The sequence below is a fragment of the Aulonocara stuartgranti genome, assembly GCF_965226115.1.
Source record: "Aulonocara stuartgranti genome assembly, chromosome: 14".
Classification (NCBI taxonomy): Eukaryota; Metazoa; Chordata; class Actinopteri; order Cichliformes; family Cichlidae; genus Aulonocara; species Aulonocara stuartgranti.
Window position 1 is genome coordinate 12,688,932 of NC_138950.1, and position 143,261 is coordinate 12,832,192.

Sequence of the window (143,261 nt, forward strand, 5' to 3'; positions counted from 1 at the left end):
CACCAACTGTGAAGCATGGTTGTGGTAGCATTATGCTTCAGAGCTGGTTGGAATAAAGAAGAGGTAAGAAAACATTTATGGTCCTGCGCTTGTAACCCAGCATCTTCAGTTATGGACTTTCTGGTTTTGTATTCTTTCATGTTTTTGGTGATTTTGACATGTTGCCTGGGTCTAGAGTAATTTGAGTTTTAAATCCTCTCAGTATTTTTTGATGGGCTTTCATTGTATTCTGGGTTTTGGTTCTTGTCTATTCAGGCCCTGGTATTCATTTATCCTTCAATCAGTCCCCTTCAATTCTGGACTCCCTTTGTTCCCATAGCTGTCTTGTCGTCTGGTCTGCGTGTTTTTTTACCTTTCTATCTCCATGTCAAATCCATGTTTCTGTGTCCATGTCTAGTTCATGTATGCTAGCCTGTCACCTGTTCTGTTACTTCCTGTCCTATTTTGGCGGCCCCTTGTCTCTGTGCATCGTCTGTGGAAGTTTGTCTTGTCTCCGTGTCTATTTATCTCTGGTCCCTGTGTCAAGTTCATTTGTCTTAGTCTCGGTCTCAGTCTGTGTTTGTCCTGTCAGTCGTGTGTCTTGTGTGCTTGGGTTCAGTTCTACTTCCCCTGTTTCATTATTCTGCGCTTGGTGTTAGCTGTGCTCCCACCTTTTTCCTCTTCCCTCATTACTTGGAGTGTGTATATATTGTCTGGGTCTCTCCATTCTTGGTTGTGATCTACCTCTAGCTGTGTGTGCCCCCGTTCTGTCTTTTTGCCACTAGTTCTTTTGCAGTTCTCACTCAGCCCTTCTTTTTTATTTGGTTTTCCTGAGGCATTCCAGCCATAACGTTGCCTTTAAGTTGAGCTCTGTTTCCAAGTCCTGCATTTAGGTCCCCACTCTGCCTACCACATAGCAATAGATAACGAATAGTGCCAAATTATTAAAGATGTATGCTGTACAATCATTCCACCATGCAATGTCTCTGGTGTGTCTGTCCACCTTTACTGTTTGACTGTTTTTGCTAACATTTGAAATAAGTGCTCATAAGTGAAAATAAGTGAAAGTCATGACAACAGAAAGATCCTTTGCAGTCTTACATACATTGTTTTCCAAAACCTCTGTTTTCCCTGTTCAAAGATGAAAAGCCACTGAATACACATATGTCTATTTACTTTCTTTCCTCACTTATCCCAACTCATCCCCCCTTTTCCCCAGGCCTAAGCCATAGAAGTAGTTTGGAGCGGTTAGGCAAAAGCAGGTCGAAGTTCTTCCTGTACAGCCAATGGACAGAAGGAACCACTGCTGGCCCTCGGCCTTCAGGGGTGGAAAATATGTCGTAGGCTGTGCTCCCACCTCCACCTCCCTGCCTGGGAACGGAAGCTGGGAGCCACCAGGGAAAACAAGCAGACAATCAGGTAGGGCCCGATCTGGGAGAGAGAAAGAGAGAATAGAAGAGGAGGCGGACCTGCTGGATACGTCAGGTCGTGAAAGCCTCAACTGAAGCTCTAGGAAAAGCACACAAATGTAATGGGGTTTGGGATGGAGGTTTTGTATATTTGTTTGTGTGAGCATTTCCTCATCTATCAAAGAAAGTGAAAGGATGTATGTGTTTTCAGAAGAACCAGCACGCGGGGCGTGTGCGTGTGTTTGTATGTCACACACATGTGCATCATTTAATCCGATATTAAACTTCAGAGAGTGTTTGTGTAGTGTGTGTGTGTGTGTGTGAGTGAATGAGTGCATCCTTGTGTGCATGTTTGTGTTGTGTGTTTGGTTAAGGACAGTGGCCAGCAGGGGACAGGGTGGGTTCAGAGCAGGAGAGAGGAAGATTATGGTGTTCAGTTTCTACTGGGGGGGTCTTGTTGGCCTGCACGTAACACATTGTGTGTGCATACGTGTGTGTGTGTGTGTGTGTTAGTGGGTGGGGGTCATGGACTATCTCTGACTCTCATAGGCACACACACAGAGTCATGTTTTGCTTCCATCACTTCGGAGGACATTGCATTGACTTGCATTCATTTCCTGGACGCTTGCCTTCTAATAATTTCCCTGCTCCAGACCCAGACCAAGACTTCATGCTAAAATTTATTGAGTGATTGAGAAAATTTTTTGTTCCCAAAACACAAATGGGTCCCCATAACGTGACTGTTTAGAAAGATTTATGTCCTTGCAGTGTTTACTCTTATACCGTAGAAGTACACACCCACATAAACAACAGCTAATTGAAGCAGAGTTCTGCGTTTCACAAAAAATGAGCAGAATGAAAATGTCCCTCTAATGGTACTTTGAATGCCTTTGGAAGTGGCAGTAAAGGACAAGACTGTCATTGTCATTTTAGTGTTATTGTGACAGAATGGTTTAAAATTGACCTTGTATTGAACTTGAATTTGACCTTGTAATTATTCGTCATAGTGAGGTGTTGCATCAGTTCCCAGCACAAATTTTAATCACGATGTTAAATAGCTATGCAAATGTTGTCATTCACATACTTGACTTCCACTCATCGATCTTTAACATTATTGCAGACCTTTCCTTTTTAGCGAGTGTGACAGAAAAAGTAAACATCTCCAGGTCAAACACCAACCCTGAGGAAGAAGTGTCAGCCGCTCACCACCACACCTCACTAATGAGTTTAAAAAGCTTGTCAGTTTTAATAACTCTCCACTCTGAGTCAAATGTATTACAGGAATGACACATGATATCCAAGTTAGGTTACAAAAAACATGACAGTTTTATATGTTGAAAAAAGAAAGAAACTGATGCTCGCCTCTCTGTTCCTCTGTATCAGCAATTCACAGCAATTTTATTAGTTTGAGGTGGCCCAAAGAGGTTGAACGTGTTCGAGACCTCTTTATGGTCACACTGGGCCGTAAATCTGTCATTTACTTCCTCCCAGTAGTCACACTGTTTTTAAGACTGTATTGAATACTGTTAATAGACTAACTCTTGACCAGAAATCTGGCTATTTTTTCCTAAAAAGGCTTATAAATGAGTAGCTTATGATCCAAATGGAGTTGTAAGCAGTGATGACTGATATAAGCAAGCACAGGTTAACTCTCTTAGGTTTTCAGTTACTCCACTCTTGTTATTGTGAGAGCGTATTATTATCAGATCAGCAGTTGTGGATGGTTAGGATATTCTGTGCAGTGAGGTACAGAGTTTTAAGAAGTGGTGAGGTCACTGGATCCAAGAAGAGTTTTCTTCTTGTGCTCCTTATAAACACCCCCCCCCCCCCCCCCTTTTTTTTTCCCTTTAATGTAAAGTGTGTGGAGAAAAAATGAATTACATAAAACAATAAACAGTTTATACAGTGCTATGGGTTTTATTAAGAATACGTATGAGTATGTGGTGTGTCCGCATAGTTGCCTTTTTGTCTGTGTTTGGTACGTGCTCCATTGACTGTCCTGGGTCACAGTGGGACACCAGTGATTGAAGCCGCATTGAGAAAGGGGAGAGAGGGGACAGACAGAGGGGAGCTGGGGGTGTGGACGTGACATCTCCAGCTGGCCTGTGACATCACTCCAGCACGGACAGGAAGTAGGGGAATTGGGAGGGTATGGTACAGTAGGTGACATCAGGGCTCTGTCTTGGATCTTTTGGTCTTCCAGCTGAGTAAATTTGACAGAGAGAGACCCCCTCCCACAAGTTCCACCCACTCATCCCCCAGCTTCATCTCTCTTGTCTTCAGCCAGCCACCTTTTCAAATCCTCTTGTGTCTGTGATTACGTTTGTGTTCACATTATTTTCCTTTCTGACCTACACCTGTCTATAATGCCATGTGTTTCCTCATGCTGTCTCGCCTTTATCTCACTCTCTCTTTTAAGTTTGTGTCTGTATTTATGTTTACGTGTGTGTCTGCTCTGCATCCGCTCACTCTGACCTTGCATCCCCATTGAATGTCTTCAAACAGCACTAACTCCCTGCTGACATTCATGTAGGCACACATGAAACCATTGCCCTTTTCTTTAATGACAGTGTAAAAAATAAAAATATAGTTTAAGTAGTTAATGATTTTTGCACAGCCAATATTTTCAAGTCTAGATAGCCAGTCTCTAGCCATTAAACAAGTATACAACTTCATGTGTAAATTAATTCACTTCAGTAACTTTGCAGTCACCTTTTTAAAAAAGGCAACACAATTCGTGAACTAATTTACAGACACAAATATTTTAAGATAACATAAAACATTAGCTAGTTTACTAAAGTGAGTAAACTGTATAACCAGCAAGTGTGACTAGTTTTAGATATTTCACTTAGAATGACTGTGCATATGTTGAAACCCAGAAGAGGGGAAAAGCCAACGTAAGACCCCTACAGATCTGACACTGATTAAATCAGACAGAGCATAAAAAGGAGGAACTACAGTCGAGCTGGGCTGCAAAGCAGCTTGCAGAGGCAGAGCAATTGACTAAAGCAGCTCAAATGCCACAGCCTGTCTGGACTAATGCTTAATATTGTTTTGTTGTAACAGAGTGATGACGTGCATTATATTTTCTACAGGTTACAAGGTACATGGCAACAATAACCAAAAAGAACATGATGTTTGCCGAACTGAATGTTCTGAATTAAACAAAGCAATTGAAATCAGCCACAGACACAATTTAAGACTACACTCAAGAAAGTGGTTATGTCACAGTGTTACTGTCAGGTCCATAAGCATTTGGACAACAACACTGTTTTCGTAAATTTTGCCTATTTTAAATAGGCGATTTAAGTGTAAACGTTCAACTAAAATTCTAATTCAACTATTTAGGAATTACACCCATTTTTATGCATAACGACCTGTTTTCAGAGACTTAGAGCTTATTGCAAAATTTACTCACAAGTAGTTTCATATCCTGGTGAGGTCTGTTCCCTCATTATTCCATGAAACGTAAAGCAGACAGAAAATCTGGAGTCAATTCCAAGTGTTCGACGTGTTTTATAGTCTTTCACCGCAATTCTCAATGTGAGGTCTAAAGAGATATCAGTACAAGTGTAGGAGGAAGTGTCATTAGGCTGAAACCCCAAAATAAAGCTATCAAAAAGATAACAAAAGCAAAAACTTTAGGAGTGGCCAAAACAACAATCTGGTACATTCTTACACATAAGGAATGCACCTGTCAGCTCAAGAAGACCAAAAAGCCTGAAAGACTGGAGAAGACAACTACATAGAATGATCACAAATTATTTCATTGGTTAAGAAACACTTTTTCACATCTAGCCAAGACGAGAACACTCTCAAGGAGGTAGACGTTTCATTGTCAAAGTCTGCACACAACTGGTCACACTGGAGAACAAGAAAACCTGATTAGACTTTGGCAGATATAAAAGAAAAACATTCTTTGGACAGATACAATCAACATCAACTTGAACCCAAACGATGTGAAGAGAAAAGTATGAAGAAGAAGGAACACCTCATGATCTAAAATGTACCACATCATCTGTCAAACGTGCTGGAAGCATTGCTATGGCATTGCCTCCACCATGTTTGGTCGCCAGCAGAACTGTGTCGCTAAAGTTTATTGATGATGTGACTGCTGACAGAAGTAGCAGGATGAATTCTGAAGTATACGAAGCGATACTTTCTGCTCAGATTCAGCCAAATGCTCCAAAACTGATCGGACAGGACTTCATTGTACAAATGGATAATGACCAGAGCATACTGCAAAAACAACCCAAGAGTTTCTCAAGGCAAAGAAATTGAATGTTCTTCAATGGCCAACACAGTCACCTGATCTCAGCCCAACACAGTGTGCTTTTCAGTTACTGAAGACAGAACTAAATGCAGAAAGAACCACAAACAAGTAGCAACTGAAGGTGAACTGAATTAAGCGGTAAGGAGAGTATCTCAAGGAAACTTCAGTTCAGACAGTTACTGACTGCAAAGAAATTTCATCCAAGTATTTAAAGCAAAACTGCCATTTAAAATTTGTGTTAGTTTTTCCGATTACTTGTAAACTTCTGAAGATTGGAGGTTTGTATTTAAAAGGACTGAATAATTTACCAACAGGATTTTTTTTTTTTTTTTTTTTAATGTCTGGACATTCACGATATTCATCAGTTGAGACTGGTCCACTCTTTTTGTTACAGAAGTGTGCCGGTTGGTCTCTTTTCTTGTAATACAAAATGCAAACACAAAGGCATGATCCTGTTTTGTGGGTTCATTTCTATGACTACACAGAGAGAGAGAGCGAGTGAGAGAGTGGGCTGCCAGTCACACAGAGTGGTTGGCCGTTGGTTTGCACATCTCCGCATTGAATGTGAAACACATGTTAATGTGTGGGTGGGAGTCAAGAGAATAGAGGAGAGGGTATCCATGTCTCAATATGAAAACACCCTGTCTGTCCATCTGCAGGAACATTTAATAAGACTTGCACACCAGCAGACCTTTTTTCCACCCTCCTTCTCTCTCTCTCCCTCTCTTCCTTAATCTCTCCAGTCTCAAACTCTCGTTATCTTTGATCTCCAACCTCAAATTCTTTTCTATGCAAACTAATTTTTCTGGAAACTGAAAGAAAGTGTGTTTTGGTAAAGTTGTGAATGTTTGCACCTGTATAATGTTTCACTTTTCACTGTGCTTTCTGTGTTTGTTTAGGTGTATAAATGTTTGTGATATGAACTCTGTCATATGGTAGAAGATTTCCTGTGTGTGTGTATGTGTGTGTGTGTGTGTGTGTGTGTGCGTGCGTGCGTGCGTGCGTGCGTGCGTGCGTGCGTGCGTGCACTATCTACAGCATGTTTCACCATATGTGTTTGCTTGAAGAATGTGATATTGTGAGGCTGAATGTACAAGAGGGACCTGAGTGCATGGCAGCCCCCTGCCTGCCCCCCTCAGTGGTCTGGTGTGTCTCAGTGCTCTGCCGTGGGTTTATGATGTCTGGCAGAGAATGTAGAGAGTGCAGATGGCAAGAGTGAGAGAGAAAAGGAGGAGGGAGGGAGGGAGAGGTGTGTGGCTGCATTAATATGGTCTGCAATTCTCATTAGTGCTAATCAGGGGCTTCCTGTACCGAGAGTAGCATAAGTTCACCTTCCCCAGTACCCTAGCACCACACACTTATATACAAACAGAGACACATGCAGGCACACCTTCAGAAAATCTGATATACACCAACGCACAAAGGCAAGTACATGCACCCACACCTGCAAACTCTCTGTCAATCCTAATGGCTCAGTCACATCGTACTCCCTCTTGTTGAATGCGGTATAGAAGGCCCATCTCTGTCTTTGTGTTTCAGATCCCTCTCCCTGACCATTTATTCCTCTCTGTTTGTTTGGCTCCTCACGCTCTGAAACTGGCCATAAAATGAGTTGGAAAGAAGTCCAAGCAAAAGTGGAGTTTTTCCACTCTCGGGGTGACTTACCATATGCTAGAGTCACGTGAGACCGCAGCGAAGAGTTCATTCTCCCTGAGTAAGGGCCTGTCCCAACATGAACTATGAGGGGTCATGAACTTCAGCTGGAGTGCAGGGGGAACTGGCACTGAGGGCGGAGATCCACAAAGAGAGGCTAGTTGGCATAAAGGTAGCACAGTCGACATCCTGGAATGTGGCAACACAATGACACACTCATAAGCGGTAAATCACATGCTGACATTGGCATTTTACAGAAAAAAAGCATCTAAGCCTGACAGAAATCAAGTCATCTGCATGCGCACAAAGTGTGTAATACCATCTGTGACCGTTTAGCAGCTTGGAGCTTGTGTGGCCATGATGGCATGTGGAATCTTTGGGCAATATGTTGACCATAGAAACAATAGAAACAAGATTCCACAATGAAAATGTCATAAGTACCCTCGCTCCTTTTCCTCTCCCTCCTCCCATCCCTTCCCTTCCTTTCTCTTGACTTTAAAAGAGCCTCAGGGTAAGATAAATTAATGTATTTAAGATGTGGAAATCAGATATTGAAATCTTTGCCCTCACCATCCTCCCCCTTCTTCCCCTGCTTCTCCCCAAACCCCCAGCCTCCCGTACCCCTTCTCTCTGCACTGCTGCTCTCTTTAATAGAGTTTAATAGTGCACAGGGAGACAGTGTGATAGATAGACTGAGAGAAACAGAAGAAATTCAGTTCAAACTAAATTCTTTTTTTTCACAGTGCACTTTTTGTGTCAAATCTTTTTTTTTCTTTTACTGTGCCCTGGGCTTTGCAATTGATAGCCTCCTTGAAACCACCTCCCCTTCCCCTTCTCCTACTCCTCTTCTTCCCTCCACACCTTCCCTTCCCAGCCCCACTGAAACCTGGCCAGCCACAGCTGCCTGACCAGATGTGAAAGAGAAAGAAAGAGAGCAGAAGAAGAGATGGAGGACAGGGAGAGGCCATCTCCTGCGGGGAATGAGGATTGAAAAAGAGAGTGGAGAAGAAAGAGATGAAGAAAAGAAGAGAAAAATAGTATATATATATATATGTGTGTGTGTGTGTGTATGCGTATAAAAGTTGCAGTACCGTAGCTGGGAATCTAATGTGAGAGAGCAAGCATAAATTCTCTCTCTTCAGACAGTGACTGGCCTTGTCATTAGAGACCACCTACCCAGACTACACCATGGTCATCAAATAATGGCAAATTCATTATTTCTGCTGCTTCACACCTCTTTTCACAGCTTTAATCACCACGAGGACTGAAACATGATTGAAACCCCCTCAAAAAGTCACCAGAAAGGAATAACACTTTGCAGCTCCATCACTGAGTTAGTGGAGTCCGCATGTATCAAGGTCTCTCTATGGGTAGAGCTGATTTATGAAGCAGCTCAGCACTCTAAGCCCCGAGTCCGCTCTCACACCGTACTCCTGGGGACTGCCTGATTAGAGATGGGGGAGAGAAACCATGCACTCGCACACCCCACCATTTGGTTCTTATTACACACATGTACATGTACACCCAGGACACACACACACACACACACATTCATACATGCACACATAAGCACACTCGCAGCTATGCAGATGCAGACTTGTGCAATTTCTCACAGTGCCATTTCTAATTTACCTGTGTATTGTGAAATTGGACATTGGCAGCTGTAGTGCTGGATACATGGTGCAACAATAAAATCTAGAAGTGGAACGGCAAAAAGAAAATAGCATCCCATTAAGAAAGAATGCAGCAAACTTTCCACACAATATTTATGATGCACATTTGAACCAATTCATGATCTAAAAGCATAAACAGTGTTCTCCTCCACTAAAGTCTGGATTTCATTGGTTCTACATCTCCACTTTGAAAATGTCCTACTTCTCCATTTTCTCAGTTTTCATTTCTCTTTAAAACACTGCTTCATCTGTTTAAAGCAATAAATAAATATAGGCTGAGGTAGTTTATTTAGACATGCTCGTCCTGCCTCACATAAGCAGATACGTGATTTTGGCAGGTACCATCAAGCTGATGGTGTCAACTCTAAGCCCAATTCTGTGCATCTGAAAAAAGCTAGTCCAGGATGGTACCCCATGCTGTTTAACACAAGTGTTAATATGGGAGGATTGTAAACACTTGGCTGTAATCACAGACCACAGCATGAGGTGGCTTTGAGTGCAATACGATGAGGAGATGCATGTAATAGAGGTAGAAATGAGAGAGACTGGGTGGTGCAGAACTAATCTACAGCATGAAATGCTGATTTTAACAGCTGACCAGTGTATGAAAACCCAGACGGGGTCTCTGAGATCCAGTGTAGTCTGTTCTGTTCTGGATCACGGGCCATTTGTAGCATATCATTAAAACCTTGTTAAAACTGTGTTCCCCAAGCACCCCTACCTCTTAAACATACACTGTCTCCTAACTCAACATGAGATATGTCCCTCTCCATGCTCTCCCCATCTTTGTTATGACAGACAGTGCCCACTAGTTTCCACTTCGACTGAATCCCCTTACGGGGTGATATCAGAGCTCAGCAATGGAAGGAAGCACATTAAACACGTAGCTTCACCGGCCTCGATGTGCCCCTCACCAGGTCAAGGATATGACAATGGAGCTGAGATTGGTAAACCAGATGCACACAAAGACAAACACACGCATGCATAGCAGAGACACACACAAAAACATAATAGATCACCATTTCAGAGAAAAGAGGAAGAAGATGGAAGGACAGAATCTGTTGTAAATAATTAACCCTTCTCTCCTCGTCTCTCATCTAACTATTTATTCCAAAGTTTGAACTATAAATCTATTTAAAAGCTACACAGAGGCTGTCTCATATCAGTAAATGCATGATTAGTGCTTAATTAATATTTCAGATAGCCACGACAGTGTATTTTTTTAGGTTTTATAGCACTTATTTATGGAGAAAAACATCTACTTTCACACAGTATCCTAGACATCAAAACATAACAGCCACAGTGACTAAATTAAATGCATTTCTACTCTCTTGGATTACTCAAAGTGCTCTATACAACATGCCACATTCACCCAATCACACACTTTCTCTGGACTGAGTACTTCGTAACTACATTCATTCATCAGTAGGTGACCTGCTCTACCGCCTGAGCTACAAGCACCCAGTGGCAAAGATGAGTAAATTGCCTATAGGTTTTGGATAAAGTGTACACTCACAAACCTGTCAAATATGCATTTGGAACTTTGGCTACGTTGGCAGTATAGTATTGCAACATGGCATTTGGGTCTTTTAACTAAAATAGGAAAATAGGAACATAAACAGTGGCATCATTGCCAGACCTGGCCCACATCTGGTTGACATACACCCTGCCATGACACCAGTCACTCAGAAGTGACAGCTTGATGCCAGATCCGGGCCAGACCTGTTTTCTATGAGCCTGGGCCACATAACCCAAACCACAATCGGGCCAGATGTGGCATGCCATCCCATAGACAGTGCCATCTATGCCAGGTCTGGCCCACATCTGGATGCCATACATCTTATCATGCCAGAAGTCAACTAGCAGTGCCAGCTTGATACCAGATCCGGCCCAGACCTGCTTGCTATGTGGGGTGTCAAGCCACCCTTTTACATTGGTTCCTTATGATCACTCCTATTTTGCTTTATTATTTCAGATTCCCCCATAATTTCTGAAAGACCATAAGGTACCTCTTTCTACAGGAACATGGATAAATATGTTGGAAACAGACAGTTCATGTAACACTGTCAACCCCCCCTTGAACTTTGCCCCAATAAGACAAACACTCAGACATGGGATGTTCAGGTTCACAGTTTCAAAAGTCCATAAAACCACCATTTTGCTTGAATATTTTTGTAAGAAAGGAGACATTACATTTTATTTGGAATTTGCTGTATGAGCAAATAGGGTACATTTCAATATATCTTTGGTTGCGTTTTGTTTATTTTCATGTTTAAAATCATTTATTAACTTACTTATTGCTATTAGTTTTAGTTATTTATATGATTATCCATCAGAGTTATTTTTTTACACTGAAAAGGTTATTCTCACAGGAACTTAATGAGATGACATATATTATTTTTAAACTTTCTGACACTTGTGTTATAGCTAACACCTGTAGACGGCTGCCATCTTTTCAGCCATGGTCCCTTGTGACCATATTCAAGTGTGAAAAGAACAATGAGGTGGACAAAACTGCATAAGAGGATTCTGCGGGGGATGTAGTGGAGACATATCACGCTCTCTCTCAAAAGGGGTGTCCCTGCCTGACAGGAAGTGTATAGGTCAGTCCTAGACATGGATGTGTGTGTGCTTGTCTGGGTCTGTGTGTGTGTGGCCCAGTCCACACCAGGAGGTCAAGGCTTTACAGCTAGCCAGGAAATGACTGAAAACATGCACATTAAGACTTAACCCTGTATGTACTGTAATGTCTTCTTAACCTGAGGTTCTTATCCAAACAATAATTATTACCAGAGATTTCAGTTTTTGAGTAAACGTCTCTTTTTGTATCTAAAAACTGATAAGTACTGTGTAAAGTGGGGTAAAGTCTGAATAAATCGAGCAGAAGTTTTAAAATCACTAATCCTGGTCTGGCATAATGATGTAATTCTTGGAAACAGATGAAGTAACAACCTGTATACGTGAGCAACCAAATATACGTAAGAATATTTGGAATACTTGAGCGGAGGTGCTCTAAATTTAGCCTCTCCTTGACTTTCCCTCTCCCCTCCCAACACTTCTGCCTTCCAGTTTGAAACAATGGACCCCCTAATGTCCCTCCTCCATCCTCCCCCTCACCAAACACACACACACACACACACACACATGCACACACACACAAACACTGCGTGCCATTATTGGACATGCTGCCTCTCCCTACTTAGGTGTGTGTCCACTTGGAGTCCATCTGGCCTCTGGAGTCCCATAAGGAAGAGTACACTGTTTAGCAACTCCTGTAGTCACTTTGCAGTGTTGTTTCCGTGGCGATAGGGACACTATGCCTTGGCGGACAGGAAGTGACTCTAAGGGGCGAAGAAATTCTCAGACAGTAAGCTCTAACGGAAGCACAAAATATGTCACTGGAACCAAGAGTATGAAATTTTTGGACTGGATTTCTCTGCCTGTCAGCAGACACGTTTACATAAGTCCCGTCCAACTCTGATTGACCTATTAACTCATCAGGTTATGTAAGCACCGCTCTGAAAATGAAAAAGGTATTGAGTTTCAGCTTGGAGTGCCTATCTGTGTCTTATCCTGCTGCCACTCTGTAAGGGCATAGTCTACAGCAGCCTACAAACAGGAGTTGGTGGCGTGATCTAAGGTTCATCCTGTTTTGGAGAATGAGTGCAACCTTGAGAGGTTTTTTTTCTGGAGTATCTTGGTAAAAAAAAAGACATTTGTTATCATCCACTATTTGTAAGGAAGCCTTGCTGGCAGCTCATTAGTTTATCCTCCCTCTTGGTCCTTTCTCTTTCCCTCTCTTCTCCGCTCTCCTCCTCCAGTTTTTCTATTCTTACTGACCACTCAAAGCACTTTAGACTACAAGCCACATTTGCCCATGCATTATATATATTATGTACTTTATCCATATCCAATCCAATACCAAACCTAGCGTGCACGTCCATAGACTGCTGAACCCCAATTTCACCAGAGGAAATCCACATAATAAAAAAATGGACAAAATATAAACTCCAGAGAGAAAAATGACCTGTCTAAATAATCAAATCTTCCTAACATTTCCTTAAACATTGTTTATTAATTAATTTATAGATATTGTTTGCTTAATTTTAAAAAAAATAAAGTGAAAAGACACAGTTTGGTGTTTTTGGGTTAGCCGTCTTTCCAGAAATTTCCCTGAATGCCTAAAAGTCTGTTTCGAGCTAAGAAATATTGGAATGACCACACAAGATGACATTTTCAGAGTTTAGTATGAATAAGAAACCTTTTTTCTGTTTTCGTAAATGGAGCATGTTACCATTGTTGTTGAACTGTCTTGGACAGAGCCAGGCCAGCTGTTTCCCTGGACAGACTGAGACTTACAAGCAGCCCCGGAGTTTGACCCAGGGCACATGAAGACAATGCAGTCCCTGGCAGGATTGTCTTATTTCAGTAAAGATAACATTACTTAATTAATATCTCATTGTAATGTTTATCATATCAGGGGCTAGCTACTGTTACTAAACATAGCTAAAGGACTTCCTTTGAACTTTTTCCCTGCTACTTCATCAGCTATCTATGTGGAGCATGGAAACCTACACCTCGTATCTCTTGTCTGACATGAATGTGACCAAGTTAGGCAAAAAACTTGTTGCAGAGAGAAAAAAGGAAAGCTCAAATTTAAAAGCAGTGTTTTTCCTTACCATTGTATGGCTGTGCAAATGTTATCTTAGATCTCTGTCCTTGTCCTGTAGCCATGCTCACCTTGTCCTTGATTTTCACTATCCATCCATCCATCCATTCGCTTCCGCTTATCCTTTTCAGGGTCACGGGGGGCGCTGGAGCCTATCCCAGCTGTCATAGGGCGAGAGGCAGGGTACACCCTGGACAGGTCGCCAGTCTGTTGCAGGGCATTTTCACTACTGTACAAAATTATCTCAGTATGCAATTCAAGTTATAATACTGAAAAATAGTAATGAGCAGTAATGATAGTAGCAATAATTATAATTTTGTTTCGAATAATGTCTAAAAACAAGTTCAAAATGTTAAGAAAATCTAGGAATATGCAGGAATTTGCAATGACAGAATGTCTTAAAAGGCAAGCAGTCATCTACATCATTTTAGCTCTGTACATCACTACAGTGGATTTCAAGTCAAACAGTCAAGATGAGAAACAAGAAATGCTGACATTCAGCTTCAATTCAAAGAGGTTAACAAAAGTACTGCATTAACTGCTCAGTAACATGACAAGTACTGGGGTCATGGTCAACTGGTCCTCAGTAGTTCAGAATATTAATAGGATAACTTCCAAGCCAACCATACGCCAACTCCCACTGACATTTCTGCTATGAATGCTTCTATTATTATTTGTACCAGCTTTGTGTATTTCTACTGCATCAGATCTAATTTAATTAAAGGCAAAATGTGCACAATGCAACATGAACTATGTTGCATTACAGACATCATTTTACATTGCTCTTCTCAAATTCTGAAATAGTTGATATCTATGGAAAGTATATCTCCCAGTATAAAGCTAATAAAATAAACTTTTGTAAGCTTTTACTGCATAAGTTTCCTAATGACTGTGCCCACGGAAACCAGCTGCTTGGGTTTTTTAAGAAAGATGCTCCTCAGAACTCTTTGGCCTTGCTTTCCCTCATCCCATACTCTCCAGTAACTCCAGTATCCTTGTTCTGCTCTCACTGTACAAATGTGTGCGCACGTGGTTGTGTGTGTGTGTGTGTGTGTGTGTGTGTGTGTGTGTTTGCGTCTAAAGCATGTGAGTCAGTGTCCATCTCTCCATGGCAGCATTCCAGTAAAACTGAGCCAGTGAGGGGTCTCTGTCTCACATCCCTCTTCAATCAAACACAAACACACACGTCCGGCCAGCCTGGCCCACGCTATCTTCCCCTGCCTCCCTGTGCCAGATGCACACACCCTGTGCTCTCCCTCCTCTTTCTCCTCTGCTTGCTTTTCCTCCTTCTCCTCCCCTCCAGTTCAGCACCCCTGTGCATCACATTGTCTCCCGACTCTTCATCTTTCCCCACTTCCTGTGTCCTGCTCCTTGTGCCCCTTACACCCCCTCCTCCTTCCTACCCCGCTTCTCTCTCTCTCCTCGCGACGTGACTTTTTGCACAGACAGTGGGGCCGCTGCCAGTAAACTAGGGCAGAACTGGCTGAAGATGTGCACTCACTTGGTGTGGTGTCCATGAGCACTGAGACATAGTGAATACATCCAGACACCTCAACACAGACATAGATATGTGGTTAGCACCAAATTATATTTGGCACCTTCACTTCTGCCTTTTCAAGGACAGATGGATGATGCAAAGGTAAACATTTCTTGAAGAGACTTTGCACTCATTTACTTGTATGCAATTACTTTTTCATTACTTTAGATTAGCCATGGTTACTTTAGCAGATTTGCAAAGATAAGACAAAAAAAACTAGCAGCTCCTCAAAGCTGGCAGCTGGTTTGCTGACCTTAGAATAAGACTAGAATGTGAAAGTTTACAACTGACCATGTTTTGTTTTGCGTGCAAAGCTGAAATATAAAAATTGAATCATCAGGTCAAGAAGTGGCTCACACTTGATCCAGCTTGAAACCGCAACCTGTAGTTTGTAAAATGTTGTTTTCAGTATGGATTAAGCCAACAAAACATATCCTGTTAATCATTGAGGGCACAGGTTTTTTTTAAAACCTTTAAATGTGTTGAGGTGGGTGTTTCCCCCAGTTTCCAGTCTCTTTATTCTAAGCTCAGCAAACCAGCTGCCAGCTGTACAGCCTCAGATACTGCACAGACCCACAAATGACTTCCTCATCTAACTGTCGGCAAGAGCGCAAATATGCATTTTTCTCAAAAAAAAAGAAAGAAAGAAAAAGAGTGAAAAAAAGTTTTTTAAAAATGTAGATGATTTAACAGATGGAACAAGACCTCCCTCAGTAATTTGATAAGAATGAAAACTTTGTGAATTGCAATGACCAGAACTCAGACCAGCTAAAATCCTATGGGAGCTCAACAACACACCAAATTAAGCAATATTGTTTAGAAGAAATGTGTTTATTCCCATCTGTAGAGCTCCAGAGGCTTGTAGAGTCTGTAAATATTCTTTTGGCTCACGGGCCAACCTTGCTTTATCACTTTATGTTTGTTTTTTTTAATGCATGACTAATTTAAATCAATAGAGCCTCACTGGACAACAACAACATGTTTTGAGTATTTACTATAACTCCTATATTTAGGTGTCTTACAAGAAATGCAGTTGTTTTTAATTCTATTCGGTGACTTTTTTTTTTCCACTTTAAACCACCAACAACTGATAGGAGCATTGTGCTCATGACTCAGCTGACAAACACTTTTTTATGTGATCATGGGAATGAAAGAAAATTCAGATTGCCCTGAAGAGAGCAACAGGGAGAACGAGGCGGGGAGACGAGCTGCAGCTGGTACAGGAAGTGAGGAGGATGATGCCAGTGGAGGGCATGAGAGCAGTCCACAGAGCAGTCTCACTGGAGACCTCTTAGTCCACACACACTCACTATGTGAATAAAGAAAGTCTGGTTGCCCAGACATGTTGTTGTGTGTTTGCAAGTGTTATCGGGAGATTGAGGATGGAGAAACAAGACGTCGAGCCATCCCTCCCTCTGTGTTTATACTCAGTCTAAACAGCAGACCAGCCACTGAGGCTAATGGGGTTCTAATCTACAGCTGGATGACACACACATGTCATCCTCTGCATTTCTCAGACAGACGAGTAACCCCTCCGTGCCACATGTGCATTTACACATACTCTCACTCTTACCTTAATGTACTTTTTATACATTTTACTGGATGCAATGACCCCAGCGTGGAGAAGTGATATGTTTTTCTGGTCTGCTTTTTTTAAATAAGTTATTTACATTCCATTCATTTGGCAGATGCTTTTTCCAGAGTAACTTACATTTTTCACCCACACAGAAAACAATTTGGGGTTTGTGTCTTCCTTGAGGCTATTACCAACATATGGGCAGGAAGAGCAAAAGATTAAACCAGCAAAGTTGCAATTAATAGCAAGCCCAACTGAGCTCCTTCGAGAGCTGCAGTATTCCCCTTAGACCTTTTTGTTAACTGGAAATCAGTGTGACACTTGGAGATAAGATGTTCACACATAAATGAGCAGATACACACAGAGCCAAACTGAAATAACACTTCTGCTATCTTCTCACCTTTCTGCCATCTACGCCCATTTACTCAAGCGCGCGCACACACACACCGCACACACACATACACAAAGTGAAAGTGATGAGGCACTTGATAATTTATTACCCTTGTCAAACTGAATGGAATAGTAATGGACTGCTTTTAAGTGTGTAACTCCATGCTGAGAAGGTAATGGACACTCTGTTCTTAACAGGTCAGTGAATTTCTCTGTTCTGTGACACAAGGAAATACTCACACACACAAACACACACTCACACACACAAACACACACATGCTGGGCCCCAGAGCATGTCACCATACACAATAGCGTCATAGTTCCAGCAACAGATCCGGTATTCTCACCTTCACACTTTGTGTGATACACAGAGCACATCTTACTGCCAACGCTTTCACATGAAGTAATTCTCAATAAATCAAAGGTCAAAGCCTGTACAGGCAAACACGTAGAACCTATATGTGCCTCTTACAGCAACACTCACGCTTTCTAGTTCACCTTGAACTGCAGTTGTTTGCATGCCAGCTCATTAGTTTGTTAAATTTGTTTCCCTTCAGGCCTACATTATAAAGGCTCTTTCTGCCTTTTCCTTAATAGATAAGGATCTCATTATTGCCTTCAGTGTTTGGGTTGCCTTTATTTATATGCATGTATATGTGTATCACCCAGCCAGGCTGGCCGTCAGCCTCTCTCCCCCAAGGCCAGACAACTTTGTCCTGGCTTGTCTACCCGATGGACCGCTCAGTGCTAGATGTACAAAATTTATGATGTAAAGTTCCTGTTTAGTTTAATGTGTGTGCTTCTCGCTGTAGCTTCCAGCATCTGTGAATGACTAATGCATGAGCCTCTTGTACCAGTTTATATTTTCAGTGGGCTGGTATGAAACACAAAGTTTCAGAAACACTGATCTCATTCTCAAGATCCGCTAATAGATGATATGAGGTCCAGATGCACAAATTTTATGTATGGTTTAAACATCTTTTTGTGTGTGTGTGTGTGTGTGTGTGTGTGTGTGTGTGTGTGTGTGTGTGTGTGTAGTTTGTGCTCGCTGCATGTATGTACAGCAGCAAAGAGCAATGCATTGTGAGCTGAAAGAAACAGGATGGGTGGATTTGTCAAGGCAGGTGCCCACATGTTAGTCAATCTGCAGGCAGGAAATTGCACTGGCATAGACACACAAATACACACGTTGCCCACAATATACACCCAATTTGTCACCCAGGCCTCCACGGCAGCTGAAGCAATACTTCCTTCTTGTACTTCTCTTGACCTTGCACTGCTTCGAACACTGTCTTCAGTTCTCTAGAAAATTGATTTCATCTTGTGATGTAAACACCTTAGAGAGAGCCCAAGTTTTTAACTACTGCCACCGTAGAAGTGACAGTAGGGACAGAGTGACGACACTTCAAATTTCCCTTTATTTCCTAAGATTATGATTATTATCATGATTCAACTTTAAAAATCTGGCCTTTTAAACACAGCAAATATTTATTTACTTTTAATAAAGAAAGTTTAAAAGCATTCTCTTTGCTGTCACAGCACAGCAATAAAGATCAAAAGGATAGTAACTGACTAGCTGGTCAGCTTAATGGAGCATTTAGCAACTGAAGAGCCAGATATTTCTATCAGGGCTAAAAAGGCAATAGGAACTATAGTAGTCATTTTTTATTCTTTGGCTTAGAATGAGTTCTTTTATTTGTGTTGTTTTACTCAGCTTTCCTCATTTTGTTGTTTTCTGCTATGTTTTTATCTTTTGTGATTATTTTAGACATACGTCACTTTGGTCAAGAGCTGTTGTTTCTAAATGTGCTACATAAATAAATTGGACTCAACTAAATGTGCAAGCAGATAACACCAAGTTGTGTGACAAATTTTTAAAAGAAAATGGACATCAAGTGTCTCACTAAGGCATCAGGTCACATCCTGTCACCAGAACACCTTCAGTGCACTTTAGCGTTTTGCAGGAACAAACGTTGTTCTTCCAAAACACATTGCCTCATTTGGTGTTTTGATGACGGTGGTGGAGATTGCTGTAACACAATGGTTCACATGTTGAAAGATTTCAGGATTTCATCATAGGATGAAGAGGTTAACTAGAACAATTTTGCACTTTGACACTTCTCTCTCAGCTGGGTTCAAAATGCCCTCCGCAGTTAAACAAATCCCTCAGATGACCAACACAGTCAAGAGTTGTCCTTGGCACTGTTTTTCTTGTCACAACAGTAGTGGTCAAAGTTTTTCCTTTAATTTGTCACCCATCCATACTATCATAACAAGCTCACATTAACAACTTCCTATGTACTTTTTGTGTTACCCTGTCCTGAGACTGAATTGCCATCCTGAATTATGTTTTGTCGACAGCAGACAGACACAGTTATCAGCTGGCTATCATTAACAATATGTCCCTGAGGTTTATTGGTTATAGTGTGAGTACTGGAAGTATTACTAGTAACACCGATAGCATCAGAGATGCTAAATTGGTTTTTAGGGATGGTGGTTCAAAAGACCAATGGCCACAGTTAAATTTTTTCAAAGCAAACTTTGATACTTTGAAACAACACGCGCTAACATGCATTTCATCCGAGCATCCCACTAGTCTACAGTGCGGTTTGGTGTAACCTAAAACATATTATTGTTCTTGGGAAATCATAGCAGAGTTTTATGAGTGTTTGTCTTCACACGATTCATCGTCTACCACAGCAGGTGAACTATGGGTATCGGGGCAAACTAATAATTCTGACACATTACTCTGTATTCATACTTGGCCATTCAGCTCAGCTGCATTATATCTTGGTGCTTTTCAGCTTGTCAAAAGCAGAACCAGCCATAACAGCAGAGTATCACCAGGGAGTAGGGTTGGGAAACAAATTCACAGAAAGGAGGAGAGGGAGAAGGTGTACCATATGTGGGTGAGAAACATGTTCTCATGCAGGCTGTTTTTCTTTTGTTTCAGCTGCACAGCCCCACCTTAAATGAGGACAGGGAGCAGGGGAGCGCACTGGACAGAGAGGGAGCGGGGAGAGGTAGATGGGAATTCATTGAAGAATTGGGCATAATGTGCTCTGGGCAGTCCCCGACCCAGCTGTTTTCCATTCAGTGGGAGTCTTAAGCGGTGAAATGTAGCAAGGGTGGGATAGACGGACAAAGAAAGAAGTGAAAAAGAGGATGAGGAGGAGAGAGACAATAAAATATGACGTGAGACACTTCATATCAAGGTCATGATGGGGGCTATTTAAGTGATCTGTTTGTCTCCTTTTTTTCCTTTTTCCCGATGTTGTCGTATTTTTCTCACAAACCTAATTGGAGCATATTTCAGAGTTCGGATCTTGAGTTTGAAATTCCTAGCCCTTGAACGAACGGTTTTCTTTTTTATGTAATATGGGAAAACAATGTACTGCCTTACAATTCCTTCATCCACTTCATGTAATAATGAGAAAGGCAGCAGCGCAAAAAGAGACCGGGGGAGCATTTGTTTTAGTTATTACAGCAGACTAAAGCTTCCTAAGTCAGACGTGTATATATGGTGATAATAAATGCCACTTCAGCAGTGGTTTAAAAGTTATAAGCTACTGCAAAAGTACAATTACCAACACAAACACAGCATTCCCAGTGATAAACTAAAAGCATCAACTAACCACAATAAAATTATAAAATGCGAAGCAGTTAAATAGCCTTTTTAACCTGAGAGTGAATTCAAAAACTGTGGACACATTTCTGAGGTCAAGTAAGAGTCAGACATAACTATTGTGCAAACTTTAGTAACTAAACATGTAAAGAACATACTAAACAAAAGCTTAAGCTCCGCTCCTGATAAACATTAAGCACTGTTTTCATACCATCCTACTCAAGCACATAAATGTCTCACTTGTTTTCTCTGCCATTCATATTTGAAGCCCTCTGCATATAGATGTCACGGGGAGTTACTGGCAGGACTTTCATAATCAGTATCTGGCCATCCTGTTCTGAGTAAAACAAATATCATAGGTCTTTAAAAAAATTCTGTGCTACACTTATAGAAAGGGCATAGTATATACACGATAAATAAATATTTAAACCCATTTGCTAGTTCTCTGGTTTGTTTCAAGTTTGCCAGAATCACTTTACAGCTAATAGGTACTTTATATTGCTGGTACATTCTTTATTTGAACACACACAAAAGAAAATCAGAGAAAGATGTCAATCTTAAACTCATTACTTATTATATGGACAACAACCAACTGAACTATCTTGCTTTGGTTTGATTGCTGGCTCCACTGAGGTGTGACTGACAAAAGAGAATGCCTGTCTGATTGTGGGCTCAAAGGACAGGAGCTATTGAATGAAAATTTAATTTGAAAGAGGAAAAAAGCAGATGTCAGTGAAGCAAGAAATAATCCTATCTCATTTCAGTTTTTTGGTTTCTGAGTGATTGCATATTGCTATAAAAGCGGGACTGAAACTTATGTTGACCCTTTGACAGCTCCAGAGCAAACTTTAGATGCAAAAATGTGTCATAATGTTGGAAACCGTATTAGGAGTCCCCAAGCAAATTCCTGGAATTTAAGAGAAGCTGCAGAAGTGTATGCACCTAATTTAAACATAAGTCATTTCTCTGTAATGGTATAGATACTTACTCTCTGGAGCACAACTACAGTTATGATTAAGTCCCTTAATGTGCCCACAGCAGACAGTCCCTGACTGTTTAAATGACTCAGCAGTCAATACCTTTGCCCTTCTCATGTCTCACCTACTGAAGAATGTTTGTGAGAAGGTTACGCAAACTTCCACTGGAAACCTACTGATCATCCACCTTATCTATTTATGTTTTTCCACAATTATCCCAGATCAGGGTGAAAAAGGTCTAGCACTTCTTCCAGTGTACATTTCCCCCCCAAGGAGGGCAAACATCCGTAACATTTCCATCACTTAGATGACACAGAAGGACTGACAATCTCTCACATTTTTTATTAACGTCTGCGAAAATTTCATTGACTATGTTTTGTGGGAGTAAACCAAAGCAAACTTAAGGAGAAGGTGTAAACTCTACACAGACTAGCGTAGAGTTTACAGCCCCTGAGCTTCTGGTAGTTTCTCTGACAGAGGGCACTGAAAGCTCAAAGGGATGGTGGAGTTTCCAGAGCCTGGCACCCAGTTTCTGTCACCCACTGAGGGAAACCAAACACCACAGACCTTTGCCATTTAATATGCAGTGTCTCTGAATGGAAGAGTGGCAAGAGACCAGAGTGGCTGTAGGCCACCTGCCATGAATATCCTGGTTTCTCAGAGTGAGCAGTGGGTACCAACTGCCCTTCAACTTTAGACCTAGTGCACCTATCTTCTTTCTCATGGACACATATAGCTTTCTGACTATGTGTGTCCACACAGAGGAATTTTTGCCAACATAACTATGTTTCAATTTTAGGCTGAAAGCACAAACTCTATCATTGCTTTGAATGAGGCTATCACACTTATTTATCAAGCACGCTAGCACAGGGCCAGACTGAACCAAGCTCAAATTCTGCCGTTCCTCATTATCACAGCTGCTTCATTAGCCAACGTGCATGCAAACACTGCTAAATATATACTATTCATTAAAATAAGTTATAGAATTATTCTGCATAAAGGTATAACCTGCTATGCATACATTTTTGGCCACAGATAGGTTTTTGAAAAGTCCTAATTTATCACACAGGTTGAACTTCCTGGAAAATATTTCCTGTCTTACTAGTATCTAAGGCAACAAGCCATCACACCGTGTAGTTTTTTGTTTTGTTTTTTTGTATGCAGGGTTGTTCTATTTACACAATTACACTCGAATAAAGCGGTTTAGATAATCTGGTTAAACTGCCGGCAGTCTTTATGACCTGTCTTCTGTTCTGAAAGTTTGTGCCTCATACGACCTACATGTAACAGGGCCATTTGATGACACATCTAAATAATTCACTGAGGAGTTTCAATGCATATTAACAGCTAATAATTGGGAAATGTCTGGGGAGGGGGAAGCTGTTAAGTTAAGACATTCTGTTAATATTTTTGCTAAACATGCATACAATGACCGTAACTGATTAAACAGTACGTGGATTGTAATGTGAGGGGATTACCATGAGAGAAAAATGTTCCTGTTCCACGTTTGTGTAGCAGAATTGTGCGAGACTTGTGATAAATGTCATGCTGTTCCTTTTGTTTTCACCCACTGTTCAAGCAGCATAGAGCGGATGATGTCTGTCATTACACCTGGTGAATATGATCTCTCAGGAAGCACCTCCAGCTCATGAATGTTGATTTAATGCACCTGAGAGAAGAAATGCTAATTTGTTTAATGTCAAGAAGTAATTTGTGGCAAGTTGCTTGAATTATATAAAACATCTGGAAGGCACTATGATTTCTTATGTGCTGGTGATAATAAGGTGATTTTCACACAGTGGAAAAGGATGTGTGTGTGTGTGTGTGTGTGTGTGTGTGTGTGTGTGTGTGTGTGTGTGTGTGTGTGTGTGTGTGTGTGTGTGTGTCTGCCTGGCTGGCTTTGCTCCTGCTGACAGAGTAATGGATCTGTTCATTGTTGCATGTGGACTGTGTGTGATGTATGAGATTCATTTGAAATTCTCTGTCTTAAATGAGGCACTCACATGTCTCCATGTGGGAGAATACAGACCTGAAGGCCAGCGTGTTGTAGGAAAATGAACAGAAGTCGTTCGTTTTTGCGGTCATCATTGCTGTGAAATGGTCTCCGCTGTGGTCTTATGTCCCATTCTTTCTTTTAATGTAAAACTCATTTCATGCAAAATAAATTTTCCAAAAACACAAATCATTGCAGTGGTCTACAACAAGTTTTGTTATGAGAGATTTTGCACTGCAGTAATCAAGGGTAATTAAATTAATAAAAATATAAATGTGATCATTTACTGGACTATTTGATTTGGATGTGCAAATTAATTAAATAACTTGACAAACGTCCGTGTAAATCCGTTATGCAATTCATTTTATTGCCAAGTTGATTTCGAGTATAGTAACAAACAAACAAGAAAAGACATTTTTCACATTGGCTTTTAAAAAAAATAAAAGCCTTATCAACATTTTATCGAGACACCATAATCAAATAAAATGATAAAAACCCACAATAAGAATTTACACAAAAGAAATTACCTATAAAACTTTTGACATGCAATAAATACATTCATTTCACTAAAGCAAAGTAAGATCAATATAGACACTGAAATACGCAGAATGCACAAAGAGAAAATACTGTTTTGGTTTAAGTGTATTGCTTTTACTTGTCATTTTGGTATAAAAGGTAAAACCATGTAACAAAAACACCGGACGCTGCTGATGCTTCTGGCACGCCTGGTTCATGCTGCTGAAATATGATCCTGTCGTCTACTAAAAAAAAAAAAAAAAAAAAAAAAAAAATCTAATTTCCATTGTAAATTTGTGATGCATGTATTCTGCCATGCATTTTTCCATTTATTCACAGCTACAATTGTCTACGTGGCAGCCTGTGTTCCTGCATAACATATTTGTCCCTGAACCACAGTCGGGCACAACCACCTCAAAATGTCAAAGTGGTCTTCATTAGATCATAATCCATCATTTCTACACTTCTCCTTACCGATTTTCCAAAACCAAAATAGATGCTTGTGCCTTTGTGTACGTAAGTGTGTGTGAGGACCCTGAGGCTCTGTAACATTTTGGCACAGGTTTCAGCGTGTGACGGGTGAAAGCCGTCAGTGGAATCGCCTTTCTTTAAAAATGGGTTTTTCTACAAGAAGCGACACTCCAAACGGAGCAGAGCAAGCTAATTAAATCTGACCTAATCTGGAGCAGCAGTCTGCCATCCAGCTGTGTGTTTATGTGTGCGTGAGCAGGAGTGTGTTAGAGAGATATACAATCGAATATTCTCCCCCGGCTGACTTTCACTGCACCAAATTCCTGCTTGTTTTGTCCTAGCTCTCTGTTTGTCTTCAGATTTAAACTTCTGGAGCAGAAGTTGTGCACTGTAAACTAAGCAATTAAAGCCAAGGTCCACTCAGTGGACTTTGTATGTGTTCAAGGTAGAGAGAGAAAAAGAGATCCAAACAAAACAGATGCAGGAGGATATGGACAGACAGAAGCCCCTTCACTATTTCGCTACAAAGAGCCTACTGTAGGTCATGTGCTGATTTGGTGATAATTGCTAGGCCTGGAAAGAGGGTGTCATTTCCAATGTCACACTGACATGAACGTTAAAATTAAAAACCTGAAATTGACCTGCAGTGATAAAAAAAAAAAAAAAGAAAAATAAACATGTCCTCATAAGATTAAATTGGAAGCGGGTGGAAAAAGAGTGGTGAGCAGACACACACAACGCTGCCAGCTTTCCTTTGTTATTTACTGAAGGTTAAGACTATCAAGCACAAGCTATTTTTCTCTCTGTTTCTGCTTCTTTTCCTCTCAACCCTCTCTCTGTTTGTTCTCTCCATCTCAGCGCATGACTTGGCTGGTGCAGCTGAGGCCCGACTCAATTGTGCAATTTCATACATGTTTACTTTACTGGCATCTTTCTGAGCATATTTTCCCTGAACATTTCCTCTCACATTATTCTGCATTTCCTCTACAACAATAAGATGTCTTTAATCTCTCCTTTGTAAGCCATTCCTTGGCTTGAAGATCACAATACAATAATGTTGTCAAATACAGGGTTTTTTTGGGTCCGTCATTTGTTGTATTTTAACACATGCCACAAAGTTCATTTTGGAAATTGATCAGGGCTTAAAGAAAAAGAAAGTAGCTCTTCACATAAACATTTAGACAACTGTCTTCTTCAGCATGAAAAACAGCTGGAAGTAAGTGGATCATGGGAGAGGAGGGGAGGCAGCGGGTGCTGTGGGTCAGCGGTTTGTGTTAAGTGTAAGAAGAGAGAAGGCACAGAGAGAGGTGAAGAGGGAAGCTGTGCTTTGAGGGTACGAGGGCGGTGAACGAGTGTGGCCGAGCTCTGCACTGGAGGGAGGAAGAAAAGGAAGCAAAGTGCCAGAGGAAAGGCAATTGTGGGACTTCTAGGGGATCATAAGAGCAATAAAAAATCACAATACAATGATTTTTCCAGAAAAGTGCAGTTCAGAGAAATAAATCAAAAGCAGCTGCTTGTAATAAAGAGCCTCGAAAGTGTCAGGTATCTCCCTTGTACTTCACCCTGCTACACTGTGGGAAAGGCATTCAGACATGTAGATGGGCAGGTGCATTAAGTAGCCACATCAGAAACCTCCCCATGCTACAGTCGTACAATTTATTGCAGGATAACTTCATACTTTTTATACCGAAGGCACGTTTGAACTGACTGACTTCAGAGTCAGTTTTCCCATTTAAAGGACAAGCTTAGGCTTGAATATCAATATCTGACTCTAGCTTATATTTAAACATAAGTGCTCATAAATAGAAAAATATGTACTGTACACAGGACAATAGTAACTTGTGCTCACGTTCTCACGATTACCCACACTGATAATGACTTTCCTAACAAGGTAAAGATGGTTACAAGCTAAGCTCACCGATGCAAACCTCAACGTTTGTTGCTGAGTTTAGTTTTGTGCATCTGCGATGTCTATCGAAAGCTTCAGTCTTTTGTGGCACACCTTGCAAAATATAATAAATGTCAAACAGTGGTATGATTTCAGACTGTGATGCCGACAGGCGGCACAGAGGTGACCTTGGCCTCCTGCGACTGGAAGAAAGCTTAAAGGCATGCTTTGCATTTTTTAACGTTAAAGCCAAATCCTTTTTTGGTCCACGAGATGCTACTGCAGATCATCCAGAACCCTTTTAACTTCTATAATGTTAGTGTTACAAAAAGTTACAGGACTGGGATGGTTGCCATAAAAAAAGAAAGAAATTAAAAAAGGGGAAATGACATGACAAGTAAAGTACAAAAACAACCCACACCTAATTTTTTGTGGCTTTTGTTAGTGCATTCATTTATATTTGCATTCACTCATTTGATTCTAAAAATTCATTTAACTAATAAACTCTTTAGATGCCTAATTATGTTACGCTCCAAACATCTTCATCAAAACCACTGTGGTGGCAATAAGAGTTTTGCTGGGCTTACTTGTCATATAAATAACATTAACAAAGGGAAAGGGCATAAAACCCATGGGGTGGGTGGCTACATCAGTAAATTGAAACAAGGCTCTTCTAATTAGACTAAGTGAAACAACCACAGAGCAAAGGAAACACTGCCAAGTTTTTCAATTAGGCTCTACAATACACTCACTGGGGTCTTCCTATTATTTAGTCTTGCCTCAAATTTAAATAAAATGTTCAAAATATGGATATATAGCAAATAGAGGGGAAATTTATTTTAAAAAACCACGAGGATGCCAAAAGTATTGAGTCTACAATATCCTCAAATTCTAACAAAGCATCTAAATGTCTCACCATGCAGCCCTTGAAAGCCTTCAATGCAACATCACTGTGATACTGAGCAGAGATTTATTCCCAAAAAGCAACAAGGGGAAGGAAAAGAGAAGATACAGACTACTTGTTTTCTGAATGGAGAGTTTCAGAAGTGTGGACAGGCTTTCATATTAGGACAATGGCTCGCATCCACCCTGCTGTGCTCTCCCTGCTCCTCTCCCTCCCCGTTCTCCGTCTTTCTATCTGCTTCTGAGTAGAAACACACGGCACATCCTGCTCAGCACAACACACCAGCCAAAAGTTCACTTCCTGCTCCTCAGCTCTTCTCCTTCACACCAACCCTATTCCCAGGACATGCATTACCAGGCCTTCATGCGCTTAAATAGCACAGGGACACACAAACAGACAAGCAACTGCTTCCCCTTTCTAAAGACGTGAAACGCTCCCCTCCAGTAACATTCGCACATAAATGAAATTAAGCAGATTTCAAACAGTGCGCTTCCTACAGAAATGCTCGGGCATTATCTTGGTCTTCCCTCTTATACAGATTTGGTGTGACAGTGGAAGCGGTATGTTATTTTAACTAGTGAAGGGGAGTGTGGAAATTCTCACGACTGCCTCTGCCTGTTTTTTAGGTTTTGAACACATACACACACGTTTGTAGATGAAGCCTCTACTGGTTTTATTTTTATTTTTTCTGCTATGTTCTTTTCCTTTTTTTCTTTTTTTGCAGAGCACCAAACAAAACAAGCTGGCTTCCTGTGTGCTTGTGTGCATGAGCGACCTCCGTCTGACTCTTGTCAAACGTTCACTAACCTCTGAGGAAAAGGGGGCCAAACAATACGAGGCTAGCTTTCATAGTCAACCAGCAAAGCCACTGCGTGTCTGTTTAAGGAAGTACAGATGATGCATCATGTCTTTCACAGAGAGAGCAAGAGAGGGAGAGAGACACAGAGAGAGAGGGAGATATTTCACAACACAAAGCTTGTCAGCTCAACTTTACTGTAATATATTGATCTCGCTGCCTTCATACTTACTAAACTGTGGTTCAGATATCGACAAGCACTTAAGGTACAAGCATAAATGGCTTTGCCTTATGTTACAACAATGGAACTGGTCAGACATAAATGTCATTGAAGAAGACAAAATAGAAAAAATGTATACCACGTACTATAACAAAAATGTTAATACCACCTTATCTCTCCACAACAAAACTGTAACAACAAATGGATAAACAAAGAATTAACCACAGGTTTAACACAGGACAACGATCCTGTTAATAAAAAAAAAAATACTAAGGTGAGTGTGGGTGAGTGTGTGCATGTATGTGTGTTGATACTGTTGATCTATAGTTTACAAAAGATTAGCATCTCCACGCTGGGTTCAGTCCTGAGGTAAGCACCAATTTCACGTGCGCTGCTTTCAGTTCAAATTAAAATGAAGAAAAGTGACAAGAAACAACATGTTTGATATGATCATATGCTACAGAAAATAAGCCCTTAAATTATCGTTACATTTAAAAAGAAAAAGGAAAAGTAAGTAAGGCACACTGTATGATTTTTTTTTTTTTAGCCTTTATGATTCACTACGTCTATCACAGTGTATTTATGGCTTTAATCTTCACATTCACCCTCTGAGGTTGGCATCGGCACTATAGTGGTCAAACATTTCTAATCTGAATTGAGGACTAGTAAAAGTGGACAAAGACCCAAAAAAAGAAGAAAAAAAATGCAACTTCTTTTTTTTTTGGAATAAAGATTTACAAACAAAAATGTGCCTTCAACCCACAATCTTTAAGTGCTCTTTTGTTTTCAGGCTGCTCAGCCAACACACAAATCAGTCATTCATTGTTTCCGCATTTAATACCAGCAGGGCCGAGAGGCAAGGCCAGGACACATTTGCTAGGCTGGGATCTAATGTTAATAAGTGGATCAGAGGGGTACAATGGCAGGCATGAAATGGGACATCACGCCAGCGAGCAGTGTGAATTGTCCAGGAGAAAGTGAGATTTCACAGGGATTACTGAAGCACAGCAGCTGGGAGTGCTACTCACCCGCTGGCTTCCAAGGAAGACCCACAAACCCCTTCTTATGTTCATATCACTGACAGATTAGCAGCTTGCTGTGTGTGAAGGGGGAGCGTATATGCATCCGGTGTTTGGAGTGCTTCTAAGGCAAAGGGCTGAGTAGAGCACTCACTTTGGCCTGTCAACAGTAGCGGGGCTCCCAGACAACAGACTACAGGGAAGGGAGGTCAAATGAGAGGCCGGACGGTGGAACAGAGAAGCATCCAACAAAGCCTCTGACTACTGCTGCTTCACGATTAATCATCAATGAATGGTTTAACTGCTGATGACAGTAAATGACAGATTTCTGTGTCATTAAGCCCATCCTTACCCCTGCCTCTATGCTCAACTGTATCCATAATTGTAATAATTGCACAATGTCAGCGGCAACACCCATGCTTCATGTACACCATAAGATGAAGCTCCACTGGCCGTGAACGGGGATTAGTGTGTCATCAGTTGGGTATGTGCAATCATGTCCCAGTTATGAGATCACAGGGCTGTGCTTGCTGCATCTCAATAACAACTGAGCGCAAAGGGGTGGTTGTCGAACTGCACAGGAAGTTTCGGCTCATAAGTGGTTGAAAGCTGGGCATAAGGTGGATTCAACTGCTGTCATATAGTACAAGCCCTTTATCCACACAAATATGCAGAGTGGTGAGTGGTGTTACTTTAAAATAAATGGTGATTGGGGAATATATTGCCCTGGTGACTATCAAAATGCTCTTATCATTCAGTCATTTCCCAAGATGGTGAGAAGCTGGAGAGCGAGATACATAAATTGTCCAGTACCCCAAAAACAGGAAATTAAAAAATGAAATAATAGAAAAAAACAGACGAAATGTACTCCCATTCCTTTAAAGTCCAGGTGAGTGGCCTTATTCATATTATAAAAGTTCTGGACAAACCCTGAAATTTGTCCTTATGTGCTTTTTCTTTCTTTCTTTTTTTTTTTTTTTTACAAAGTTGAATAGTACACAGGTTTAGGGTCAGGGATAGTTTTTGTTTTCTTTGGATTCCACCATAATAAAAAATAAATAAAACAATTTTCATTTTGGTTTTCAATTTTTCACTTTGGCTCAATGGCTGTAATCATAGGAAAAAAAGTTTCTTTGCATACACTGTACATAAATACTGTACTTTTTTTTAAAGTGAGTGTCCCTTGGTCACGTAATAGCACAAAGCTCCTTTATGAAGGAGGTCTTTAGGATACATTAGATGCATAGAAAGGCACTTACAGTCTACACATTTTGGTGTGCATTAGCAGACCAATTGTTTATGGCCTGAGTCTGAGGTGCAGAGATATTGAGTTGAGGTGAATGGAATAAGGATACTGCAAATTGTGTGTGCACACAGACTTATCGGTGATATCACATGTCTTAACTTGGTGAGTAGCGGTCGATGGTTCGGGCGTCAGAGAGGGCCTGTGGGGGCAGTGATTGGCCCAGGATGTCCATCTTGTCGTGGGTGAGGCCCAGGTGTTCAGAGGCCAGTTTGGAGAGTGGATACAGGCTCTCCATGACCTTTGCATCAGCCACCAGTTGCTGCTGCGCTTGGATGAGAAGCTCACTAGCCTTCTCTTGTTTGAGTCCAAGATGCTCTGCTGTGTATTTACTCAGAGGATAAATGCCCTCTGCAAAGTCCAGCTTCAGTTTCCCATCTGTGGTCAGGCTCCCTGCAGTCCCTCCACTGCTGTGCATCTTCATGTGGCTGATGAGATTGCGCTGCTGAGCGAACTTTCCCCCACACACCTGACATTCATAGGGCTTCTCACCAGAGTGAATGCGCATGTGCTCAGTGAGGCGGTACTGCCGGGTGAAGCGCATGCCACAGGAGTCACAGGCAAAAGGTTTGAGGCCCAGGTGGCTACGCATGTGGCGGGTCATGGTACCGCGCTGTGTAAATTTCTTGCCACAAATACTGCAGGGGTAAGGCCGTGTCAGCCAGTGGGTCTTCTCATGTTGGCGCAAAGTGGCTGGATCTTTGTAAGACTTGTCACAGGTGGAACAGCGGTAGGGTCGAATCATCTCCCCGATGCTCGCTGGATTCAGCTGGCTCGACTTGGTCTCCAGGTGTGACAAACTGTTCAGAGTGTTGCTGCTGTTGAGGCTTCCATAACCATTTGTGTTACTGCTCATGTTTTTGCTGCTGCTGTTATTGCCGTTTCCTATGTCCCCGCCTGAGTTGCCGTACAGCTCCTCTTCCGTGTGTGTCTCCACATGTGCATTGAGCTGCTCTGAGCTTGGGAAGCCTTTGTCACAGGGAATGCACACATACAGATTGTCCCCGAAGCTCTCCGGCTCATACGGCATGTGGAACCTCCCCATTGGTCCAGTCGGGGATGGGCGACCCTCACTGCTGCCTGTCTCTTCTGTGCCTGACCCGCTCTTGTCATCTGCTCCTTCACTCTCCTCCCCAGTCTTGTGATGGTTATGATGCTGATCTCCATTTTCACCCCCTTCCTCTTCATCTTCATCCTCATCTTCATCTTCAGCTGTGTATGACAGCGGTTCGTGTTTTACCCAGCGGTAGATGTTGCCCATTTCTCTGCCTGCCTCTCCGCCTTCCGTGGGGGTGTCCGGACTTGGGGGGCATGGGTAGCGGTCTGTCCCCTGGGAACCTGAGCGATGCAGGTGGGGAAGGTGCGGGGCTATCGGTTGGTTGAGAGGTGGAAAAGGTGGCGGAGTGAGGGAGCCTCCCTGGTCAGTTGATTCCATTTTTTCTGAGGGGAAAGCTCTGCCATTCATCCCATGGATAGGACTTGTGCGGTCACTCAGAGTCCCATCTCGCTCCTCGTCATTATGAGTGTTCCCCAGATGGGTCTGAGAAGGTGTGAGCTGAGACTGAGAGGTGGGGCTTTTCTTAGAGAGATCAAGGCCGAAGCTGGGTGAGCAGTTCCTGTCGGATAGGGCTGCACGCCCAAGCTGAGAAGGCAGAGGTGACTGCAGAGAGGGGAACACCTGAGAGCCCTGGGTGGAGGTGGGAGCATACAACTCTCCTGTATGAACAGCTAGTCGATGTGGAACAAGCTCCTCTGGTGGTAGTGCCCGGGGTCCGTGGCTGTTCAAAATTCCGCCTGGAGGACAGGATTGAATGACAGGAGTAGAAACCCTATACCTGCCACCACTCCCTAAACCCATGCTATTTGGCCCCATCTTTGAGTAGGGTAGAAATGCTGGACTTGGGCGGGGAGGGTACTTGCCATTTCTTCTTAGCTTCTTTTTGCACAAAGCCACTAAGTCAAGCAGTTGAAGGTAGCTGGCTGCTGCCAAGACAGCCCCTAGATTTGGTTCATTTGGAGAAGTGGGGTCTCCATCACTAAGGCGGCCTGTGTAGATGTAGTCCAGAATTACCCTGAAGACCCCTGGACTCACCATCTCGTGATCGAGGTTGATGAGATTGTCATGGACCACCAAAGACTTCAAGTAGAGGCTGCTGGCAGCCAGAATGTTCTTGTGAGCTCTGAAGAGGGCGTTCTGCACCACGATGATAACATCACACAGGAAGCCCTTGGTGCGTTGGCTGTTGAGTTGCAGGAGGAGATCCCTAGCATGACTTGGAACTTCCATGGCATCCAGCATTGTTTTCAGTCCACCACCTGCAACAACAGATATCTGTAAAACGTCATGCAGCAGTCATCATTTCAAGTCACAATAAGCCAATTAATGTGCAATTTTCTGCACCACTAAAAGTATTATTGATGCATCTCATAATCACAATCTATCAAAAGTTACAATAAACACATTACATTAAATCAGAGTATATTTTCAGAAGTTTGAGTGCCAAAAGCTTTAACAGCAAACGGGCTAGTAATGTAAACCATTAAAAAAAAGACCTCGCATATGGATGCACTTATTAAGATGAATTAACCGCTGTCAGATTTTCTTTTAAAACATAAACAATACTTAAATACGTCTTAATGGAAGCTCACAGTTACGCTTTTATGATTCGCTTATTATTTGCGTAACAGCTATTTAAGCAGATTGACCAGCTTTGACAGTAAAGTGCAAAACTTATGTGTGGAAAGTGCACGGAAAGGCCACTCGGTAGAAGTGAACTTTTGCAAAAGGTGAGCAGTTGCAGTGGTTTTCTCATTATAAGAAATTCAAGTCTTTGCATTCACTTCCTCTGCAGCAAGCAAAAAAAGAGAAAGAGCTCAAGAGAGAGAGCCACAAATATATATTTTGTAATTGCTGGCTTCCTGATAAAGTATTCCAGAAGTGCTGCACACAGTTTTAAACAAAGCTTAGGGACAAATGTTTTGCTAATATGACGAAGAGCAGGTATAAACCTGTGGGGGAAGGACACATCCAAAAAAAGATCGAGATTTCAGCTCCCCTTCTTGCCCAGTCATATAAGGAACACTGAGCGCACGGGATGTAAATCAACATTAGGTGTTTCAATACGCTACGTTGAGGTAGGTTTCAAAGATCCAGTGTGCGCCTACACACACGCGCACAAACATGCACATGTACACGCTCAAATCCCGACAGTAATTGTTCCACCAATCTTAAAACAAACTATATTGGCTGCACGAATGAAATCCCACGTATTGTTCAATCAGTGGCATCTGAGCCTAGTTTACTTACAAGATTAAACGTCTCAAACTGTCCCTAAAGGCTCAGTCTCACTGATGGGAAACAAGCAGCTAAATAAATATCGTGTCATCCATCTGATCGCTGTCTTCCTGACACCAGCTCATTCACTTCTTGTTTATTTCATTAAGTGTACACACTCAGCATAAGAAGGGAGAAGTATGAGTTTAAAAAAAAAAACCTGACAAATGAGTTACTGAGGAATTATGACAATTCCCGAGCAAAATGTGTCAATTTTTTCCTCCAAAAATCTTTTTGTTTGTTCAGCATTAGAGCTGCGAAATCAGACAGAAATGTCATCACTCACAAAATGGAAAATGACAAGTCACAGTCAAGTCCAGCAAGTGATCATCTGATAAGCATCATGCGATAAATATCAAAGGAAATTTCTGTTTTTAACAACAAATGCCATTTTAAAAAAATAATTCATTTTGAATTTTTTTAAAAGGTCATGTCGTCATTTCCACACGTACAGCTGAACTATTGTATGATCGGAAGTATATCTTTTAAAAAGACAGTTCTAGTAAGGGTAGTACGTGGGCTCACACTCCATCCTGTTTCCAGCTGACATGTGAAGTGCATCCACCGCCGGCTTCTCTTCTTTTCGGCTTTCAGCGGACATAATTTACTAGAAATTTTCATGACATCAAACGAGTTTAAGATCTAAGTAAATATGAAGAATTGACCGAGTAATTTCCATAACTTGCTGAGCTGTTGCAGTCTTCATCGCACTGAGCTGATTACTTGTTACTCTGAACCGTATGTTAACAGACTGTGTACATTCTCTCCTGTATGTGGTTTGTAGTGCACATTTAAGCATTAGAATTTCATCAGAAAGCCTGGCAGAAAACTAAGCCTTCTTTATATCCTGACTTCTGATTAAATACTTCTTCACAGTACATAAAAATCTTTTTCTTAATTGACATATTACAACATCTATGTGCACCTGCAATGTCCTGTGGATACAGCCTAACAATTTTTTTTAGTAATGTTTTGTGATAACAACAGGCACAGTGTTTGTGAGTTTACTATCAAGACAACAAAGACCTCTATGCTTTTGCTCTTTGAGTTGTTTGACAGGCTACAACTTGCCCTTTAAATAAACTCTCGACTTACTATAGCCCCTGACAAAAAGTGAAACATTACAGTAAAAGATGTAATACAAAACGCTTGATCTTGAGGCCATGTGTAAGCTGGCTGCATCCTGTTAGGAAGCTATCGATGATTGCAATATTTAGTCAGAGAACACATCTTAAAGAGAACCTGCTACATGCCGTGAACTTGAAAACACATTTTAAGCCTATAATAAGCCACAAAAACTGCTTGTTTTGTTATGTTAAACATGCGCTGTAATGTTATTCTTCAAGACTGCACATACAGTGCAGTTTCCTGAGGGAAGCTTACAGCTCCCTCGTAGATTGATAGCTTTCTTCTAAAAGACCCCTGAACAGGCTAGAAAATCTCTTATGATTGTTATGTAGTTTATGGCAATGACATTCACCTTTTTGCATTAGATTAATAGTCATTGTTTCTAAGTTTTGTCTGTTTTGTCACTTTTGTGGTTTGGGGTGAAGCAAGACTAAACTTCCTACCTCTGCATACAGCCTCAGTCATATAAACACGCCACACATCTGCTTAAAACGTTGTGCTGATGTTTTATTTTCTTTCTTTTCAATTTGGGACCCATATTCCTATAGCCTTGTTTATTTTAGAATAAATACAAAGTCAGTGTAAATTTTTCGCAAAGACTTTTACCGTACTTTTTTACAACTTCAGCCCACCTAATTTATTTTGTCATTTTTGTGACTCAATGGAGGCTAACTGTTTTAGAGTTTGAAGTTTGGAAAAAAAAATGAATAGACTGGGTGTTTGCAGTGATGATTAGTGATTATATTTGACAGTTTGGGTTTTTTTTCGTCACATCAGTAAACAGGATGGGCAGTTAATCATTTTCCTGTTTGATTTCTATATTTCTATAATCCTAAAAATCATCACAAATTTAGAAATAGACTACTGATAAAGACATGAGGGTGACATCTTCTTCATGTAGATTGTAACTGAGTTAACAATGAGATAACGAGATGGTCATATTAACCATGACATTATAATAATCCAAACTTCTATGCTAGTATTACGGAGGTAACCTGTTTACTTGTTTTTTAAATGATATACTAAAGTTTTCAAAGCAAGTCGTTCCTTTTTTTAATTTCCTTTTTTCCCCTAAGCAATTATCAAAGACAATATGTATGATAATAATTTCTGCAGCTTGCTTGGATGCAGTTATTATTATTGTTTTCCTGTGCGATTATTAAGGAGTAAATTCTTAACTTCGGTGTTGGCTTTGATTTCACTGTTAAAATATACATGTACATACACATCGGAATACTACATGTCGCAAAACAAAAAGTCGTGTCCCGCCTTCGTGAGTCGCCGAGAGGACCCGACCTCTCGGTTTCTAACGTTTTAATTTGCCCTTCACACACTGAGCAGTAAACCGAGTCACGAGTGAATGCATCTCCTCTGCGCTGCAGCGCCTCATCTACCCTCTGCTTCTCCTTATCTCCGCCAAAGAAGAAGAAGAAGAAAAAGAAATGAAATCATCTCCAGAAACAGGCCGATTTCACCTCATTGCGCTACGAGGTGTATCACACAGCTGTTTCTTATAGCAACTCTTTTTTCCCTTTTCAGACCTGTCAGCAGCATTGAGAGAGCATCTCTTTCCGGGCAGCTGTGTAAAGTCTCCACTTGTACAAAGGAAACCAGAAATTTATACACTGCAAATCACCCCCCACAAAAAAAAAAAAAATTCATATAACGCTCTCCTGCGCTTGTGTCCTCACCTAAGCTCCGCACTGCTGTTGTTACACATAAAGACAGATCCCCAGTGAGGACTTTGCTTAAGGATTTTGTTGCAGCATCCCTGACAAATTTATAAGACATTTATTTTACTAAATACAGCTTTTTAAAAATGTATTTATATTTTTAATTCTGAGTTTTTAACGTTTTTAAAGTTTTTTTCAAATACACTATCAGTCAATATAAAACACGTTAAAATCTCATTTTACAGAGGGATTTTTTTTCTTGTTTTGTACTCGAAGCGTGTCAGATTATTTTTATTTGAAAACCGCCGGTTACATCGGCGTGATCTTGAAGAAATATACAAATTACCAGCTTCCTCTTTACGTGACAATTTTTTATAACGTAAGGAACAAGGTATTAAACAATTCTATGTTTCAACCAATGCGAATTAAATGCGCTATAAAGAACATGTGCAATGTTCCGTGTCCGAATTAAAACAGGATTTAAAAAACAGAGAAAGACGCCATATGTTGTAAAACAAGTTCCACTAATATCTCATCGACTCCAGGAAGTTTCCTTCTGAAAGCACGCACAGAGTTCAGTCATTATTAATAGAAATGTCATCCTTCCCCTCTTCTTGCCTCTGTACATATCAGCTCTTACCTGCATGCCCGATGTCTTCTGCCATCCGATCTAAGTCTCCCTTAATGATCATCTCAGCAGTCTCTAGGAGTCATATCTGACGTTTCAGCTTTGAACTGCCAGCCTCCAAAAAACCATGCCAGTTTTCCGAGCTCGTCTGCCAGCTCTTTTTTTTATGATTATTAATTGATATGAATTTCTTTTCACTCCTTAGGTCCGTCCTCCCACCCACTTTCCTCCCTCTCCCTCTGTCTCTCTGTCTCTCTGTCCCTCCTCTCCCCTCTTTCTCGTCCCCTCCTATAAAAAAAAAATACGTGCTTAGTACAGCATCATTTTCCTCCCTTTTTTTCAAGTAATTTCCTTAGCTATTTTTGAGTTGGAGCAATAACGCGCACAGGGATGATAATGGACCCTCTATGCGCCCTAAGTGTTTTAGCGCCCCGTGTGATGTCAGTCTATAATAAAACTAAAAGGTAAAATCGAGGGCAGGAACTTCATGTGACCCCGACTTGAACTTCTCAACACATCGTCTTAAAGAGACAGGCAGCAATTGTATACATATGTGTGTGTTATACCTATGATCCTTAGGTAGCCCACCTTAATTTTAGACAGAAGCGTAATGACGGAAATAGCTTGGACAGCGAATCAATAACATGTCAGGAGCTTAAAGCAGTCAGACTTCTTCCATAACGACGCTGATTTTATTTTTATTTTTTTCTTCAAAACTCAGCTCAAAATTCAATCAAGTTCAATCACAAATCACTGAGGGAATAAATGTGTTGATATTGTATAATTGAAGCCGTTTCATTGAATAAATCAAAAAAACGGTTAAAATAAAAGTGTCCGTGTCCTTTTCTCCAGACTTCCCCTGACAAAAACCTGCCACAATACGAGCCTTAAAGAAAACAATTAGCCTCCGTTACAGGGAAAGTTAAAGCAGGTTAGATAAACTTTGGGCACCTTAAAATTCTCTCTCGCGCGCGCGTGCGCTCTCCCTCACCCGCTCAGGTAAAACACCTGTTGCGCAGTTAAAGCCCTCGATCATGACCCGGATTGGTGACTGAACCAAACACCAGTACGAGTTTGGGATACAAAGGGAAACTAGCAACTCGATGACACGAGGGCCTTTTCTTGGCTACTTAAAAATAATCAAGCTCTTCCTCTGATGTCATATTTTTAAGATAAGTAATGAAGTCAAAGTTGTGCGCCCTCGCAGGTAGTGCCATGATGACGGTTTTTAGATAAACAGAAATTGTATTTCCCTTTTCTGAAGAAGTCCTTTGCAGCTTCTCTATAAAGTATTTAAATTAATTACGTGAAACTTTATCTAATATCTATTACAGTTTCCTATTCTGTGCCAGCACAACGTTTTTTCACCCCGTTTCCAGTTTAGTTGAATAACTTGCATGTTGTTTGCCAAATATCAACAGAAAACCTAAGTCTGAAATATTGCATATCAAATGAGCGGTGGTGCTATAATCCAGATGTTACCGTCTCTGTCAGTACGGGTTACATCAATCTGCTCAAAAGGAAAAGACCTGGGGAAGCATACAGTAATTGGATCAACTCATCTCTGTAATTCAATAAAACTGCTCATTCTGACACGTCTGCCTGTGTGCCATCCCCGCCTTTCTACCCGTTTCTCAATCTTACCTCGGACTCATGTCTGGTGCTCTGGCCGTATGTCTTCTCCCCTTTTCGGCATTCCCTCAATAAGATCTCCGCAGTTCCCTCAGTGTCCAGCTTTCTCTCAAAAACTTCTCTTCCGCGTAAATTTGCAGCCCCCTCTCTCCCGGTCTCCCCCTCTTTCACCTTCTTCCACACACTGAATTTCTCACGTGTTAACAAGACTGTCTGACACTTCAGACTGTGTTGAGGTCCGTTCGGACCAAACCTGCCGGCTGAGACTTTACGCGCACAGCGACACCCAATGGCAGTGAGTCCCAAAGGCCTTATCGAGAGTGGGACGCGGGTTGCAGTGATGTTGGGGGGATGAAAAAGTCGGTAAGCGCTGGCCTCTAATTTGTGAACGCCATATGACAAGCGTACAGTAACTTATAAACCAGTTATATTGATAAGATAAGATCAGCCACGTCGTTCGCCAGAATGTCAACGAGAGACGGCTGCATATTAAGGGTAAGCACAGGGAGAGTGCCATAGTCATTGTTCATTTTCACGATAAAATGCGTTGTTATGTAAGAATCATTCAGAAGTACAAACACCCCCCAGCAGCTTCCAGTTAAAAATTACAACAAAAAGCTTTAGGTACTTTTACTTCTAACAACTATATTACATTGTATGATTATCTTGTTGAGTCATTAACACGTTAAAAGGTCTTTAATGATGTAATGACTCGCATTTGAGTCGATTTTAAGTGCTTTATATGCTGCATAACAGAGTATTTATATGTGTGGTGTACTAATGCTTAATTTAAGAAGCGACTGCAGTTGCCAAATGTAGCTGACTACAAGTACAGTATGTCTCTCAGGAGAAGCGTAAAGTAGCAGTAAACGTTTAAGTAAACGCTGTACCTTAGTATCTTTTCACGCAGAGTAGTTGAGCTGAGCATTAGTGAACATTAGCAGTAGACTAATAAAAAGCCTTAGACTCCCTTTGTATCAGTTGCACTCTGAGCTGTTATTACAAATCAAACAAAACATGTGCACAAAAATGCTGTGTTTTTATGGCTCCTAATTAGTTTCAGTACCTTTGAAAAAGTACATTTTGATTCTGCTTGCAAACTATAACAAGCAGGAATCATCACCTTTAACTGCATTTGGACGGATTATGTTATTCAGGCCTCAAGCCTTTCTATAACCATCCAAAAGCTTCTTGTTTTTTTAAGACCGCAGACTGAAATTGATGAAACAAATTATTTTGCCATCATATTGAGAGAGACAGCCGATGTGATTCGGTGAAACACTTACCAAACTGAGGCCGATTCATGTTTGTTTTGATCACAGCAGCAGCATCTGACAATGTCATAAAGCACACAGGGCCTCTTCCTCTTTAAATTATCCAACCTCAAGGTGCTGGTCTTTCACTGAAATGCTCTGCTTCAAAACTTAGTGCCTGGTGAAGTTGGGGAAGGTATTGTCTCTGACTTCCATGTTCCCTTGATGAACTGATGATAACCTCACAGACAGAGAGAGACAGAGTTTTCTGTAGGTGGAGATAAATATCTTCTATCAAGGATATGACAGTGTTTCAATTCATAGTCCAAAATAGTTTCCACCAAAGGAAACGTTGTTGTGACGTCATTTTGTCAGGTAGGCTATATGTAGATTTAAAAAGGAGTAAAGGGCTGGCAGCATTTTTACCCATTTAAATCCTAATAGTCTCAATATTTACACGATAACTGTCTCTGATTTTTATTAATTCCAATTATTTGTTGGCAGAAAGCATTTAAGATGACAGATTAGACATATGCAGGCTTTACATTTGCCTAGAAAATTTCAGTTGCTATATGATTTTTTTTTATTAAGGAGTTATGACACATCTGTAAAGAACAATGAATAAAGAACAACAATCTAATTGATGCCTTCAAATGTAAACTATTTTTTAAAATGCTCTAATCACAAGGCTAGAATAGGTAAAATCTAAGAGTGAATAACAGCCGTTTAACAATCAGCAAACTGTGATGCTGCCTGTTAAGGAAAAGTCTCCGGTTTTGCAAAATTGATATAAAAAGAGACACAACCTTTTAATCTTAGCAGTATTAAGCAGCCTATCATTCACTACGTGCAATACTCAAAACTAGTCTTTTAAGGACAGGGGAGGGTGGAGGGTGGGAAGAGTAACTATAAATATGCAGTAAATATGTAAATGTAGTAGTTTCATAACCAATAAATGATACAAGAACTTGAATAGTTCCAACAATATGCATTCAATCAACTTTTGACAGACTTTATTCAAGCCAAACTGGAAGTCTGTCTTCAAAGCCCAGGGTCTGACCAGTTTACGGATGCATCATAACCAATTAATATCATTTTTTTAATATCACATGTTTCTGAGAGCGCTATAACAACACTTAAGGAAGAGAGCATGATCTTGTTTGTTGCTTGCAAACATATTGATACGCTGTTTAATAGTGAGCACCCCAGAACAGCTTGGACAGATGAGATTAAAGGCAAATACAGTGGTTTTGATATGAACAACAGTGGCATGTGCTCAGTCTCTGAGGAAAGAGTCATCACATGACAGCGCGGTCACGATTTCATTTGTAGCTAGGGACTTGTGTTGCTTGTCATCCTCTGTCTTTCCCTCTATGTTTTATGCCTCTTTGTTGCTGACTGTCCAATAAAAGCAAATATGCCATAAATAAACCATTTTTCCCAAATATAAAACTACATAAAAGTTTCTTAATTTCAGTTGTTTTGTGTGTCTCTAGGTACAACTATTGTCTTCCCAGACAGGCGTTATCTCTTTAATCAATCAGCCTCCTGAGGCTTGTGCTGGACATTAAACTTCAGCCTGTCAAAACACAATTTAACATGCCGTAATCTGGAGCACAGCAAACCTGAATGGCTGAACTTTTAATGAACTGAAAAGGCCTCCAAATTGCTGGTTGTAAGCAATGATTCAATTAAAGTTGCAAGCGCAAAGGCCCAGACACAGCCCAGGGAGCACATCCCAAAGCCTGTGCCTGACTACTTTCCCAAAGACCAACACTTGGTCAGGAACCAGAGCTGGAGATAAGGCAGGCTGAACAGCTAAATCCCTTAACAGTTTGCTGTCACTCTCTAAATCACACACCTTTCCCACAGTTTCTCCAAGTGTGAGCATTGCAAGTTGTACATGTGACATATCTCACCGAAGATTGGTGGATATGGAAACACAGTGAGGCGTTGAATAGTCTGAATGACTGCAGCCAACTTCTTCAGACATCTTCGATCAGATATGTTGCAGGGTCATCGTGTCTCTAAGGCCCAGTCCACCTTGTTTCAATTAAGACTTTGAGTGACGAATATTGCAATTACCTTATTATTGCTCCATTTCTGTCTGCCAGCACAGACAAAGCAGGTCTGGACAATAGACAGGACAGTCTTAAAGTAATTTTAACACTTTGAAACAGACTATCTGAGTGTAATCTTCCACACTTTTCTCAACTACTAACATCAGGTCTTTTGCGCGCTCTCTTTTCTGTCTTTCATTCTCATCAATCATCTCTCCGTCCGTCCTTACTTTCTTTCCTTCCTTCCTTCCAGTGGACATGGCCACACATATCTCCAGATGCTGGCTGTGGCCGCCTCACCATACCAGACGCACACCCCTCCAGCTTCAGATTCCCTTCACCACCAAAAATTGAATGGTAGGCTCAACATTTACACACAGACCTCTCTTAATTCATTGTAATGAGCAGTTGCACGACAGCTTTAGTACATAGGCGTGCAAGGCATGTCATCTGAATAAGCAGAGTTGTTGTGTGCGTTTGGCCTCTATTCTGGGTTGCCCATCTGATGGTGATCCACAATTATCTTGCCATGATTAGTGCCAGATAAGAAATACTTGAAAGGCAAGAGTGGTGTGGGGGGATGAATAAATGCAAGATAGTTTCTGGGTTGAGAACACTCACACCATAGCATATTTTATTCTCTAAACATTTTCGACTATTTGACCTTCACAGTTTGTTAATGTATCCAGTCAATTAATATAAATTAAATTAAAATATACAAAAATATTGGAGCCACTTAAAATAATAATAATAATAATAAACAAAATTTATTTAGCATTTTAGGAAACTGGATTTTTCACCTATTCTTGCAATCATTGAGATAAGAGCATTAAATAAATAGTATTAATTCTGTATGGTAAACAGACTTCATTTAAACGTTAATAATGGAAGCAAGGCAGCTTACATGTTGAAATCTTTTTTGATTGTACATATTAGATATTGCAGTGAAATTGTGTTTTAAAGGTGCAAGGAGACATTCTTTGGGCTACCATAGAGGTAAAAGCACAATTTCAAAATGTTCATTTAAGGTCTACTTCTGAGCTTTAACCTGAGCTCTGTGACTCTCCCTCAGCTGAGGGAGTTTATCCTGTTGTTTCTGTAATTATAATTCAAATTTCCATTTTCTTACACTTGAAGAATCGAGAAAAATCATGTGAAACAAACATAATACTGACACTGATATGGCATCCATCCAGTGCTCACTCTCCGTTTAGCTGCGGTTGGGTTTCCACCGCCTCCTCAGAGATGCATATGTATCTAGCACTTTAGCAGTTAAATGCTCTATTATCACCAGATAGTTGCCAACTTTTTCTACAGTTTGAGGCTGAGCAGGCATGCAGTTGGTTTTTTTCTCTTTTTTTTTAATGAACATTTGCCTTCAGGACAGTAAAGTTGTGGCAAAAAAGAAAAATCCACATCATGAGCTGAAAGATGCTAAAATGCTCTTTAAAGCAGATTAACTGCTTTTAGGTTGTACTTTTCTGCCCGCGTATGACTGCCAGACAGTTATGTGATCTGGTGTTAAAGGGAGATTGAAATGGGAACATATTTTTTCGACTGATACTGAAACTGAGTAAGTAGTGCAACACATATCTGGCCTCCTCCTGAACTGCAGTGTGGGTATCAGTAACTATGTTAAAATCTGTGTATCTGTGTGTGCGCACATGTGTGTAGGCCAATCCAACGGGCGCCTGTGCAGCACATGGCTGTCCGATGCATGGTCTCTGCTCCCTGGTCTCTCCTCATTAGCCTCACACAATGCAAACATTCCCCTTCCCTCCCACTCCGCCACCCCTCCTCTCTCGCTTTCTCTCTCTACCTTCTACTCACAGTGCACACAGGGGGAAGAGCAAACCTTTTGTTTTCTGTGTCCAACCTGTGCACAGCTCCAGCCCTCCTCCTTTTTTCTCCTTCTCCCCTCCACTGACTAAATCTCTTTTCCGGCTTGATACTGCCGAAAACCATATGGTGTGTGACATCATCAGGGCAGGAAGCAGGGAGAAGGGAATGATAGAGCTGGGGAGAGATTGGCTTGCCAGGTCTCTGTGCAGTGATATCAGCAGAAAAGCACTCTTGGAGGCCCGTTGGGGGGTGAAAGCAGAGCAGGTTGGAATTTATTCTTTTCTTTTTTTAAAGATTTCACTCCCACCTGGATAATCAGAGGGTGAAGGAAGGCAAGTAGAGAGGCAGTGTGCACCTTAAAGGGAATATTGATGACATTTGTTAACATCCGAGGTCATGGATTGTTGGCCTTGTGAGCCTATTATAAATTGGTGTGCAGGTGTTGCTGCAGCGCTTTTGTTAAAAAATGCCCCAAACAATCTGGATCAGAGGGATTTCAGATTGTTGCAAACTAGGTTTGGACCATATTTAGATGCTTTGGACTCATCCTGTTATCCTTAAAACTTCTGCAGATCATCTGTCTACCTCTTCCTTTTCGTCGCTGGCAGTCCCAATCTGCTCACCAGGCTTTATGTCTGTCAACCCCCTTCCTCCTCCTTTTGTTCTCTGGGTGAACTCTCCGGCTTTGTTGTGAGATCCTGGTCTCCATACCATCACTCCGGACCCATCCAGCTCTCTATCAACACACACACATAGATACACATAAACACTCAGTTAGACACTCACACAGTCAGCATCTTTGTCTTTCACACACAAACACACATGCACTAAAATACCCTTTCCCTTCTGATTAATGGAAGAGCTGGGGAGTGTGCCAGGCGAGAGGGTGGGAAAGGAAAGGAACGGAACGGAACGGAAAGGAAAGGAAAGGAAAGGAAAGGAAAGGAGAGGAGAGGAGAGGAGAGGAGAGGAGAGGAGAGGAGAGGAGAGGAGAGGAGAGGAGAGGAGAGGAGAGGAGGGGCTGCTGCTGCAGCTGTGGTTTTGGAGTCAGTCTCAGCACCCCCTTGCTGCCCCCTCTCCATCTCCTCTCTGGCTCCTCCGAGGACACGAGCCTTGGCCAAGCCCCAGGAACCAGGGAGTCAGGACCAGGCTAAGAGGGAGAAAAAGGGGAACAACAGAGGGAAGGAAGGATAACACAAAAGAAAGAGAAAAACAGAGCTGACCTAATATGCAAGTATTGTCAGGCAGCACCTACAAAAACAGGGGAGCATGTGAGATGTTCATCAAACGTTTATGAAAATGTTACAAAAAGCATAATTTTTCCAAAACATTTGATAAAGTGTGTTTTTTAATTTAATACTGGTGCTGTCATTTGGTTTTACAATGCATCAAAAACATACTCAGCTCTGAGTTGGCACAATATTAATATTACTTAAAAGCCAGATAATCTTTTTTTGTTTTTTGAAAACATATTAACATTTTACTGGAATGTTTTTTTAATCGTTTTTAGGCATCTGCATTGTGTTTTTGATCAACAAAAGCATGCGTGAAAACTCATTTATATTTCATATGTACGGTAAGTGAGCTTCAATTTATTTATTTTTTGTGCTTAATACTTTATAAAAATTAGAACACCTGTGATATGCTTCAGCTTCTCTGCAAGCTGCATTTGGACAAGGGGTTAGGAAAATCGATGGATGGAAAATATTTAAGCAAAAATAAAATAATTAGTCAAATTTAAATATTCAGATGTGCGAGCAATAATACACATAATAACAATAACTTTATACTAAATCTCACTATTACTCAAGCAAATAAGCTCCATAGCACGTAGGCAGCATTGTTTCTAAAGAGTGCCTTAGAAATTTGTGCCAAAATAATTTTTGCCAATATCTACTTGATTACAGAACATTTTTCCCCTGTAAACACGCAAAGGCAGCTAATGACTGCCTCATATCCCACTTTTAAAATTTTGCTGTAAGTAAAGTTTAATTTGCAGTAAACCATATGTACTGTGTGCTGCTCAGAGTGTACATAGTGCCATATGTATACACAGGTCATCTAAAGATGCTTGCCAATTACTGTACACGTATGATAAACCTAAGGTTACTAATCAAATATATCTGTGCGCAGAGTGTGTCAGCAACACTCTCTGCTCCATTAAAACTTAAATAGGCCTACTTGAGGCAAATTATTGCAGTCATATTGTTCATTCTCAGAACTGTAACTCCAATGAGTTTGGCAAAGAAATAAAATAAAACAAGTACAGTTTCTCATTTTTTTAATAAGCATTTTTGCTTGGACCAGATCCAGTGAGGTTGGCCTGAGGATGGCATGAGAAATGGCAAACTTTACAGGATGAGCCTATGAGAAAAACCACGAGTTGAACACTTTTGGTCTACACTTGGCTAGCTTGCTGCTCCTTTGTACTGTATAAACTAAATTTAGCATTAAGTGCAGAAGTGGAAAGTTTTCTGTCAACAGAAGAGATGGTGTGACTTGTCATAGTTGATGGGTGGGGCAGATAGAGTTTATTTACAGAAAGCTCATCTTTTGTATCTGAGATAAGCTCATCAGCTCCGAGCTTTATTAACATATGACTTGACCCAAGCCTGACTCTTGCTTGGGTCTGCTTGTGTGTGATTGCACCCCAAATGTAATCTGCTCACCCACTCCGCAACGCAGTCCCGGCTTAGTGTGCGTTTGAGGCCTACCTTCTCTTTCTCTCGTTCCCCCCACTAGTCAGTGTTTTATGGGCTGTGTGCTGCGGTGCGGTGACCTCGCTCTCACCCCGGTGCCACCCAGCCGGTGCAGGATTCAGGCGCGCATGGCCCCTGCCAAAACCCCATAGCGCCACATCTGCAATCCATAAACGCCAGCCACTCTCGCTCTCCTTACTCCCTCGCCCACACCGCCTCAGACTCTCACACTCCTCCATTTCACTCTCTCTCTCACTGGCTCTCTCACCCACTAATGTTTTATTTTAATTTCCAAATTCTATGCATCCCCCCTTTTTTTTTTTAACATTCCTTTGACTGCTTCCTCCCACCACTTCTGGCTTTATTCAGGCAGAACATCAACTAGTTCTTCCCTTATCTCTCACTCCCTCGCTGCCCCTTTTCTCTCCTTCCGTTTCTTTATCCACATCCAACGGAAAAATCTCTCACCCATTATATCTTCTGTGAGAGCCAACTGAGTGTGGTGGCAGTGAACTGGGAACCACAAGACATTCCTGATCCAAACAGCACTAAGTCACCAGCATTCAAGTCTTCAGAGGGTGGCCTTTGCCAAACACACACTTCACTTATGGGCTGGATTCAGTCTTACCACGTCGCAGTTGGTCCCCAAACAGCTAAATGTTTATCTGTTTCAAATTGATAGTGTCAGGGAAAAATGTAGTGCACGCATCTAAATACAGTTCCATTTTTGTATGTGTTAGTGTAAGAGCGTTCTCCATCATCGGGGTATTGAAGTCCCCCTCCCCTTTAGCGGCAGAGCATACTCTCTGCCTCTCAGCCTGAACAAGATGTGTTCAACACATCACTGTTGCCGTGCCCCTGTAGGAATCCATAGTGAGGTACTAAATATATGAAGTGTTACCTCAAAACTGTCCAGTGCTCCCACCTTCCCTGGCTCCAAAAATAGTAGGGACATTTGTCTTTCTTGCATTGTCTTTTTCTCAATTTATGTAATTTTTTTTCCACTGTTCTCAAACAAAAATGCTCAGGGTGAACTTTTTTGCCTCCCTCCATCTTCTTTTCTTGGATCATGTTCTCCACTTCATCCAAAAGACTTCACCTTCAGGTTTCCCAGACACACTGGCATGCCTTTATGGTGCAATCCCAACAGAGTCCACGGATGAATCATGTTGCTCCAGGCATGCAGGGGCTCAGTTTTTACGATAAATATTGCAATTCATAAATCAGCGTTCTCCGAAGAAAGAAAGTACGGCGCAGGGGAGGACGCAAAAGTGTAGAGCATTTCAGCTTTAGTTTCAAATTAACAGGGGTTATGATCTGTGTGTATGTGTGTTGACTAGAACTGAAAAGAAGGCTACAGGTCAGGGCAAGACCACCATGAAGAGCCAAACTGCCAGAGTGTGTGTGTGTGTGTGGGGGGGGGGGGCTAAACATTGCTGGTAGGAGGCACAGTCTTATCAGTGCTTTTATTTTTGAGTGCTCATACAATGTCATGCACTCGATTCGTAAATTACATCAGGGAATTATCATGTACAGGAAAGTGTAGCAAGAGTGAATTTTGTGGAGATCAATCAACCTTTTGGCTTCTCACTCATGTAATGGTGGCAATTCGTCTTCTATTTTGCACCATTGTTGTTTCACTCTGTGCTAAAATTCAAGTCATTTATTAGTTCTTCAGCCTATATTTTTTAAGTAAACTATACTGAGGCATGTGTATGATAAAAGATAACATAAATAATGCTCAAAGCTGTGATTTTTCCAAATCTTAAACAGCATTTCATTAAGCGATTACAGAAAAGAACGTTTCCTTAAAAGTGCGACTTGGGAGTTCTCTTTCCATGATTAAAGTTCCTCACGTATCTCGGTCATTATCAATACATAATTTCGTCCTAGCTTTCTACATTTTAATGTGCGTAGGCATTAAGCCACACATGCATGACTTCAAAGAGTTGCCCATGTAATGAGCTCGATACATGCCTAATGTTAAATTACTGAACTCACCCAGTCGTCGTGGTACCAGCTCTCAGATTTGTTTAATCATAAAGCACTCAGTGCAACTCAACTATTTGTTTAGAGGCAGTGACTCAAATCTTTTTTACCCATTTAGGAAAAAAGAAAAAGTGAGATGCTCTACAAACACGTAGGAAGCTTTATTAATACTTATCCATTCCTGCCATCTAGTGGTCAAAACAAACTCTGCAGCATGTTTGAGGCTTGGATGCAAAATGGAACAAGAAAGCTTAACTTTGGATCAAAATAGATTTATTTAATACGCATTCCACTCTTTTAAAGTGTCCTGAAACCACTTGGATGTTTCTGTTATTACATGGCTTGTCATTCTGTCCCTCCACTATTCCATATCCAAGTCTTCCATTTCCACAGTGCCTTCTCTCTTCACCCAAGTTAAAGGCGCGGGCACATAGGGGTCATACGTCCACCGAGGATACACTCTCTTGTACAAATTCATCAGCACAGTGTCTTGAGAGCGTAGCTGATTGTCAAACACGCATTTCATGTGACCGTGTGTTCCTGAAAAATAAGAAATGGCAGTGAGAATCCACAGCAAATAAGGCACAGAGACACAGACACAGGGTTTTATTCTTAAATTTTCTCACCTAAGGCCTCCTTGATGTGACCTCTCCGACCCCATTTTGTTCGCAGCTCCACTGGCTTGAACCACATGATATCATCTGTAAAAGAAAGTCAAGAAAATTTTAATGAAAAAATTAGGAATTATGTCTGCAGTGACAGTAATAACAGTATGAGAACGTCCTCTCACCCCTGTTAAAGAACATGTAACGAACAACAGCAGAGCGCCTGTTAATTTTGAATGGGTGTCCACTCAGAACAATCCTCTTCAGCACAACACGCTGAGGGTCACAACTGAGCAGACTGCCTGTAGCCACAAGGTCCTGGATGCCTAGAAAGACACAGTAAGAAGAACACGTGCTCAAAGGCCAGTACAGAATTTGCTTAAGTGGATAATTAATCAAAACCACCAACAGGATGAATGGTCTAAAGTTTAACTTGAGGGCAGCCAGGCCACTAATTCAATTTACTCGTGTTGACGTAAACAGGACTTTCCATCTCACCATCATTCCTTTGCTTAAAAAGCAGGACTCCTGAAGGGGGGAAGGTGATGGGGGCATACAGTGACACTACAATGGGGGCATCTGGTCTGAGGAAGCGCTCCATCTTATGCTTGTCAGCTAGAAAAAAAGGTGGAGGGGGAAAAAAAAGATTTTATTATTAATAATAATAATAATAATAATAATAATAATAATAATAATAATAATAATATATCCAACAGATATCTTGTTTCCAGAAGTAGCTTTTAAGATCATTATACTAATAAAGTAAATTGATTAACAGTTCTTGTTTTGTAAAGAACCGAAAGTCGACCTTACATGGTGGAAAGACATTTTTCAGTTTCTGACTTTTTCAGCTTAAGATCGACACATCTTAATTAAAATGTCAATAATAATAATAATAATAATAATAATAATGATAATAATAATGAAAAGGTTATTTTAATAATAAAAAGGTTACGTTTATGTTTTTTACTGGATGATACCTTTTTATACATTTTTTTTCAAAAGAACACAGCATAGCATTATAACAACAAATATTACAGTAATAGCACTCCCGTAATGCAAATGCATAGAGGTGGTTCTGTTTAAGGACACCGTCTCAACATCATAAAAAATAAAAAAAAATCAAGTGGTACAATGAACCCACCGAGTTCCAGGTGACCCATCATAACTAAATTCGTGGAATAATAGATACTAGATTAGCACCAGGTGTGTTTCAATATTACAAGATTTACTTGTAATATGAACCAGATGTTAAAACACTGCATTTAGTCTGCATGTTGGCTGGTTATGATATCTGATTTTTTTTGTTGTTGTATTTTTTAACCGATTTTTGCCCTCAACTGCAGTAAGTTACAGGAACTTCTCTCAGTGAAACAAGTGAAAATAAAGTGCTCTGCTTTTGCAAAGAGGCAAAACGACCTGCTGTACATCCACCTTTATCTGACATATTTTACCTTGGCAAACAGAAGCAGGTACAACATATTTATATAACAAAGCAAATGTCAGGTTCTTGTATAATTTTCAAGTGTTTATAAACTCACCAGATAACAGGATATCCTTTTCTCTCATCTCCATAATTTTCGTCATAACTGGTTGGATCTTTTGCTCATACCGAGGCTGCTAGCTTGCGGCTAGCTCTAAACTCTGGATAGTTTTCGCTTTAACCACGTTACTTTGTTAGCTTATTTAAAATGCCCATGTTCAGCTCGGTGAGGGCGATTTAACTGTTTGATTTGGTTTGTTGTTACAAACATTATGGCGGTTTGTGACTTAGTTTGGCAAGCTTTATCTCTTCTTGATAGCTATAGCCAAACAATAAATGATATGTTAGTTAGACTGATCAGTCAGTTACCGGTCAGTCAAGAATGCAGGAAGTTGGACGTTACAAGCCCTTAGCCCTGAATTGATACATCTCTGGCAATGCGTTTGATTTAAGTTTGTTTATGTAGGATCACTACTGCCGTTTGTTCTGATGAATGTACTGGATGAATTCAGCAGGTTTTCTACCTGATGTGTGTTGAGAGAAGATGGGAGAGGCTCGGAATCTCCGAAATCCACAATGGAACACAAGCTCCTCTTTAGATTTGATCGGTTCTGTGTTACTGGGGTGTCTCTGCACCAAAACATGCATGACTGACATCTATGCACAGAAGAAAAAAACATGAGGTCAGCAAAAATTATTCTGTGTAGCTGGTGCAGCTTTTCTTACGAAAAGGAAACATTTTCAGATGTGAATACCTTCTGTTCATGGGGCAAGAGAGACACGAGAACCAGAGGTTTGCCTGACTGGACACTCTCCATCACAGAAAAAGGCACATCAATGATGTGCAGGGTCACATACCAGCCATCCTGAAGCGTGGAGGACAGCAGAGTGAGTGAAGCCAAAAATCATGGTTAAACATGAGAGCATTTACAGCTGAAGACAACTACTGTTGTCTACTTTACCATGGCTCCATCCTCCTCAGCTGCAGCCTCAGCCAATATGCGGCGGCGAGTGCGTTCAAAGCTCTGGAACTGGAATATACGCGAATAGTCGAGGGGCAAGTTTTCCATGGGGTCCCAAGGTGACGAGCGGAAACTTTTTAACCCCCTGTAACGCTGGAACCTGCGAGAACAGGACGGCAACCCAAACAAACAGGAAACAATAAATATTCCATCCCAAAAGGAAATGTAAAAGAAACAAAAAGCATAAAAGAAACGCTACTGACCTGATTCTAGCTGGAGTGTCGAGGGGCGTGTCCACCTCATCGGGGAACATTTCATTGGCTCGAGCGTCACGGTAGCGTTTTAGGCCTTCTTCTTCGGCAGCTTCATCCATATGTTCATCATAGCGCTGATCTGCACCCGCTCGCTCTGTGGAGCACACCTCTTCCTCCTCCTCCTCTTCTGAATCACAGCATGAACCTGGGTCCTGGGCAGAGAGGACACAGGACAAATTTAGTACAAGAGGTTTGAACAAAGAATGCAAGCTGCTCTCTGACCATAAACACAACAATCATTGTACTCATTTTTAGTGATCAGTGAAGAAGCTTTGATGCTTTGGCATTTACTAACAGCAAATGCAGTGACAGAGATAACACTATTGGTTAATTCAAGGAAGGAAGGAAGGTCATGGGCCACAAGGGGAATACGGCTAGCCTCACAGTAGTTTTAGTTTGGTTGGCCTTGACTTTAAGACATCTGTCTCTGACATTTTTGCCACCCAAACAAAATTTTATATGGAATTTTCTGTGCCAAGGCCAAATTTCAGCATTATATAGTAGATATAACTCAGATAACAAACAAACTATATTTTCAAATTACAAGACCACTGAAAATATGTTTAAATAACCTTTTACCAGCTGTGAGTCTGGCTCCCTCTTTTTAAAACCCTGAGCTTCTAATCCTAATATACTGAGTTAAACAAGTGTCCTGGGTAGGCATGGGCGATATATTGAATATACTTCATGTATCAAAAGTTTTTCCACGTACGATGGTTAAAATGGGTCTATCGGAACCATTGAGTATGAACTGCCCTGGCAATATTAAGCTTTTCAGAGGTTTTTTTGGAGCGACTGCATGACTAATCCTCCCTCCAAAGCAGAAGGTTTTCTGCACGGCACACTGCGCTGAGCATGCGCGTTTATATTCTACCTTATAAGAAAAAAATATGGTGACAGCCGGAGTTTCAGACGAGGAAATGAATGAGACTGTAACTGAAGACGAGTCGGACAAGCTAGTTCCAAAGAGAAACATTTACTGGCAGTGGTTTGGTTTTCAAAAGGAGCATGTCAAACAAAATGCCATAATTTGCAAAACATGGCATAAAACCATTGCCACAAAAGGTCGCAGCACCACAAATTTATTCCACCACCTGAGAAGTCATCCATTGCAAAATGAAGAATGTTTTAAAGTCCGCATGTCAACATCTCCCCACACACCACAGAAAACTCTAAATAAACCAGCCATGACGCAGATGACACTGGCGTCTTCGTTTGCCAAAGTGATCCCATACGACAAAAAAAAAGGTCTGTGTTGACCACAGACAGTGACTGTATGAATGATATATATGGTTGAATATAACATTTGTTTTTGGAGGCTAGTTAAACATATCGTGGTATATATCATATATCATGATATAGCCAAAAAACAAAATCGCCCAGCCTTACTCCTGGATAATGTTCTCTTGCTGTAATGTAATGTACAATATTGTTGTCCTACTGTTACCAAACACTTACTTTGTTAGTTGCTGCCAGTATTAACAATAACCAGACACAAATGGCAGGAAAACAAATGACATCAAAACGATCCTAATTATAGAAAATATTTATGTAACATAACCAACAACTCCGCCACAATAAACAAACAGCACTGAGGGGCCTTGTATGTGTGAATGGGATAAGCAATTGCCCGAATTCAAACTATGGGAATCCCTGCTTTGCATACATTTGAATTCAGTGTGTTACGTAAAGACACTCTCCAGTGCAAGACATCCACTCTTAAAACAATATCTAGAAATTGAGCATCCAAGGGCAACATATTTGGATAAGGAAATGAATCATCAAAGAAGACATGCTTTGCTGTGCTCCCTTGGCTGGCAAATTACAGGAGAAGCCAGACGCAAGAGCGGAAAGCTCTCAGCATGCGGCTGATACACAACCGTTCCAACATCCTTGCTGCAATAGTAATAATAATCATTATCATTTGAAGTACCCTTTCCACTATTGTTACCTTCGTCTAGATACGTATGCCTGTGCGCTAACCTTGACATCAAATGCATGCTAATAACAATCACAGATCGTAATGAACCTGTTGCATAAGGAAAGTTTCCCTGACTTCTTTTCAAGCGGAGTGGGAAATAAATAAATGGCCAACCCCTCCCTTCGTCCAGACAGGAAGTTCTGTTCACAAGACAGGAAGACAGGAGGCTTCTCTTGGGATTCCTGCTCCAAACACTATTGTTGTGGTGAGCAGCCTGGCACTACACGCCAGAGTCAGACACTGAGAAAATAAACAGTGCCTCTCAGCAGTGAGGTGCACTGCCTGTGGGTCACGTATGCACCGCTTCAGCCCCGGAACCGCCAACACTTTATTGCTTCTTCACAAATTACCATCCTCATCATCCTCCACAGGACTGCACCGCCTGACCTTAGCTACCGGTACACTGTTGCTATGACAACACGACCCCGCGCAACAAAATAACCATAAAAGGTATGTTCTGGCTGAACTTCTGGTCAAACTACTAAATGAGAAATGAAAGAAAAATTCCAAATATAACAACATTTGTACAATCACTGACACACAAACCCTCTACATCATCCATACTAGAATGAAAAACCTGTCGTAATCAAGTCATCTGAATCCTGTAGTGAGTCTCTGGTATTTTCCATGGAAAGCGTTGTTATCTAAGTAATTGGTAACTTACTGTACCTTGTTTTGCAGTAAAATGCTGTTAAACGTTTTATTAAATATGATACTACGGACTAAGGGCTTCTCTGAATTATTCAATTTTAGCATGTAAGCACGCTTTATTATTCTTACCACAGTGGTAAATTATCCAGCTTTAATTTTTGGTGGTGCGCCCACAGGTAGGCAGACTCGTGTGTTGTTTTTTTTTTAGTCTGAGCCTACTCAGGCCTCATGGCTTGAAACAGAGCACTTCTTCAATCATGGCGTGTCCACCCCAAGTTAGGAACCTGCCCCATTGAGAGCAAGTATCTTTAAATCTTGCTCACAAGTCAGGGAAGAATTGAGCAAGAGGTTGAAAGAGGATTAGTGCAGTATCTGCACTGAAACAGACTGCTGTTACGAAGAGAGCTAAGCAGGAAGGCAAAGCTGTAGTTACTGAAACAGTAAGAACAGGGATACAGGCACGGGAAATTAGTTTCCTCCAAAGGGGGTCTCAGCCTTAAAGGTAGGGTGAAAAGCAGAGTCACTCACAGTCGTGCTGCTTCTCCCCTCCATTGAAAAGAGCTAGCTGACATGGTGAGGGCATGAGCCTAGGATATCTCCTGCATGCTTCCTAGGTGAGTTGAATGTCCAACCCAGGAAGAGACCAAGGTAGACTGAGGACAAGCTGGACAGACATCTTGGCTGGCTTGGGAACGCCTCGTTAACAAACCAGTAGACCTCAAGACCTAGCTAGACAGACGAGCTGGCTAAACAAAGAGATGTCTGAGCATCTCTGCTTAGATTATATCCTGACCTGAGCTTTATTTAAAAAAAATATATATACTATTTATGTCCATTTCAATTAATGCCCACTTTTCAGTGTATCGCATTTTACAAGGCTAGGCTGTCATATCATTATAAACTTTATACCCGTCTTTTTTGTGAAAAGTTTTAAAAAAGGAAAATTTAAACTGATATTTGCATTTTATTTATCTTCTGCTTCACTGTGTCATTAAAGACTTATGTCAAAATTACTTTAAATGTGTACCTGAGAGTCAATCTCCCCATCCTCTTTATCCATGGCTTCATCCATCATGTCATCATCATCATCGTTGTCACTACTTTCTTCATCCATGTCGCCATTCTCCTCCTCACCTTCATCAACAATCCACGTGGCCTGATAGTCTGATGTTCCTTTAGGGACCTTCATTACACGTTTTTTCTTCCTGGCTTCTAAAGAGAGAAACATCAAAAAACAACTTTGAATCCTGTGTTTTCCTGGCACGATAAACTGTATACTCTTGCATCAAGAAAAGCACATTACTCATTTCTATTTACTAGAAATGACTGAATTGCTTCAGCTATGTGTAACCATCCAAATTTTTACTGTACATCAATAACATTACAGCAAAGTCTTTGTTTAACTGGTTTGTTGTGTCTATTAAAACTGTCAATTAAGTTACATATATTTACATCAGTCAGACAGTTTCCCACTACTTGAAAGTATAAAGTGATATAGTTGTAACTTCAAATCAAGTGTGACTGTTCTAACACAAGCTCTGTCATTTTGTATCTTAGTCATCATCATTTTCTGAGAGCATTATCGATAAATTCTGTTTCTTCACCTTCAGCTTCCAGCAGTTCTGATTCTGTTGGCCATGTCTGCTCTCCGTCCATGGGATCCACCTCAGCCTCTGCCTGCAGACTCTCCCTGTTGGATGGGTCCGCTTTCATGAGCACCCTCACAGGGGCCTCATTTTCCTGTGGGAAATGCAAATGAGCAGGTAAATGTGACCCATATCAACTAACACTCCAAAACAGTTAAAGGTGTTAAAGTTTCACTTCGCATTTAAACCAACTGACCACCATTCATTATATTCACTTTGAATTAGTTTTAATGGTTAAAAACAGCGTGGGGAAAATGCACAGAGTTTTAGCAGGGGTACATTCCAATTGTTATGCAACAGTAATATTACATTGATAAAAACAGATGCTGACAGTTGTAATGGATTACCTAACTTAAACAGGTTTCCATGCTTCAAGTTTGGAGCTATGCTTTGTATAGTGTGGAAAATGCATGCCTGAGTCCACAAGTGAGAAACAAATATCCATAATAAAATAAAATAAAATTTTAATTTTGGTGATGCAGTAGAGCAATAAATTATATAATTTATTGTTTAATAAAGTGTACGCTATCAGGTCTGCATGTACATTTGCAAAGTTAAAGTATTAAAAAAAAGCAGCAACAACTACCTGCATGTCAACATCTCCTCCTTTGCTCGGCTTCAGTGGTCTGGACACTGTTAAGTTCAGAGGAAGAGGGTCTACTGGGGCATCAATCTGGCTGAGCTGAAAATCACCATGACCACTGATGTGTACCAGTCTGTCAACCCGCAGAGGGCGGCCACGGACATACCCGGACACACAGAGTGTGCCCAGGCCAGTGGCTCCACTTGTACTATCAACAGGGTTGTTGGGTGTAAAAGTGACATGTTGAGCAATGAGATGTGACCGTTTGGAGCGGAAACCCAACTTTCTCTGTCTCTGAGTCCCCAGGTGTCTGAGAAGTAGTGTGGCATCTTGCTCGGAGTCCAGCGGGAAGAGACGAGCATCAGGAAAACGGGCCTCTGTGATCTTTGACAAAGCTCTTCTGGACTCAACCCTCTTCTTCACAGGGAGCTCAGACACACCCTGACACACCAGTGCTATGTAGGTTGAATATGGGAGAGAGACAAGGGCTTAGTAGAGGCACATCAGAAACGAAGTCAATTAAATTAAAAAAGAAAAAAGAAAGAAAGATTTATAATTACCATAGCTGGGGAGACCCTGAGCAAAGACGCAAGAGAGACAATAGTCTCCATAGGTGTCCCAGCCTTCAGTAGAATCCAACACAAATACAAGGCTATCTGCAATCTTTGTCACATCCAGTAGGGAGTGCATGTCAGCTATAAAAAGAGATTACAGAAGTGTTAAAGACACACACACACACAAAAAACAGAGTACATTTTTAAAATATTTGTTTTAGAATGTCATTTACTGAACACAACATCAATTTTACAACACAAAATATAAATAGATAAAAAAAAATCGTATCTAAAGTACAGTAACATATCTGACTTAACTTCTTATTCTTCTATGGTATTCTACAGTATGTCACAAGTGTGTCAGCATTACCAGGGATGTTTACTTATTCTATGAACAAAATTCTCAAATTGTAATGTCTTTTACATTTGATAAACTAAAATTACATCAATAGATATCACAGAAGCAACACTACTTGTGCTTCTGGCTCACTTTTTTTTCCCCAAAGGAAATCTCTTTTCTAATGCTTACCTGTACTCTGACTTAGAAAGGTGAACCTCTGTTTAAAACGAGGCAGAATCAGCCCAAAACTGTCACTGACACCACTGATGCACCGGTCGTGATGTACAATGCCCCCAGCGCCTTCTCCACGAAGCAGCTTAGTGATGGCTCCAGCATCGGCTTGAGCATGTAGGGACACCACAACAACCAAATGAGGAGGACCATCCCTGCTGCCAAGACGTCGCTTTTCTGTCAGGACCTGGGAAGAGAGAAAGAAACTCAAGCAACTCCAGATTCGTTACATTAAGAATTTAAGAACAGCGATCCATCATGTGATATTTTAAATTACCATGTCTTTCTTATTCTTGCGCAGCTGGTTGGCTTTGTGCCTTCTGTCCATCTTCTTTTGCTCCTTCCTCTGTTTTTTGGTAAGGACTGTCACCGACACTCTGCCTGTGAGACATTGCAACACAAGTTATTTATTAATTTATACAATGTGTATAGTATTCTTTTAATATAGGCCTTACTACAACCCACAACCTTGCTGCTTAGAAAGAACTTCTATTCTAACACACACATATGGATCATGCTCCACTCTGCTGCACAATGTTAAAGCAGCTGAAGTCTAAGATGTCAGTAAATCTCGGCAAATACAAAAACAGTGTGTGAACATCGGCCGTTTGATTTTTACAATATCTTTGCTGCTTTAAAACATATGCTGGCAAGACAACCAATCAAAAACACCTGCAGAATGAAGTTCAAGTCAACACAACAGCGCAGCTGTTGCAGCAGACAAAGCTTCCCCGCCCCCAGAGGGTCATGCTGATATAAATAAAGTAAGCAAAAGACCACACATTAGACAACTGGACTAAATTTTATATGCACAGTACTGATTTGTTTCATAGTCAATGAATTCAGTAGAAATGGCACTATACTTTGTTAGAATATTTTATTTTTTACAGCTATGTGTCAAACCTTATATAACAAGAGATAAAGCAGACTCTATAGACAAGAAACAGTCATTTTTCTTCCAAGAGTTTTCTGGTTTTCATTTGTATCCCACTTGTAGTTGAAACTGATATGCTGGTTTCACCAGGAGCCCCCAGAAAATTGCTGTTGTCCCCGCTGGCTAAAGTCTGCAGACAAGACTGTAGTGCTATACTCTGATAATCCAATAAAAAGATTACTTACATTAAACAGTCCACTTAAATTCTTGTTTAGCTTTTAAAGCCAATTGCCTACTGTCAATTATGCATTACTGCAGATGTAACTGATAAAACATATTACAATACAGACTGTACAATGACTGACATTTACCATTTAGTATTAGTACACATGTGCATCAGTGAATGAATAATAATGAATTTCATATTGAAGACAAATTATGAACAAATCCATACTCATAATTATCATAAATATCAATTAACTGAAATAATTTTTCATTATGTTGTTCTGTTTATGTTAAACTATTTTTACTAACCAACTTTGATACCACTGCAATACATACAAGCATCAATGAACAACAATGAGACGAACATTCCTTTGTTGTTTTTAACTACCACATTGCCTTATATGTGAATATATTTTTCCAGTTTGAGACTGGGGTTTATTTATACCTGATATATTGATGAATGACACATCACTGCTAAGGTCTGACAGCATATATGATGTTGAATAACAGCACAAGCCGGCTGGATGATTATCCATCAGCCATAATACATAATACATTTATTCTCACACATTAGTGGAGCGCCCTCTGTTGGAATCCAGTTTAACTGCAGTGCAGACACTTCAGTCATTTAAATCAACATTCCTGGCTTTTATTGAGCAGTGGGGGTTATTGTGTGTACTCTTTAGGGCACGATTGCGTCATCTGGCTGTATGTTAATCACGTGTGCTCAAATAATTTTTTATTAAAGTGTCCACGTTACTTTGTATCTCAGACATTCCAATAAATGTAAAATGCCGACAAATTCACTAATCCACAAAATTTAGGTTTGTTTACAGATATAAGACTTTTGCCTGAATATATTTGTTTAAGCTACAAGGTGTCCAAATGTGTTTGTGTACTGCTTTACGCTGAATGAAATGAAATGAACATTAAATTATAGCATAAACTATCATTGCTGTACTGCTTGACATGTAGTGTTACTATCTGACGATCATTCAAATCAGGTGTAAAACGTGTACAAGTCGGAATGTGAGCTTGAATTTAAATAGAACAAAAATGTTTTTAATGATAAACTTTCTCGGTGTAATACAGTGTTAAGTCCTCTGATTTTCCAGTAACTGGATATCTGGAAGACCCCCGGACCACGTTTAAATAGCTGAAGCTCATTGGCAATCTCCAGTTAAACACCAAACGAGGCTCGCAAGCGAATACAGACTTTCACTAAATACCTTTAAAAGAAAAGTGCTACGATATAAGATACTGTACTGAAAGGATTGAGCACTTAAAGCCCAACACGTGTACTTGCAGAAGCAACCGCTACATGCTAACAACACACATGTAAGCCCCAGGTTTAACGCTGTGCAGCTGGACGCGACTTGCCTTTGTTTTCCCTTTCAATTTCTCCTTTCGTCCGGTGCTTGCCATGTTTGTGTCCTTTATTTTTTTGTTTGTATATGCCGGGTCTGTGGCCCTGTTGTTTTTCCCCATCAGCAGCCATTTCCACCATGTGGGTATGTCAGCTAATTTACTTCCGCACTTGCAGCAACGTCACGATAGGGACGTGTCTTCCGGAAAGCTTTTCTTCAAAATAAAAGCTTGGATAAGCATTATTTGAACTTGCTTTGATAGTCTTGATGAAGAGGTGTAAATGAGGTCAAAAGGAGCTGCTCTGTGCCTCGGTGGAGGCACAGAGGCTCTGAGCACCTTCTTGTGTGCAGTGGTGATGGACAGGTTGATATATGAGGTCAGGCAGGAGTTTCTGTGGACTGCAGTGTTTACAGATGATGTTGTGATCTCTTGTGAGAGTAGTGAGGAAGAGAAAGAAAGCCTAAGAGGTGGAGGTATGCTCTGAAGTAGAGCTGGGCGATAGAACGATAACGATATGTATCGCGATATAACTTTTACTCAATAGAGAAATCAAGCTATCGCGATAGACCTCGCCGCTCTTGTCCCCTTAATATAAAAAAAAAAAAAAAAAAAAAAGGTCAGCCAATCCAAATCAAGTATCGTAGCGCAGAGCCGAACCAATCACAGCCGCAGCGTCACGTCGCGTTACTACAGCACAAGTACCAAGCCGCACGTGTGTTTGTTTGGGAAGCAGCCAGCGGGTAATGGAGGAAATGAGTGTGCCGACTAGAAAAATCAACCGAGCGTGACCGAAGAGAAAACAGATGATGGTTCCAATGCCGGAGAGATTGTCGAACGGAAGAGCCATAGAAGTTCCGTAGTGTGAAGGTATTTCGGCTATTTCAAGTCTGACAAAAAACAGAGTAGCGTGCCGAAAGCAAGTCTGGAAATACAATAAACTGGTGCATGCGTCACACTGTGCGCCACGTTATTGTTTCGGTGAAATGAATTTCTACAATACTGTTAATTGTATTCTCTGCAGTGTTTAAATGCTTACATATACACACAGTTACTGTCCCTCCACACATACGACTCGGTTCTGCTTCTATGCCCCAGCTTTGTTTACTTTTTCCCACCGAGGCTTCTAGACTTCTGATTGGCCAACATTTCTGCACGGTTAGGAATCTAGCGCCACCTGCTGCTTTGGCGTGTTCATAGCAGCGTTTTCCTTCATTTCTGCCTTTATGTGTGGACGGGATTATTTTTTAAAACGAAAACGGAAAATCTCCGTTTTCAAAAATACCCGTGTACGTGTGGACGTAGCCTCAGTCTCTGACTGGAAGCGCTAATGCGTCATTCGGCTTTTGTCAGACTAAAGTAACTGTTAAAACTGTTTGAAAAGCTAAGCTATACAACAAGGAGAGATTGAGAATTTCCTTTTAGTTCTCAGTTTATTTGATATTGACAAAAGTTAGTCAATTTTGTCTGTTCTTCTGTAAAACAAACTAAGATTTATTTTTAGAATTAATATTTTGTTTCTAAGTGGAATTGACAATTTAGTCTGTTTCGTTTGTTCTATTTTGAAACTTAAACGCTTTAGCGGCTGCCTTTTGTGTAGTTTGCAATATTTGCCTTTATTTATCTGAAAAAGTCTCATGTTCCTTAAGTACATCTACCCTGTTGAACTTATTATGGGAAATAAATATTTAAATAAAAACAAGCTGCTGATTATTTCACATTTTACTTGTGAGCAACGGCACATTTAAATCTTACAAATATAGTTATTTGGCTTATATCGTGATAGATATCGTTATCGCCTGAAATGAAAAAAACATATCGTGATATGAAAAAATCTCATATCGCCCAGCTCTACTCTGAAGAGAAGTGGAGTGAAAAGTAGAAGCAAGACAGAGTACATGTGGAATGAGGAATGAGGGGGAGACGGGTGTAACAGTGAAAGTGCAAGAAATAGATGTTATGAAGGTGGATAAATTTAATTATCTGGGATCAACCACCAAAAGCAACAGATGGTCCACAAAGAGTGGTGAAAAAGTGAGTGCAGGCAGTGTCAGGGGTGATTTGTGACAGAAGGATGGCAGCAAAAGAGGGAAAGTTTACAAGATGGTATTGAGATCTGCTATGATGTATGGTCTGGAGAGAGTGGGACTAACAAAAAGACAGGAGGCCAAGCTGGAAGTGGCAGAGCTGAAGATATTAAGATTTTTAACGAGAGTGAGCAGGATGGAGTGGCAAGGATTAGAAATGAGCATATGAATCTTTCCTTTTTAAGAAAGCTGGGCTGGATCATGTCCCTTAGCTATTGTGCTATAGCCTCAGGCTTGCAGGGGATTTCCTATGATACAATGAGCATTCCTTCTCTATTTCCTTCTTGTCACACCCAATACATTTACATGTCAAATGCATGTCATTAACTCCAGTTGTAGCATGTGGCTGCTCCTCCTTGAGCTTGGTTCTGCCAAATGTCTCTTCCTGTTAAAAGGGAGTTTTTCCTCCCCACTGTAGTCATGTGGCTGCTCATGGCCACAGTGTGATTATGTGATTGCTGTTAGATACATACCCTCTGTTGGATTGTACAATCTACCGAAATTACCTTGAGATCACTTGTTTTCTGTTAACTTGCGTTTGTGATAGATAAACTGCTACAACCTATCTTACATGTCTGTGTTAACATTCCCCCTGGGTGGCTTTGTGTATCCATTCATTTATTGTATTTTTCTGTTAGTTTTCATGTTCTTATTATTTAAGAAAACAAAACAAAAGCAACAAAAGGTGATGTGGAGCAATGAGTTGTTGCTTACAGACAGTTAACAATGGTGCCCCTATTAGGAAAGAAGTATTCCACTTCTGAATGGATGAACAAATAGATAAATTTAATATACAGTAAACTGCATACAATGCTTCCCTTACTCACAAGGGGTCGCCACAGCGGGTAGCTGCTTTGCATATTTGAGTTGCCGGAGTTTAACGCCGGATGCCCTTCCTGACGCAACTCCCAAGAGAGTTGTGTCTCCTCACGGAATCGAAACAGCGTTCCCTTGTTAGGCAAATGTGTAATAAGCCAAAGATGTTTTACTGCCTCATGAATATACAGTACTACTGTGAAATACAGCTACTATCCACCTTTGGGCTCTCTAACAGTCTGTCTCAGTTCTATAATGTTCTTGTATTTCCTCATCATCGATAACCAAGTCCTTTCATTTAAAATACATATTACATTTATAAAGTCCCCCCCCCCCCTACTCACATCTTATGCCAGAAATGTCAAAAGTGAAATTATTAAAAGTAACTTCGATAAAAATATGAACGTGATCGCAGGTCCAGTGTTCTTTAATGATGTTCCAGTGTCTCCGCCTCTGGATGTACATGGGTCAGGGAGAGTTTACAGCAAATTCAACAGGCAGGGCGGAACTGCTGTTTGCACTGAGGAGCACAGACAGCCTGGCACATACACACGTCTAAACGGCTGCGGTTAGTCTGCCAGTGTGAGAGGTTAAATCCCGAGGTTTTTTTCCCCCAACGATAAGGCGGACATTATCGCGGCTTGTTTAATGCGGTTCTGGAGGTGTTTGAACTTCCCTCACATTTCCCCCGACGCATTTCCACGAAGGGAGGCGGCAGCGGATCGCTCGGCAGCCATCTTTGGACCTGTCTGGGAGTGGGATCTCTGGCACCCCAGTTACTTGAAGGGTGGGGATTTTAACCTGTAACAATTCACAAATGTGCGCGTTATAATCGACTGACAGCGTGAAGAACCACAAGGATTTGGCGCACGAAGTTGCCTCACTGGCGATGAAACTGAGGGGATACTTTTCAAATCCCAAACTGTTTTGAATTAGCGACATTCTCCACAGCGCTGAAGCCTGGCCTGTCAAAAGAGGGTGAGTTTCAGCTAACTGGCTAAGCTAACTTAGCAAACATAACAAACGTTAGCCAGCTAATTTAGCTTTTTCTGATAAGCGAGTTCTTACAGGTCGCTTAATTCCACATTATCCATGTTTATGTTCAGCTGTTCACGTCGTAAACACGACGCCAATTATGCTTGGGCTGTTTCGCCATATGACACGTAACTTGGCTAACGTTAAGTTTGGTGTGTGTAGATGACATCACACTCCCAAGCTGCTGTCTTTTTATATTTCCGTCTTTTTGATGTGATTTTTTTTAACACGACGCTTAAAACCGCTGTGGGAAAGTGTTAACTTTTAATGAATCCCAACCAAATAATCTGTGAAATTCCGGTTGTTTTGAAACTCTAGGAGGAGACAGGTAAAAACGCAGCAGGTAATGCTGCGCTGCTGTTTGCCTCACCAATCTTAGTTTGGGAAAACGTTGGATATTTTAAAGGTTTTCAGATCTATCGCCCTCATTCCTCTTGGGTAACTGGTGCCTAGTTACCAACTAACTTAATATACTTGAAGGCATAAAGATACACTGGCTACAATGTTACAGTGCCGTTTCTGTTTGTTTTTGGGTGAAACAGACGTAAACCCTGTGCTATGTTGTGCCATAGATTGGCGTGCCAAACGGAGGTGTCTTAAATGACCTCCATTACGCTTACATTTGTTTAATGGATTCTTCAAAGTAATGAAAACTACCTGTATTTTTTTAAGTTACTTCTAGGACATGGAAAGAAAAAATGTTTTACTTTATTAAATTGCGGCGCACTTAAGAAGGCGTGCCATTGCTGCAATACCAAGATAGACAGATAATCACTAGTGAAAATGCTCAGCAAGGCCCATTCCTACCTCCCTATAGCTGCACGAACAGGAAATGCTGAGAAATGCAGCGCAGTGAGGGCATACATTGAGAATTCCAGCCCTCCAGTTCTGTTGTCCTGTCCTGCTGCATTCTTGTGCATGCATTTGTGCAAGTTGGAACACCAGGGTATTTATATTGTTGTTGATCTTGTTGTTTGTGTTTGTTGTTTTCTTCTTTTGTTTAATGAAAGTATCAGTTATCATCATTCTCTTTTGTGCTCACATGTTCACAAGTTGAAAATGCTATCATGAGATATGACAACAAAGCTCATTCATGAGAAACAATGTAGTGAAGAACAATGGCAATAAAGAGCCACAGTCCCACATGGTAATGGGGCTTTATTTCAGAGCTGTGGCTACAACTGTGTAGTATAGTGAGTTGTTCAGTGTTGTTGTGAGACAAAAGATGTCTGCTTGGAACTGGGGGCTGTTTCTCCCAGGCTGGGAAAGAAGTCTTGTGACTCTAGCGTCAGCCTTGCATCTGTTTGCAACTGATCATCTGAGCCGAATGGACTCAGTAAACTTTTCTCGGTGATCTTTTACAGTCTACATTAGTATTAGTGAAGCTGTTTCAAAGTAATAATGGAAATTAACGTATTGAGCGTGGTGTTGCGGGCTTAGTAATAATCTTTTATTAATTTCTGTATTTTTAAAAGGCAGAGACATCATGATAACCTGAAATTTAGTAGTTGATATCAATATCAGTAGAATTGCACGAGTCTCAATACCCAATTTGATGTACTTGGACATAAAATACCTTTAATCGCACAAAAGTCATTTTAAATCACTGTCATGGTGGTTTAAAACATTTAAAATGTTAACATTTTATTGATAGTTAGCCACTGCAAACATTTAGGTGCATGAGTGATTTCACAATGGCAGTGCCAGGTGTCTCCAAAAAGAAAAGGTTAGTGTATTTCAGGATAATAACACAAAGTAGTTCCACACGCTACTCATACTGCCTTTTATATCAATGAGTAGAGCCTGCGCTATAGTGGCCGCTATAGTCGTAGCCATCTTCCATGTGTAGTTTTTCCTGGGCTCATGGGCATCCTCCTCCTCCTCCTTCATCATGTAAAGATAGACTGGAACACTTGTAGGCGTTTTTGCCCCCATCACTTCCAGAAGAGTCAATACATACTCTGCCAGTGACTTTTGGCTGCTCCATTATTTCCTAAGGGTCGCCACAGCAGATGGATCGGTATGTTTGTTTTGGCACAGATTTTACACTACATTCCCTTCCTGACACAACCTCTCCATTTATCTTTGCTTGGCACTAGGCTTATACTAGCTTGTGACTCCTTAAACTAAGTTTAGTGTCTCCACTCAGTCTCAAACCGGGTATCTATTGCGTATAAGGTGAATGTGTTACTACACGATGGAGCAGTTATTGTGATGTACTGAAAAAAACGAACTAACAAAATGACTGTTGTTGGGGTTTTTTTTCATAATTTTGGTATTGGCTTTGCTGACAATGAAGAGCTAACCATGTTAACCCCCATAACCCCAGTGAAATTATATTGAGCTTTTGATATATTATGTTAATCCACACACGCTACTGTGATTATTTTTTGGTTATTTTGATCTATTTATTTGTTTGTTTGTTTAATTTGTTTACATTCACGAGAAGGCGGCACACTTGACTGCTTCCAGTAAGACACCACTTATGAAAAGGCACGCTGCTTTTCAGATGTCATTTTCCCACATGGTGTGAATCACAAACAAGTAATTTATTTTAATTCTAATGAGTGTTTCTGTTGTGGATATTCCAAAGTCAGGGCAAAGGAAAACTAAGCCGTTACTGTGGTATGACACCACTTTGAATAAGTGGTTTCAAACAATACTTTTAATAAACTAATAAATATAACCTTTGAATAAACTTTTTTTTTTTGCTGAACAAACCCTTTGATCACTTTTAGGAAGATGCATGTACGCTGTTTGCTGCGTTTGAGAATGTTTTCCATGTACCTGCAGGTTTAACCAGTCATCCCGTCACTGGAATACTGAGTTTTCCTTCAGTCATTAACACTGTGAAGGTGCTCAATTTCTCTTCCACGTTCAGGCTGGAGATGGGCAGCTCTCAGGCACGTCTTTGTATCCTCCTCACATCTTTTTGTGTACACACCAGTCACTGAAGGTGTGAGGCCAGTTTTGTTGGCCTGATTTCATTGCTGTGGTTACTATGGAAACAGGAGACTTATCTCTTGCTACCTCAGGATTTCTGACATCATGGTTAAGTTCATGCTTTGTTTAGCCTTCTCATGCCCACATTATTAGGCATGTCTGTTGCTCATCTGAACAACTAAGAGCTTTCTCACTTATATAGCCTTCTAATATGATATAATCAGTGTTAAGAAGTATTATTAGTAATTCAGCATTTAAGTGAATCTTACTTCATAACATCCAGCTTTCCTTTTCTTGTAGTGTGCTGTGCTTCACAGTCCATACAGTGTTGCTGTAGCTTTCTAATTTAGAATAGCAATGCATGTGTACATCTCTGCTAGTGTGTTTACTCTTGTTTTTTTTTCTTGTACTTTCAGTTCTGAACACATATGAAACCACTGTCCTGCAGATGAGTCATCAGTGGGGGCTTTCACGTCGCTGTCGCAGACCCAGATAGTTCCTGGCGGCAGCGGCATTGCCCCCAACCCCTAATTATGCCCAATAACAGTCGGGCGGGGAACCTCAAAGACCCCGAAATTGCTGAACTCTTCTTCAAGGAGGACCCAGAAAAGCTCTTTACGGATCTTCATGAAATTGGACATGGCAGCTTTGGTGCTGTATATTTTGTGAGTATTTAACAACACATGCATACAGACATACCCACAAATCAATTAGATGCGTGTAATGGATTTAGAAGGTTTTAATACAGATATTACGCCTAAACTTTGCTTATGTTAGTCAGCTTAGAGAGAACTGATTACCATAATGTTGTTCCCATGTTGCCCCAACATGTCTGCTTGTAGCTGTTGTGCATGTGACTTAATACCGATTAGCTCAGGTATCATGATATCACAATGGGGCTTTTTAATGTTGATTCAAAGCACATAGATATAATTTAATCTTTACAGTTTCATAATGCAAAGTTAATTAAGCTATATGGAAGTAGGACCTTTATTGCCTTATTTATCTCGCCGTAGCTTAAATCACAAAAATCTTGACAATCAGTTTTATGTAATGTGTTTTTTATTCAGGCACGGGACGTGCAGACAAATGATGTGGTGGCCATCAAGAAGATGTCATATAGTGGGAAGCAATCCAGTGAGGTATGATGACCTCAAATGTTCTATATTAGGTTAATAAACTGTTTATTCATGAATAAACTTGTTCTTGCTGTAACAGTCCTTTTGTTGTTTTACTGTTGTCCCAGAAATGGCAAGACATAATCAAAGAAGTGAAATTCCTGCAACGAATACAACACCCAAACACCATAGAGTACAAAGGATGCTACCTACGAGAGCACACTGCATGGGTGAGGTTCTACAACATTGTGTTAATGATGATGATCTTGATGTAAGACTAATATTTATTAATTATTTAAGGGCCAAATATAAATTCACACAAAGCACTTCTGATTTCCTTACAGCTGGTAATGGAGTATTGCCTTGGCTCTGCTTCCGATTTGTTAGAAGGTGAGTGGAAAACCTTGGAAGAAATTACATTCCTGTATTTGCCATTTTTATCCCCATCACCTTTTTTCTTGATTTACATCACTTATTATACATCTTCTTCAGTTCACAAGAAACCTCTGCAGGAAGTTGAAATAGCTGCAATTACACATGGTGCTCTTCAAGGTTTGGCTTATCTTCACTCCCAAACTATGATTCACCGGTGAGTGTTTCAAGTTTTTTTTAGGAGCATGCTGTGCACAGATTGCTTTAGCCCTCATGCACTGTGTCTTCTACGTCTTGCTATAACCATTTCCTCTCATGTGTTTGACAGAGATATCAAGGCAGGAAACATCTTGCTGACAGAGCCAGGGCAGGTAAAACTAGCAGATTTTGGCTCTGCTTCCATCGCCTGTCCTGCGAACTCCTTCGTTGGGACTCCATATTGGTAAAATTCAAAACCTCTTACTATAATAATTTATCTATATATGTCTGTATATACCCTGTCTCCTTCTTAACAGATGGGCAATCTGTTTACAAGAACATTGTCACATATTAAACATAATTAACATCTATATGTGAAAAAACCTTCTAAATCCCCATTCTTTTCACTAAATATGGAAAGAAATGCTGCCAGACTAATGTTATTGCTACTTTCACACTGCGAGCAGCCAAGTTACCAGTGACCAATCATGGCCAGCGACATTTTCACAGCGTCATGGATAAAGTGCATTGCCTGAACAGAGTTGAGGCCAACTAAATTTTTACTTGTTGAGATTCAGATCCGTCACGTAGCGACAGCTGTCAGGTGCCCATTTGCAGCTTCACATCCCTGCCTTCCACTGGAATATGAAGTTAGCATTGTGAATGTGATGCCTTCTTTGTTTTTTGTTATTTTTTTCAGGATGGCCCCAGAAGTAATTTTAGCCATGGATGAAGGTGAATATGATGGAAAGGTGGATATTTGGTCTATGGGTATAACCTGCATTGAATTAGGTATGTCCTAGCTCCTTTGCTGTTGCATTGTTAGAATTCACACATCTGCTTTTATACTTCAGTTAACTGCTCACAGTCAGCAGCAGTGTTTCTCACACCATTAGGTTCATTCAATTACTGATGTGGCTTTTTCTTCTTTCATCCTCACTTTCCTTGTATGCATTTCTTAATGTAACCTGTTTCTTGGTTCATAGCTGAGAGGAAGCCGCCACTCTTTAACATGAATGCAATGAGTGCCTTATACCATATAGCACAGAATGACAGCCCCACACTGCAGTCGAGTGAATGGTGAGTTTAGAATTGGATCCATATTTTGTTTTTCAAATTGAATAATGTCTATTTATTATTTATGTTGTTCTTCTACATTCTAAACTTTGTTCATATATGATCTCCCAACTGTAGGACGGATTATTTCCGAAACTTTGTAGATTCTTGCCTTCAGAAATTACCCCAGGATAGGCCAAACTCTGAGGAGCTTCTAAAGGTAATCAACCAAAAATGATTGTGACCGATTTGTTATTGTGATGAATCCTTATAGACAAATTCATGAATTTAACGCAAAATGGCTTTTCTGTTGCTCGTCCAGCATGCATTTGTCCAGCGTGAGCGACCTGAATCGGTTTTAATAGACTTGATAAGCCGGACAAAGGATGCAGTACGGGAGCTAGACAATCTGCAGTATCGCAAGATGAAGAAGATCTTGTTTCAGGAAGTCCACAATGGCCCAACAACACAAGATGAAGAGGAGGTCTGTTTGAAATTGTGTTAACCCCTCCTTGCTTGCCTCTCTGCCTTTCATAGTATTGTGTCCTCTGACACAAGATGTGTTGTAATCTTGTTACTTTCTACTTTCTTTTACTTTTAGGAGCCAGAACCAAGTGTGAGTAGGACCGGTACAGTGAACAGTGTAGGGAGCAACCAATCCATCCCCAGTATGTCAATCAGTGCCAGTTCGCAGAGCAGCTCTGTTAATAGTTTAACAGATGCAGGCGATGACAAAAGTGAGGCAGACATCGAAGGGGACCACACAGTAATGTCCAACAGCTCTGTCATACATGTCAAACAAGTAAGACATCTTTCTTTCACTTTTCATTGAGTAAAGTGTTATTAGTATTATTCTCACTGGAGTATTGTTTAGATTGGTTCTAAATAGCCTGCAATGTCTGTATTGTTGTGCACCTTTTAGGGAGAAGAGACGTGTAACCAAGATTTACAGACTCACAACCAGCCAACTGAGCAGCAGTCCCCTCCTCCACACACGCCACGGCCAAGAAGAAACCGTGAACACTTTGCCACAATACGCACAGCTTCAGTGGTAATGATGCTGTCATTTCATTTGTACATCATTGCTAACGAACTGTTTAATATCTCAGATAACCATGCATATACCTGCTGGGTGTTTCTGTGATTGTAAAAAGGCAAAAATATTTTCACCCAGTGTCCTCGTGATTATTAGAAGCGTTTACCTTAAGGCAAGCAATATATTTTTTCATGTAATCATCAGAAGTGTTTTGAACAAGCTTGCAATTAAATCTATTCACAATACTTGTGTGCCTTATAAACTTCATGTCTAAAGATAAGTATTTTGTCTTGTGTTTGCTAGCTCACTCGCCAGATTAAGGAGCATGAGCAAGATTCTGAGTTAAGAGAGCAGATATTAGGCTACAAGCGCATGAGGCGACAGCATCAAAAACAGCTGATGGCTCTGGAAAACAAGCTGAAGACTGAAATGGACGAGAACAGACTCCGTCTGGACAAGGAACTGGAGAATCAGAGGAATAGCTTCGCCCAAGAGATGGAGAAACTGATCAAGAAACACCAAGCGTCAATGGAGAAAGATGTATGCTTTCAGCTTCTAAGTGTTCATTAAGTGTGTTGTCAGTGTTATCATTCACTCACTGTTATTGTGCATAGAAAAAACTGATTATATTTGTTTCTTTATCAGGCAAAAACCTTTAGCAATGATGAAAAGAAGTTCCAGCAACACATCCAGAGTCAACAGAAAAAAGAGCTCAACAGCTTTCTTGAAAACCAGAAACGGGAATACAAACTTCGCAAGGAGCAACTTAAAGAGGCAGGCAGATTGGTGTTACAGACACAGAAATACATACAGATTTCTTTTTTCTTTTTAAACTAGCAGTTAGTAAACATTAATCAGTATAAATTAAGTGCTGGTAGTGACCTTCAGTCTGTTATTACTTTAGGAATTGAATGAAAACCAGTCAACTCCCAAGAAAGAAAAGCAGGAGTGGTTGTCCAAACAGAAGGAGAACTTCCAAAACTATCAAGCAGAAGAAGAGGCCAATTTACAGCGCAGACAGAGGCAGTATCTGGAGCTAGAGTGCCGCAGGTTCAAAAGGAGGATTTTGACTACTCGCCACAGAATCGAAAAGGATCTATTGCGAGAGGTCTGTACCTTTCTCTACCACTATACTGTTGAACAGTATGTTACAAATATTAAGTAATCCACAAACTAAAAATGGTCTGTTGTTCTGGAAGTAATCTTATCTTGTAAATGTTATTTATCTCCATTTGGACATCATTAGGAGCTAAGTAAGCGTCAAACCCAGAAGGACTTGGAACATGCTATGCTTCTCCGGCACCACGAGTCCATGCAAGAGTTGGAGTTCCGCCAGCTAAACAACATCCAAAAGACGAGGGCTGAGCTGACCCGACTACAGCACCAGACGGAGCTTACCAATCAGCAGGAGTACAACAAGCGAAGGGAGAGAGAACTTAGACGCAAACATGCTATGGAGGTTCGCCAGCAACCCAAAAGTCTCAAGGTCAGGAGAAGTTTCTGAACATGGGTGTATATTAAATATTCAGACGCTGATTTTAGTAAAAGTGCTTGTCTAGGCACTATTTGAATTATACTTCATCATGCTTGGGTCAGGACTAGCTGGAAAAAAAGATGCACAGATTTAGGAATAAAATGTCAGCCTCAGAATTAGGAGTGCCCAGCTTTATACCTCTTGATATTTTACTGTTTTAATGAAAAAAAACAGCAACAAACTGAATAGACCGTAACCCAGAATTACTTTAATGTAATGCTTTGTTTTCTGGTTGTACTTCCTCACTTCTAAGCATGCTAGCTATTATCTGTAGATAATAGTTGGGAAGTATAGTGCATATAGTATTTACTCCTTTCTCTACAATCTAGTCCAAAGAGCTACAGATCAAGAAGCAGTTCCAGGACACTTGCAAGATCCAAACTAGGCAGTATAAAGCACTGAGGAACCATCTGCTGGAGACGACACCAAAGTCGGAGCACAAAGCTGTCCTTAAACGGCTGAAGCAAGAGCAGCACCGCAAACTTGCCATTTTGGCCGAGCAGTATGACCACTCTATCAATGAAATGCTTTCTACTCAGGCGGTGAGTCTGGTAAAACTGTAAGACTGTTAGTCTCTTACCTGTAATGGATATGGCCACATCAGTAATAGTTGAGTATATGTTTTACTGCTTGGACCCTGAATGTGATCTTCTCGCTGGTCTTAGCTTCGTCTGGATGAGACTCAGGAGGCTCAGTACCAAGCCCTACGAATGCAGCTACAGCAAGAGCTGGAGCTTCTCAACGCCTACCAGAGCAAGATCAAGATGCAGACAGATGCCCAGCATGAGCGTGAAAAGAAAGATCTGGAGCAGAGGGTGTCACTCCGAAGGGCCCTGCTGGAAACAAAGGTTCTCCGCCATAAATTATGTTCATGTTAAGATTTACATTTATATTTTCTTAAGCTATTGAGTCTCAGAGTTTGGATGTAAAGGGGCAAAATGCTCCTACCTTCAGTTAATCCAGTTTGTTTTACATGCAATGTGGGTGAAGTGCTGATGGGATTTACATGAGGTCAGTGGCCTTCTCATCGTTATAATGATAAAGAGTTAATTCGTCCTGCCATACGAGCTGCAACATGATTAAAATGAGAGAAAGGGAAAGCAATAATGTCCACTGTGTACATGTTTACTATTTACCTTTAAGCAGGTTAAAAAAGGGGGGGAAACTATGGCATAGTAGAGAGCGTCCTGGGATTTTAAGAGTCCTGAACATTACTTTAGTTGCCATGTTTGTAAGCCATAACAATATTGCGAACAGTTTAATATGAATTTCATTTTTTTCCCTCCTTTTCTGCTATAGATTGAGGAAGAAATGCAGTCCTTGCAGAATGAATGCTCAGCGCGAATCCAGAGCGTGCTGGAACGCCAAGCCAGAGAAGTTGAGGCTTTTGACTCTGAGAGTATGCGCCTAGGCTTTAGCAACATGGTGCTATCAAACATCTCTCCAGAGGCCATGGGCAATAACTTTCCCGGGGCTCAAGTAAGTTGGTGTCAACATCAGCAGCAGCACCCATCTGGAAGCTCTCAAGGTGCACACTGGGGCAGCAGCAGCTCAGGTGCAGGGTTCAGTCACCAAGGCAGTTACCATCGATATCACTCCAGTCCAGGAGGGGCATCTATGCAACATGGCTGGGGACAGGGCATACAGGGAGGAGGGGATTCGACACCATGGGGCCACCCATCAGCTGGAGTTCTGGGCGCACGCACTAGTGGTATTCAGAACAGCCCCCAGGGGATGGGAAGGACACCCTCGGGAGGGCACAGTGAGCAGGGAATGAGCAGGAGCACCAGTGTGACCTCTCAAATATCTAACGGGTCCCACCTCTCCTACACATAGATCCCTCATCAGCCATGGAATCAAGAATCCAAGTGCGGGGAATCTAAAAACACATCAAGGCAGAGCTCTATTGCTCCGTCTTTCTCAGACACTACCCCACCATTTACCATTTCTCCCATGTACAGATGTGGATGTGTGATGAAATAAATGTTGCTCAGGTCAAAAGGGCTGGAAAAAGCACAGCCCGCCCTCACGGCAGTTTATCGGCACACATACAGATCCTTAAAATTTATGTTGCATAAGCAGTTTGAGTGTCAATATGTTACTTTCATTTGTGTTTAGTTACAGTTCTCTCCTAAGGAGGATTTAAAAGAATAAAATAAAGAAACAAAAAAAACACAAGTTTGTGCTACTCACAGCCATTGCTCTCATTTTGCACATGAAACACTGTTAAAAGCCTTTGACATGTGTTAATTTTGTCCTTTTTTTTTAAATGTATCAAACAATCACAGAACTGATTTTATTCAGGACCTCCCTTCTTCACTCTCCCCATTCGTATTCAGTAATACACTGGGCAATTGTTTGATGGTGGTTACGAACGCAGCAGAGTGAGTGAAGATGCTTGTGATGCCAGCCTGCTGTAATGGTCGTCATGATGACTTCGATTCCTCTTATCTTAGTTAGTTTTCTTTCCTCTACCAAAACGAAACATTACAGATTCAGAGCCAAATAATCTAGTCTTAACTGTTTCACACATGCTACAACTATCCTACAGTGCCTTTTTAACCTATGATAACTGAAATTAGTCTCAGATCTTTATAGTTTAAATTTCCTTCTTCCATTTCTTATCAGTGTTAGCTTCTTTTGTTTAGCCTATTTTAGCAGGTTTTCAGACATTTTCCTCAGATTCTCATATTCAGTACAGTTTAAGTCCTATGTATGTCGAGAAACAGAACATTGCTGGTGCATATCTGCAACCAGTTCTCATGCCTTCACATGGTACTTGAGGGGGAAACCCTTGCGTTACAGAGAATGTCACTGTACATGTTCTCAGAAGGAATTGTGACTTATTGGCCTTCATAAAGAATCCTAATAGACATCTGTTTATTTTTATTAGTGCCTTTTAAAACTGCTGCCTTGTTCAAAGCACTTTATACAACTAAATGTGTGTGAGATTTAATAGTTGACTTCTTTTCGCAAAACACCTGGTGAGTGATCATTGGTACGCATATTGTTAAGTTTAGGAGGCAGACTTAGATGTGCTGTGATCCATTTTCTTTTTTTCTTTAGAGCAATTTCCCAAGTACAGAGTACAACTACACCCAATACAATTGTAACTAAGGAGATTGCCAGTCAGTGAAGCTATGGCTGTTGTTGCTCTCAGTTGTGTTTATGTTAAATTCAGAGTGAAGAGAATATGTGAGGATGGTGCTTTTTTTTTGTGTGTGTGCGCGTATGTTTTGGCTAGAGTTTCTATGAACTGAAGCGAGTAAACTGGAGAGTTTATTATGGCAGGCAGGAAGTTAGAGTTAATTGTCATGACCATAACAGCAGGCTTGGCACAACTAAATATGAAAACACTGGGCCCAAGTAAGCAACACTAATAATTTAAAAGGTGCTAAGTTAATAATGTTACACCAAGTCATTGAACCCCAAAACTTGGGTGACTGAATTGAGCACATGCTTGCATTTTGACGTTGTAGCATGTAAAACTTAGTCAGTGCACAGTTTAAAAAAAAACAAAAAAAAAAAACACAAGCCAAGTGCGAAATACATGTGGCAAAAACACTTCCTTTCCTCCTCTGAATTATATTCATGTCTGCATTCTTTCTCTCTCTTCAGTTTGTAGTTAATGAACTATCGCTGGAGAAGTATGTTCCCATTTTACCTTTTAACAGCCTCTCCATTCAAGTGAGACTTGGCATTTTGACACTGAGAATATAAAACACTTTAAAGATAATTCTCTGGAGTTGGCAAAAGTGACTGCTCCTCCTCACAAAGCTGGAATTTATGTGTGTGTATGCGTGTGTATGGGTTTTTTTTTTTTTTTTTTTTTTTTTTTTTTAATTACAGGAATTTTAAATGTAAACCCACATTTTAAGAAAATGATTTCTAAAAACTGACAGACTACAGTGACATGTGTAAACCTTTCACGCTCAGAGTTTAGGTGTTAAGTTGTGTGGACATATCTCAATGTTACGCTTGGTTTGTGTACACTGACAAATTGCCTTTACTATCATCTTTAAATACCACTCGTTTAGTCACCATCTCTGAGTATTACCACTGCGGAGTTAGTTCTCTGTCGCTGCACACATTCGACCATTTGTCTCCATTCCACTCTGATTCAGAGCCGCCCTTTCTGGCTGGCTCTTTCTGAATGTTGTTTGTTGCTCTATTCCTATCATATTTGAGGACACACAAAAATGCTGGGATATTTTTCTTTCTAGGTGGGATTTTAACTTTCATTATGTATATATTCTGCCTAGAAAGTATGCATTGTATCAAGTTACATATGGTTTGAACCCGAAACTTTTTTTTTTCTGTTATGCCAACTGATTAGTTCCAGCTACTGTAACAAAACAGGTTGTAGTCATCATTTTTTTTCTTTTGAGTTATTCATGTTGTAAAGAAGATGAGAATGTATTTATCTTTATTGGATTGTTACTATATTCATAGGCCACGGCCAAGAGTTTGAATGTTAGGTCGATCAGACCTCACATAGATGCCAACTTTGTTTATGCGGACACATTTTGTTCACTTTTGTGTCATAGTTTTGTGTGAGGGAACCTGGATTTTGTTATCAGTCGAAAGACTTCTCCACCAGCCTGGATTAGATTTTGTTTTGTTTTATTTGTTTGACTTTAACTTTCAGATATTTCTCCTACTGACTGAAAGCATGTAGGATACTGAATGAGAATCAGCGACAGAAAATAGCGATCCTTTTTATGGTCCAACACTGTGCCATACCTTAGTTGCCAAGCCCAGATACCACTGCATTTGTTTCATCTCCATGGTTGTAACCTATCATTGGGCTGACCACATGTAATGTATGAAACAAAACAACAAGGTTCTGGTGTAGTGGCCAAAGTAAAAAGGCTTGAAAAGATGATGGGGTGACAGGCAAATTCTGAAAAAGATATTGCATTTCTTTGAAGATGTCAGTATTGTTTGCCACATTACCACTACAACTTATAACCTATAATAAAATGTATAGATGGTGGAACTTGTTATTGAATGTCAGAGAGATTATGAAGATACTACATAAGATATGGTAAAGTACAAAAAGTGGATTTAAATTGTGTACAAATATTGAGCAGAATTTAAAAAAATAGGATCAAATTTACTATATTGTTTGTATTGTATTTACTATTGTGTGGGCAGAGGGATATTGAACAGAAATCAGCTGTAATAAAGTAATTTTAGTATGGCTTACTTTGTGGTTGTGTATTTTTTTTTAATGTATTTTGCTTCAATGATCACATTAAACACATTTATTTAAAAAAAAAAAGGCATGATTAAGTGGAAATGAATAAGGCTGAGTCCATGAACAGAAACTGTTTAAAAGTACCCAGGTTGGAACCCTATTGACTGTCTTAATTGAACCAAAGATTCAACAAGGTGCTGGAAACATTCCTCAGAGATTTTGGTCTTGATAGCATCACAATGTTGCCTCTGATTTGTCGACTACACACATCCGTATTGCAAGTCTCCTGTTCCGTCACATTGCAAAGGTGCCCTGATCGTGTTTGGCTGGAGGTCATATGAGTACAGTAATCCCTTTGTCATGGTCATTGATCTAGATTTTTGATATGGAACATTATCTTGCTAGCAGAAGCTATTAGAAAATGGATTCACTTGCTATAAAGAGATGGACATGGTCACCAATAATACTCATTGTTCCAAAGTGTGACAAGAAAACGTTTCTGACATCATTACACAACCTGCACCAACATATGATACAAGGCAGGATGGATACACAATGTCATGTTGTTTGTACCAAATTTTGTCCCTCACTGAATATGAACTCTTTCCTAGACCGTTCTTTGTGAACCCTAGACATGGTTGTGTGGCAGGAGACCATCAATTTCTGAAACAGACCAGCCTGTCTGCCACCTCACAGTGTTCAAAATCACCTTCCTTTCTTGTTCTGATCCTCAGTTTGACCTTTAGGCAAGCTTGACCAAGTTAACACGTCTGAGTAGTTACTGTGTGATTGGTTGATTAGAAATTTACCTTGAGCAGTTGAACAGGTGTAACTAATAAAGTGGCTGGTCAGTTGTTGTTTTTGTTTTTATTTTTAATCTATTGTTAAATTAATTGGCAAAACCTTTAAATTTAATTAAAGTACATTTTAAATTGGTAGAAGAAAATAATTTCGGGAATATTTTATGATTCTGTTTTATGTATGAAAAATATAAACCGAAAATTACAGTACAGCAGAATATGTCGTTCCCCCCCCCCAATTAACAAAACATTGTTTCTACATATAGAAGCTACTGGTATTGATAATTTTATAATTGAATTACATTATCCAGAATAGAATATGTATTGTGAGAAAGATACGTAGTTTAATTTGGAGGCCTGACAGGACCTATCAGCGTCCGCGGACCACGGCTTAAATGAACCGATGTTGTAATTGGTTCTGAAAGCGGAACTGCGCTTGACGCGTAATGTGACGAGCATTGTAAACAAAACTATGGTAAATGTTTCCTTAGCCTAGAGAAGAAGGAATGCTGTCTCAGGAGTCTTTTCCTTGAGTAAGGTAAGAGGCCTAAAACACGAATTCCCCTATTTAGATACCGCTTTCTTGTTAACAGTATGGGTGTGTGCGGCAAATGAAACGTTAGCTAAAAGCCAGTGGCTCTAGTTTTTTCATCTCTTGTAGCTAACATAACTCGATTTCTGCACCGAAACTCGCGTAAACAGCTCATTACTCTAACGTTATCGTTAAGGTAAAAGTCAAATCCAATGGTTAGCTCAAGCACCCATGCACTCTCAATGCTCGAAAGTGTCTAGGTAGATGGCTAGCGGGACTGTTTATAGCTTGACATTAGATGCCACGCTAGCTAGCTACTCTCACTGTCTGTGTCACGCTGAACGATAATCGTGGACATTAAATAAAATATGACTCTGCACAGGTTTTGTGCGGTCAATGTCGATGAGTTTGGCAAAACTAGCTTTCATTTCATTGTTCATAATTAATGATTTTTTTTAAACGTATCTTTTCTAAAAGATGAAAGATTAGCGGCACCAGGTATTTAACATCAGTTAATGAGTTTCTGTTCTTGTTGTCAATGACTCTCAAACATTGACTCAAATCTTTTCCACAACCAATTAATTAAACGTGAAACATGCACGGAAATTAAATGTATAGGGCAAAACACACAGGCTATACAATATTAATGAACCTGAAGGTCAATATTATTATTATTTTCTGGACCCCCGTGGCCTCCCTCTTCCCCCTGGCAAGACTGTGCTGGTAATGAAATAAATAAAATAAAGGTGAGCACGAAGTAGGAAGACTCCTTAGAATGAGTTGAAAAAAATAAATTGTCCTTTATTCCTGCATATACATTTTTTACTTTTGTGTGTGTCATTTGTATTGTCTCACTTTGTATGTTCCTCAACTTTATCTGTTTTTGGTGTGCCACCCCAAATATTTTAGTGGCCCACATTTGGCCACCCTTATGAAAAAATTGTGGAGGTGCCCCTGCTTCAGTAATGTTGAGGCCTAAGCTCTGGAAAGGCCAATCATGACTCTGTGTTTTTGTTTTGTCCCCCCCCCCCCCCCCCCCCCCCCCCATGCATTCACAGAAACTGGTTGAAAAGCAACCAGTTTCCAGAGGAAAAAGTTGAAAGACCTTCAAATTGTATTGTTTAGCATTTTCCATAGAATCAACTACAGAAATGGAAGTAAATTGTGTATTTAGTTGCTACTAATAACAAAGTGCCTAAAGATACAGTTTAAAATCACTTCTTTGCCAAGGTGTCACTTGTGCGTCGATAAAACACTAATTAATCCTGTAACTTGGGTGCTTGAATTATTTCTTGGTCAGCCTTAAGTGGTTAACAGAGAAACATTCCTATGAAAATGGTCAGGTACAATGACCGAATTTAAAAACTCGTGAAAAAGCAGCCACTGTCCAAACGAAAACACGGAAAGACCTTCAGAAAGGCTGAGGAACTACTGCTCAAGACAACTTTAAAAAGTTACCAAAAAGCCTGAGTACAAAATCTAATACCTTGAGGAGAGGCTCAAGACTTTTGGACTGCATGTTGTATGTGCTACAGACATAATTTGATTGTTATTTGGCAACAACATGGTGCCCACTACCTTCATAAAACTGAAGACATCACTTATTTATGACGCATGTGTCGTCCTCACAGAGCTCCAGGATGTTGTGTGAAATCCTGCTCACATCGCTATGGCTCCTGTTTGTTATCTTCTGGCTGGAGTTGATAAGCCTGTGGTTGTTCCTGTCCATGTTCTTCCAAGACCGTGCATTTTACCACTGGGGGGATGGGTAAGAGATTGTTCTATGGTGTCTTTTTTTTTTTTTTTTTTTTTTTTAATATTTTTATTTCTTGAGTGATTAAGTTGTATCTACATATCTCACAATATCCGAATTAAATGTAGTCATTCTTCATCTAAGTACCTGATTTATTCTACTGCTTTTCCCATTGAATTGGTTTAAGGCTGCGCCATCCTCTTGTCGCCTTATTAGCTAGGATCCATAGACAACTTCTGCTATTAATTTATTTAAAAAGTTGTCTCTGACAATGAGAGCTTCGTGTCAAGAGCAACTAACCTATCAGGACTACGTTGAATGCATTGCTTTGGAACAAACACTTGTTCAGAAATTCCTCAGTTTTCTATGCAAATAAAATACAGTTTCTTCTGCTGCATATGTTTTGATTCAACACACACCAATAACAGACCAATCTGGGAACAGTTAGATGTGTGCAAGATGGCACAGTTGTGCTGAGCAAATTCAATGCTCTTTCAAATTTGAGTTTTTCAAGGGCAGTTAAGTATGTGTCAGTGTGTTGTTACTAAGTCAGATTGATTTGTACTGTCACCCATAATTATAAACAAGTTTGACTTCACATGACTCATGTTTTGCTCACTGAAATGTCTTTGAACTAACTTGGACAAAGTTTGTGGAAAAAAGAGAGACTGTAGACTCACAAGGATTGAAAGTAAAGATGTCACAATTTTAAACTATGGCTGTAATTTGATCTTAACCCTCAAGCCCTGTTTTGAACTCCTTACCTGTCTGAGCTCCTCTCTGCCTATGCTCCAGGAAAAACCACGAGGTCTAGCTCAAAACTAATGCTGTCCATCCCACGGACTAACCTCAAATCCCGTGGTGATAGACCCTTCTCTGTGGCAGGTCCCAGACTTTGGAATAGTCTCCCCTTAAATATTAGATCAGCACAAACACTTGAGCAATTTAAATCTTTACTAAAGACACATTTCTATGCCCTGGCTTTTAACACACTATGACCCAAGCATTTTGGTCTTATTTGAATTAGTTTAGCTATTGTTTTAATTCTTTTACTGTCCTATTATTGTTTTTTTTTTTTTTTTTTTATTGTTATTATTGTATTACATTGTTGCTTTTTAATACCATTTTTATATTGTTAAGCACTTTGTGCAGCATCGGCTGTTTGAAATTTGCTATATAAATAAATTTGACCTTGACCTTGAACTAGTAGATGGGGAAAAATATTTTAAAGCCATTCGCTTGTCATTGCAGGATGTTTGCAGATGATCCTGGACAGATGATCTACATGTTAAGCCGGTATGAATTATGTCTTGATTCAGTGTGTTGTGGGTTTTTGTTTGTTTGTGTGGTGTTTTTTAAAATATGAGCTGTTTGTTTATACCTGTATGCAAATCTGATCTCTTGTCCCTTTCCACAGCGCTGATGCCCAGACAGAGACGCAAACCTGAGATGGAGAAAAGAAAAGAAAACAAGAAGTCCACTAAAGACTCTGAATGGAGAGCTGTTGAAGTAATGTGACTGAAGAATATAAAAAAAGGCAGGAGCCTTTTTTTTTTTTTTTTTTTTTTTTTTTTTTTTGTCCTGCCTGGCGCACCCTTGTGCACAGTCCACTTTCAATAACAGATGGTAGAGAGGTACAGCATGAGTGAAGGGCCAAGCTGAGATGCAGAGGGGTGTGTGCAACATTTATGATTTTTACTCTCAAATTTTGGTGAAACAGAATGAATGTAAAGGAACTGTTGATTCAGAAGAGACTATGCTTTTTTTTTTTTTTTTTTTTTTTTTTTTTTTTTTGGGTCTACCATTTCATTTTAAACTTTTTTTTTTTTTCTTTTTAAATGTTGAGTGTTTTGATCATGTGATTCTATGCAACTACATTTGTTGCTTTTTACAGCTTATATTCATGGTTTCAGAAAGCTGATGACTGTAAATCTGTTACCAGATTATTATTATTCTTATTATTTTTTTTTTTTTTTTTATATTATCTTTTTTCTTTTTATTATTTGTTCCAGTCAATTATCAGGTGTTTGTATGTTTGATGCTACAGCTTTTAACAATGAGCTACTTTTGAATGTTGGATTTGATGGAACACATGTGATGTGTAGAATAGGTAATTAATAATTTGATCAAATATTTTTATACACTTAACACTAAGCGTTTCACCTACAGTACATAAAGCATTATTTGAGCTTGAAGGAGGTATCTAGTATTACAAATTTCAGCCTTTATCTGATTTTGATCAACTGTATTACCACTCTTATAAAATAAATCTTATACCAGGTCAGAAGATGGCAAGGGAAATGTATTCATTTGTAAAAGGGGATCAAGAAATGTATCGGGGGAATGGTAGCAAGTGTATAAAGCAACTTTTTTAAATATATAGATATATCCAGTACATAAAAGGAAAAGTCCACTTTTCAAACATATTAGTCTCAGCTAGCCTGTGAGATTATTTGTCTGCCAGCCATTTTTGTGTTATCTTTAGGTGTCTGTTGATTAAATGGTTTCCCCTGAAACAGCATATTTGGGTTTTCTTCGTTTCAATAAATTTTTCTCCCAGAGAGCCAAATGTTGTCACTTTTAAACTGGTCTTAAACAATAGTTCTACAAGCTTTCTGAAGAGCTTTTTTGAGGGTATTTCAATTTTATTGGAAAATGTATTTCTTTAGTCAAATATATGGAAAAAATGCCAAAGATAAGTTTGGAAGAAACTAGTGTTGGGTTTTTTGTTCTGTTTTTGCACCAACAAGTTGATTCCCAAAGATCTATTAAATGAAAGCTTGTATTGGGTCAAGGTGAGGACAAGAAGTAGGAGACCTACAGCAGATGAGCAGTGTGTGTGTGTGTGTGTGTGTGTGTGTGTGTGAAAGCCATGTGCTTAAGAAGTTGGAATCCAGCAAAGACCTGATACAGGAGCTGCAGTTGATCCATCTACCGTTGATGCTCACTTCAACCTCATCAGAAATGGTGTGATAGGAGGGATCTCTGTTACACCTGTTTGAATCTATTAAGCAAGGTAAACTGGGAGAAAAGGCTGAGGTATGCCAAATTCCAGGAGAACTGGATGAAACATCAGTGGCAACAAGTCTTCTATATTAATTTATCCAAATCATCACTGTATGTATGGAGGAAGTCAGAAAAGGCACAACAGTCAATGTCTACATCAGCTGTAAAACATGGAGTCTAAGTCAGTAGTGTGACTTACTGACATCATTACAGTATCAGATTTTGATCCACCATGCAATACCATCCAGCAGAGGCTTAATTTTTCATGTCAATGATCCCAAACACATTGCAGTAAAAGCATACATAGATTTAAAAAATAAATAAATATTAGTCATGGACTGGCTTCCCCAGAGCATACACCTTGATGCTATTCAAGCAGTGCTGGATCATTTCAACAAAGAACAGGAAAAAAAGCCAGTCAGTATTCAAAGAGCTTTGAATGTCCTTAGAAACCTGAAGCAGATTTCTGAAAACTACTTATAGGAAAGCTTGCCTAACAGAGTTTAGGTTGTGTTGAAGAATAAAGGTTGTCATACCAAATACTCTGTTTCAAAAATCGCCAATGTCCCCTTTTCCTGTGAAATAAAATTAAAAAAAAAAGGACAACGGGTTGTTCAAGTACTTCAAATTCCAGAACACTAGGAGGCGCTCACAATAAAGAAAGTCCACTTAAGAACTGGAGATGTGGATACACTACCGGGTCATCATCCCATCCTGCTAATAAAAGATGAAAACGCACTCAGGCCATGAACTCGATAGGAGTTAATGTTTTTTGTTGACTTCGGACGTATTTGTGCAAACAAACGGTTTTGTTTTTAATTTTAAGCGTTTTTTCATAAACATGGCTCCAACGATTCAGACACAATCTCAACGAGAAGACGGCCACAGGTACGTTCAACAGTGCCTTTACAAGTTCGCGTACCTGAGTGGTTTCTGCACGTTTTGTGTCAGTTTACGACACGGAATTAAGTGTAATGCAGAAACAAGTGGTCAGCGGGTCCCAGGGTGCTTTTGTGATGTGTGTAGCATTAGTCGAAAGTGTTAGCAAACAAACAATCAAGCTTAACGTTCGGCTAATTTACGAGAAGCTTACAGAAATCAGCGTAGGGATTTCCATAAGCTTAGTGTCAGTAGTTTGTGCCGGTCAACAATTTATTATTATTATTATTATTTTTAGCAGCACTAATGTAAAGTTCAGGCAAATCAAAAGCTGACTTTATGTTGGCTACAAGAATGCTAACAACAATGTGGCGGAAAAAAGGCGCCTGAAAGATTAGTTATTAAGTACTAAAAAATAGTGGTTTTAAGTTTGTCATATGTGTAGGGTAGCTTTTGTTCCTTTTAAACATGATAACGCACAAATACCCCTTCCAGTGTTGCCATTGCCAATATTTGTTTTGAATTTTTGGTCGTTCGTTTGTAATCTTGCAAAATACAATAAAACAAATAAAATGAGAGTTAGCTTGTAATTAGTTTAAGCTGTACATTTCAGACCACAGTGAAAAGTATGTATAGACAACATAAGGAATGCCCTATTTTTGCCCAAAAGGAGAGGTTCTCTGTTTTCCAAGTTGAAGACATTTGGATTCTTAATATAAAATTAAATTGTGTAGTAAAGGGATTGTGCACTCTTTACTACTAACCAATGGCTGTTTTGTTTTTTGTTTTTTTTTCTTCCAGCAGGCCATCCTCTCACAGAACCGTCCCAGAGAGGTCAGTAGATTAAAAACATATTTGTATGTACTTAGTTTCTGTCAGGTACAGGAACTGCTTCTGTATGTGAAGATTGCTGGCTTACCATTGGTGTATTCTTTACTTTGGTGCTCTTGACAGGTCTGGAGTTGTCTGCAGAGTGAAATACTGCAACACCTTGCCTGACATACCCTTTGATCCTAAATTCATCACTTATCCATTTGATCAGCACAGGTATTCATTTTTCACTCCACTGAATGGAGTGAATACAAGTATTCACTTCCCATCAAGTAAACATGTTTAAACACACACCCATATATAACCTGTGGTTTTCTTTATTGGCAGGTTTGTACAGTATAAAGCCACTTCTCTTGAGAAGCAGCACAAGCATGAACTCCTGACTGAACCAGACCTTGGGGTCACCATTGATCTTATCAACCCAGACACATACCGCATAGACCCCAACAGTAAGTCTCCATCAAGGTTGATCCTGTTCTTAATTTACATTGTGAATTATTTAAATGTCTGCACAGACTAAGTTAATCTTTCACATTTTCAGTTCTGTTGGATCCCGCTGATGAAAAACTGTTGGAGGAGGACATCCAGGCTCCATCCAGTTCAAAGAGGTATGACTACTAAATAGGCTGGTTTGTGTTATGCATTCAGCAATATTTTTTTATTTTGAGCAATTTTCCCCTTCCCTATAAGGTCGCAGCAGCATGCCAAAGTTGTCCCATGGATGAGGAAGACGGAATACATTTCCACAGAGTTTAACCGATACGGTGTTTCCAATGAGAAAGTGGAAGTCAAGTAAGTTGGATCAGTGAACTCCACCTTTACATTTCACACATCAGAATCAGAATACTTTATTGATCCCTGGGGGAAATTATTTTTTTTGTTACAGTGCTCCATTATAAACCAACATTAACAAGACCCACACATGTACAGATGCATGTTCTAGGTGTTCATGTAATCGAGACGTTTTTGTTTTTGCGTTTAGGATTGGAGTGTCTGTCAAACAGCAGTTTACAGAAGAAGAGATCTACAAGGACCGAGACAGTCAGATTTCTGCGATTGAGAAGACGTTTGAGGATGCACAGAAATCTGTGAGTGAGCATATTAATATGCTGCTTGATTATGGCTAAAATAATAATCACGATTATTTTTACTGAAATTGAGATCTCAATTATTTGACGATATTTATTTAACAATGTACTGAATATTGGCTTTAAAGATTGTCAAAAAATAATATAAAATAGTGTGCAAATACTGATAACAGTGCAAATTTTGCAATACAAAAAATAACTGAAAAGTGTTGATTATCACTGAGCAGTGGTCTTTGGCGAGGAAAAACATTACCACGTTTGTTATCTCCTTATATCTCTGGGAGCTGGTGGGATATTTAGTCGCGTTGTATAGGGTATTGTGAATGCAGGTCTGTGAGGATGAAGCAGGTGTTGTCGAGAGTTTTTCTCTGTGCTCCTTCATTGTTTGATCGTATGTCACTTTGTGAGCGGTCTTCAAATGATTGAATAAATTTGTAGTGTTGCTCTGTGGTGCAGCTACGACACCGTAGCAAAGCTGACACACTACGCGAACCCATAATGTTTCCACACCACTGAAGTCGTTTTACCTCTCTTTTCAACCAACGGCATTCTTTCTTCAGCAGCCATTATCCTCTCCTCTCCAAATAACTTCTGCTTACCTTTTCGAGCTTTCCGAGCGTCCCTCGGGTCCTCTTGTTGTGACGGGTGTTCGAAACCCAGAGAGGTGCGCTTGATTTGCCACACAGAGCAACGCGAGAGTAAAGCACGAGGGAGGTGCTAATAATCGGCTCAGTCATTTTTAATGATCATTGAAAGCCCAGATCGTAATTTAGATTAAAATTCGATTAATTGAGCAGCCCTAGCTCAAATCCTTCTCTCCTTACACCAACAAAATGATATAATATGTAAAAGAAATTAGTTCAATTTAAACCTTGTATTGGATGTGCGACTCTTGTTCCGGCAATTTAAAAATAAATAAATAAATAGTTCTGTTTGTCAACTGATTTCTTTTATTTTGATACGTGTTTGTGTTGGTAAGCTACAAACTAGCTAAAATGGAGTTGTTCTTGATCTCCAGATTACACAGCATTACAGCAAACCCAGAGTTACTCCTGTGGAGGTCCTACCTGTGTTCCCTGACTTTAAGGTGAGCTAAGTCCTTAACTGAATTTATTTGTATTAACCCATGGAACCTTAATGATTGAAACATGCATGCAACAACAACAAAAGAAATCCACTTTTGTTGCGCTGGTAGTTAAAAATAATAAATACATTTTCTCTTTGCCCCAGATGTGGATCAATCCATGTGCTCAAGTCATATTTGACTCCGATCCTGCACCTAAAGACATGTCTGGACCAGCAGCTGTGGAAATGATGTCTCAGGCCATGATCAGGTATGATCAGATGTGTTTTCTCTGTTCTCCTCTTCAACCGCTTTTATTTTTGTTTTTGTTGTTGTTTTGTTTTTTTTGTTTTTGTTAAATGTCACTTGTTGTTTGTGAAATATAGAGGTATGATGGATGAAGAAGGAAATCAGTTTGTGGCCTACTTCCTGCCCAATGAGGAAACGCTCCGAAAGCGCAAGAGAGACTTTGAAGAGGGGATTGATTACATGCCTGAGGATCTGTAAGTAAAATAATGCATCACAAACATGTATCTGTGGAATTTACTGCATTAAATAAACATTAATTGGGTGTTATTTATTTTACTTTATTTTATTTTTTTTGAGTGTGTTTGGTGAAAGTGTACTGTACACAAGTATAATGGAATTTTGTATGGTATGTTTCAGCTATGATTACAAGATAGCAAGGGAATACAACTGGAACGTTAAGAACAAAGCTAGCAAAGGCTATGAAGAGAACTACTTCTTTATCTTCAGAGATGGAGACGGTGTTTACTACAATGAGCTGGAGACAAGGTGACACCTTAGAAATGATTTGTATATGTTGACACTTGGATGGAAAATATTTTTAACTACTTCAACATTGTACATGTTGGTTTGTTGCACAAGTTTTGGTATTGGTGGTATTGATGTTGTTGCACAAACCGTCATGACAAATAACTGGCTGGCCAAGACCTTTTACAACTGTTATTCTGGCCTGTAGGGTGCGCTTGAGCAAGAGAAGAGCCAAGGCTGGAGCACAGTCTACAACAAACGCTGTGCTGGTGTGTAAGCACAGAGACATGAATGAGAAGGAGCTTGAAGCTCAGGTGAGTGCATTTCATTGTTTTTCAGAGCTTTCAATCAAGAGTTTAGCTTTCCATCCTATAGTTTGCTGATGAAGCTAGAAACGTATGTTGTTGTTACTGAAAAAAATTTTTTGTTTGTTTGTTTTGTTTTTCTTGGAAGAAGGTTGGGATTGATACAATGTCTTTAAAGACAAAGAAAACTATTTAGAAGTTTAGAACTGTATGATTGATCTAATAGAAGTAGTTCTGCTGCAACACATTTGATAAACAAAGTAGTTGCTATACAAAAGAAGTGCCGGTATGGGAGGTGTCTTTTATTGCTTTAAGCAAAAAAAACAAAAACTAACGGGGTCAATGATGGTTTGCATTATTATATATATTTAGCCCCCTGCTTCCAGCGTTTTCCACGTCACTCGACAGACTACACTAGATTACAAATTCTTTCTAGGAATGGCCGTATACTTTGATTTTTGTCATTCCTCTGTTACTGTGTATTTATAACTGACTGCCTTCACTGTGATTTTTCAGGAGGCACGTAAAGCTCAGTTGGAGAACCATGAGCCAGAAGATGAGGAAGAAGATATGGACAAAGAGACTCAAGATTCTGGTTAGTTGTTGACATATAATTTTTACTGACTTTTCTACCCTCTACCCAGAATTGTCTGGGGAAGGACTCTGATGATTTGATTTGATTTATTTTTGTCGAATTAAGCAACAAACTTTGTTTTAGAAATACGTGACAGTCTGGGCGGTGAGCTACCAGAGCATTTTCTGTAATTTTACACATTTATGATGTATGGAAACTGTCATGTGCTGTTGAAATTGCACGTCTTTAGCTTATATCTAGGTAACTGGAACGATTCTTATATAGTGCTTTTTTTTTTTTTTTTTTTTAAAACCTGAGCACTTATTGCACTTTATTATCTAAATCTAATTAATATTTTGGGGATTAAATCTGTAGTGAAATGTCTTTAAAGTGCAGTCTCATTTGTCCGTATGTGCCCTCAATGTAAAATGAGTTTGAGCGATTGTCAGTAACTATGCTAAATCAACGAACTGCTATTTTCTCCAGGTGATGAGAAGAAGGGCAGTGGCAGCGAGGCAGAAAACTCTGGCAGTGAATCTGAGAGAGACGATGAAGAACAGGAACAAAGGGGAGAAGATGAGGACGAGGATGAAGACAGAGGGAAGAGGAGGCGGAAGGCAAGCGGCAGTGGTAGCGAGAGCGGCGAGGAGAGGACCAGAGAAATGCGAGATGAGGAAGAGATCTTTGGCAGTGATGACGACAGCGACGACAATGAGCCAAAGAATTCAGCCAGGAGCAGCGGGGAGGAGGGCAGCGACAGTGAGGATGAAGGAGGGAACAGAAGAGGCAGCCGGAGTCGCAGCGCCTCTCCTGCAGGCAGCGACCGCAGCAGCGACCATTCAGAGACTCGGGCTCAGAGTGGGAGTGGAAGTGACAGAGGCTCAGATTCCAGTGACGCCAGCGACAGTGAATAAGACCAGTGAGCCGGTGACCTGTCTTATCTATATATTGAGCTCCAAACATTGGCGCTCTTACACTGTCATTGAGTATAATATTGGCCTGATGTGGGGCTGAAATTTCTTGCTGATTACAAATTGTTTATGAAATGCTGGTAACCTTTCACCTGGATACAACTCTGTTTAATCCAGTTTTTATTTGTAGATTTAACTCTAGTTGCTATTTGTACGCCATTCCTCTATGTTGTTTGCCAGATGGTCATTAAAGGATCATGTTTTAAAAAAAAAAGAAAAAAAGAAAAAATGAAAGAAGTTTTCCACTCTTGAAATGCCTTTGGAGTGGGAATAGTGTAAAGCATGTGGGCTCTCAAAGCAGGTAATAAATTGTAGACGACATTTTGTAAAACAAACCTCTGACCAGAGTTTGTTCTTTTTCTGCGTCTTTTTCTGATTTGGGAACCTCTTGAGTATTTTCATGAATTTAACCTGTGCTGTAATTAGTACAGCTGATCTTATAGTATTGTATTTGTTCATCTGAAAAAAAACAACAACCCTAAAATGACTGATTTAAATGCAGAACTGACAAAGCTGTTTGGGTTAAAATGTTTATTAACAATTCCATACACACCAGATGGACATTAAACTGACAGCCTCGTAAAGGAACCTTTGGAGATGCAGAAGATGTACATTCAGCGAAAAAATGACAGGTGGCTCTTCAGCCATTCTTCTGTCAAGTCATCGGGGTTTCTTGTTTCAAACACCTTAGAGAGTAAAGCAAAGAAATTATAAAATGAGCAATAGCTCATACACAGGAGAATTAACATGTAAGAAAAGGCATGTTTATAAGAAAACATTACATTAAAATATGAATAACCTGCTAAATAAATTGGCAGTAAACATAAAAGTATGTCTGTCAACTACATAACTAAAAACAACTGAGTAGATTTCAGAGAAAAGTAAATCTGAGACTTTCAATTAAAATCTACAAATTTACAGATTTTCAATTTCTCTGAATAAAAAGTAGAAATATTATACATTGTTACATTAAATACTAGTGTATTTACTCAACATACCACTGTATATTATAAACTCATAATTTTGTGATAATTACCTTTGTGAGCTCTGCAGTTTGGACCAGTCGATTCTTGCTTCCTGCATACATCATCTGCTGCTCTGGCTTGCACCCTATTAAAATGAAAGTGACATTTTTTGGGGGGTAATTTTAATACTCGCCCAAACATATCTTTAGAATTCTAATTCAACCTTCATCACCATAAAAACATTTAAAAGTGTATTTTAGATTAGTTTACTTTGCCATTGTTGCTACAATGCTTTAAGAATCTAGATTACTGTAACTGCTTACCCACAGGACTGGAGAATATGAAACACAGCGGGTAAGACACTCTGCCATCATCATGGACATATTTGTAGCTGTAGACAATGAATGTACGTTTCTGTCAAGGAACTTTTCTGTGTATATAACCATATCAGTAGAATCTGCACAGGAGCAAGCAGAAAGGAGTCTGAAGAGGTGTAGGTATGAATTGGAGAGAAGAGGAATGAAAGTCAGTAAAAGCAAGACAGAATACATATGTGTGAATAAGAAGGAGACATGTAAAGGTGATGCTGGAAAAGTAGTGGCAGCAAAGGTGGATGAGTTTAAATACCTGGGGTCAACCAATCCAGTGCACAAGAGAGGTGAAGAAGAGTGCAGCCAGGGTAGAGTGGGTGCGAAAAAAGTATCGGGGATGATTTATAAGGGTTTACAAGATGGCAATGAGACCTCTTATGATGTACGGTTTGGAGACCGTGACACTGGCAAAAAGACAGGTGGCAAAGCTGAATATGTTAATATTCTTTAATTTGATTGACAGGATTAGAGATGAAGACATCAGAGGGACAGCTCAGGTTGAGACAAAATTATAGCGGCAACCCTGAGACTGGACGTGTGCAGAAGGGATATGGAGCAATCAGGCAGGAGGAAAAGAGGACCGCAGAGGAGATTCATGGCTGTTGTGAAAAAGGACATGCAGAGGGTTGGTGTGACAGAAGAGGATAATAGGATAGAATGAGATGGAGGCAGATGATCAACTCCGGTGACCCAGAAGGGGAGCAGCCAACAGAAGATCACTTGATTTTGCAAAAAGACAATTTTTTTTTTTAATTAATAATTTTGCTTTTCATGATATGATGTAAGGATATCTGGGCTGCCGCTCTGGAAGTTCATTTCTTAAGTCATCCATTGAGATGTCCTAGAAGACAAGACAGAGTGCGAGAGACTTTTTAAATCAAAACAAACAGAGTAAATAAAGAGAGAAAGAAAAAATTGACTTACGTCATATTCCTCCTCAAGAATAACGAGCTGTTTCGCCATGTCTATTTTCACTAAGAAATTTCAAAGAGAAATCTTTTGTGCTTTGATTTTATTTTATATTAGTTGGTCTGCAGCTATTCATATGCGATGAAAATGTTTGATAATGGTTTTACAAATGTGAAGTACGTGTGTAAGGAACGGATAAACGTTACTTACTTAGTATGGCAGCATTGCTGGTCTCTTTTCGAAATCGAAACTTTTTCAGTTTATCTTTCAGACTTTCATCCACTTCACACACAACTAAAGAGCTTGACTGTAAAAACAGGCCATGAAAACATTAGTTAAATTGTGTCACTCTATTAAATGCTCAATATCTCCAGATAATACTGTGATAAATAGTTAAGTGGGCTGGTCTACAGACCAAAAATAGAAACAAAAAAACGGGGTGAAGGACATCTACTAGATCTGTAAAGGGCTCTATCCACCTTGCATGGGTATATTAAACATCCATGACACTCTTTGACATTTTGAGGGCAGGAAATGTGTTGCACCAATATGCAAGATTGTAGTTTCCTGTTTTATAGAGCAAGGGGGATGGTCGCAATGGTTAAGTAGAACAAATATCTTTATGCGCACAGACAAATACGTAGTATTACGGTTCATCGAATGCAGTGAACTTCAATTGAAAAGCTAAGTCTTTCAAGAAATTGCATCAGTTTCACCTACCATTCTCAAAGGATCCTTCTCTGCTTTTAAGTCCTGAGGGTAACACCGCCTTGCTTAAACTGTTTGCGATAGACTGACAGTTACTTTCAAACTGTTAAAGATGGCAGGGGAGGGCAGACACAATGCTAGATCGCCTCTCAGTCATGCTTCCTCCTTTCAGCAGGAAAACATGACAGCAGTGGTGAAGCGGAGCAACGTATCTCAGTCTTTTATTGCATAGGGGATAAATTATGGAAAACATTTACACACTAAACTCACACATTTTACCGTAGCAGAAGAAGCTGGAGTTGAAATTGAATAATTTTAGGCCATTTAAACCTGAAGATGATCAGGTTAATCATTTTGTGTTGTCTTTTACTGTCACTTAGTATCTGCGACTTTCACTTCCCTTTATAATGTGAACGTGAATATCAAAGTGAAACTTGCAGATGTAGAAGACGTCTTCATATCCTTAAACAATAGCAAAACAGAATGTTGTTTAGGAGTTGAAGTATTTTATTTATACAATTTAAGTCATAATAATAAAAAATAAGGAAGCTATTATGTTTAAGCAGCCAAAAGTGTGGGAAGAATAATTTATTTAAAAAAAATTCTTACTGTTTTACATTCCGGTTACATTATGGAAGGGCAACCTATAAATCACAAGTGACAGCACATTGTAATATTAGAGTTGATACTGGATTTTTTGGTCAATATTGGAATTTGTAAGGCACTGGTCACTTACACATGCTCTGTGTTGCCTTATAGGGCCTTTTCCCACCACGCCTGAAACTAAAAGGCTTAAGTCAGATCTCACACTCTGCACGACTGCCGTGCATTCAAGAATCTGCAGCCTGAAAGAAATCAGTTTCCTTTCTTTATGAATAAATTACATTACACTTACACAGCAACCTACCCCGGTGCCCAGGAATATTGTCAAATTAGAAGTGTAAATTAATTGTGTATCTGATAGGAAAGAAATTTATTGCCATGCTGCTCTCTACTGGTGGAAATTGTAGGTATGTTGCACCTCTGGCCAAACACACTTTGCTGTTTCCTAGACCATTTTGTTTTAAATAAAAATAATTAGGTGCAGTGACCCTTTTTATCTGTACTGATAAGTACCAATTGTGTTCTTCATGATTCAAAATTGGTATTAATAAAATAATGGAAAGGAAGTAATGAATAATAAATGCCAATGAAATTGTAACAGCAAAGGAACGTTAACAATAAGCAAGACAACTGATAGACAATACCCAGACAGTAAAAGCTACCATATGCAGTTTAATTTAGTAGATAAAATCTTTTAGTCTTGTGTTTTAAAAAGTGAATTTTTAAAAAGATGCTACAGAGTCTGCAAGTGGCAAAAGCCACCTTTAGATGTAGTCACTACTTTGAAAGGGCAGAAGGGTCACATCCTAGGATGTAAGTGTATGAACTGAGCAATATGGTCAACGTTTCCGCTATTTAACTAGGGCCAGCATTAATTTAACAGTGGTTAGTAACATTTGAAATCAATTCTAAAATATACAGGAAGCCCATGGAGAGATGCCATGATTATGGTGATGTGATAAAGTCTACTAAAACCATTGAAAAGGCTTTCTGCTATGTTCTAAACTAGCTGAAGGTGGAAGAGTGACTTTTCATTTATATCAAAGAGAATAAATTGCAGTATTAGGATGCACGTGTGGAGGACTTCTTTCACGTCTGAGTATGAGGATACTGGTTTTATTCTGGGGGTGCTTTTTTATTTCAAGGAAGAAAGACTGGAGAACTGAACAACCCAAACCTGAATAAACTGGAACTCCTGTATCTCTTTATATTTGTAAAAAAAAAAAAAAAGAGCCAAGAGAACTCTTATTGCTATTCATGCCGTTTGGGGGACTGAACAATAACAATTTTTATTCTGATCTATAAGGTGGAAGAAAATGCAGCGTCTTCTAATATTCAGCATCAATATCACAGCAATAGCTAGGTCTCTGGCCCACTGTGTCTATGGTGACCAACAAACTTCTTTCTAAAAGATAAGAATGCAACAATCAACTGCAGAATCCTTGATAAGACCCTTAGTTTTACTTTATACACCCTTTCCTTCCAAATGCAGTCCAAATTTATTCATAAAGCACATTTAAAAACAACAAAGTTGACAAACATGCTGTACATGAAACAAAGGGTTACACAAAAAAATAAGAGATACCATATGCACCATATACACGCACACACTGAAAGAATTGCCAAAAAAGAAAAGATCGCATACACTTTCATTAATATGAAGATGATAGGTCATTATATTTATTCATGTAGGCCGAAGACCCAATTAGTTAAACTACAGGCATGTCTTAAAAACATAAAGACCGGATGTCCCATAATCATCTTCTCCTAAATACCAACTATATTCTAACAGAGCAATTATAACAGAGCACTTCACCTTTTTCAGACTGTAGGCTTTCTTGTGGTTCCTAGGGTATTTAAAAATTAGAATGTGGCACAGAGCCTTTAGTTAGAAAGCCCCTCTATTGCAGGATCAGCTACCAACTTGGATTTAGGAGACATACACCCTCTCTAGTTTTAAGATTAAACTCAGAACTTTCCTTTGTGATAAAGCTCATAAATTAGTTGGGGCGGGTACAATTGAACTTGAACCATGCCGTTTACTGCTGCAGGACTTCCTGTGATACACTGTGGTGTGTTGAGCACTTCTTCTTCACCCACCACTTTTCCCTCATTACGTGTTTATATATTACTGCAGCATGTCATTCAAATGTTGTCTTCTCTCTACCTTAGTCTATGTTCTGTCCTATCTCCTTATGCTCTGGTTTGCTTTTCTCTTCTCTTTCTTCTTTTCTCTTTCCCCTCACCTCCCAACCACTTGTGGCAGATAGCTGTTCCTCCCTGAGCCTGATTCGGTTAGTTTCTACCAGTTAAAAGGGAGTGTTTCTTTCCCTCCCATGCAAAATGCTTGCTCATAGGGGTTTGTATGATTGTTGGGTTTTTCCCAGAATAGTGAAGGGGGTTTTCTACCTTGTAATATAAGGTGTTCTAAGGCCTATATTATTCTAATTTGGTACTATATAAATAAAGCTTAATTGAACTGAAAACATTTTTTAAGATGATCTAAAGGATCATCATCTAAAGATCTGTCGAACCTCGTGAAACTCTGACATGTCTTAAAGACCTCAAAGTCTTCTCTGTGGACTGCTAAAAAGATAGTCACTGGTTAAACTGAGGAGGAAAAATAAAAGCTAAAAGCTTGTGGAAAAAACTTTAAATAAAAAAAAACAACTTATAAATATGTAAGAACAGAAGGATGAAAGTTTGCTTTCTTTAAAAACGGTTCAATGACAGCACATAAAAAAATAGAATGGAAAATGATTCTGATAAAGAGATGAAAGAAAGTTTTACATTGTTGTGAGGCATCAGTGAAATGACACTGGACAGATGTGATAATGGAGTCTATATCTACTGTATTTTATATTCAGGTTAAGTTGCTGTTTCTTGTCTATTGCACATTTTTAACTGTATAGCACCTGCCATTTATATCTTACACAGTACTGTCCATACACTCAGGATGGTGGGTCAATTCAAGCATGATCATATGTTATCTTTGAATATTACATTTATAGTTTAGTTTAATTTTGCCAGAATATTGCCTACTTTTTGGCATTTTTGTATTTTGTATTTCGACTGTTCTCTATGTCGAAGCACAATGTGTGGTCTTTTTTGCACTATGTATATGTGCACACTGTGGAACCTGAGCTTCACAATTTTGTCTCTTTGCATACAGGTGATATAACAATAAAATTCACATTGGCTTCATCTGTATAAGTACAGTGAGAGAAGATGACAGAATAGCATACACTACTCAGCTACGACATTAGAAACAGTGGCAAGTGAAAGAATACCATTAGTCATTTTGTTAATAATGCAGTGTTCTGCTGGGAATCATTTGGTATTGACATTTATGTTGATGAGAAAACTGATTTCAGCAACCACACACATAAGTGCAATACAGGAGCTTAGAAAGGCTCATCGAACAAGCACGTTAGGTTAATTTAATGGTTCTTAAACTCTGGTGGTGGCCACACTGGTGGGACATAGAGCCACAGCAAGTGGGATTTGGACGACCAGAAGCTATATATAGAATAAAACTACGTTGAATTAATAAAAACACAAGTTTTTTCTTCTGTCTTTAATAACTGGTACAAATGTGGGGAGTGGGCTGTGTGGGCGAGTGTGGTGTGAGGTTGTCTGTCTCTGTGATCAACTAGAGACCTGTTCAGGACGCTATGGGATAAGCAACATTTCCCTCGCAGAGAAAACGTAAGAAAATGTATATATCTATCAGATATATCAGATAGATAATCCACCTCAGCCAGGGTCTTCTTCATATTTATAAGATTGTGGGCGGACATTAATATTGCGTGCGTCGTGTAGACGTATGACGTTGTGCCCACGTCTTACGTCAACTTAAAATCGAAGTAGATTTCTCCAGGCGTACACTCCTTATTTCTGTATTGTAACTAACATTTTTGTACATAAATTCTTTAACATAGTATGCTTAAAGCCACAGAGGCTCACCACTGTACAGGAACCTCCTTAAGGAGTACTACGCATGGGACCGAAAGCTACGCTTCTCAGCTAAGCTAACGTTGCTGCATCTTTTAGCAAAACTTGCTAGCTAAGAAGCTAACGCTACCGTCGAGCTAGCAATGCATTACTACTAGCCTAGCCCGCTAACCAGTGACAACTGACAAAGGTAAACAACAAATCTTTTGAGTCTCTTCAGTTTAAATCGTCACTTGAGTAACTTAATCTTGCTATCTGGCTAAAACCTCTGGCCGATCAGAATAGCGTTTTAACATTCTCGTTTTTACCGCTAAGACTAAAGTACGAGGCGGAGAAAAGGGGCAGCAACAGCGTCAACGAAAAACAATACAAATCTCGATCCCTCATCACAGACTAGGCCAACCGAGCTAACTCAGCTAACCGCTATTTAATGCTTAGCTGCCGGGTGTAATATTCGTCTGTTTTAGTCTAAGAAACCCTCGCAGCAAGGTGAGAACCGGAGCTTTCAGCCGAGCACCCAGCTTTGTTCATAAAATCAACATTATAGCTCATACTGTTACAGGTGATAGCGTTTGCAGTGCTGGGAGTTAGCAGTTTTGACATGTAACCGAAGTTACCCTTGCTCGTTAGTGATTACATGCCTGCGATTCATTTTCTCTGTAAGAGAAAGCAGTATTAGTTTCTGTTAAAAAGAGGTATTATTCACTTATGTTCTTTGAATAGCGGACTTTTTTTGCTCTACGTTTTACTGACCCAGTCTCTTATTGATAACTGTGTTGACACACCTTTTGTGAATGGCTCGCCTGTATAATGATGCTGTGACTTAAGAAGCATAGACCTGGGAGAGGTCTTTATAATGCCTATAATATAGCGGTAGTCTGTTTTATTTGCACTTTGTGCCATAATCTCTGATTAATGATCATGATATAAGATTAGACCCTCATTGTCAGTTATTTTTTCCTCTCCCTGAGGTTGATGATCCATTGGCATGATCTAATAGAGTCATTACTGTTACCTTGTTTGCAAGGTTGAGGCAATAGATTACTCAACTGCCTTATTTTAACATAAGCTACTTCTGGCTGCTCCCTTGCAGTGATGTTACATTTAAGAAGTTTTTCCTTGTATGCGATTTTAGAATTAATGTGACAGTTCACCGAATGTCTAGTTTAAGTATGCAATGTGGTTTGCTTTCTGTGTTTGTTTTGTAATAGGGTGCAGATGATCCAGAACACGCCGGAATGAAAAAAAATATTTTCCTGTTTGTGTGATTAGCCACTACAATTGACACTCACTTTCAGCCTAAAGACATCCTGTGAAAAATCCACGCCACATCCCTCGCTGAAGTTTCTCCTGCATCTGAACCATGTGAGGGTCCCTCGGTCCAGTCTGAGGGGAATCCCAAGACTGTTGAAAATACAACCCCGCTGTGCGGGGCTGGACTCAACCCATCTGTGTCTGAGCGAGCAGCCTTTCCTGTAGCCCGCTCCCTGTTGGCACATTCTTTTTCTCCTTACCAAGGAGACGCGCCATGATGTTCCGAGACCAGGTAGGTATCCTCACAGATTGGTTCAAAGGCTGGAATGAGTGTGAACAGACAGTGGCGCTGCTGTCCCTCCTGAAAAGGGCATCCCGCACCCAGGCTCGCTTTCTACACATCTGCCTTGAACACTGGCTGGCAGACTGCACTGACATCCACATCCTTGAAGCTGAGGCCAACAATGCAGGTAGCTGAGAGCTTAAGTGTTATTTATTATTAATTACTTTATCATTACAGCCATATTAATTGTTTTTCTAAAATGAAAGACAGCATATATTAAATAATAAAATGTTAATCACATGTAAAAATCTATTTGTCGTTAGCAATTGTCAGCCAATGGCACCAGGAACCAAAAGAGAAAGTGGTCTCCTTGCTGTTGTCCCATCTGCCTCTGCTGCAACCACGTAATAGTGAGGCCAAATGTGAGTACATGAAGCTGCTGCAGAAGGTTTTGAGTCACACTATTGAGAGTAGCCTGTTTGTGGAAGAAAGCAGGCAGCTGCTATCTTATGCCCTCATCCACCCTGCCACCACACTGGATGACCGCACATCTCTCGCCATGTGGCTGAACCACCTGGAGGAGCACCTTTCCAGTGGGTATACACCACGTGCTCCATCCAGCCCCTACCACCCACGCCAAGGCTCAGATGAGTGGCCCAGTTCTGCAGAGTCTCTGGACCCCGGCCTTGTTTGGCACGACAAGTCTCCTTCATCCAGCACACCTTCAGCAGGCCAGAACGGACACATGTCATTCCCAGGCGGGATGTCCTCACCTATTAACAGCAATAATACAGGTAATATTTGTCATTCAACTCTCATTTTTCATCTTTTGGGAAAACATAAGAAGTGGTTTAGTAAAAGCATGAGTTATCAGTCATAAGCATATCGACTGTTTTACAAACAGTTTTTTTTTTGTTGTTGCTCATATCTGAAATGTTTCCCTTTCCAGGCCTTTGTGGGCAGATGCAGCCCAGCCCTCAGAAGAAGTCCATGTCCATTATTTCTTCCAGTTCCCAGGCTTGTGGGTCTGAGTGGGTTAGCCAGGATGACGCAGTGGGCCGGCAGAACTTTATTCCGACAGATCACGCACCCCTTTCGCCCCAGAGCAGCGTAGCTTCTTCAGGCAGTGAGCAGACAGAAGAACAAGGCTCTGTTCGCAACACCTTCCAGGAGGATGGTAGTGGCATGAAAGGTCAGAGTTCTTTACCTAACCAGTCCAAGAGCACTCCAAGCTCTGGTAAAAGCCATGCACAGCCAACAGCTGGGGTGATTTTAAGCCAAAATATAATGTGACTTTTTTTGTAACTTTCCCCCCCCCTTTTTGTTCTAGATGTTCCTGCATGGTTGAAGAGTCTCCGCCTTCATAAATATGCATCACTTTTCTCCCAGATGACCTATGAGGAGATGATGATTCTCACAGAGCAGCACCTGGAGTCACAGGTTTTTAAGCCTCCTTTTTGCATACGCTGGCGCCAGGCTTTGATTATTCTACACTCCTTATCAATTGTGAACATTATTGTCCTCAAACCTGATGATACATCAGCTCTCAATGAGGCATGAAATTAAACAACGCACCCTACAGTTATATCGACCCAGTCGCACATACAAATGGTGCGATTTTGCCTCTGCCCCTTGGCTTTAATGAAACAGATGGTGATTAGGTCTGTTATTTAGTAACTGTATAAATTGCCCAGTGTTCCCTCAAGAAATGACTTTCCTGCTTCTTATGCCATCTTGCTATTTTCTCTTTCTCCTTTTTAGAACGTCACTAAAGGAGCACGACATAAGATTGCCTTGAGTATCCAAAAACTGCGAGAGAGGCAGAGTGTGCTCAAGTCTTTAGAAAAGGTAATTCAAATCGGATAATATTTTTCTCAAGCTAAAAAAAAAAATAGCAGTGGTGCTTTGTCTTGATGAATTTTCAATTGCACTGATCAAAATTGCACTTGAGTATGTACTTGGTGACAGTCATGTGATTTAGCTCCATTGGGAAATTCCCAGTCTGCTTGTTGGCATAGAAACATGGAGGAGGGCTGGTAGGAATTCAGTGTCTTCCTGTAAGACATTTCAGTGGAGCAAACGTTTGCTTGGCTACAGTCTCAATCTGGATTTCCAACTTGGAAATCAATCTTTCCGCTCACAACAGCACCCGTAAAACTTAAGCTATCATATGACAATGATGTCGTCATCTCTTGTCAGGATATTTTGGAAGGGGGAAACCTACGCAATGCCCTCCAGGAGCTGCAGCAGATCATCATCACACCTATTAAGGCCTACAGTCCACCCACTGCAGCACAGACTGCTTCAGACACCACCACCTCACCTTCAGATTCTACAAAAACAGGAACGGATAAAGAGCCGGCCCCAGAGGGCTTCCAATCCAACAATCCACCTCCCTGTGATGGAGATTCCTCAGGTGCACCCATCTCAGATGGTGACATTGCTGGACAGTTCACTCGTGTTATGGGTAAAGGTAAGAATACAGTAGAGGTTTTACGGAGTAGATGAAGGTTGCTAATTAGATTGGTGGCCAAGTCCTTATTGGAATCTCTCTTACAACTTTCTTATAAAAGCTATGAATTTAGATTTCATACCCAGGTCAGGATATTGTATAAAACAAAAATACTTAGAATAATCCATTTTCACCAACCCCCATTAACAGAGATCAGCAGGTATCACTCATACTGAAGGGTACTGTGGCTTTTTCCCCCCTCAGTTTGCACCCAGTTGCTGGTGTCAAGGCCAGATGAAGAAAATATCAGCTGTTACCTTCAGCTAATTGAGAAGTGTCTGATACATGAGGTAAGAAACTGAAGATGAAGCTTTTTCTCTGTTTGCTCATATGTGTGGATGCAGTTGTAAATGGAACTTGTGACAACCTTAAAACACAAATATAATGCCTTTAAAAAGATCTTTTTAAAAAAGCTTGCCTGTTTCTTTCTTGAACTGAAAAATAAATACAGATTCCAAATGCATTTCCAGAAATCCTGCTAATACTTTGTTCATTATTTCACTCCTTTTTGCTGTCTTGTTTTGACAGGCTTTCACAGAAACTCACAAGAAAAGGCTGGTCTCCTGGAAGCAGCAGGTCCTCAAACTGCTCCGCCTGTTCCCTCGGAAAGCTATGCTGGACATGCCTGGGTACCGTCAGAAAGGGTGAGAGTGCTGGCCTTCTTTTACCTTTGATCTTCCTCTTTAGCAGAAGAGCTGTCACATCAGTTTATTGTGATTCTGGATTCGTCTCTGTTATCTGTTAGCTTGATTTTCTTTCCCTTCTTTTTAGTTTCCTCTTTTCCTAATTGAAATTGCTGCTGTCATTTCTTAAGAAATGGCTGTAATAGTTCAACAATCCTTATAATTTCTAAGGCATGTTTCTCTGGTGTTTGTTTTGCTACTCCAGCTGGACCTATGGGTCCAACTCCCTCCCCACAGCAGGTTCTGTAAGTGGAGGTGTAGGGCGTCGCGGCCAAAGGCAGTTCCAGATGACCCCTCGTGGACTTCCAGCTGGACGCATGTGTCTCCCAGCTGGTATTGGGGGAGCTTCTCCACGGCACACTCTCACTAGTCCTGCGCTGACAGGACAGGGTAGACAAGTCAGTATTTTAAATGTTATAATTATATTATGACATCAAGTTGTAACATGCATTACTAATTTTAACTTCTATACAGATTAGATAGCCTACGAAAAAATCAAATATTAAAAGATTTAATGACTTAAAACCAGTTGTTCTCAAACTGTAAACCCCGCTGGTGACAAATGGTGAGCTAAGTGGTGTAGAAATGACCCAGAAAAAAATAGTGGAACAAAGTTCAATTAATATGAACTCTGTGTAGGGTAAATTTGAATAGTTTTGTGAGAAGGTATTGGTCAGTATGAAGCATGTTAAAACAGTCATAATACATCTTTGTTCTGAAAGCAAAAAAACTGCCCCCAAAAAGAGGTTTAATCAGTACAGATTTGACAGTAAAACTGGTTTCATAGTTTTATATAATTTGAGTGTTTTTATTTGAGAACCTAGCTGAAGGTTTAAGAAACTTTGCCAGTTTTCCTGGATAAGTGATGTTTGTGTAAGGAGAACTTGTGTTTTCCAATATATAGAGCCTGTGGTTTGCCAACCCTGGAGGCAGTAACAGCATGCCAAGTCAGAGTCGCAGCTCTGTACAGCGGACCCACTCGCTCCCTGTCCACACTTCCCCACAAACCATGCTCATGTTCCAGCAGCAAGGTATATATATATATATATATGCACTAACCCACAAACTGTCATAGTGCTTGTTTAATGTACCACATTCTGTGCCAACATGTAAACACAACCTTCTTGACATCTTGGGATTCCTGTTTACACTTTATAACACCTAGTTTTACCTACATGTTCTGAAAGTATTTTTTTTTAATGCCTAACTGGAAATGGCTATTGGAATATTTGAAAGCTCTGGATCTCAGTCTGAGTTTTGCAAGTAGAACAAGCTACACAACCTCTGTGAAAGAAAAAAAAAAGCAAAAAAAAAAAAAAGCTATGAATTGGTCAGATGCCAGAATAGAGAGTGTCTCTCCCTCTGTGCCAAGGACAAACTAACAAGACGGCTTAGCAGCATGTTGCAGAAAACAATCTGTCGCCTTGTATAGTATACATAACCTTTGGTTGCCTTGTTTTGTGTGCCAGATGCCAGACGTGAGCATTGCAAATTTACCTGTAATGGATCTGTCGTGTTTTAGCAGAGTCAGCTTCGGATATTTCCATAAAGGAGTGTGTGAAAGCCAGAAATGTATAGTTCCACAGACATGAACTCAGTATGGTTATAGTTTCAGTGTCTACACTACACAAGAAACAAAAACCTAAAAAATACAGCATTTCTAATTGACTGAGTCCAAATCTGAATCTGCTTTAAGATTGTGTTGCATTTTTTAAACGATCGATTGAATAAATGTTGGAAATATTTAATTGCAAACTAAAGCTTGGTCCTGCACAACAGACCATGTTTCCTAATTTACTGCACTTCAGGCAGCTTACTGCTTATGAACAGAAGCGTTCCTGAACTGCTGACCTTGTTATGTTTGTGATTCAATGCTTAAATCTGTATTTTCAATATAGTGGCATCTACAGTGATCTGCCTCTGACTTTCCTCTTATAGCATGTTGTTTTTGTTGCACGCTCTTCCTACACTTCATTTAGTGTAACAACATGCCTGCATCCATACATCATACACCTTATTTTTCATTTCTAGCTTTAGCATAGAAATTTCAACAACAAATTTCCCACGTGTGGGACTAATAAAGGTTATCTTATCTTATCTTATAACCAGTCAAAGCAAAATAAGGTGTTAAAACATATATGCAAGTAAAAAGGGTGTGTGACAGCAGCCAGAATTATACAGCATGATGTAGGACTCTCAGATATAAACCTTTTTATTATTTTGGAAGTTTTGTTCCTCAGTACAGAGACAAAACAAAACTATTGTAGCATAATGTTCTTTGAGTATCCCAGAGGATTCCTTATAAAGCTGTCTAGACATCACTGTCAGCCAAACACCTAAATGCCTTTGTGGAAGTTCAACTTTCAAGCTCCGTTTTACTTCTGCTTCTCAGACCAGTGTTGTACTATCGATCATGTCTTTATTCTCTTGAAACCGATTGAAATTTACATCAGAACTTACATCAGAATACATCTAAAGCTTTGCAGTCACAGTCTGCTTTTTTAAGTAAGTGAAATGCTAACTGATGTAAGAAAGAAAAGAGGATTGCAAAGGCAGACCTATATCTCACTCTTGAGTTAAACCCCCCCCCCAACTGTTTGTAAGTATAAATTACATTTCATTAAACACTTTTAAAAATACAGTAAAATGATGTTAAACCTTAGACTTTTACACCATTTATACAAATTCTTGTGCCAGTTACCTCCATTTTTCGTAATGTTCATAGTCGTTTCAACCGAATTAAACACTATCTGTAGATATGCCTTATGTTGTTTGTTTAGAAAACAGAACTACTCCCTTTATTAGTGTTACTCACTTCAATTTTAGATTACAGCACCAAGGTGAGCTGAGCATAAGCAACCTTGTGATGATGATTCTTTTGCACACTGTGTTTTTGCACATTGTGTTTCAATAATGTAATCTAAATGTGAGTCAGGCAGATTAATCTGCGTTAATGCAGATTTTATATATAAATGTTTTTTTTGTTTGTTTGTTTTCTAAATTTAGTGTAGTGACAGTATGTCATTTCCTAACATTCCTATGGACTAATAGTTTTATTCATTTCCTCAGAATGCCAAGTTCCAGGTGCTGACCTGGAGATCAACCCTACGCTGGAATCACTGTGCCTCAGTATGACAGAGCATGCCTTAGGGGGTAAGTGTCAGCAACTTTAAATGGGACACTGGTTGGCAAACGTGTACACAGCTTTCAGTTAGAGCAGAAGAGCAGGGGTGGACAGCCCACGATCCCCTTAACTGTCACTCCTGCAAGCTTTAAAAAACAAAATAAAACAAAAAAGATGTAATCCTGTAATCCTTCTTAATCTGCAGCTTTTTTTCTTTTATTGTTTGGTAGGAAGAGCTTAAATAGACCTTTTGATATTGAAGGTTGCTGACCCAAGAACTAGTCAAATGGGAGAAAAAGAGCCCTTTAAACAAAAGACAGTGTAAAAAATGGATATACCCAGAGAAGTTTTTACTATTGTTTTTTCAGCCACAAGCTACCTTACATGCTTCACAGGGTCAAATTTTACTTTATCCGCTAATGCTAGCAGGCTTGATTAGAATGTTGCATCTATAAACTGTATGGGTGCATCTCATTTGAGGTAATTAGTGCCAAGTAAGACTAATAAAAACTAGAATTTCACTCACCAAAACTGAAATAAAAGAAGCCATAACATTAGTCAGATAATCCACTGAAAAGGCTCCAACAGCATAGACACAATGAACAGTAGTGGATGAGGCCTAGCAGACTTGATCAGCTCCAGCTGCCTGTGGCAGGACACCTGTCTGTCAGAGTGGCCACACCCCTGACTCAGTTATTCAAGTGGATGAGTTACAAAAGAATTCACCCCATTTAGAGTGGGATCAAAGCCAGATTGTTTTATGGTTATTAATTCTGTTTGACATTTTAACACGGGGGGGTCTGTGCAGTGCTCTATTTGGAAGAGAAACTCGAGTAGCAATTAGAGGAACTGCACTGCCACTTCTATGTTGGCTTAATTTTTAAGCTCTGGAGGTTGCACCTGTGTTTCAACATCAGTAGCTCTGTATAATTGTCCAGTATTGTGGTTGTAAATAATTTATGAGATGCATGACTTTTGGAAAATTTTATATTTTCATTCCTTTAACTGATGCGGCTAAAGTTATGTTCTGTTTTGGCTTTGTATATCTTAAAACAAGGATGCATAAAGGGCCTGAGGGCCAGAAGCAGCATAAATCTTAATAGAAATCTGCAGATTGTCTGTATACTGGATAGTATGTGTTAAATCAGTGATACTGCAAGACAGAAGCCAATTTAAATTTCATAGGATTTAGTGTTTTTAATTTTCTTAATGTTACTAATATATGTATCTAACAGTAAGTTTAGCAGCAGGACAGTGACATGCCCCTTCAGCGATGCCATGCTTATCACATTGTGATTATAAATGTAATGTACCTTAACGTGTCTCTGTTCTACCCCTCAGATGGAACAGACCGGACTTCAACAATATGAAAAGAAGAAAGGAAAAATACACTTCATTTGAGGCCTATTCAGTTCCTCATCACCCAGCACAAAGATAAACGTATGCTTCAGAAACCCAGGCAAAGCAGTCACTACAAAATGACAAAAAAACTGTGTATATGTTCTCTAATATTTTTGTACGTTATTATATACAACTAAGTTTATTAAAAATGGAATACAGATGATTATTATATTGCAGGACAGAGAAAAAAAAGGTTAACTGTGCAAACTGCTCCGTGTCACCTGCAGGACTGTGGCATGATCTGCAGAGGCTCAGTTTGCCGTTGTGAGAGAAAAACAGTAGATTGGTGCTTTCATAAAGGGGTTCCGCCCTATGAGTTACTCTTCTTTTCCTTCTGCCTTGGAATAAGGCTTTCTATCCAAAACACACTGACAGCAACAGCCTCTGCACCATATAATGTGTAGATTCTGAAGATTTCCAGCCAGAGTTAAGGCACTTTTAATAAATGAACTTTGATATTAGGCACTAAATGGTATTTGGCTCAATTACACACTTACTGAGGTTCCCCTTGTAGTCAGGTGCTGATATACAGACACCAGTATGCTTTCTAGCCACCGTAATCATTCTTTAACCTGTGATAGCTGGGGCTTTTGTTGGTTGAAACTTGGTCAGCTTTCCTTGGTTCTTTTTGTCGTCTCTAACGAGCATGTTTTTGTGTCAAAGGAAGGAGAGAGATGACCAAAAGGCTTGAAGAACAGCTTGTAATTCAACCACAGGTTTATCCTTTCTCTTGGTTGTTTTTCCCCTGAACATGTAGTCAAAATAGAAGTGACTCTCCTCCTCTAAACTTCTACCAAGCCAAAGAGAAGGGTTGTGTGACTGTCAATTTGAGAAAGACATTTATAGTGAAATGGTATACTATTTTTTAAAAAAGAACAGCGGTTTAAAGAATTTATACCAGCTGCAATTTGTCTCTGTTATTTTATGCCCTACTACATAAATGATGATGAATCTCATTTTGTGCCGAGGAATCCCCAGAGGGGTGAGTAAGGGCTGTGAGGTTTGTACTGTGTGAGAGCTGATTTGATATTGAATTGATAAAAGCAAGGAGCGCAGAGTGTTTTCAATTTACAGTCTAATGCCAGGCGAGAAAACTAAATGAAACCCATCTCAACCCTCTGGCCCCCTTATAATTGGCTTTGGAAAATGAAGCTTGATCTCATAATAAATGCTATGGAGCACAGCGCCTCACCCTCGCAGTGCCCTCTTCCTCAAATGGCCAATGTGATGATTTGATGAATCATACTTTTCAAGGTGCTTGACGATGTCCATCTTTTTTCTGTTTGTGTCTCAATGTGTTTCAGTCTCAGAACCCTAACATTATCATGTGGTATCAGTGTTGAATCAAAAACTGTCTTATACAGCCTCTGTCTGTGAATGTGGCAGAGCCGGAGGTGCATGTATGTGTAATATGGTCTTAACTTTTGGATCACTTTTGGTTGCAACATAAGACAGGGATAACCATTCAAATTATTATTTCATCAAAAATAGGAGGTCTGTCTAGTAAAGATGGTTATTTACAGATATCTTTTTTTCAATTGTATTTTTTACTCTCCCTTGATATTGATAACTTATGCTTATTTTCTATAATCGCATGTTTTGCCACACTAATACCGCACTGTTGTAGATAGAGGGCATGGTGGTTGATGGTGCCCAGTGTCACCGGAGAACAGAAATCTTGCAACTAATGTTGTATGTTTATATCGCCTAAATGTCACTGTTTACATCTCTCTGGGATGATGCCAGATTCATGTTCTGTGATGTCATGCATAATCCATTGTCTCACAATCTAACACATTAAAGAACTGAAGCCTTCTCACACCTGAGCAGGCTGGGTAGATCCCAAAAGCAAGTCTTCTACCCCCCAATCCATGGACTCCATATGAGTTGCAGTAGTGGGTTTTTTGTTTGTTTGTTTGTTTGTTTGTTTGTTTGTTTGTTTTCAAAGGTATAACTATATGAGGCACTTAACGGCTCTTTTTTTGTTTTTGTTTGTTTTTTTGTTTTTTGGTCATGTGGTGGTGAGAAAGAATTGTTTCTCAAACCTTGTGATTAAACTGTTTAGCTGTCATGTTCTCATAAACTGTTTATGTGGTGCCTGAAATTCTCGCTCCAGCATCCTCAGCTTTTGTTTTAATAATGGTCATGAGAAGCATTCTAGTCATAGATTTCTTCAGAGCAGGCTCTTGGGATTATCTGACTTGTTAAAAGCATCACACTCATGCCCGCAAAGGACTTTAGTGAGTTAGCAATGGTGGCTTTAAGACTTCTTTCTTTTATTTTTAACTCTTCACTATCCTGTATACCAACTATGTTGTTGCAGATGGCTCAGATTATCCTTCTCATGGCCTCTGTTGCTTTGGACAGCCTACTTGTTACTTCAAATAGACACAGAGGTACAGTGCGGCAGATTTCTACAAGAGTGTGTGTGCGTGTGTGTTTATAAAGATGATGCAGCAGGGGGGTGACAATGCTTTTCTGAGCCACATAATCATGATGTGATTATGAGTAAACTGAACACTAATAACTGGCCAAGGAATATGTTTACTCCATGTTTACATTCCAAGATGCGTGATATTAGTTGAGAAGTGCATGTATTAGTTTCAGGCTGGTGTATTTTAACATGCCACGCACCCACTACGGAGGTACAGAGCCTGTGTCGCATGGAGACGTCTACCAAGTGGTCCTGAGACCATGTTCATGTCCCAGCATGGCTTTATTATTGAATTAATGTAGCCCACCAGCTGCATATATCTATCTTGTACCAGTTATATTTAATTCTAAAACTCTCCCCCAACTTTTTCTAATGTTTTATGAACCTTTTTGCATCACATGCTTACACTCTACTTTTTTACTGTCACTCATATGTGAATGGTCTGAAATGCAACATCCGTCGGATCATTGACAGTCCAAATAAAGAGGTTCAGTTCTTTTGCAAATTAACTTGTGGTCTGTGTTTGTGTCTGGTTTTTTTTATTTATTTATTTTTATATGAGGCTTCGGGAAACTCGTGAGTCGCTTTTAAGATGCTCTTGTGTTGAAAGAGTCGCCGCATTGATACCGCAGAGTACGTTTTTACTTCCGGGTTGCGCGGTTCTCGCAGTTCATCAAGCTAATGCGAACTAGTCATCTCGCTGTTAATAACGGCTTTAGTTTAAATAAGAAGAAACAACGTCTGTTTGGTCTGGGAACTTGATTACAACTTCTTAGGTATGTTCAACATGTGTGTTGTGGCCGTATAAGCCCGATGTAAATGTCTGTAGGCAAGGCAAAGACCTTCCTACCGCAGAAAAGTAGAGTTAGCGGATGGCTAGCTGTGCTTAGCATGTATCAACACTGAACAGCTGTCGGCTAACAATGTTAGCTTGTTAGTTCTTGCTTAGTGTATTTCACGCTGCATAAATGATTAAGTACTTAATTTGGCTGGTAAATTTACATATTTAACGACGATTGAGGTCGGCTCAGTTGTAGAGTTACAAGTTCGTAAATCTTTACTTTTAAGTCGATCATCCCCGGTGTCTCGATAATAGCGGGTGGTGTGATTTGTGAGGACAGAGCTCGATCCCAGATAATACTGCTGCCCCTGGTCGGTTTGTTAAAACTGAAACAGTTTTAACATTTCTATAAGTTGCCGAGACACTAACGTTAAAAAAAAGTTTATTGCTGTTTAAGAATGGTATAAAGCTTTGTTCATAAAACATTTTCAGAAGTTGTGTCACAGAGTGCTTTTCAAGACACCTAATCAAATAAAAGGAAGCCTAACGCAGGGAAGAAAAAGTGGGTGTTTTTACCATTTGTCAACCTTCATGTGAAGTTTAATATCTAAATGTTTCTAAAAGCCAGCTCCTCTAACAAGACAGGACATAAGACATGGGGGCAACAGCTGGAGCCTAATTGAATTAAACATAAGAAAATCTAAACATGGGTGTAAAAATGAAAGCATGAATTACAATCCGAAATAATCACTAATATTATTAAAATGATTTATCTGTCATTCTTTGTTTAATTTATCTTGTCTATGCTGTACATAGCGGGACAGCCACAGAAGTACATTCACAAAGCCCCTGGAAAGCATTGCTAACCGTGGCCAACAAACGAACTTTTTCTGCACCACTTCAGATGTCAAAACAATCTTAATATCGCAAGCCCTGTAATTAAAAAAAAAAAAAAAAAGAAGTATATTATTATTACCTTTTGGATTTCTAGCAAAAAAGGGAGCCACTTTGAATTTTGCTCGAAGCTGTGAGCAACAAATAAATAATTAAATAACTTTAGGTTTGTGTGATATTTTTCACCTTGTTGACCACTCAAAGTCTTAAGAATTGCCGCAACTCTGTTACTGGAAACAATGCAATGGATTTTGCCTTGTGTTGCTGTACAAACTGCATAACAACATAATTTCTAGTTTACCTTCAGGCATCTCTTTCTCCACTATGTTCTGCAAAGGGACTGCACTTGTTCGACAACAGTCCATTATCAGCCAACCGATTCATTGGCTCTATTTAGATGATCTCTGATATCAGTTCTGCTGAAAGCTGTGATATGCTAAAATTCACTCTGGACATAACATTTTTACAGAAAAATCAGAGGTCACAAAACTTAGAAAGCAGTTTAGTTCTTCAAAATTAGTTGTTAGTACTTCTCCTTTAGTTCCTAAATCATGTGTTGTTATGTGTTATTTGTATATTCTTTTGTAATAAAGTTTTGTAATATGTATTCTACTCCCAGTACGGACAACTCTGTGTACTCATCTGTCATAGAAACTCAAGATTTCTTAATGTTAAAAAGACTCTCTTGTGCAGTCTAACAATACCATAAACCAACATTTGGCCTGTATAGTTTTTTTCCTCCTCTTTTCTCTACCTAAGATTCAAGTCTGAGTTAAAAAAAAAAAAAAGAAAAGGAAAAAAAAAGAACTGTAGATTAATCAGTAATGAAAATGTCAGTCTCGGCTCTAGGGTCAACACCTTTCTAAAACAATTTAAACAAAAATAAACCTTAGATTTCAACACAGTGAAATTCTGAGAAGTGCTATTGTGTTGGATTGCATCAGTTTTATATGAGCATTTGAAATAAACTGGCAACAAAGTGTGCGCCACCAGAATTTTGACATTATGTTATCTATAAATATTCCATAAGGTTGAAGCTGAGCTTTGAACAGAGTTTTCTTTTTTGTTTTTCAGGCATTGTAAAGTCTGTATGGCCATCCACATATTCTGGATGGTGAGAGTGACATGTCAGGATGTGGATGGAAATCATTTGCTGAAAGATAACTGTAATTAGCTGTTCCTTGGAAATTTCCTGGATTGGTGAAACTGTCTCCACATATTCCGTCATGTCATTACCAAAGGAGTCAGGGAACCGAGGAAAAGATCGAGAGAGGGGGGCTCGTCCCAAGGTGAGACAGAGCCGGTCAGAGGAGAGACGAGATGCAGGCGGTGGAAGGAAAGGTGGAAAGGGGAAGAAAAAAGGCCTTTCCTCCCACGACGCTGCGGCTGAGCGACCTGTCAGTGATGGCTTTGAGTATGGTGAGCTGTTGAGTGAACTGGAGACCAGAGACCAATCTTCCCCTTCCCCTCTGAGGGATAGTTGGAGATGGCAGGGCTTTGAAGTAGCTGCCTCATTACTAGGACAGGAACGAGTAACAGCAAGACCAACTCTGGGAGCGACTGGCTCTGCTGCAGAGTTACCCACATCTAGTGAAGGTGAGGGGAGAGGGTCAAGCAGCAGTCGCACTCTCAGGCAAAAAATCCAAGATGCAATGGGGCAGTGTTTCCCAATAAAGACACACACTGCAGCGGCACCAGCTCCATTGCCGCAGGCTCTTTCATCATCAAGTGCTTGTGGCTCCTCGAGGCGCAAGATCCATCTCAGTGAGTTGATGTTGGATGACTGCCCTTTCCCTGTAGGATCAGAGCTGGCTCAGAAATGGTATCTCATTAAACAACACACGGCCCCCATTACCCAGCCTCCCCTGCTAGATTCTACAGTAGTGTGCACTGCCCCAACTTCAACCATGGCAGTTGCAGTGGAGGATGTGGATGACCGATTACGAGAGCGCAGGCGCATCAGCATTGAACAAGGGGTTGAGCCACCTCCCAATGCAGAGATCCACACATTTGAGGTTACAGCCCAAATTAACCCTCTCTACAAGCACGGCCCAAAGCTGGCTCATGGTATGAATGACTTAGCTGAGACTGACAGAACCTCCGTCCATCAGCAACAGCAGCTTCTTCTCCAAAGACAGCAGCAACACCAACTCCTCTTACAGAGCTGTTTGGACACTCTGGATGAAGTTGCAGCCTCTGCATCAGCCTCCGTCCACACCTGCGACGCTGTCTCCGACGCTTTGGTTGACCCAGACATAACTGCGACCAGCATGACCTCTGGAGAAATTCTTCCTCAGACTGAGCATCACAAATCTCACGATAGCTATCGCATTCACACTCAGATTGATTACATTCACTGTTTAGTTCCAGACCTGCTGCAGATCACAAACCTCCCATGTTACTGGGGAGTCATGGACCGCTACGAGGCAGAGACATTGCTGGAGGGAAAGCCTGAAGGCACCTTTCTACTGCGGGACTCTGCCCAGGAAGACTACCTCTTTTCAGTTAGCTTCCGCCGCTATGGCCGCTCACTACATGCACGTATTGAACAGTGGAATCACAACTTTAGCTTCGATGTTCATGACCCCAGTGTCTTCCACGCGCCCACAGTTACAGGACTGCTAGAGCACTACAAGGATCCCAACTCCTGCATGTTCTTCGAGCCCCTCCTGTCCAACCCCATCCACCGCACACAGCCCTTCAGCTTGCAGCACATCTGTCGAGCGGTCATTAGCAGCTGCACCACCTATGATGGCATTAATATGCTTCCCATTCCAAATGCTTTAAAAAAGCACCTGAAAGAATACCACTATAAACAAAGAGTACGTGTACGGCGAATGGATACCTGGTGGGAATGAAAAACAACAAAACACTGACTTAGAGAAACTTCCAAATACATTTTTAATGCAAGTCTCACTAAACTGAACTGAGAAGTGAGTCTTATTCTTCACCCCGTTTGGCTGTATTAACCTACACCACACTGTACTTATTTATTATATTCCTGCTGTACAGGTCTTAACAAATTGTACTAAACAACACTGATGAGGCAATATGTAATCTCACTGTTCTTGCACATTCAGTTCTTTATCCTCAAATTAAACAGACTTATTTAGATGTGTGTTGTTCACGGCTATCCTCACATATCATGTGTTTTCAAGTGTGACTAAATCAGCTTAATTATCTAACGATGGGGGGGGGGAGAGTCCTAGAGTGAAAGGAGATGATTATAATCAAGTTGTTCATCAGTCACGTGCAGGTGAAACACGCACTGACAAGGTTTCTTTCTTGTAAGTGAGGTGCTGAAGTACAGCACGTCTGTGGTATTAATCATAATTGCCTACATAGCCCAGGGCTGATCATAAGGGATGACAGTTAGGTGCATATGCTACGTGGTCCTATTAAAGATGCAAAGGCTTGTCACTCACTGGATTTGATAATGTGCTCACATTAGTTTTGAGTTTAATTTTTACTTTTAACTGCAATTAAAGACTAACTAACATCCTGTGGTATCAGTCCTGTCTTTGCTGCAGTTATGTACAAGTATGCTTTCGCTGGTGGGTGTAACTCCCGGTGCTTCTAGTGGAGACACTGGACGCGGTGAAACTAATTTGAAAATGTCCTTCTTCCAGGGAGTGAAGTAAAACACTCCATTTTCTTTTATACCTTTCTTTAGCACAGTGTGATATATATATATATATATATATATTTTTTTTTTTTTCCCCAAGTTTATTTTAAGTGTGCAAGTCTTATACTCAGATTCTAAACCTTTCAGCTTCAATCCTAAGCTGTTGGTTTCCCGTACAGTTAAATTGCTGCAGTCAGTGCTGGCAGTCTTCATTAGTTTAGTCAGGATTACATGTGGCTCGCATGAACCTGTCAGCCGCATTGTGATCAGAATGTAATTATAAAGCCCTGCGGTTTATGTACCTTATTTTGCCCAAACTCTGACTTTTGTGCATTTCCATAAGTCTGGAAGTTGAATCTGTTTTATACATTTTTTCCCTATGCATCTAATTGTGATGTGAAGGGAGAAAATTGATCTTGTTGCTATACTTCCTGCTGGGTGTATTTGAAAGAGGTAGGGTGTCTCCACACTAATCTTCCATTCCAGCAGTTCAATGACAAAATTACCATAATGAAGTAGCACTGGTGAATCTTAATTAACAGGGAGAATGATGGGAGATGGAATGAATTTGAGCTTTTTTCTGGGCTGACGTGAAGTCAGTTACCAAGACAAAAATCAGTACGCTCTAAAAGCTCTGCAAAGACAAATCAGTCCTAAACTAAAACCCTTAAGGTGCTCAAAAAGGGAACAGTTTACAGTGTGTAAATCTACATGCTGGGGAAGAGTAGGGTCGTAAAGGCTATAGTGTAATAAATAAAATACAATGCTATGTGATGCATCTGTGTTGAATGCTCAGAAACACTGAAGTTTAAACATAAAAACAAATCACCAAAAAATGTCTTGTCTTCTCATCAGACTGTAAAATCTTGCTTTATGTGTGTTGAGTTGAACATACACAATCCGTACGATCTGTTTTATTAATATTACCTGACTAAAATAAACACATTTATGTATAATTCTGTCCTGAGTTTGCATATGAGCACTGCAAATCTCGCAAATGAAGTGTTTACACATTTACGTGTTTAAACTTCCAATTACCAAAGCAACGCAGAAAGACTGAAGCTTTTCACGCAGGTCAGACTTATGTGGTCAGTGACATATTTATGACTTATTTTGAGAGTAATTCCAAATTCTTACCCCTGCAGGGGAGTTATTCACTCCTATGTGTGAACAGCATTTTGTATTAATGAATACACAGAAGAGACACCCCCACTGCTAATTGTTGTGTGCACTAAGTAATGGTAGTCACAAAAGCCAACCATCCCAGTGTTAATGGGAAACCATGGAGATGGGACCTAGTTCGTCCTCTGAGCCACTGTGATGTTGTTTTCTCCCTGAGATGGCTCATTTGACATGCAGAATGTAAATCATCCATGACAAGCACTCATCCAATAATGAGGCTGCTATTATTTAAGCAGCAGTTCCAATGCATCATTAAAGTCTGCATTCAAAATGCAAAGTCAGAGCCTTTGACCTTTGTGTACTTAATTAAGTCACCATAAAAACTCAACAATAAAATGAGTGATGGAAGACATTTGACCTGTCATGCATACACAAGTGTGGGCTACACCAGCAATTTGAGTCCCTGAACAGCTCGAGGTTTGTGCATCTTCCACCAGTATGCAAGACTCTGCAATCAGGTATTCATGGCAGAAATAATCCAATAATAAGATGGGTTTTTTGTGTCTGTGCAACATATTCCCATAGATTTGCGTAGCTATAAAGAACTGTAACCAAATTCATATATGCATTCCTGGAAAGCAATTTTTAACAGCGTGCTAATTATTACTTATGCTGGCACCCTTTCAGTCAGCATTTACAATGAGTTTCCAGCAGAGCAGATCAGCTAAAGATGCTAAATTTTTAAAATTTGTTTACAGGCAAGCATACAATTCAGCATGCATTGTTTGAATATGTAAGTTGTCAATGCGATACCATTTAATTGTCATTAAATACAGCTAAGCAAGCTCTTTATTTACCCAATAAATGCAATAATTCTATGTAGAGATTATTAGGAAATTACAGACCTGCAAAATAAAGAGTTGCCATTTTATTTTATAATTGCTATTAAAGAAAAAAAAAAAAAAACCAAAGATAATTTCAGTTAGTTCAAAATGCTGTATTACTGCAAGCACAGCAGGTGGCTGTAAAGAGCTTCAGTGTGTTCCCCCCTGGCTCCTCAGTACCGTGTGATTTGTGTGTGGTGCATTGAGATAGAGGGATTGAGTTAGTTTTTTTTTTCAGCTGGCAGCACGGTGGCACTCATCATGCAGGTATTACAGGTCCTGGGGTAAAAAGAGGACTTTTCTTTCCCTGGATCATGAGGCCCAGAGGGATGGGATGCTCAAGCAAATCAGAAAGCTCATTGGCTACACATACTTAGTGTGTTTGTGCCTGTTTGGACCCGTTTTCCTCTGAGCCTAATCTCTACAGTTGAAAATCACGAGGGTGGAGAATAAGCTTGGGATGTTCATAACACCTGGGGACAATTACTTTCCCAAATAATCTGCCTGTCATAATCTAACAAAAGCTCAAAAAAGAGCTTGATATGGCACAGACTTGGCTTATTCAGCTAAAAACCTGTAGCAACCTTAGGTTCCAGGGGTTGTTTTTGATGTGTTTGTTTTAGCGTGCAGTATGTAAACCCATAGATTTAAAACTCAACTACCATGAGATGCGGCGTGATCTGCGCCATTAATTCAGGGGAGGGCGTATCAAACTGATTTGGAATTCTTGCAAGATGCAAACAGCTAGATATGATCCTCCTTATCCACCCAGAGAGGAAGAATATCTTTCTGTGACTGAGAAACACCGCGGTTGCGAGAGTTATTTTTGGTCAGTAAACGAATCCAGCTGAATCTCAACCTTGAACATGAATCAGTACATTCCTAGTAAGTAATTTGTGAGTTATTAAAGTGTCAGTTCTTAAAAGTCTTGCAATTCCCCCTCAGGAGGTACATTGTCACACAGTGACATGCGTACATTTGATGTTTGTTTCCCTGGAAGCAAACCTTTGACAGCACATTATTTTCTTTCCTACTTATTTAAAATCCAAATGCACTCCTGCTTCTCTCATGCATGTATTGGAACTCTTGTGAGGCCTTTGCTGCAGAAAAACATCAATATTCTAATTTAGAGCTGTTTGTGTTCTTACTGCTCAGTCTCTTGCCATTTTTATTCTCCTTTGCGCTGTCAGATTGTTGATGGAATAATAGGGGTGTAGGGCATTCCACGACTAAGCCCAGAGAGATACTACACAGATTGATGAGATTGCAGGGTAAGTGACACCTGACAGTCTACATCCCAGCCTCCAACCTGTGAAGCTCATAACTAACACCCTGGCATGTTCTAAGGATGTTCCGAAGTTTTAATCAACAGCTTGTAAATTAACATATTATTTAATTTAGCATCAAAATATAGTTGTAATGTGTATCATAATGTGTTTGTACAAACTGTAATTGACACAAAGATAAGGCAAATATAATTATAGATAAGCATTGTTTGTTCTCAGAAGATGGTTAATTACAATAAGCCTTCACAATCACTGTGAAAAGGCCCATGCATCATTGATAGAACGTAGAGAAAAAATTATAATTGCATAAATGATACATTACATTGCATAACTCCTGCTCTGTGACTAATTATGCTGTCGCACAGTGGCTGCAATGACCAGTAGAAAAAGTTCAAGCGATAAAAGGAACGTGTAGACCTCAGTAGCTGGTTGTTATTTTATTTTTTTCAAAGTCATTTCTCACATCGGGCTCCTTTTGGACCCAGTGATATCCAGCCTGTTAATGTACTGTCAGTGAACGGACAAGATTAATTTACAGGAAAATACATTTGTGGAGGACAGAAACCTAAAGTATATGGCCTTTATGCTAATCATTCAAACTAATAAACACCACACTACTGTGCTAAAGTTATTAAAGAACCTTTCTTCATTTTATATAACATTTCTAAGTAAGTTTATGTTAATTATGCATTGTAAGAATAAGTCATTTGTCACTGTCTCTGTCATGGTTCCTCTAGTTTTGGTTTTACTTGTTGCAACCCCTTCCCCCACCTTTTGACTTTGTTTGTCCGTTTGGCTCTTGTTTCTCTGTCCTGTTCCCTGTGCTCCTTTGTCTATTCCATAACTTTTATATTTCCATTTTTACTGCTTTAAATGCAGTGGGGTGTGTCACCTGTTGTATGTCTTCATTGGCTATTGAGACTTTAATTGTCCTGCATTTGGTTGATGTCCAGCATAACTCTAAATACACTGTATGTTAGACATCTGTTGTAAGTATTACAATACTATTGGTAAAGTATTACTAAATCAAATTTACTTGAGTTCTGGCATGCTCTGCTCTTAATATCATTGCATAGAGTACTAGAATAAGAAAAGCAGCTATGTACAGTTCAGGGATCATTACTCTTTGTTAATGTATTCATTCAGTTCATCTACTTTCTTGCTTAATTGAGTACTATGTGACCTTCTGCCTGTAGCTGCAATATGGTTTTATTTATCACAAGAGATCTAGCCTACATATCAGCCACATATTATAAAGGAGAAGAAAAAGGCTTCAAAAATATTTCCATTTCACCCACATGCATCACTTCTGTCTGTTGCATTTATAAGAGCAGAGGATGAACTGTGCCTGGCTTTACAGTTAGAATTTGTTCACTGTAATCATGTAGCAAATATGACTTGTGACCAATAATTAGACACATAAGCTAATCAAACAAGAACTTGACACATTAACTGCTAAATGGGCCCGAAAATGAGACAGATTTTGATAAATGACAGATCAAGACATGTGGTCACTGAGCCTTGATATGGCACTTCCGGCTGCCATCTTTCTTTGGTTAGAAATAAGATGCATCACAGGGAGTTTTTGTACAAAGTCCACAGGGGACCGTTTGAGATGTCTGGAAATGTGTTCAACGCAGTGGTAACCTAACTGTTGTCAAACCCCTACTGGGGTTTTGAAATTTTGAATTGGAGCTTGCTAATTATCATTGTGAAAAACAGATGCTCAATGCTCTGTGCCATTAAGTGCCAGAAATATCTCAAGCAGAAGCCAGGAGAGGCATAAATAGTGCAGCTAAAAAAAAAAAGAGGCATTAACAACATTTTATTTTGTTATTTTTTTTTAAACCTTTTTTTTTATTGAAGGAAAAAAAAACTTAACACATGTTACAATAAGCTATAAGCAGGATAAGAGCATTAGAACCAACTTTGGAGCAGGTAGATGTCGCACACGAGCTTTGTCCCTGCATGTTTGCTCATCCAATGGATTCAATTTTCAGGCTTTAGGAGTCAAACCTATATAGTTATAGTTCTCAGGAAAAGAAATTACAAGCACAAGCAAGTGCTCACGATGCTGAAAAGCATTATGGACAATAATGGACAATTTAAAATAATGATACTCTAAAGAAGGTGGGTTATATGAAATCAGATGAACAGGAGCCCACTTAGATCAGCCTGGACTCCTTTTGGTAATATGCGTGCAGGATTCTCAGACAAAAGTAAGTAATTTTTTTCCGATAATGTATATTGCATTGCTGAGCTGGAGTGAAAGTTAGCTTGGCCGTATGATGCTCTCCTCTAATAACTGTGCAGCGTGCTACTGTGCTGTCTGCAGCATCTGCAGCCACTTGTTCTAGTTTGTTGCTCAGTATTATAGTTGTGGTTATTGATTGCTGAACAGCGGCTTGAGTTCACTTTGCCTGATTATTGTTTGGGATCCGTTTTACTGAGCTGTGTACGCCTGCCAAAAATGTGTAAAATTAAGCTCTTATCACAGAAAAGCTCAACTTTCATTCCAATATGTAAAAATGTCTTTTCTCCATAAAGCAATTTTTACAAAAAATAAATAAATACTGAATAATAAAGTCATTAGACCCCTTTTAATGGCTTCCCTGGTGCCATACAGCAGACATGACTATCTCAAATATAGCAGCTCTTTTAAATTATGCTTCTATTGCCTATCTGCTTCTTCAGTTCCAGTGGAGGCCTCGTCAAAATGAGTGACACTTGTAAGGAAATGAGTTTGAACCACTGTAGGGGAGCTGGAAAGTTAACAAAAAAGTTATTTACTGCAGTTTTGACCAAACTGTATCCTAACAGCTGACATAACAGTTTGAGTTGTTTTTCATTTTGGTGATTGATGTTTTTTTGTATCACATGCAACTCAGAGGTTTTTTAACACCTCTGAGTTCCTCTGTGTTCCAGTTAATATATTCTCAAGCTCATTTAATCAGACCTGTAAAAAACGCAGTTCAAAATGCCACGTGATGAGTAAACAGATTCGAGAGCTGAATTTGCCAACTCAATGAATTTCAGTTTGACTATAGTGAAAAACACTGCAGATGAACAGGAACTGCTTTGCTCAGTAAATCTTGTAGATGGATACCTGATGGTCCTATCATAATACTGAGACTGGGTTTTCATTTACTTTAACATCTCATTTTTACTTCCTACCAAAAACAGCAACATAACTTCATGTAGGAAAAGGACAATTAAACAGATGTTTTTCCACAAATACAATGACATGAATACTGCATGTAGCTAAGAATACTTTCAGTTATAATTTTTTTCAGTGGGCATAGCATGATGTGAAATATAAGGACAATAGAATATAAGTACTGGGCCAGGAACACAGAAGATCTGCAGGAAACTCATGCCATGAAGCTCCTGGTGCGCAGCTTCTGTGCTGATGTTAATGTAAGAGGAGTTTTGGAACTCTGCAGTTACTGAGTCAGCAACCTTTATGAACTATGCACCTCAGCACTAAGTGACTGTGCACTGTAACTGTACATTGTCTCACACTGATTGCTGTGGTTCCTAAATGCTTCCATTTTGTAATAACGGCGGTTAATAAGACCCCTTCTTCCACAAATGTTTGTAAAAGCAGACTGGATGGTAGACTCAAAGCACACTGGACTTGTCAGTTGTTATATAATTATGAGTAATGATAAGATGTACAGTAGATGTTGAAATTCTAAAATTCTATTTTTCATTAAGAAAAACCCAATTTGCATTTTCACAGAACGATGAACCGCTCCCTATCTTTACTTCCCTCTCCGTCTCTTCTCTTTTTACATCCAATCATGTTGCTAATTAACCTGATTAGCTGTGAGATGTTCTGCCAGGTGTTTTTTGTTTTGTTTTCATTTCTTTAAGCATTACAGCAACATTTTCATTCTTTTGTTGCTTCTGAGTTGACAGAATTCAGTTAATTTATTCATTATGATCATTTCTTGTCAGACTCTGTTAGGCATGTTTTAACCAAAAAAACTGATAATTCGCTGACACAAGCCAATGTAGTAATAAAAGCTAAATGAGGTTTGGAATTGTGTAGTAAAGAGTCAAACACATAATTTAGGACAGTGAAGTTGTAATAACTGGGTGTGTTTCTTCGTACATTTTTCTAGACAGGCATCACTCAATATTTTCAGCTGATAAAAAAGTTCTAGTGTGGATTTCAGTGCAGTGTTTAGAAGACCAAATACGCTCTTTGTTTATTGACAGAGCAAATCTTTAGAGGTTTTTACTGCCTCTACTTGGTTTTAGTGTTCTCTACTACACTCAATTCAAAGCACCGGGGTTGAGTGCAGGCGTGACCACAGCTGTAATGGCTTCTTTGAATTCTGTTTAGAGAGAAAGTTCATTCATTCAGTTTTTTTTCCCCCATGAGGTAAAATTATAATACTAACCACGGGTGGGCAAGTGCAGGGTATATTGTATTTCAGGTAAGAATAAAACAAATGTATTAAATTCTGTAAATTCTTGGCAGTGATAAGGAAATAGTCCTTAAAGCTTTTTAAAATTCTCCATGGTGCCTTTGAGCTTTTATGATCTCCTTTTAACAAAGCACTGGGTCTTTTCATTGGGAAGAAAAAAGCTGTTTCCCTATACTCTCTTTTAGTAGGTTTATGATAGACCCATTTTGTTCAGGAGCTTAGAGTACTTGTCTTGGTTTTTACATCAGATGCTTTAACAAATTAAGAATTTCCCAAGCATTAACACATTTTAAAGGGAAATTTGGCTGTCACTTTACATCTCATACACAAAGGTGATCCGCTGGGTTCAGTTTAGTTGTGCTGACTTTTAAAAAATTCATTTTACAGCAAAAAACATCCCCCAAAAATAATAAAAAATATGTGTTTAAAATGCATGGAGAGCCAAATCCTGCATGCATTGAATGCCAAGTTTGATAAGTTTTTTTCTTTTTAAAGAAATTTTGAATTTACAAGCACAAAACAGCACTGTTACTACCAGGTGGGAAGATCTTGACAGTTATGAAGTATTGAGTTGTTTACCAAATTAAGGTGTGATTTTTTTCTGCCTGCGAGCTTCCCATTAGGCAAATGGGAAAAGACCCCTATGACTCAAGTGCATCTTCTGCTTTTAGACAGCAGTAAACCTGTTCATAGCTGAGCAGCTGGAAGGTTTTCATACTCAATCTGTTTTTTCCCCTTGCCAGATTAGAAAAAATGAAAAATTGTTCACTCTCCTTTGGTGTCTTACTCTGGATTTATAGGCAACATCTGTGAATACAGCAGTTAGATTAATAGATATCAAGTCTTTTCTACCAACCCTTAAAATTGGCAAGTAGAGGATCATGAGGATTCTTCTTCTCGACACTGTCAAGTGCTTTTGATTATTAGAACTTTTTCTTAAATGGTCTCCAATATTTTTTCTTCTAAGTAAGGGGACGTTTATGCAGAAAAGCGAAGGGGAGGTCAGGGAGATTAAATCCAACTGGCAGATCTATTGATTTTTCTAAATTTCTTACATATCATCGCAAGGATATGCAAACTAAAAGCAGATACGACTGGTAAGTGTTCCTCTGGTTTTCAAATAAACATCATCCTGTATAAAGTGTGGCATGATGGTGAAGTGGATAATGCTGTGGCATCATAGCAACAGTTCAAACACTGGCTGTGGCCTTTCCATGTGGAGTTTACATGTTTCCCCTGTCCTTAAATGGGCCTCCTCTGGCTTCCTTCTACAGGTCGAAGACAGGTGAATTGAATTGAACTGATGAAATGGCCACGGATGTGAGGAGTGATGTGAAGTATTTAGAGTAAAGCACAGTGGGAATGTAGTTAAAATGTGGCTTGTAGCAAAAAGGCAGAAACAATCGATAAGTTAAAAAATATTACTCACTATATGCTCGCTCATCTTGTGTAGGGCTAGCTAAATGCTGAAGTATTGCAACCACGACCTGCAGCCATTCCAATGTTGTGGGGAAAAAAATTAAATAAAATAAAAACACTGGCCCACTTTAACCTCTGACTATGGCACACTGTTTTGGCTCTTTCATATATTTTCATGTGACATCACGTGGTGATTAATAGGCGAACAGGACTGCCTTTCCTGTGTTACTGTCTACGGTCTAATTGGTTTGATGTTAAATGGCCCACAGTGACGAAATAATAACTTCCCTCAAATGCCTTAAAAGCAAAAGTAACAAGCCCATTTTGAGAATGTAAGTAAAAGTTAAAAGTTTTCAGAAAAATTAATACTTAAATACCTGAAATTTCTACTTAAGCACTGTAATGGAGTATTTGTACTTTGTTACTTCCCACCTCTGCCTAGGGGTGGCTCAGGTTCGCAGTATCAGTTTCTCAATGACAAGAAGAAAAACAAACCTCAGCCGAAACTGGTGTTGGTAACATTAACCCTTCTTACTAGCACTGCCTAAAACATCTGCACAGTAAGGATGTTCCTGGCAATTCATTTCTTAGTTGACCAAATGAGAGGGAGAAAAAACTAGACTAACCAACTAGTCTAAAACTAAGAAACATACAAATGTTAAGTTAATTTTGAAAACCGCTTAATGGAAAATGTCAAAAACTGATAAGAAAACCGCTTTAAACTGTTTATGAGATTTTTCAATAATGAATCTTGCCACTTAACTGTGCGGCACCTTTCATTGTGCATTATCAACATAACATGTTATATTCCAGACAACGCAGAAGAAAAACACTTAAAACAAACGGATGTTATATATTATCTCAAAACATGTAACTATATCTGTTGTTCATGTATTACTAAAGTATGACAAGTTAACATCTGGAAAAGGAATATGAAAATGAAAATAAATTCATCATCTCCCATCTTTAAGTGGTCAGTAAAATGGGAAAAAGCATGTGAGTACATTACATTAGATACAAATCAAAGGCTGCTATATACGCAGTGCTTAACAATTTTACCAACCAATGTAAGTCTTATCCCACAGCTACTGTAAATTAACACTAAATAAACAATATTGGTAATTGCTAAATTAGTTTTTTATGTTTCTGTTAAAGTTAATCTACCAGTCTATGCACACGCCTTTTAATCAAAATCTGATTGCTATGCTAAAATATAATTATTGTTGTTTTCTGTGAATTTTCAAATGTAATTTCTTACAAAAAAAAGCTGAAAAAACAGTTAAGCACAATATTATTTTTTGATTAAGATGCCAAATAAATTCCTATTTCATCTAAATATATCATCTAAATATCATTTGCTTGAATTCCCGATTGGAAAATTAGTTTTACTGGTTAAATGTTATGCTTGATTAATTGATTAAAAATAATTTATTTGTCTTTCTTTGTTTTTGACAGGTGGTCAACTGAATTTGTTAATTTTCATGCAGATGTCATTGTTTAAATGGTTGCCATTACTTTATCCCAGGGTCAATATTATTAGTAATATGGGTCAGTTACTTACTGATAACACCAAGATCAAATCCATGACACAGAAATTCACTGTATCATGTTGCAGGTTCTCCTTCCCATGTTGCGATAGAAACACCACATTTCTGAATTGGTGTAACCAGCTCTGTGTAAATGTAGGTTAAGAAATAGCCTCAGTAAGATGTATTTGCAGGGATATGCTACATTATTTAACCATGTGCTCATGTTGCTTAAGCTATTCCAGATAGCCATATGGACCCATGGTTGTTAACTGTTTGTGATTTAAGGAGTACGGATATTTTGATTTCGATTAAGGCAATGAGGGGGACATTTTTAATACCTGATCAAATAAAACTTAAATACATAACAAAGGTCAAAGAGTGTTTTCTCTCTGTAGGTAGATTGTTGCTCCTATGATCTCTGCTCACAAGAGTTTTTAGTCCACCAACTGATGGAACAATTAGACTTTACAAAAAAGCTTTCTCTAGAGTTCATGTTTAAGGTAAATGTTCATAGAGGTCTGTTCATCATTTCTACTAAAGTTTCTCTCAGAGTATTTTAGAGAAAAAAAATTGCTGACTATACATTTACCCACTCCGAAATGAGGTTGTTCCTTAAGTGGCTCCTTTTTTCCTGGCTGTACGATGGAAAATAATGGCTCCCCTCACATTTGCCTTAAGTGCATCCAAGGCTGTCTACCTTTGTTGTTTAATAGTAGTTTTCCATTTTAGATTACAGCCTACTTTGCAAGAATTAGAAAGCGGCTGATTTATTTGTGACGCCCAGGATTGCAACATTTTGTGATTACTTGGACTAAAAATTAAAATAGGCAACTGTTATTACGAATGGCCAAGACTGATGGAGATGGGTGGTGCAGTGCTTCACGTGGAGTAGGTGTGCAAGCAAAGGAAGGCAGATCTGATCATATTGTTGCTTGGCATGATAGCACATCTGGCACGCCATGTGTCCAGTCCAGCTGCCTTTTCTTGTTCTGTGTGCGGAGGGAGGGGCGCGCGGGCTACATGCTTCTGTGGTCAGACATAACCAGTGGGAACAAATTTTCCTTGCACAAAACATTTATTATGTTTGCACAGTTATGTGCACAACGATGAAAACTGTGCATTTTTTGTTGATATTACTATTGTAGTATAGAATTGCTGTCACAGCTTGCCTTGTTATCGTCACCTGTTTAAACATAGATTTTGGATCAGCAGGCTTATACAGCGGGCCGAAATAAAAACAGTTTCTTAAATTTTCACTGCATTTCTACATCTTATGTATGGCAAGATGTGGCCATGTGCCTGAAGGTTTGCCATGTGCTGGAGATTGTATGTTGTAGGAAAGCTATTGTTGAGTTGAGGCTGTATCAGGAATGTAGAAAATATCAACTCTATCTCAAGGCATTGACTTTAATATCAGAGTATCAGGAGGAAACTGCAATTTACCCTACAGCTTTTACAAACACCACATCCAGACTGTGCAAGATCACGTAAAAGATAGCAGTAAATATGAAGTGACAAGTTGAAATCTGCATTTTATCCTCTATTAGAAATGTGAGCCTGTCTAGTTTTTATTTCATTTCATTTCTTACCAAAAAATGATGATGTTGGCAGACTTGGGAGTTGACAGCCTGTATTTAAAAAGTCTAGGAGTCCAAAAGTGCACTGTACTGTAGAAATTTTTGGGTCAGACATAGGTCAGTATGTCTGCTGATTTAAGAAGTTGGCTTTACACATTAATAACTTAGCCCCCTGTTTCCTGGTATTCAAGATTAAGAGGTTTTGCTCTTTGTCTCCCAAAAGTGGTTTCCAAGTTTGAGGAACTCATGCCTCATCTTCAGTAAGAACATTTGAATGACTGTAATTACTTTATGATCTATTTTAAATTATTTAAACTAATTCCTCAGCTGCCACTTGTAACTTGAGTTGACCTGACAGCATTCAGCTAAAGAGAAGGTTTTGATTTTTTTTTTGTCAGTGAGGGAACAATCATCCTCTACACTCACTTGGCATTTACACTCGGCCAATAAAATGACAGCGGTTCAGTGCATTCGATCATGTAGACATGGTCAAGATAACCTGATGCTTGATAAATTCAAATTGAGCATCAGAATGTGGAAGAAAGGTGATTTAAGTAACTTTAAACGTGGTCTGGTTGTTGGTGATAGATAGACTGAGTATCTCAGTAACTGGTGGGATTACTGGGATTTTTCCATGCAACCAGCGTTCACATCTAGGGTTTACAGAGAATAGTCTGAAAAAGAGAAAATATCCAGTGAAAGGCAGTTCTGTGGGTGAAAATAACTTTTGATATCAGATAGATCACACTGCTTTGAGCAGGTAACAGTAACTCAAATAACTACTTGTTAAAACCAAGGTATGCAGAAGTCAATTTCTGAACGTGCAACATATTGAACCTTGAAGCAAATAGGGTACAACTTTAGACGACCACATATGCTGCAACTCCTGTCAGCTAAGAACGGGAAACTGAGGTTACAGTTTGCATGAACTAAACAATACTGGACAATAGAAGATCAGAAAAGCATTGCCTTGTCTGATGAGTCTTGAGTTCTCCTGTGGTGTTCGGAGGATAACCTCAGATTTTTGGCATAAACACCACAGATCCATCCATCCTGTCTTGGATCCATGGTTCAGGCAGGTGGTGCTGTAACAGGTGTAGGGGATATTTTGTTGGCAAAATTTGGACCCTTTTTGTACCGACTGACCATCATTTAAAAGCCATAACCTACCTTAGAATAGCTGCTGACCATGTCTATCCTGTCATGGCCACAGTGTACCTGTCTTTGTATGGCTGCTGCCAGCAGGATAATGTGCCGTGTCACAAAACTTAAATGATCTCACACTGGTTTCTTGAACATGACAGTGAGTTCAGTGTGCTCAAATGGCATCAACAGTCACCAGATCTGAGTCCAAAAAAGCACCTTTGGGATGTGGTGGAAAAGGAGAGTTGCATCATGGACCAAAATCTCAGAGGAATGTTTCCAGCACCTTGTTGAATCTGTGCCATAAAGAATTAAAGCAGTTGTGAAGGCAAAAGAGTATTCAACGCAGTGTAGCAAGGAATACCTAATAAGGTGTCTGGTGTGTGCACACTTGTAGCGTATGTTTCTGTTATACCCATGCTGATTAGATAATATGTAACATGCAGCTTTATGTGGTCCATGACTTCATCTTTTGTCCATTATAGCATTATTTTTGCACATTGAATTGCCTTTCTAACAATTGCAGAGCAACTGCATCAAAGGATTTTTCCTCACAGCAGTCAGTTGTATCTAAAAGTAGGGCAGTGTATCAGCATTTAGGCCATTTATTTAAGTGATAAATATTAGTTCACTATAAGTTAGTTTAACAACAGTTCTGTTTGAAATGAAATGGAGACATGAGAGAGATCAGTGAACAAGGTGTTGCCTGCCCAGTGGCATGCTGAGAGCAAATGTGCCCATTGTCTGCTTATGAAAATCCATATTGAAATATATTCAAATATAAATTGGTCTGAAAAATGGTTTACCTGCTGAGAAGACTAGAAATTCATTTGCATGCTCTACTCAACCATGGCAAGACCCAATCATAAAAGACTGAATGATACTCTGCTGCACATATGTTGGAAATCCTGCCCTCAAGAGCAAAATTAAAGCAAAGTCAGCACACTGTGCAAGCCACTGGTAACTACCAGGAAACCTTTGAATATCCTGTAGTTAGGAAGCTGAAATAGTTCCATATTTGTGTGGATGGATGGGGGTACCAATGCATGTATTTTTCTATTATTGTGATTGTACATCCAGTCTTAATTCATAAAGGTGGGCTTGTTATCTGTGACAGTGGCTGGATCTTTGGAGCAAATTTAATATATTCAGTTCTGTGTTTATTTCTTCACATATTGCTACCAGAGGTGGGACCAAGTCATTGTTTTGCAAGTCTCAAGTAAGTCTCAAGTCTTTATCCTCAAGTCTCAAGTCAAGTCTCAAGTAATGTCAGGCAAGTCAGAGTCGAGTCTCAAGTCACTGGTGTAAAAGTCCGAGTCAAGTCACAAGTCTGAAACTTTGAATTTCAAGTCCTTTCGAGTCTTTAAAAAAAAAAAATGAAAAAATAATGTTGCAGTTATATGCTAAATGTAAATATTAGACCATGTAATTTTAAAATCTGTGTTTTTCTCAACACATGACAAAATAGTGAACTTAGAAAATATACACAAATTGTGAAATTGCACCTCTTTAAAATGCAGCTCAATTAAACCTAGCTCCAAGAATAATTTTCACCGACAGTTCTGAGATAAGCTGCATGTTATTCTTGGATGCGGTTGTAGGACCAGCTTTAAAATCGCATGACAAAAATATCATACACATTAAAAAAAACTGTATCACCAACGTAGCCTGGACAACATTTGCTAGTTAGATGAAGTCAGCTATCTCATCGTAGCATATTTATATGCATATTTATAATCATACGCTTCTTGGAGTGAGTGCATACACTCATGAAGTTTAGTAACTTCAGGTCACTGCAACAAGCCCAGGTACAGTTTACCGACGGATGGGTGCAGGACCTTGAAACGCACCGTGTAGAAAGTAAAGACCATCGTACGTATCATAAGTTTACCAGTCTCACAAATCGTCGTCATAAATACACATTCGTTAACCGTTTATTAATAGGACCTTTGAGCTCAACGGTAATTAATTAGTAGTGGAAATAATTTCTGGTAGCATCACAGAAATGTAGCAGTGACAATAATACTGTATGCTGTAATCGTACTGGACAATTAGTGATACAAAACAACTGTTTTATCCTGTGAATAAAAGTATATGTTTTTGTCAATGTACCATAATAACAGAGGCGAAACGCAATATTGTGTCAGGACAATTCACTATTTATGCACAATAAACAAAGGAGCATAGCGCGACAATTTCTGTTCAGCGCCAGACTTGCTTGTAACCTATATCACCAATTATGTTATGAAAATGACGTATTAACTACTAAAAAACACTGACCTTCGTGTAAATGCTTGGAGCAGACTAACCTGTGAGCTGGAGTGTTCTGGGACGTTATAATTGGTCTTTGAATGGCTGCAATCCAGGCCATCCGTCGCGTCTTTGTTACTTCGGAAACATGGCTTGAACAATTTCTCTTCAACGACATAATCCGATAACAACCGATCTCTTTACCCGTCGGCTTCCCGTGGCTGTCATGCGACCGGCTATTGCAGTTAATAATACAACAGCTTCTTGACATTTTTGTGTTTCTTTTTATCGCTGTATAACTGATTTTAATTGAAAGCCTGCGTGCGCTAGTACCGCTTGACCGCTTGCCACGAGTTCCCAGAATCCTTTGCGGTTCTACCCGTGAATGACGTCACATTTTCAATCTCTATATAATATGCATGTTAAATTTTATATTTGGGGTAAAATATCAAGTCTTTTCAAGTAAACCGGTTCAAGTCCAATTCAAGTCCCAAGTCATTGGTGTAAAAGTCCAAGTCAAGTCACAAGTCTTAGAACATTTTTTCAAGTCAAGTCTAAAGTCATAAAATTAATGACTCGAGTCTGACTCGAGTCCAAGTCATGTGACTCGAGTCCACACCTCTGATTGCTACCAGCTGCTAGCAGGAAAAGCTACCCTAGCATGGAGGAAGATAACAGCAAAATTTTATTTTTGACAACTAAAAACTGTCAAGTGAGTTAACAGGACCGAGAAAGTCAGATGACAATGCTTCCCAGTTTACTGTCTTTTTCTCAAGCTCTTGGTAGACTAGTTTAGGGTATCAGGAGATATCTGAAGTCAAAGTGTTACTTTAAAAATCTCCGACAGACCACCATCAATCAACTGAGGAATGCTGTCGCTGATGTTTTCAAATGTGTGAAGTGTGAAAGAAAGAAAAAGAAAAGAAGAAAAAGAAGCATGTCTTTTATCCTGTCTTCCCTCCCTGAGCCTGGTTCTGCCGGAGGTTTCTTCCTGTTAAAAGGTTTTTCCTTCCCACTGTCGCCAAAGTGCTTGCTCATAGGGGGGTCATATGATGATATGTTTCTCTGTATGTATTATTGTAAGGTCTACCTTACAATATAAAGCATTTGGCAGTGATTTGGCGCTGTATAAATGAAATTGAATTGAATTGAAATCATTCCAGAACTATGCAGAAAAGACTGTGTTCCCTGTGAATAAAAATGGTTTCATAAAACTAACCATCTTGATATTGTTTGGAATCTCTACACCCAGACCAGAAATGCTTTATTAGACAGTAAAGGTGAATTTGTAGATGGGTGATTCCAACCACTGCACTCTCACAGCACTGAAAGAGCTTTTTGCATGCTGATGTGCAGAACAGTTTGGATTTTTCTCAATGCACATTGCTTGCGTCTTGGTAGATGATGGAAAAGAAAGCTACAGATCTCAGAGGAAGATGGCGCTCTACTCTCCTGCACAATGCAAATCCCACTTCAGGCTCTTACACTAGAGTACATATACAAGATGTTGTAGCCACTGTGACATATTGGTTGTTGGACAGCTGCTATGAAGTCATCAATTTGTGCATTTTAACTGTTGCAGTATGGGTGGATCTGACTTGGAGCCAATGGGTAATGCATGCCCAGGTGGTAAAGAGTTGTCAGTCACAATGCTGTATTAAAGAAGATCTAAGACTAGCAATTGAGGCCCTAAACTGACTTGTAAAAAAATTTTTTTTCTGAGGTGATAAATCTAGTGGGGCTTTTTTCCCCACTGACTTCCAAACAATCAGACTTTTGCAATCAGAGGAGTTGCTCTTTGAGGGTCATTCAGGTTTAAGGCTCAGGTCCTTAAAGGATTTTAGTGAAGTTAGAAAAATAAAGTTGTACTGTGATTTTGGTGTGGCTATAGACTGAAACGGCTCGTATCCTTTGAATTTAATTGAGTTGGATTTGAAGATGTGTCTGAAAGAAAAAAAAAAGGAAATAGGAGCAAAAGAGAGGAGCTTTTATCCACTGTAACTCATCACTGTGGAAAACAGCTCATTGCACTGAACATCAGTCAAACTGTTTTTGAGGACTGTTTATTTTCTGTGATATTTTCATGCATTTACTATATTGTGACGTGACAACAAAAATATTCTGAAATTGGTATCAGGCGCATTACCCATTCGCCTTTTCCATCGGCTCCAAGGAAAACAGTTCAGCTGATGGAGATCTTCAGTTTATTGACCTTTTGTGTAGGTGAGAGACGGAAAAAGAAATGTTTTTTTTTCTTCCCCTTGGTATATCAAAGCTCGAAATCAGCTGTTGGCTGAATTAAGCAAGTCATGTGGAATTATGGGGGATATTGGAAACCAAGAGCACTCTTTGATCTCGAGTTGTCACAAGACAAGAATGACAAATTATGTGGGTTGTCTTTAGTCAGCTTTCCTTCATGATCAGGCTGACTTGGACAGAGAGTGAAGGGTTTATAAAACACAACATCCTCTTTAGTAGTAATATGGTGATGAAATACAGTGAACGTTTATGCATTTTTGTACCTAATAAATTATTGAGTAGATTTTTGTGCAATACAAAGCAAACTCTGCATATAGCATTTTGGTTAGGTTACTGTGTTCATGTTCACGGCTCGCCTAATTAATAATAATAATAATAATAATAATCATCATCATCATCATCGTTTTGTACAAAAAATTACCCACTTTTAACATTTAAATAGGCTAAAAGTTGCAGATTCTCTGCTAATATGCTGGGAATATTTCTCAGAACATCAGTAGCTTATCATTTAAGTAGTCAAATATGCTAACAGACTCTGTCCCATTGAGTTTTGTTTGCTAACACCTAATACTGTTGTCTCTGGGCTCCAAACTGCAGATAATTATGGGGACAGGGTGTTTTCAGATAAAAGGTAGCTTTTAATGGGATAGTGGCAGTGTGACTCAATATTTAGCTGCCTCAAGGCATGTTTGCTGCTTATCTTTGACCTCTTGTGCAGAATTTGCATGTTGCAGTGTCCCACCAAAACTGTCATCCAGTGGTTTGGATGGTTTAAAAGTGCTCAACAACGATATATATTTGAATGCTTGTTTGTTGCAGCTTCATAAGTGATTCTTTGCATCTTGCAATTGTTTTATCGGGGATTTAATGAGAAGGATATGTTCTTATCTGAAAGGAAAATGAATGTTAAAGGACATTTGATTGTCTTTTGTAAAGATTTCTTGCATTTTTTTCTGTTTAAAAATGTTTTGAATACACGTTGTACGCAGATCTCTAGACAGCTTCTATTATTATAACAGTTTTTTACCAAAAGGAAGTGAGTTCTTACATGATTCAAAGAAATAATTCCTAAATGATGTGCTGTCAGCAAAGCAAATTTTTGTCATCCATGTCTTAGTATTTGAATATACAGCTGCAACCAATACAAAGTCTATACCTCAAGTAAAAAACAAAAAAACCTGTCACAGTTAGCTGCCAGATGGCTGGAATTATTTCCGCGTTACACATCAAATGCACTGAATGATTCCATGGAAGATGACAAAATCTGTGAGTTGGCGGAAGGTGGATAAATTTGTTGCGTGGCGAGAACCACAACTTGTGCACATGCCAACGTGGTGCTATGCTGTTTGAAGAGGGACTTGGAAATAAAACATCCCTACAGAAAGATACTTGATCTAATTCACAAGAAAGCTTGCTCTAAAGTAGAACGTTTGTTGGACTGTGTGAAAATGTCTAATATGGTGATGGAGGCAGTATATATGCTAGTTGAGCTTATTGCAAAGTGCCAGGTCCAGATGCCACAAATGAACTATTAAAAGTGATCTAATAATGCAGTGAAGGGAGGATTGTTAATATGATAGACCCTATTTAGCACTGATATGAATCCAGGATTGCCTGAAGCTCAAAGGAAAGGCAATAACCCACGTTGCAAGGTGTTATCCTTTAATAGTGCTTTAATATTTTTCAATTAAATAGTTAAATTAAACAAAAAATGAAAGGCTTAAAACAAGGAGTGCACATGAAAAAGGTGAATTATGAATTATGCGTTTCATAATTCCAGGAACACTTTAAAGAAAAAGTCATATTTCCCATGGCGTACAGACACCCAGTGCTTCGAAGTAAACTGTGTGTGGTGTCACAGTATCCCAACCAGACTTAATGTAGTGAAAATGTGAAGAGTTGGGGACTGATTACATCTATTGAAAAACTTTGTGCATCATCTTATCTGATTAAGTTTTAACACATCAGATTGATATCTGTATCTTCAAGCTTTTATCAGGAATTGCCTTTGAAATTCCTCCTTTAAGAATAGTTTTTGAAGACAGGGAAATATATGAAGTGGCTCTGTTGGGCTGATTTGCTTTGATAGTGTGATTAAAAATGCGAGTTTAATCACAAAGATATTAAAGAAGTTTCAAAAGTGTATAGTTCTTCTCTCAATCAAAAAAAAAACCACTACAATTCTCAGTATCATCAGTGGCCCTCTGTAACAGCACTGCAAGGTACGACATGTGTGGTGTAAAGTATCACTGCTCTTCAGTGACAAACTGATAAAAACATATTTTATTTAATGAAACTCCAGCCATGACCCTGAATTGGATAAGCTAAAGAAAATGGATGGATGGTTGGAAACTTTCATTGGTGAGGACTTTAGAGATCACGGTATTTATCTAGTACATGATTGCGTAGGCTGTTAGCCTGCAAGCAGTGATGGTCTCATTAAAGCAGACCTTTAATTAACAACACTGTCTTTTTATCACGAGTGTCATGAAGTGCATAAGCACAGCCACATCCAACTCCTACACATTTACACACTGTCAACATGACAATACACCTGGATGGCTTCGGCTGTGATCTAAGAACCAAGACAGTGTTTAATTCAGTCTAAACTTAGAGCCACCGCAAAGCCCTATTCTTCCTTCAGAAATACTGAGTGCCAGAGGGCCTGGTCACTTTCATTATAATAGACAGCTGAGAAGATTTGGTGTCTGCTGCAGTCACCAGGCAGCTGCAATCAGTAGCGCGGCCTTCTCACGCGCTTGCTCAGTAATTAGAAACAGGGAGGATGGAGGAAAGAGCTTGCATTTAACCTTCACATCTCCTTGTTTTATAGGAAGTGAATTTCCACTTCTATTTGGGCAGTACGCCTTAACACTCATGTCTTTTTTACTGCTTTTATCTGCCTCAGGTCTTTCTTCATATAGACACGAGAAAGATTTGTGTTAAAAGCATTTACTAATATTTGTTGTTCTCTCTATTAATACACATCTAATATTATAGGTTATTGATCCTTGAGCATTTAAAAGATTAAAAGATTAAAAAAATATATATATATATCTATAAACACTTTAAAAGAGTTCATCTTAATGAGTCGTGAGGTGTTTGCTTCTTATACACACCACAACTAATTGAGTATGCCAACTGGGATGTTTGGCTTGCTGCCCTCCACTGTGTGCACAGAGGGAATCCCAAATTCCTGTCGTAAAAGCACAGGAAGCTGTGACCTCTTTTGAAAGACTATGAATCATCCTGTTATCTCCATCGCTTCAGCGGCAGGGACTCTCGTTCCAGCGTATCACTGTCGACTCAGGGCTTGGTAAATGAAATGGGAAGGCAGTAGTAATGACATTGAAATGGCATTCTCAGAATTGTATTGAGGAATCAGATTTGCATGGCTTCAGGTATTTGAAAGCAATATTACACACCAAACTTAAGAGAAAGTCAATGCAGGAGGGAGCTTAAGTCACACAAAAGGTAGAATGATGGAAAGATCTGTTCAGTAATACCCTTTTCAACACTGTAGTCCCTGGCTGGAGTAATGAAGCGCAGGCAGTCATTAGTATGCCCTATGTGTGTCTAGTCAAATTACCTCTTTGCTTTGCTGCTGTGACTCAAAACAACCAGCTCTTCAAACCATCTGATTAAATGCAGCAAATCCCTGCATTGGCTTATTCTTTTTTTCCTCTTAATTGGTGGTGAAACCTCAAGCCAAGTTCACATACAAAATATTATTGTTGAAATTCCCTTTTAATATGCTCCATATTTAAACCTCGCCAGGGATCTAATTTATCAAGAAACTCTGGCTGTTAAATGGTGAATTTGAGGTTGCAAATGAAAAAGTTCAACTATTTTCAGGGCTACACAACGTTTCACTTACATTTATTTGATTTAGCATATGCACGCTGCAGCCTCATGCAGAGATTTGACTGTTTCACTTTGATCGGTTTTATTCTTCCCGGCATGCACATTAGGTCTGAATTGTCCCTCACATTCCTCTGAATAGAATGTGATTTAGACCCGTGCATATCTATGAAATGGAAAACAGTCACTGGCAAAAGTAGTTATTTGAGGCATGATAATGGGCATATTGCAATGCAAATTTTGCTTTTTTTGCTAATTACTTATGTTTTTGAGGCCTCAAAACAGGGCCATTTGTGATAAAAGGATGAATTTATGATCCTTCTTCTAATCCGTGTGCAGAAACAGAATGGATTTCAAAGGTCATTTCCCTGCCTCAGACAGACATAATGGATATGTCACTTCGGTCCGTTTGTCGTAGCTATGACCTGAATGCATACACGCATCACACCACACATAATACTTGCATCCTGAAGCATGAAATTATTTAACTACCTTAAGTAAAACACTGTCACATGTTAAACTTGATGGTTTTGTTACGCTACCTAAATTGCAGTTTTACCACCCAGAGACAATGTAGTTGATGGCCAATATTTTTGTTTGCCTTACAAAAGCAAACTGAGACATAAGCACAAAATCGCACAAAATCACGGTCAGAAATGTGTCACCAGCAAGCCATTTGCAGGTATAAATCACCGTGTTCATACATGCACCTCAGGGAAGGACATAGTAAATCACAGGCAGTGTTCACAAGTGGCATAATTCCAAATTGAATTCTCCTGCAAAAAATAGGTTGAGACTGGCCCTCTGCCAAAACACTAAGTAAATCTTGCTTGTGCCAAATTATGGTGTTATCCAAGCTAGATTTGATGGCTTATGCTGTGTAAAGATGGCTTATAATGGTTGTTATAGATGAATTACAGGATAGATTAAGAATTTGTTGAATAATGTACCATAAAAGCTATAATATCACTTCATGCATACCAGCCTCTCTTTCTCCACCCCAAAGATAGGTTAGGTTAGGGTTTTCTGCTGTTAATGACTGTGACATTTCTAAATGTCTTGCAAAATGGGCCACATTGCCTGTCTTTGAAAGGGGAGCTGGGACACCTGGTGGTCCAGAGCTGGCCAGGGGCCCGAGAGATGGAGAAAAGGCTAACCTTTTAAAATAAAATGAGATTAGGTCATTCATCCTTGTCTCAGCATTCGCATTGTACTGCTTTGTGCAGGGAAAAGATGAAATCACAGCAATCTCAAGGCCTCTCACACAAAGCCTAAACTGTAAGATTAGGTTTCATGCTACGACATAGAGCACAATACATATAGAATAGCACATTATTTGTTTAGCTCCTTTCTGGTATGACTTATGGCCTGGTCATCACCTGCAGTGCAAAGTCAATCCTTATCTCAGTTAGATATTGATTCTGTAAATTCAATTCAGTGTAAAGACTAGAATTATGACTTCCCTTTAAGTCCACTTCCAGGATTATTGTTGCTGTATGCGCAGAATGTTGCATACCACTTTATTGCCTTACTATCTGCTGGGTGGGAAATGTGTAGAAATGGTTGTCATCATCGCAAATCACTAATGGTTATAGATTGGATTGCTCAGAAAAATGTGGATGATTTCCAGAAGTGATGAATAATTCTCCATGAGGCTCAAGAAGCTTCCCCATCATGGCGCAGAACCACCAGAACCGTTTTGTGTTCCTTTGACTTAATATTCATGTCTTTACTTTGATCAGCTTGCTGTCAGTGAGGTCTCTTGAAGTTAATATTCATAAAATTTAAATTCATGGCTCCACTGTGCTGAAATAAAGCACCTGACATCAGTGCAGAACTAGACTACAAATTTATGATTTTTTTTGTCCTGGCTTGCTTTTAATTCCCAAACGTGTCGCTTGGTGACTGCGGCAGTAATTATCACCTGACTAAATATCCCACAGTGTTGAGCTAATACTGAAATTTATAATATTACCTGGAAAAACAATGCCACCGTGTAGCAGAGATAAAACAATTCTCTCCACATCAACACCCTTGTTATTCCCCAATATTATTGCTCATCATGGATACTGAGGTCGCATGTTCCGTTGTATATATCGGTTGTTGCTCAACTGAAATCCTGTTTCTTTTGACATTATTATTGCTTATTAACTACTTTTTGATTCTGCAGTTGTTCGGGGGGTAGCAATTAGAGTAAATTGCTGCGTGAGAGGGAACCAAATATAGCTGGTATATTATGCATAATTTAAGAGAAAAAAATAAATGAAAACTTTCTAAATTTTAAACTTGCAGCTCTGCTTTTATTCTTCAAGTTGCAGCAAAAAGTTACAGATTAAGACCAAGTTTGAGCTTTAATGCGCAAATGAAAATCTAAAGAGGAAGAAAATGGTTTTTTCCTAAATCTTCTACTTTGAGAAACCAAAACAGCTGCAGGGAGTAAGAGCCCTGGTCTGCGTGGGTGAGTCAGAAGCATCAGAGCCTGCAGTCTTAGACCTTATGTCATTCCCATTTAATATTTCCATTACAGTGATTACACACACACTAACACACACACACACCTTTATAAAACGCATGTCATTGTTGTAGCAAATCTACTTCTTTGCCCTCAGGAAATTAACTTTGTGATGTTAACCTTTGGTGTGATGAAGATAAATCCCCAACTTGGGTGATACTTCCTTTCATGAGGACACCACCATCCTAAAATAGAAGAAATCTTTTTATCGTGCTCCGGTGGTGTTTGAACAGTAAAACAATACTGCAGTTAGTGCTCGCTGCTCTGCATCCACCAGCTCTTTTTTCAATCGCTCTTCTTTTTCACTTCATAACCTACAGCTTTCGCCCACAGCCTGTCCTTATCTTGATAATCAATGTTAAATTCACATTAGGGACCATTGTAGTAAGTCAGGAAGTTGGGAGACACTAGAAATCCTGTAATAGAATCTTTGTAATGACCACTTTATTCAGTTTAAGGGCAATATAATCTAAGTAGCTTTAGCCTCAGTCTGAATGGTTTTCCTTTTCGATCTCTCACAGCTATATGCACTCTGGAAAAAAGTTTGGCCACGATTCAAAACCCTTTAACACTTTGTAATTGGGTTTCTTTTAAAGTTTCTTTAATTATTAAGTGAACTAAAATAGACTGAAATCTTTCTACTTATTAGTGTTATAGCAAGAAAAACCAACAACTGTGCAGGATCAAAACAATCAAAGAGCAAAAAACTGCACTTTCCTTCAAACACTTACGACCTTTTATAGTTAAAAAGCCAGAAACCACCAGTGTCAAGTATCTTTTAACACACGAGTCCACATGCTGAGCTGATTTGCTTTGATGACAATCTCATCGAAACAGGAGGTATCCAAATACCACATTTTCTTCCCGATTTCCCGATTCAGTCTTTTGTACCTTCTGAGCCAAGTTGCAACAAAGTTTAATATAAATACAGTGGGGCAAAAAAGTATTTAGTCAGCCACCGATTGTGCAAGTTCCCCCACTTAAAATGATGACAGAGGTCAGTAATTTGCACCAGAGGTACACTTCAACTGTGAGAGACAGAATGTGAAAAAAAATCCATGAATTCACATGGTAGGATTTGTAAAGAATTTATTCGTAAATTAGGGTGGAAAATAAGTATTTGGTCACCTCAAACATGGAAAATCTCTGGCTCTCACAGACCTGTAACGTCTTCTGTAAGAAGCTTTTCTGTCCCCCACTCGTTACCTGTATGAATGGCACCTGTTTGAACTCATCATCTGTATAAAAGACACCTGTCCACAGCCTCAAACAGTCAGACTCCAAACTCCGCCATGGCCAAGACCAAAGAGCTTTCGAAGGACACCAGGAAAAGTATTGTAGACCTGCACCAGACTGGGAAGAGTGAATCTACAATAGGCAAGCAGCTTGGTGTGAAAAAATCAACTGTGGGAGCAATCATCAGAAAATGGAAGACATACAAGACCACTGATAATCTCCCTCGATCTGGGGCTCCACGCAAGATCTCATCCCGTGGGGTCAAAATGATCATGAGAACGGTGAGCAAAGATCCCAGAACCACACGGGGGGACCTGGTGAATGACCTGCAGAGAGCTGGGACCAAAGTAACAAAGGTCACCATCAGTAACACACTACAACGGCAGGGGATCAAATCCCGCAGTGCCAGACGTGTTCCGCTGCTGAAGCCAGTGCATGTCCAGGCCCGTCTGAAGTTTGCCAGAGAGCACATGGATGATACAGCAGAGGATTGGGAGAATGTCATGTGGTCAGATGAAGCCAAAGTAGAACTTTTTGGTATAAACTCAACTCGTCGTGTTTGGAGGAAGAAGAATACTGAGTTGCATCCCAAGAACACCATACCTACTGTGAAGCATGGGGGTGGAAACATCATGCTATGGGGCTGTTTTTCTGCCAAGGGGACAGGACGACTGATCCGTGTTAAGGACAGAATGAATGGGGCCATGTATCGTGAGATTTTGAGCCAAAACCTCCTTCCATCAGTGAGAACTTTGAAGATGAAACGAGGCTGGGTCTTCCAACATGACAATGATCCAAAACACACCGCCCGGGCAACAAAGGAGTGGCTCCGTAAGAAGCATTTGAAAGTCCCGGAGTGGCCTAGCCAGTCTCCAGACCTCAACCCCATAGAAAATCTGTGGCGGGAGTTGAAAGTCCGTGTTGCTCGGCGACAGCCCCAAAACATCACTGCTCTCGAGAAGATCTGCATGGAGGAATGGGCCAAAACACCAGCTACTGTGTGTGCAAACCTGGTAAAGACCTATAGTAAACGTTTGACCTCTGTTATTGCCAACAAAGGTTATGTTACAAAGTATTGAGTTGTATTTTTGTTATTGACCAAATACTTATTTTCCACCCTGATTTACGAATAAATTCTTTACAAATCCTACCATGTGGATTCATGGATTTTTTTTTCACATTCTGTCTCTCACAGTTGAAGTGTACCTCTGGTGCAAATTACTGACCTCTGTCATCATTTTAGGTGGGGGAACTTGCACAATCGGTGGCTGACTAAATACTTTTTTGCCCCACTGTAATTACAAGTTATACTGTGGAGACTGCACAATGGCAACAGAATAACAAAGGCGACGTAGACAGGATGCTAATGCTATTTGTAATTTGATAGTTGGGTATGGTAATTGGCCCTTGGATCAGCAACAACAGCAACAATGAAAAAGCTGCAGGTTTATGATTTGAATTATGCTCCTGAAAATCTCCACGTACCTTTGCCTCCGACGCTGACCAAAAACAGCTATTATCAATTCTTCTCCATAAATGCAGAGGCTCATTACTGTGCATATCAACAAGGCATTTTTAAACACATGAAGCCATTTTATCATAATTGCAGTTGAATTATTATTAGCAGGGTTGCAGCGTAGACAGTGGCAAATGGAATTATGAATATCCATTAGTTATCTACACAAACTATAGCCTATGTGGAAAGCCAGCTGACGGTGTGATTTAAATAAATGTATACATGCATCAGGAATTCCGCTTTTAATTGTACAGTTCGACCATGATGCGTTTAATTGAAAAATTATCTTTATTGTACACTGTATAGTAAAATACATGTGCCCCATCTAGTTATTCTGTTATATGTTAAAACATATTAATCCCTTGTTTTATTACCAAACTGCACAAAATGCATAATTCAAACTCCAGCCTTGTACCAAATCACTGAGGTTAATTTTTCTCTTGCTGGCAGGAAAACCTGTACAGTAAATTAAATGCTTCCTGTCTAGTTTCTCATTACTGCATCACCCTTTAAAACCTAGTAAGTATCTTAAAGGAGGACTGATCACTTTTCATGGCAGCATCTGCAGTGCCTGATAAGGCAAGTCTAGCTGGTGTTAGTGAGTCAAGACCCTTGACTATCTCCATAAGCCCTGTTGCAGTGGCTGGCTCTTAGATATGGGTCTGGATAAGCTCTGGCCCGCACATCATTGACAGCTTTCGGACAAGGATAACCAAACGGACGAAGAAAAAATCAGTTATGATACATGTTCTACACTTCACCACATGGACCTCCCCCTTCATTCAGCTACTTTGTATCCAGCTTTATAATGTGGCGTGCAGTCTCTGGGCACTGCA

General features: G+C 39.7%; 7 protein-coding genes and 2 long non-coding RNA genes across 17 annotated transcripts; 5 read left to right on the forward strand and 4 right to left on the reverse strand.

Annotated features, from left to right (window-relative positions):
- Window positions 1-24,100: 24,100 nt before the first annotated feature.
- hic1 (hypermethylated in cancer 1) lies at window positions 24,101-39,543 on the reverse strand. 4 transcript variants are annotated; one of them, XM_082501729.1, is made up of 2 exons: window positions 39,279-39,543; window positions 24,101-33,203 (listed from the first exon to the last, which is right to left on the reverse strand). In XM_082501729.1, the coding sequence occupies exon 2, from the start codon at window positions 33,168-33,170 to the stop codon at window positions 30,969-30,971; it is 2,202 nt and encodes a 733-aa protein (XP_082357855.1). In that variant the 5' UTR covers window positions 33,171-33,203; window positions 39,279-39,543; the 3' UTR covers window positions 24,101-30,968. The 4 variants fall into 4 exon arrangements, with proteins under 4 accessions (XP_082357855.1, XP_082357854.1, XP_082357852.1 ...); XM_082501728.1 differs by having other exon boundaries at window positions 24,101-33,187; window positions 39,279-39,376; XM_082501726.1 differs by lacking the exon at window positions 39,279-39,543 and adding an exon at window positions 37,647-38,092 and having other exon boundaries at window positions 24,101-33,187.
- Window positions 39,544-40,442: 899 nt separating this feature from the next.
- On the reverse strand, window positions 40,443-47,343 carry LOC309687056. Its single transcript, XR_014270613.1, has 3 exons — window positions 47,136-47,343; window positions 45,007-45,157; window positions 40,443-40,760 (listed from the first exon to the last, which is right to left on the reverse strand). It is a non-coding gene; the product is annotated as an uncharacterized lncRNA (long non-coding RNA).
- Window positions 47,344-49,251: 1,908 nt separating this feature from the next.
- On the reverse strand, window positions 49,252-61,114 carry tsr1 (TSR1 ribosome maturation factor). Its single transcript, XM_082502176.1, has 15 exons — window positions 60,935-61,114; window positions 58,737-58,836; window positions 58,418-58,646; window positions 57,895-58,029; window positions 57,338-57,789; window positions 56,710-56,845; window positions 56,133-56,317; window positions 52,423-52,625; window positions 52,160-52,319; window positions 51,953-52,063; window positions 51,722-51,854; window positions 50,213-50,329; window positions 49,900-50,040; window positions 49,736-49,810; window positions 49,252-49,649 (listed from the first exon to the last, which is right to left on the reverse strand). The coding sequence occupies exons 1-15, from the start codon at window positions 61,063-61,065 to the stop codon at window positions 49,471-49,473; spliced, it is 2,487 nt and encodes an 828-aa protein (XP_082358302.1). The 5' UTR covers window positions 61,066-61,114; the 3' UTR covers window positions 49,252-49,470.
- Window positions 61,115-64,302: 3,188 nt separating this feature from the next.
- Window positions 64,303-76,652, forward strand: taok1a (TAO kinase 1a). Of its 2 annotated transcripts, none has more exons than XM_082503962.1 (20): window positions 64,303-64,804; window positions 68,221-68,469; window positions 68,875-68,946; window positions 69,051-69,152; window positions 69,267-69,312; window positions 69,415-69,511; window positions 69,623-69,736; window positions 70,193-70,284; window positions 70,479-70,572; window positions 70,687-70,768; window positions 70,871-71,032; window positions 71,150-71,350; window positions 71,471-71,599; window positions 71,888-72,124; window positions 72,230-72,358; window positions 72,489-72,692; window positions 72,831-73,070; window positions 73,448-73,660; window positions 73,784-73,966; window positions 74,418-76,652. In XM_082503962.1, the coding sequence occupies exons 2-20, from the start codon at window positions 68,338-68,340 to the stop codon at window positions 74,952-74,954; spliced, it is 3,066 nt and encodes a 1,021-aa protein (XP_082360088.1). In that variant the 5' UTR covers window positions 64,303-64,804; window positions 68,221-68,337; the 3' UTR covers window positions 74,955-76,652. The 2 variants fall into 2 exon arrangements, with proteins under 2 accessions (XP_082360088.1, XP_082360089.1); XM_082503963.1 differs by lacking the exon at window positions 64,303-64,804 and adding an exon at window positions 67,664-67,764.
- A 2,874-nt stretch (window positions 76,653-79,526) lies between these two features.
- LOC309688071 lies at window positions 79,527-83,924 on the forward strand. Its single transcript, XR_014270955.1, has 4 exons — window positions 79,527-79,656; window positions 81,282-81,418; window positions 82,655-82,699; window positions 82,821-83,924. It is a non-coding gene; the product is annotated as an uncharacterized lncRNA (long non-coding RNA).
- A 1,152-nt stretch (window positions 83,925-85,076) lies between these two features.
- paf1 (PAF1 homolog, Paf1/RNA polymerase II complex component) lies at window positions 85,077-91,238 on the forward strand. Of its 3 annotated transcripts, none has more exons than XM_082502453.1 (14): window positions 85,077-85,297; window positions 86,093-86,122; window positions 86,243-86,335; window positions 86,447-86,568; window positions 86,661-86,727; window positions 86,810-86,911; window positions 87,102-87,207; window positions 88,226-88,294; window positions 88,438-88,541; window positions 88,657-88,773; window positions 88,937-89,065; window positions 89,253-89,358; window positions 89,866-89,944; window positions 90,410-91,238. In XM_082502453.1, the coding sequence occupies exons 1-14, from the start codon at window positions 85,251-85,253 to the stop codon at window positions 90,835-90,837; spliced, it is 1,599 nt and encodes a 532-aa protein (XP_082358579.1). In that variant the 5' UTR covers window positions 85,077-85,250; the 3' UTR covers window positions 90,838-91,238. The 3 variants fall into 3 exon arrangements, with proteins under 3 accessions (XP_082358579.1, XP_082358578.1, XP_082358577.1); XM_082502452.1 differs by having other exon boundaries at window positions 86,090-86,122; window positions 90,410-91,237; XM_082502451.1 differs by lacking the exon at window positions 85,077-85,297 and adding an exon at window positions 85,369-85,535.
- Window positions 91,239-91,410: 172 nt separating this feature from the next.
- Window positions 91,411-93,999, reverse strand: gmfg (glia maturation factor, gamma). The gene is made up of 7 exons (XM_082502454.1): window positions 93,860-93,999; window positions 93,350-93,446; window positions 93,155-93,204; window positions 93,020-93,071; window positions 92,183-92,263; window positions 91,931-92,004; window positions 91,411-91,580 (listed from the first exon to the last, which is right to left on the reverse strand). The coding sequence occupies exons 1-7, from the start codon at window positions 93,860-93,862 to the stop codon at window positions 91,509-91,511; spliced, it is 429 nt and encodes a 142-aa protein (XP_082358580.1). The 5' UTR covers window positions 93,863-93,999; the 3' UTR covers window positions 91,411-91,508.
- A 4,056-nt stretch (window positions 94,000-98,055) lies between these two features.
- On the forward strand, window positions 98,056-110,604 carry samd4b (sterile alpha motif domain containing 4B). Of its 3 annotated transcripts, none has more exons than XM_082503289.1 (13): window positions 98,056-98,158; window positions 99,616-100,128; window positions 100,265-100,735; window positions 100,891-101,133; window positions 101,272-101,381; window positions 101,703-101,789; window positions 102,141-102,414; window positions 102,658-102,743; window positions 102,982-103,097; window positions 103,342-103,534; window positions 104,041-104,167; window positions 106,206-106,289; window positions 107,602-110,604. In XM_082503289.1, the coding sequence occupies exons 2-13, from the start codon at window positions 99,933-99,935 to the stop codon at window positions 107,628-107,630; spliced, it is 2,016 nt and encodes a 671-aa protein (XP_082359415.1). In that variant the 5' UTR covers window positions 98,056-98,158; window positions 99,616-99,932; the 3' UTR covers window positions 107,631-110,604. The 3 variants fall into 3 exon arrangements, with proteins under 3 accessions (XP_082359415.1, XP_082359414.1, XP_082359416.1); XM_082503288.1 differs by lacking the exon at window positions 98,056-98,158 and adding an exon at window positions 98,277-98,594; XM_082503290.1 differs by lacking the exon at window positions 98,056-98,158 and adding an exon at window positions 98,644-98,893.
- Window positions 110,605-110,715: 111 nt separating this feature from the next.
- socs9 (suppressor of cytokine signaling 9) lies at window positions 110,716-115,269 on the forward strand. Its single transcript, XM_082503964.1, has 2 exons — window positions 110,716-110,871; window positions 112,845-115,269. Exon 2 carries the CDS (start codon window positions 112,997-112,999, stop codon window positions 114,626-114,628), a length of 1,632 nt encoding a protein of 543 aa, XP_082360090.1. The 5' UTR covers window positions 110,716-110,871; window positions 112,845-112,996; the 3' UTR covers window positions 114,629-115,269.
- Window positions 115,270-143,261: the final 27,992 nt, after the last annotated feature.

Coding starts and splice junctions, on each gene's coding strand:
- tsr1 (XM_082502176.1), bottom strand. CDS start 61,065: ATGGTGGAAATGGCTGCTGATGGGGAAAAACAACAGGGCCACAGACCC. Junction 57,790..57,894: donor TCAGGGTCTCCCCAGCTATG/GTAATTATAAAT, acceptor CAACCTACATAG/CACTGGTGTGTCAGGGTGTG. Junction 50,330..51,721: donor CTTCTCTCAACACACATCAG/GTAGAAAACCTG, acceptor CTTTTTTTCTAG/CTGACAAGCATAAGATGGAG.
- gmfg (XM_082502454.1), bottom strand. Junction 93,205..93,349: donor CAGCAATGCTGCCATACTAA/GTAAGTAACGTT, acceptor GAAATTTCTTAG/TGAAAATAGACATGGCGAAA. Junction 92,264..93,019: donor TCCAGAGCGGCAGCCCAGAT/ATCCTTACATCA, acceptor AGAAACGTACAT/TCATTGTCTACAGCTACAAA.
- taok1a (XM_082503962.1), top strand. CDS start 68,338: ATGCCCAATAACAGTCGGGCGGGGAACCTCAAAGACCCCGAAATTGCT. Junction 70,285..70,478: donor TATAACCTGCATTGAATTAG/GTATGTCCTAGC, acceptor CTTGGTTCATAG/CTGAGAGGAAGCCGCCACTC. Junction 72,359..72,488: donor GCAAGGAGCAACTTAAAGAG/GCAGGCAGATTG, acceptor TTATTACTTTAG/GAATTGAATGAAAACCAGTC.
- paf1 (XM_082502451.1), top strand. CDS start 85,384: ATGCAGAAACAAGTGGTCAGCGGGTCCCAGGGTGCTTTTGTGATGTGT. Junction 87,208..88,225: donor TTGAGGATGCACAGAAATCT/GTGAGTGAGCAT, acceptor CTTGATCTCCAG/ATTACACAGCATTACAGCAA. Junction 89,359..89,865: donor AGAAGGAGCTTGAAGCTCAG/GTGAGTGCATTT, acceptor GTGATTTTTCAG/GAGGCACGTAAAGCTCAGTT.
- hic1 (XM_082501726.1), bottom strand. CDS start 37,698: ATGATCATTAAGGGAGACTTAGATCGGATGGCAGAAGACATCGGGCAT. Junction 33,188..37,646: donor AGAAGACATCGGGCATGCAG/GTAAGAGCTGAT, acceptor CTGTTGTTGCAG/GTGGTGGACTGAAAACAATG.
- samd4b (XM_082503289.1), top strand. CDS start 99,933: ATGATGTTCCGAGACCAGGTAGGTATCCTCACAGATTGGTTCAAAGGC. Junction 101,134..101,271: donor GGATGGTAGTGGCATGAAAG/GTCAGAGTTCTT, acceptor TTTTTGTTCTAG/ATGTTCCTGCATGGTTGAAG. Junction 104,168..106,205: donor GCTCATGTTCCAGCAGCAAG/GTATATATATAT, acceptor TCATTTCCTCAG/AATGCCAAGTTCCAGGTGCT.
- socs9 (XM_082503964.1), top strand. CDS start 112,997: ATGTCATTACCAAAGGAGTCAGGGAACCGAGGAAAAGATCGAGAGAGG.